General features: G+C 47.5%; 2 protein-coding genes and 4 long non-coding RNA genes across 10 annotated transcripts; 2 read left to right on the plus strand and 4 right to left on the minus strand.

Annotated features, from left to right (window-relative positions):
• Nucleotides 1-16,279: 16,279 nt before the first annotated feature.
• Nucleotides 16,280-19,244, minus strand: LOC310898143. Its single transcript, XR_014582989.1, has 3 exons — nucleotides 18,932-19,244; nucleotides 17,549-17,634; nucleotides 16,280-16,548 (listed from the first exon to the last, which is right to left on the minus strand). It is a non-coding gene; the product is annotated as an uncharacterized lncRNA (long non-coding RNA).
• Nucleotides 19,245-23,513: 4,269 nt separating this feature from the next.
• LOC310896882 lies at nucleotides 23,514-31,562 on the minus strand. Its single transcript, XR_014581897.1, has 4 exons — nucleotides 30,393-31,562; nucleotides 28,766-28,867; nucleotides 25,153-25,474; nucleotides 23,514-24,119 (listed from the first exon to the last, which is right to left on the minus strand). It is a non-coding gene; the product is annotated as an uncharacterized lncRNA (long non-coding RNA).
• A 4,113-nt stretch (nucleotides 31,563-35,675) lies between these two features.
• Nucleotides 35,676-37,370, minus strand: LOC310897636. Of its 2 annotated transcripts, XR_014582425.1 has the most exons (3): nucleotides 37,356-37,370; nucleotides 36,863-37,033; nucleotides 35,676-35,933 (listed from the first exon to the last, which is right to left on the minus strand). It is a non-coding gene; the product is annotated as an uncharacterized lncRNA (long non-coding RNA). The 2 variants fall into 2 exon arrangements; XR_014582426.1 differs by lacking the exon at nucleotides 37,356-37,370 and having other exon boundaries at nucleotides 36,863-37,342.
• Nucleotides 37,371-51,680: 14,310 nt separating this feature from the next.
• Nucleotides 51,681-74,455, plus strand: MTMR9 (myotubularin related protein 9). 2 transcript variants are annotated; one of them, XM_083827937.1, is made up of 10 exons: nucleotides 51,681-52,036; nucleotides 54,618-54,726; nucleotides 55,430-55,555; nucleotides 61,168-61,341; nucleotides 63,037-63,254; nucleotides 64,539-64,700; nucleotides 66,825-66,966; nucleotides 67,551-67,771; nucleotides 69,693-69,844; nucleotides 70,573-74,455. In XM_083827937.1, exons 1-10 carry the CDS (start codon nucleotides 51,852-51,854, stop codon nucleotides 70,734-70,736), a joined length of 1,653 nt encoding a protein of 550 aa, XP_083684063.1. In that variant the 5' UTR covers nucleotides 51,681-51,851; the 3' UTR covers nucleotides 70,737-74,455. The 2 variants fall into 2 exon arrangements, with proteins under 2 accessions (XP_083684063.1, XP_083684064.1); XM_083827938.1 differs by lacking the exon at nucleotides 51,681-52,036 and adding an exon at nucleotides 54,339-54,482.
• LOC310896081 lies at nucleotides 72,109-80,945 on the minus strand. The gene is made up of 2 exons (XR_014581168.1): nucleotides 77,658-80,945; nucleotides 72,109-77,410 (listed from the first exon to the last, which is right to left on the minus strand). It is a non-coding gene; the product is annotated as an uncharacterized lncRNA (long non-coding RNA).
• An 11,292-nt stretch (nucleotides 80,946-92,237) lies between these two features.
• Nucleotides 92,238-105,272, plus strand: LOC310896077 (L-threonine 3-dehydrogenase, mitochondrial). 3 transcript variants are annotated; one of them, XM_083827939.1, is made up of 11 exons: nucleotides 92,238-92,299; nucleotides 93,141-93,197; nucleotides 94,224-94,335; nucleotides 97,556-97,757; nucleotides 98,108-98,150; nucleotides 99,477-99,547; nucleotides 100,284-100,433; nucleotides 100,521-100,693; nucleotides 101,277-101,367; nucleotides 101,855-102,124; nucleotides 102,356-105,272. In XM_083827939.1, the coding sequence occupies exons 4-11, from the start codon at nucleotides 97,574-97,576 to the stop codon at nucleotides 102,493-102,495; spliced, it is 1,122 nt and encodes a 373-aa protein (XP_083684065.1). In that variant the 5' UTR covers nucleotides 92,238-92,299; nucleotides 93,141-93,197; nucleotides 94,224-94,335; nucleotides 97,556-97,573; the 3' UTR covers nucleotides 102,496-105,272. The 3 variants fall into 3 exon arrangements, with proteins under 3 accessions (XP_083684065.1, XP_083684066.1, XP_083684067.1); XM_083827940.1 differs by having other exon boundaries at nucleotides 92,248-92,299; nucleotides 93,141-93,201; XM_083827941.1 differs by lacking the exon at nucleotides 92,238-92,299 and having other exon boundaries at nucleotides 92,917-93,197.
• Nucleotides 105,273-105,622: the final 350 nt, after the last annotated feature.

A 105,622-nucleotide genomic window follows, 5' to 3' on the forward strand; every position in this document is an offset into this window, starting at 1 on the left:
GATTTTTAGCAAAGTAGAGTTTAGTGTGTGTATGTGTCTGCATGTGTGTGTTCAACCTATTTATCTTTGTGCATTTATGCGTGTTTTTGTGATGCCCAAAGAGACTGACTGCATATTTTGTCTTGGATACAAATGTTAAGCTGTAAAACTGCAGACTCGACACAAGCACGGAGGGAATGGGAGCTTTTCTCATTTGTAGATTTTCCATCAAAATAAACCTGCTCATCAAAGGAAATTGTTCAAAAATCCACAAGAATGGCAGATGTGTAGCACCATGGGCAGATGTCTGATGTTTGGAGAGTCGTGCGTGTATTTTCTAAATATTCAGGATTACCACAGTCTATAGATATAATCCTTTAGTAACCTGAAATGTTAAAGGCGATGGAAAATCTCTAATGCCTTGTCGCAAACGTTAGGCCAAACTGCCCCATAAGAACAGGCATTCCCTCCCACGTTTGAAGTCGCTTGTCCTTATTCTGTGAAAGAAGACCCAAAAGAGTTGGTGGGGTTTTCAGACTCCTGCTTTATAACGAGGTCCAGAGCCGTGTGAGAGCTGCAGGGTGACGTTCGGAAAGGACGTCTCGTTTGGCTGTCATAAGCAATCTGCGGTGATTTGTTGTGCAGACAGGCATTTGTCTCAAGTAATCCAAGGGGCTTATTTTGATTGCTTGATAGATCCAAGGAACGTACAGTCGACTCAGTGGGGGATTCATTTATTATGCTCCCAAACCATTCCTAAATCTTTCCTTATGTCATGTCAATGGATTTGGCAGGCCACCCTCGCATAGCAGTAAGGCACTGATGGGGGAGATTTACCCTTGCCAAGCAGAGTTAGTTGCTGTGTTTATAGACCTGTTTCTGAAGTGCCAGTGGTGAGTGAAATTCTGCTGCGGGAAATAAATGGGACTTTGGTTTGTGCCCTCGAGAGAAGTATCTTCTCTTGACTTAGGGGGAAAAAAAAAAAAAAGAAGAAAAAACAACGACAAAAAACTTACTCCAATTCCATAGTAAAGCAAAAAAGACCAAGCCTAGAGGGTCCTAGCAAAGGCCAGCAAACTGATCTCACAACTTGTTCATGATACAAGCACGAGCTAAAGACTGTAAAGCCCTCTGAGGATGGATGCTGAGCAAACACCAGGTATTGATAGCTCGGAGTTCATGGCATGGTTTCCCTTAATGTATCTTGATGCTGAAAGTGTATTTTGATTTCATTACGTTCAGCTTTGGAATTTATATAGGGGTTTTAGTTCTAACACTTGGATACCTGCTGAAACTAATTTTGAAATAACATTTTCAGGTATTAATGTGTCCTTTCTCCAACCTATTTCAACATCTTCTTCCCCAACTGGGTAGGTATGGTAGTTAACCAGCACATGGCAAATACTCTGGGAATGTCGTAAAGTGAATTACATTTAACCTGCAAAAAGAGCAATACTACACGGTGATAATTACAATGCATGCGTGTGTATTGGTGAAGCTCTTTGTTGTTAAACAAACAAAATTACTGAATGAAAAAGATAAAGAACAGACAAGGTGACACCAACCGTCTTTGAATGAGGAGGACTTTTAAGAACTGAGACAATCATATGTGAGGGAAAGATAGAAATTCATTGCGAGAGTGAAATCATACGTATGTGAGAAAATGATAGAAATTCATTGTAAGAGTGAATCAGATAATTTTATATTATTATGTATTACAATCTGCTATAGAATTCTTTCTAATTTTTAATTGACGAGCACATAACCAATGACTCTTACAAAATGGGAGACTGTTTTTCCCATGACTACCCTTCTGCCAGAAGACAGTGGTGTAGGAATAAATGAGTTCCATGGCAGCGGGACAGGGCAGGCGGCATCATGCTTTTGCACAGAACTGACCGTGTTGTGCCTCTCATCTGTGGCCTTGACTGGGAGAAGATGTTAATAGGATGTCTCCCCTCTTCTTGGGATCTAGGAGAAACTGGCCCAGGGATGAAGGAGTGGGATGAAGGAAGTGGGAGAGATGGTAAAGACACAGAAAACCAGAGGTGGGCACTCAGAGAATGCAGCCTCCTGAGCCTCATTTCCACAAGAAACCATGTAAAAGATGTAAAAGAGCCTTTTTTCCCTCTGCTCTTTTCTGCTTCAGTGCTCCAAGCTCTTTTATAAATCGCCATCCGTGAGTCTCGCTGTCCAGCTTGGCCTCGCTCGGGACTCAAAGACAACACAGCCTGCAGATTCACCTCGGGGCTGTCGCACATTTGTTTTGGGGAAAAGCTTCGCTCTTCAGTAGCGGATCATAGCCATCACCGTGGCTCCCCAGCTTCCCACCGGTTGTGCCAGCGCTTGGAAACAAGTCACTGCATGCAAAACTGCTGGAGTGTGAGAACCTCGGGGACACCTGGCTGCCAAGGCTGGACTGTGACAAAGCACTTGACATGTTCTGCATGGACTGGCCCAGAGCTCTGTGCAGCACAGACTGCAAAGTCCTGGCGGATTTGGGGAGAGAGCTGAAGCTCTCCATCTCTTCCAGAATGAGATCTAGGAAGAAGAGCCTGTTGCAAGGAAATAGCAACAGGTTGAAGGAATCCCTTGAGCTGAAAACAGCCCAAATGTGGGAAATGAGTAGGGGTAAGTATCATATGTGCTCGGCCTGTTTTTGTTTTTGTTATAGGGGCCTGCCAATGGCCAACACTGGAGAGGAAACATTTGGTGAATCCTTGGTTTTAACCAATTCATCTGCTCTCATCGCACCCGGGAGGATGCACACTGCAAGTCCTCCACTTGAGCCTGCTGTGAGGTGAGGCTTGAGCAGCCCCCCGTGCCACCGTGTCTGCGATATACAATCCATGGGTGTTTTCTTCATGTGGGTGTCTTTTCTTCTTAGTTAGAAGTCTGGCTTTGAAAGGTGATTCTGATGACTCTGATTTACAATGACAGCAACTTCAGTGGCATTTAAAGAGACTGGAAGGAAGAGATAAATAAGCTTGAAAAGTGCTTAATAAAGCAATGGAAAAAGGCTCTTGTATCAATTGTTCTTCCCCATAAGACTCCTAAATACTAAGCCAGGTACGGGGATTTGTCGCACCTTGGTTTACCCATCTAAAAGTCGGATGTCATTCAAGCTGGTCCTTCAGACCTTTCTGCAGGACTTGCAGAGGATGCCAGCGCATCTAGGGGGCACATGCACTTTGGGAAGGGAAGAATCTCCATGATCTGTCCTCTTCCTGCTGACTGCAGAGAAAATGGAGAGCACTGTGCAATAAGTCTGTTGTACAGCTGACCTTAGGCAAGGGGAATCCAGACGAGCAAAGCCATGCTCAGAGATAGAGCTGGCCCCCAGCAGCTTTCATGAGTTGACCCTTTGGGTCTTGCTCCTTGGGTTGCCAGAGCCCGAGAGCCATGAAGGGTGTGCTGGTCTTCAGGCAGTGCCACAAAGCTCTCCTTGCTTTATCTCCTATGGGAAGCCCAGCCAGTACTGGAGAAGCCTACCTCCCGATCGGCTCAGGTGTTGGTCAGCGCGATACAGAGGGAAACCTGAGGACATCAAGCAAAGCAGGAGGATAGAAAGGACCCATCGATAGAAAGGACCCATCAAAGAGAAGCTCGAGGAACTCAGTTGTCTGCTAGTTAGGCTGATGGAAATGGGCAGGGGGGATTCTCCAGCACAAATGCTCAGGTTGAATCTCCGAGAGGATAACAAGCTCTGGCATTTTTGGGGCAGAATGAAAAAAAAAAAAAAAAAAGCTGAAACAGCAGCAAACAATAACTCTTGATCTAAATCTTACAGATCACTGTACTTGCAGTGAATTGAAGGGGGCACTCGTCCAGGTGAGGACTGCAAAACAGGACCTGTTGCCTTGATCCAAACAGTTCCTACTTGTCCTTACATCTCCAGTAGAGGCTGTGCAGCCTTGGCTAGTCATTTCTCCTCTCCTCTGGTATTTCACCTGGAAGAGAGGTAAGAATTCCTGTTCCTCTGAGACATAAAGGCTCAATTCATAGACCCAAGCACTAAGTCATGCTGCTGGTCCTGTTTGAGACAGGTCAAAAATCCAAAATCCCACCAAAAAACCTCTGTCAGAGAACGCTTCCTTCACAATGAATGGCATTAATTGCACTTTCATGTAACCGCCTTGCAAACTTTTCAAGTAAATGTTCTTCCTGCCTTGCAAGGTGCCATAAGATGCAGCGTGTTTGTTATGCTAGTTACTAATTAATTAACATTCCGGAGAAAAGCTGCCAGTTCCACTTGTACGATCCAGCTCCCCTCTGCATGGCGTGCTGCTGCATCTCACGGCCGCCAGGTTTTGGTGCAAGGTGGCAGCTGGGCTGGGCCGGCAGGCTGCAAGAGAGCAAATTCTCACTTCTCACGTGGTGGTGTCACGACATGACAGGGATGAGCATGCACACCGGCGGACACTGCTCCCTGCCCTGTGTTTCCTACAAGGAGTGCAAGTGCTGTCTTGCTGCTCACACGGGCTTTCAGTGCACAAATGCATAACACTGTTTCCGCCTCTTTGGCAACAGCTCTTTTGTCAGGTCCTGATTAAACAAAGCATTTAAATCAGATTGTTTAAGGACTAGCTTTCAGTGCATGGTTCAGTGCTTTGCTTCAAGGAGCACTGGCAAGTTTCAGGTGAATCTGGAGTGCAGTGCTGTGCTGAACCAGGACCTTGCCTTTTCCACTGCAAAGAACAACCACCTGGGTGCAGAGAGTGCAGCATGCAAGAAGATGTCCCACTTGTTGCGGGAGACACAAGCTAGCAGGGGCTCTGCAGAAGCAAATTGGTTGGAAGGACCTTGGATGTTCCTCCTCAGCCTGCAAGTCTGTCTTGAATGAATTGAGTGAATTAGATAATGGAGTTTAGGTACAGGGTGATTTGGTAGTTGGGCCTCGCTTGAGATTCAAAGCCTACACACATTCAAAGCATGCACACAACCTTAGGAGAGATCTCGTTGCTTTCTGTCCTGGGCCACGTACATTTTCCATCCCTGCTGTTCATTCAGCCAGGCTGTGTGTTGGCCTCAGTGCACCCATTCCGGATTTATCTTGATGGATGGAGCTGTGTTTGCCTCTGGCTTTTCCATGCAAAATACATGAACCAGGGCTTGGGTCTCAATAGCTGAGTGTGCAGACTCTCACACGCTCCCTTGGGAGCACTGCCACCAAGAAATGGGGTGCCCATGCCCACCCCACCCAGCCCATTACTTGTGCATGCTGTGGACTGACCTCTTAAAGAGTGTGAGGAGCTCAGAGTTTTAAGGTTTTAAATAAACCGAGTTTAAGGTTTTAAATAAACAGAGACCTTGGCGTAGGTGCTTGCAGCTTCGCCACAACATCAAGTATAGATAGATGAGTTGAAACTAAGGAAACACCAGTGGGAGAGTCTTGAGGCCTGATACTCTCCCGATCTCCCCTTCCCTCAAGGATGCATCTAAAGTTTCTTTAATCAACTTCAATTTGTCATTCAAAGCTCAGAAAAATATCATTCAATATTCTGTGGTTTCCCAACCAGGACCCATCGTGTTTTTTTTTTCAGAGGAGCTTTAATGTGTCAGCGAAAAACTTGCACTGGTGAAGGATGCTGGACTGCATGGGCTCTATGAACAGAAAGGATCTGGTGAATATCCCAGCTGACTGCCAGCACTGCAGCAAAGCTTGTTTTCTTTAAAGCCCTGTGTGCTTTAACCCGGTGCTTGGCGAATTGCGAATCCAAGTGCACTTGACAGTGTGAAGGCAGTGTAACAGTCTGGCGGCTGGTTCCCCCGGTGGGAAATCCTGTGCCTGGCTCGCGTTGGCCCCGCTACGTCAGGGAGCTGCAATCATGACCGGAGGTGATACCTCCATTTTCAGGTGCAACTGCTCTTTCAGCTATTTGCCTTCCAAAATCACTCGTTTTTGCTATGTGTGAAAACCTTCACCACTGTGCAAAATTACTGTGTATCAGATGGGAGTAGTTTCCTGGCGCTGCTTTTCAATAGAATATTTCACAGCTCTCTGCTTGCTGGGAAACATCCATTTCTGCTCCAGTCTCTGCTGACCCACACAAGTCACAGGCTTTTACAGCCTCCTCATACAGAGCTCAGGGCCCGTAATCCAAGCTGAAGCCACTTGGACATTTGGGTTTAAAGAACATTAATTCAGCATGCTCTGAACCAGCCACGGTGGGCGATTTTGTCTGACCAGTGTCCACGCTGCTGGATGATGCCATTTTCTCCATGATGTTACTTGTCTGGGCCATCTTCTCCAAGCTCCCCAGCTCTGCAGTGCCTCGTTCATGTTGCAATGTCAAAGAATTGTCTTATTGCCACGTTCCTGTTTTTCCTTGCTCCTTGTGGGCAAGGAAAATTTAGGGAATTTTAGTTGGGATAGGCCTGCACAGATTCTGATCTCCAAGATCTAGCCCTGTAGATACATGCACACCCCAACTTTTGACTCCCAGCCTGATTCCCACAAGGGCATTGCATTTCTTCTCTGGTTTGCCGTAGTAGTAGTGCTGGCCTTTTCATTACCATGGATACCAATGGCTTGTCGTAGGAGGGATTTTCAGTGTTTTAGTGTTCACCGAGCGCTGAGGACTTCTTCATCTGGCCATCAGTCCCCAGTCTTGAACTGGGCAAAATGCCACCTGCAGTCTCTGAGGATACTTCAGACTCCGCTGCCTAAGTGCCCTCTGGTCCTTCCTCAGTGTTTCAGGCTATGGTTTGACGTTGAGGCTATCTCATGAACTGCATTTATTTCCAAATGTGGCAGCAAAATGGCTCACTGTAGCACGTTAATCGCACTCTTCTCCTTTCGTGATCTCCACAGCTCTTGCATAGGAATTGCCATAGCCACTTAGATCACCAGTTCATCAAATCCTGCTTCCTGCCTCCAGCAATGGCCAAAACCTGAGGCTTCGGAGGTTACCCCCCGCAGCACACCAAACTACCCGCTCAGTTCTGGGTGTGCGGGTGGAAAGCCTCTCTCCTGGCTGCTGCAGAAGATCCATTTATGCACTGAAGCATGAGATTTGATTACCTTTATTACAGGATCTTCCTGTGCAGAGCTACAAATATTCATGGTCATGCAATTATTCACTTGCAGCAGTTGACTCAGTGACCTTCTTTGCCATTAAGGTCCACAAATTGACTATGCACAGAGGTGGGACCTCAGATTTGATGCACCTGCACTGAACTTAGCCTTCATCAAGTGACACTCTTGCAAATAGCAGGGGAAAAAAGAAAGAGAGTTTTAAGACTGTTTGTTTTAAGACTGTTATGCCCTTTTATTTCATTGGTAAGTCCTCAAACTGTACTTTTGTCTAAACCAAACATATACTTGTGTTGCTCTTCAGGCTTTTGCAGCACCCTGGAGTGAAAGTGGAGATCAGAATTCACAGAATCATAGAATCACAGAAAGGTTTGGGTTGGAAGGGACCTTAAGGATCAAATAATTCCAGTCCCCTGCCATGGGCATGACCCCTGCACCCAGCCCAGGCTGCCCAAAGCCCCATCCAGCCTGGCCTTGGGCACTGCCAGGGATGGGGCTGGCATGTCCAACAAGGATATCATGCGGGACAGTGTCTAATGCTTTGAAACACACTGGAGGGAAGGGATGCCATCCAGAGGGACCTGGACAGGCCTGCGAGGTGGGCCTCTGTAACTTCCTGAGGTTCAACAAGGCCAAGGGCAAGGTCCTGCGTCTGGGCCGGGGCAATCCCAAGCACAAACACAGGCTGGGTGGAGAATGGATTGAGAGCAGCCCTGAGGAGAAGGACTTGGAGGGGATGGTTGACAAGGGACGGGATTCTCCCCCTCTGCTCCGCTCTCGTGAGACCCCCCCTGCAGCCCTGCGCTCAGCTCCGGGCCCGGCACCAGGAGGATGTGGAGCTGCTGGAGCGGGCCCAGAGGAGGCCCCGAGGATGAGCAGAGGCTGGAGCCCCTCTGCTCTGGAGCCAGGCTGAGGGAGCTGGGGGTGTTGGGCTTGGGGAGGAGAAGGCTCCGGGGAGACCTCCCAGCGGCCTGCCCGGGCCTGAGGGGCTGCAGGAGGGCTGGGGAGGGACTCTGTGTCAGGGGTAGGGACAGGACAAGGGGGGCGGCTTTAAACTGAAAGAGGGGAGGTTTAGATCAGACATGAGGAAGAAATCCTTCCCTCAGAGGCCCTGGCGCAGGCTGCCCCAAGGAGCTGTGGGTGCCCCGTCCTGGCAGTGCCCAAGGCCAGGCTGGAAGGGGCTTTGGGCAACCTGATTTAGTGGGAGGTGGAATTAGATGGGCTTTAAGGTCCCTTCCAATCCAAGCCATTCTAGGATTCTGTGATTCTATGATCCTAGGTAAAGATCTCTGGCGCATTTGGGGAAAGAGCATGGTCATTATTCAAATGCAAGAAAGAAGGCCTTTTCAAGGGCTGACACCACCTGAGACACACAAGAGGGTAGATGAGGAGTGCAGCCAGTTAAACTTTCAGGGCAAATTCATGGACAAGAAGAAATTTGGTGATTCAGAGCATAATTTGGCCAGAGATGTCAGTTCACAATGAAAGTATACCAGGTAGCAGAAGCAACAGGAAGAACAATTGCTTGGGGAGAAGGAAAAAAATGCTAGTTATAAGCAAAGCAAAACAATGCCAAAAAAAAAAAAAGCATTTAGCATCTCATCACACACATGCTGCAGCAGCCTGGAGTGCAAGGAGCCATAAAAGTGACTAAAGCAAGAGTCTCAAGAACGGATTGCTCAAGTGAAAGGAAGCTAGAATGAAATGCCAGCCAGCCCCGTCGGTCCCTCATTCAGCGCTGCTCAGAAATGCCTGATGCTTTCTGACTGGGTAACCAGGGCTGGAGCAATTACTCGGTTGCACCGTTTTCACTTTTACAGTAAAAGGGAGGCTTCTTTTCTTTGCATGAGTTACAATTTTGCCTTGTATTTTATGAGCTGACACTGTCAACACAAGCCTTTGCTATATGGGCTTTCTGGTTTGCTCCTGACCCGGTCATAACATCCACATGGCCACTCTTCTGCTTGGCCATACTTGAAGCTATATTCCCTGGTGCTAATGTCTATAGATGGGAATTAAACAATTTGGGGCACAAAGAGTCATCCATACAGCTAAATTGCCAGTTTCAGCCCAGGTCAACAAGCACTGACCCAAACAACTCTGGGAAGCTCGGGAGTTAGCAGAAATCAGGACCTGGAGGGACAATCCCATTCTGGAGACTCAGAGAGTTTAAAAACAAAGACGTGGTCAGACCATGCCAAAGGGTCTCAGGGCTAGAGGCATGGCCCCATTTTGTTGTTTTTTGTTGTTGTTTTTGTTGACTAGTATAGATGTAGCCCAACTGCCCACTTTGTCTTAGCTTGTTCGTCTCAGCTTAGTTTGTCCGGGTGGAGCAGATAGCCCTGATGTCTAGCCCCTTAGCCCTGCTCACCACCCATTGCTCTGAGGTACTAGCATGGTTCAGGTCACTGTGCCCCAGGGTGGCTTGTACAGGGGAATTTGTGAGTATGGAAGCACCTCCCCTGGGTCTTGTCACTCTGAGCTCCTTCTATAGTCAGTAAATGCCTCCAAAGGCATTTGGATCCATCTCCAAGATAAGGGCTGGAGGCCTGAATGCCCCTCCAAGCTGGACATGGGGGTCTGAGTTGTGAACCCAATGGCAGGTGATCCAGGCCAAGATCATTCCTCCCCTCATATTTTTCCCTCTCCAGTACCTGCCCAAACCTTCCCTTTGCCAAGTCGTGAGACATTTATGAAGCCATCACATCTCCTTGGTTATCACAACCTTCCCTTTTCTGGACTTTGGCCTCATTTTTCACTTCCAACCCATCTATTGCTAAAGAGTCTCTTGTCCTCTTCAAACACTCTTTCTGGCTGGCTCATATTTCCCACCTCAGGTCCATCTCTTAAGTTCTAGGTCCAGCTTAGCTTGGATTCTCCATCTCTCTCTTCCTTCTCTGCATTTTGCCATCAAATGTTCTTGCTTCCTGCTCCCTTCTCTTCCCTGCTTCCCTGTCTCTTGCCAAGTGATGTTCTGCACCTGGAGCCCCTCCAGTCCTTGCCCCACCTGCCCTTGCTGGCCATCCTCCTTCCCTTGCCTTCCCATGTCTCCCTTGTACCACTGCCCATGTTCTTCCTCCAGGCACATCTGCTCTTGCTCGACCCTGGCAGCACCACGAGCAGTGGGAGCTGATGGACTGGGCTCCACCACTACTGCCTGTAGAGTGCAGCCCCCTTGGGACTCCCCGCAAAAGGGGGAAACCCCACATCCTAGCTGAAAAACAGACCACATTTCCTGCCAATAACATCACCTTGCCAAAACACCCTCTTTCACCTTCCTGCGCAGCCCACAATTGCTTCCTTCCTACCAGGCCATGCTGTCCCAAAGGGGATGACAGCCACCAGCCCCCATGACACTCTAAAACCCAGCATTACTAAGCCATTCCCCATTCCTCCGTTCCAGCCTCCTCCCCCCGAAACACACTCTCCTTCTCTAATCCTCAAGGAACCACAGCTTAGGAGCCATAGCTTAGCATCACATGGTGTGCACGTCCTATTGTCCCCCTCTAATAGTATAAACCCTGTATGAATCCCCTTGATATTAGGACATGGATTGTTACTGGAATTCCTTGCTTTATTTCTAATGCTTTCAGTTCTGTATTGGGTCTTTTCTCTCTCGTTTTTTTTATTTTTTTTCTTTTCTGGATATTCAGAGCGTGGTAAGATGTACCATTATTTAGATCTTTTAGACAATTTTCGGTTTCACTATAGATAAAATCAGGGATCCATGAGAGGGGTGTTGGTCCATATCATGCATCCTCTGGAGGCAAAATTTGGGTAACCTGTTAAAGTCATCAAGATAAAAAGTTACCTAGGAAAAATATCCTAATTATTACTGCCAGACGGGACATTGCCAGCATCTGTCAGCTTGACCATCCTCCCACAACACATACTGTCAAACAAGCTGCTTTAAGGATCTGGTTTGGGGGCCTCTCACTTTATCTGCATTTGATGCTTTTAGGGGGCTGGACTAAAGGTTTTGGCTTGGTCAGAGGTGGCAGGGAGGCCAAGCAATGGAGAAGTAGAGCTGCCAAGCTTGTGGAGGTGTAAATCTTGGAAGCAATAGATATTTTGACTCTGGTATGTTATGGGATTTGTCAGATATTTCCTTGGACATGAGTCTAAGCAAAAAGTGCTGTACAGTCATGCACTGACAGATCCTAAACATCGTGGTATTGGTTTGCTAGATGAAGACAATATGGGATCAGAGGAAGGTGCTTACAGTGGGATTTGCTGGAAAGATGGGGAAAGGTGGAAAAGGGATGCAGGCTTGCAGGGTCTGTTAGGCCATGTGGGCAAAACATCTTGCAGGCCATCTCCCCTCGTCCATGATGGGGCACATTCTTCACTCCTTCCTGCCCATGGAGATGAGCAGACTGGATGCACAAAAGAGAGAGAAACACATCCTTAAGAAATGCTCTGGCATGGGGGTGCAGCAGTGGTCCCAGCAGAAAACCATTTGTTCACGGAGTGCTCACAAAGGGGCTTTGCCCAAGACTTATTTAAGCAGCTTAAGGCCATTAGACCCATGTTTAATCTGCAGGAAAGTGGGCCACCAGGCGGGCAGGTGCTCCGACGCATTTAGAGCCACGGAGCAGCTGTGTCTTCTTATGGCTGCTTAATGAGAGAGAGAGTGCTGGTGAGGACCCAGGGGACATGTAATCAGATGAGTGTAGGACCAAGGTGGCTGGTGTCAGAGCTTACACACCAGGGGCTCAGAGAGCAGGCGTTGCCATCCCCCAACAGAATTTTGTGGAAGGGTGAAAGGAGGCCCTGAAACCACCTAGCAGCAGGCATAAGGAAAGAGAGCCCCAAAAGTAGTGTACCGGGCCTAGTTGTGTCTCTTCCACTCTCTCCTCAGTGGGGTTTTGACTGTAAGGGGAGGAGTGTGTGTGTTGGTGGGGCTGGCAAGGTAGGGGAGCAGAGCACAGGGGACACACAAGGGTTTGCTTTCCAAGAAAAAAACAGAGGAGACAGATCCAGCTTTCAAGACGCAGATCTCCCCATGTTCCTGGTCCCCTCGCAGGCTTTTAGAGGGGCAGCATTTCTCCAGCCATCAGTGCTGACATCTGGATGTGTCCTTAAAATGGTTTGCACACTCCTTGGCATGTTTATGGCCTGAAACAACAAGCTCTCACACAGGCAAGCTCAAGCAAAGTTTGAGAGTTAGCGTGGGCCAGGAATTCAGCTATGTGGAGGTGATCTGTTGTGTCATTTGCTGCCTGGGCTGGAGAACAGGTCCCAGCTCATTTTATTTGCCAGTCTAGAGGTAGGTGATGAGTTCAAGTGTGCAAGTTCAATAGCAACCCCCTTAGCCCTTGAGAGATATCCAACGCACCAAATGCCTCTCCTGCTTGTAGAAGCCCAATAATTTGGAGCTTTTCCATTGCTGCAGGAAGACGAGTTGCCAAACTGAAAAGGGAATTTTCCCTCTGTCTCGGCATCAAGGTGCTGGATGCCTGCCCCCATGGCCCCCTGTGTGTTGCCTGCAGGACCTGGGTCAGCTAGGTGGAAAGCAGCTCGACTATCGCTCTCCAAAAAGCCACTGCTGAAAGGCACCAAGGGCCAGACAGAAAATCTGTCAGATCATTTCCAGAACCAGTCCAAACTTTCCCAAAATAAAGATCTGGATCAGTCTGTGGGAGGCCAGAGAAGAGCAGGAATAACTTCAGTCATTCTCGACTGAACTCGTCCTCCAAGAAAAAGGCCTCCTGGGACCTTGAACAGCACTTCCTAAGCAGGCTCCGTTATTTTGCAGTCATCCAAGAGATGGCAGCCTTCCCCAGATCTTCTTCCTCACAGGCTGGCTGGACTCTGGATACGTGCCCTCCTTTGCCTCCACCACTGCAGCCGCTGAGGCCCGTGGGACACGGAGCTGGAGGAAGGCTGCAGAGGGCTGTTAAAAGCCTCCCCTCTGGCCACAACCTCAGCATTTTGCTGGTGCTGGGCTCTGCCTGTGAAGAGTGATCCTGCCTGCCTCCTCCCGGGGGAGATGCTTGGGTTTGCTCCCGGTTGGATGTGATCCAAGCTCCCCTGAGTTTGCAGCCCCAGCGGCCTTGGGTTGCTGCTGCGGCATGTCCTCGCCACCCACAGGGCCTGAAGCAGCTGCCGTGGTCGGGCTGGGAGCCTGAGGTGGTCGTAAGAGCCAGGAGCCTCAGATGTGCAGCCTCAGCTCTGCTGGGAGCGAGCTTGGTCCCCTCCATGTCCCTGTCCTGTCAACCTATGTCCTCCAGGCTTTGTCTTTGGAAGACAGGGACACAAACGACAAATCCGTTCTTTCCCAAGCATCCTTTTTATCAGGTCACCCTTCTCTCCACATTAGATTTGCAACCTATGGAAAGCTACAGGCTGACCCAAATACATAACAACATCCTCGGCTGAATTTCCCCCACCTCCATTTCTCTGAGTCCGCCAGTCCGAGGGAAATAAGGCATGCGGCCTAGTTCTGGCTCCGTTCCCCTGGCCTTGGACACGCTGGAGACATCTCTTCCACTCAATTAAACAGTGCCAGGGCCTATTTTCTGCCCCTGAGACCGATTGGCACTGCCTGGCCTTGTCCAGACTGGGAAAAATCTCTCGCCCACCAAAACAAGGCCTTGGGTCTCAGCTGCCGTGGTCCCCATTCTACATCCCAAATAACGTGCAGGAATTGCTTGGCTCAAAGCCCAGCCTTGGCAAAGGGGAGCTCCCGTGCCTCGACGTGGCTCTGCTGATGAGTAGAGATGCAGCCACTGCTCCTCTTGAGCCAGGATCTGGGAAAACCTCCATGGATTTGCATCCAGGCCTTGTCTGCTGCCTCGGGCAAGGCCCAGTCCCTCAGCAGCATGCAGCTTTGCTGGTGTCCTCACAAATCAGACCTGCAATAGGCTCTGTTGAACCCGGTCAGCTCCAAGCTCACTAAAAGACACTATCAGTGTCTGCAGGGTATTTTGGTGTGTTGCGAGCAGGGACCAGCAAGGGACTCCCACTCCAGCACCCTGAGCTCCTGCGCCTCCTAAAGGAGCTTGCCCCTGGCCCAGGAATGCAGGCAGGGAAGAAACAAGGGCAAGAGCAAAGTGGCAATATGCTAGCTGCATTACTGCCCTATTTACAGGTGTCTTTTTTCATAGAAATGGAATTCTTTAAGTAAACTTCATAAAGTGAATTGCGTTTGGTGGAGGACAGGCAGGGAAGGGAAAAGATTCGGGCCCAAGTGAATTGTTTTGCTCAGATAAAACTGTGAGGATCCATTTTTATTTTGAGCTTTTAAATCCTTTCCATTTGCTACATCAAAACTATACAAAGTACATTAAAACTAAATAAAACCATAATTTCCTTCCCCTCAAAAAGAGGCTGTGGAGCCCGGTTCCCCAGATTAGGATAGCTCCCCTGTGCCTTGGAGCTGAAACTGGAGCCCACAGCCAAGAGCATGGATGGGAGGGAAAGGAAAAATTGGCCTCAGATATTGCAGAAGGCAAAACCTGAGCCACAGAGAATTCCTCTCCAGCAAACCCACCTGGTCCCCCCTCCAGGTGGATTTTCAGCATCCACAATACCCTGCAGCAGGGATTTCTCAGTACCCCTTGTGGAGGCACTGATAAAAAAAAAAAAAAGAAAGGAAATCCAAGTGATGAATGGGAGAGAGGGTCAGCAATGCAAAAAGCTGGTTTGGGTTGCTTTGCACTTTATCTTCCAAGAAAACGGTGAGCAAAGAGGATCCCTGAATGTTTCCTTCTTGTTTAGCTCTTGTGCCCTGCTTCCTGCTGCAGCACCGTTGTGTTCTCCAGTTCTCCAAACAGGAGTGGGGCACACAGTGGATTTTCTGGTTCACTGGCAAGCCCAAAGAATTGGAAGAAAATTGTGATATAAAAAGAAATGTTTTTTCCTTTCCAGTTTGCCAAAAAAGAAAAAAAAAAAGAGAGAGAGACAAGAAGAAGAAAGGTCAGGCACTAAGGTCAGGCACCAATGAGGTCAGGCACTATGTTTGCTTTCATGCCTGGACGTTTAAAAATTTTGTTTAAATAAAAGCATGGGACAAAAAGGGGAAGGTAAAAGGCTGCGTGGAGGACTGCCTGATTCATCCAGCATGGTCCCACTAAAATTGCATGGTGGAAAGCATTAAATTTCTTACTGAAGGGCCTAAAAACTCTGTTGCCTCTGGTACTGGTGTAAAAGGAGGAGAAAGCCAACCCAGTGGTGAGGATCTCTGAACAGCTTGTCTGTGCAGAGTAAAGGTCTGCTCCTGCTGCACAGCTCCTGCACACCTCAGATGCCTTCATAGCTCTTTTCCATATTTATTTTTTCCCCACCACACACCCCCTGAAACTAGAAGTTGAACCCCCCATATGGCACCGTTCCCCCAAAATGAAGAAGCCCTGGCTGGGCAGCCTTGGCAGTTTGCACAAGGCAAATTAAAAAGGTGTGGTTTGAGGTCTGGGACAGCCTCTTTGTGTCTCTGTTGTCCACCTCTGGGGGTCTGAAGCTGTCTGTACATCATGCACCAGGACCTGCAGCCCAGGCAGCTGTGCACGGAATCTGGCCCTTTATCGCGCCTTGTTCTAAATTTGGCTTTTTCAGTTCGCAAGGGAAACACAAAAAAAAAAAATAAAAATAAAAAAAAAAATAAAAAGGGGGAGAGAGAGAGAGAGCCAAGAAAAACAAAAAAAGAATTCCTCAAAGTAATTTTTTTTTTTTTAATAAAAGCATGGGACAAAAAGGGGAAGGTAAGAGGCTGCATGGAGGACTGCATGGTTCATCCAGCAAATGTCTCAGACCTAAGATGCCTTCACAGTCCTTCTCCATACCCATTTTCCCCCACCCGAGACCAGAAACTGAACCCCCCGTATGGTACCGATACCCCAAAATGCAGAAGCCCCGGCTGGGCAGCCTTGGCAGTTTGCCCAAGGCGAATTAAAAGGTGTGGTTTGAGGTCTGGGACAGACAATTTGTGTCTCTGTTGTCCACCTCTGGGGATCTGCTGGTATTCTCACAGAAAAAGGGGTATAGCATGCTTACAGCAGACATTGCTGAGCCACCCACATTTCATTTTTTGAGATGTCTGGAGATAACCAGACATCTGGCTGAAAATGTAGGCTGAAAAAACAGTAAGGAAATGAATTCTCCCTGGCTTCTTCTCTCCAGGTGGAGCTGAATTAAGGGGCAGGGAGAAGGAAAGAGGACAAATGACACCTTTCATCCCAAATCACTACCCCACTTTGGGCTGGCCTTGGGGAACCTGTCCTAGTGCTCTGCCTGGGGTCACGGAATGCAAGTAAGCACACCACACACAAATGGGAGTTACATCTTTTTTTCTCTTTTTATTTATCGAGAGGAGGGGATGACAGTTGGGCTGACAGTCGAGAAGCCGCTCCCAAAGCCACCGAGCTGCCTCCTCGTCCCCGGGGGCTCCTTCCTCAGCCCTTATTTCCCCTTCCAGCCAGGCGGCAGGCAGCAGTAGAATTTGCAGTTGGAGGACAGGGACCACACGTCCCCCTTGGAGCACTTGCGGGAGCAGTACCCGCCCCAGGGGCAGTACTTCCTCACCTGCCCGTAGCCTGCAAGAAGAAAGCAGAGGGAGAGTGCTTGGGTTAGGAGGGTGCCTGTGTTCCTCGCTCTCCAGCCCCCCATTGCCTCCAGACTGGGGATGCTGAGTGGGATGAGCCCCTGTTCATGGGGAGGTGCTGCTCAAACCCAGAGGTGGAAGGGATCAGAGCACAACCCTGAACAACCAACCCCTTGCGCATCCCTCTCCCCGCAGCTGCAGGGCCGGTTGGTGATAGAGGTGCTCATCTGTGCAAGACAACATTTCTTCATCCTGTTCCTCTCCTTAAGAGACAGGATTTAGGTGTAAATCCTGTGTAAAACAGCCAAAGTCACATCAAGATGGTTTCAAAAACACTAGTGTCCACTCAGGTCCCTGTACTTACAACATGCTTTTAGAAATTGTCCTCTTAGAAAAAAATCAGAAAAGGTGCTTCAAATCTTCGACTGGCCACAGAGCAACCTTGCACCAAATATTCACTGCGGTGGTTACAAGTGGGAGCCCGAGTGAAGGACTTGGCCTAGATAGAAGAGAAATGGTGCCTGAAAGGAGCTCCTAATGCCCGACGGGCAGACCTCAGCCCACAGTTCCTGCAGAGGGACCACAGGGCACCAGACTCCCGGAGACGGGCATTAGCAGCTACAGCTACATCACATCAGCAAGTCGAATGTGCCCAGGACTGCTCCGTGACTCAGAAATCGAGTGGCAAGGGTCCCCTCTGGCACTGTGAAGCTCTCTTACCCCCTGCAGAAGTGTCCGTGTCCACAGTCTTGGTTAGGAATTGTCTATCCTAAGCTCGCTCCCAAACTTGTAACCTCAGTTATCCCTCCACAAATCTGCCTGAGCTAGTCCCTTTTTACATCCCAGTCCCTTGAAATAAATCACTGATGTACCTGACCGGGTTAGAGCGATCATCTCAGGTGGCGATACCTATATTTCCAAGACCTAAAGTTACCTGAAATGAATCCCAGCCAGTCTCATCTCATCTCATCCCATCCATTTTTCCCACTTACCTGGGGCGGCCAGGGAGACCAGCAGGAAGACGGCGAGGACGAGGCAGAGGAACCTCATGGCTGGTGCCGAGCTGGGATCTGCAAGGCTGGACGGAGAAGAGAAGACTGAGCTCGAGCAGGCAGTGCCTCGAGAGGCTGGAGCTGCCGCTGTTTATTGACCCACTGCCTGCAGCACAGATGACACGAGGGGTAGATGAAACCACCGAAAAGCGCCAGTTTTAAAAATGGAAGCCGTCCAAAAAAGTCAGACGAATGCATGGGTGAGTCACAATCCTCCTGCTAGCTCGAATTCCTGCCGGAGCCTTGTTCAGTGAAGAAACCCGTCACCTTTGGCATGGAGGGCGAAGCTGAAATTTGCAAAAGGATGCTCAGGTTGTGCAGAAACAGGCATGGACCTTCCAGCCTCTCCCTTGCGAGCAGCCAGTCAAACCACAAGCTTCACCCATGGTGAGACCCTCCCAGATTTTTCTGAGCGGCCAGTTTCTGGGGTCAGGATGTATTTCCCTGACGATTATATCTAAGCTCTGCGCTGCTCGAGGTTGGGCTCTTTGCTACCCTCAATGGCTGCTGCTCTGCTCTCTCCTTCACGCAAAGTCATTGGGAGCGATGCCCTGTTTTGGAGAACACAGGAGCTAATGCACACAACACTGCTGATGGAAGAAAAGGAAGTCCATTTGGGGACAACACGTAATTGCCAGTGGCAATTAGCAGGTTCAGAAGGTGCAGCACAATTTTCAGGCTGCCCCAGGCCCAGCTAGGTCTGTTTCCTGAGGTGTGACAGATTGTCTCTCCTAGGTCTGTTTCCTGAGGTGTGACAGATTGTCTCTCCTCTTAATTCTCCAGTGTGGTGGTTTTACTCGGGTGGGCGGCTGAGCTCCATCACAACCATTCTCTCACTCCCCATGCTCAAACAGGAAATACGATGAAAAGGGCTCGATGGTTGAGATAAGGACGAGGAGATCGCACGGTAATTATCATGACGGGCAAAACAGACTCAGCATAGGGAGATAGTAAGATTCGTTGCCTGTTACTGACAAGCTAGAGAAGCGAGAAACAAAGGAAAGAAACCAAAAGCACCTTTCCCCCCATCCACCCTCTTCCACCTCCTCCCCCCGAGCGGTGCAGGGGAACGGGGGAATGGGGGTTATGGTCAGTCTGTAGCGCTTCTTCTCCGCCGCTCCTTCTCGGTCACTCTCGTCCCCTGTGCTGTGGGGTCCCTCCCACGGGATGCAGTCCTTGCCGAACTGATCCGGCGTGGGCTGCCCACAGGCAGCAGCTCTTCAAGAACTGCTCCAGATACGGGTCCGTACCACGGGGTCCATCCCTCAGGAGCAAACTGCTCCAACCTGGATCCCCCACGGGCAGCAGATCCTGCCAGCTCACCTGCTCCTGCGTGGGCTCCTCTCCACGGGCTACAGGTCCGGCCCGGAATCTGCTCCGGCAGGGGTCTTCCATAGGTTGCAGTCTCCATCGGTGCAGCTCCACCTGCTCCACCGTGGTCTCCTCCACGGGCTGCAGGGTGGAACCCTGCTCCACCGTGGTACTCCACGGGCTGCAGGGGGACAGCCTGCTCCACCATGGTCCTCACCACAGGCCGCAGGGGACTTCTGCTCCAGTGCCTGGAGCACCTCTCCCCCTCCTTCTTCACCGACCTTGGCGCCTGCAAGGCTGTTCCTCACTCCTCTCACTCTGCCAGCTGCTGTGTGGCGCAGCGTTTTTTTTTCCCCTGTCTTAAATACGCTCTCACAGAGGCGCAAAACAACACCACTTATTAGCTCAGCTCTGGTCAGCAGTGGGGCCCTTACCTAACATGGGGCAGCTTCTAGATCCTTTTCACAGAAGCCACCCCTATGGCCCCCTGCTACCAAAACCTTGCCACGCAAACCCACTACATCCAGCTCCTCAGTCCCATGGAGCCCGTGCTTACAAAGGCTGCCAGCACAGCACAGAGCACTTCACAGCGTGATGGTAGCTGCTGTATTTCCCCTCATGGAATGATCCTGATCCTGATCCTGATCCTGATCGTGATCCTGATCATGGTCCTGATCCTGCACTATTTCAGTAGTGAGATCTTTGCTCGTGGCTCCAGTGACTCCAGGATCAAGGCTCTACTGCAGTCTAAACCAAAGGGATACGTCATGGGATACACGTGCTTTGCAGAGTTGGTTCCCACATGTCTCAGCAGTGCAGGAGTGTGAGGGCCGGAGCTACAAAATCCCAGATGCCCTTATGGTTTCTCACATGTGGAAGATGCCTGAAGAAATCTGAAAGGGCTTTGGGAACAGAAAAAGTCACCTTCATAGGGTTGTGTCTGGGCTGCTGGTTCAGACTGTCTGGGACAGAAGTGATGAAAACTTATGTAGGGGTCTCAGGCCCTACAAGCCGAAATCATTGGTGATGGTCAGTGATGATAGCTCGTCTGAGTGTAGGACTTCTGGGACAGGCAAGAGGCCTCCAGTGGACTTCTCTCTGATACCACCCCACCATCTCTGCTCCAGCACATCCCCGCAGGATTTGAACCGTACAAATGCACAGCTTCACGTGAGCAGGCTACCAGGAGACTCACGTATGGCTCTGGTGTGAGAAAGTGCAGTACCTGTGTTTGGCCATGTCATCGCTTATAAGCATGACAAGGCTTACCAAACCACGGAATCACAGAATCATTAAGGTTGGTAAACCCTCCAAGATCATCTGGTCCAACCATCCCCCTACCACCAATGTCACCCACTAAACCATGACCCTAAATCTTCACAGGTCCCCTGACCACGACTGTTGGGAAGACAATGAACCACACAGCACACCTCAGAGTGAGAACTGGTCTTTTTTAATGAGAGGACCGAACTCCATTTCTATGAAATGAGAAGAAACTGCTGCAAGCATCACTGTTTCCCTCCTCCTCCCAGCGCTGAAAGCCTCAGCTCTACTTCTTTTTCCTGTGTCTCAGGCAGCAAGATGTCCTCCTGCAGTCCTCAGTGTGCACCTCCTTCTCTCCTTTAGCACACGTCCTGGAACAATACCCATTGCAGCTCTTTTTTGACTGGCTTTTTCCTGGAGAAAGAAAGAGAGTTAAGTCTGCATTTGCTGTTTCATCGTGGTCAATGGCACAGAAAGTCCACCTCCTCACAGGAAACTGTCTCCTTAAAACAAAGCACCCACATCCGAACTGATAATTAGGAATGGGCCCTGGCCACAGTTGGTCCTTGTCTCAGGATGGTTTGGGTCCGTGCTATTTGGACAAGAGCAAAACTGACAATTAAAAGGTTTGGAGGAATTAATTTCAATGTCAAGTCCAGGCCTCAGAGCTGGCACTGCTGAAGTTATTAGAATAGCCATAACCATACAGGTTCATAAACTCAAATTCAGCTTCAGAGGAGCTGAATTGCTCTGCCTGTGTTCATTGGTCTCCAATGACTACGACAGGACCCATTTCACATGCAGACCCCCCCAGACGGTGGATATCTAAATCTAGGCTGGTGTGATTCTGGTCTCCTTCCCAAAATCTGGTGAGCCAAACCCACCCGAAACCTCTATATGACCCTCCCCACCCACACCTACTTCCCTGGAAAAGTCTTCGTTACCTTCATTCCTTTATGGTTCATTCATTTCTTCTCCACGTAACGTGCCACCTTACCTGGGGTGGCCATCAGGGCCATTAGGAAAACGGCAAGCACAACATAGATGATCTTCATGCCTGGATCTCCACCAGGATCACAGCAGGTCTGGGATGCAGCCTTGCTGAGGAAGCTTGAATCTGTTGCTAAGAGTAAGGCTGGAAACCCTGATATTTATAGACATTTCGTGGCAGAAAGGACAGTGTTAAGGTGACTCTGCTGTTGTTCAAGGACACGTTGTTTGCTGCTCAGTGGGATATTGTGTCACTCCAACCCAGTGCCCATCCGACAATGAGACATCCACCCTGTGCCCATTTGTCACAGGGTATTGAAGGCACCTCGTGTGGCCTCTGTAGGCGTCTCTCCCTTCGGGGCCGGGCTCCTCTCCATCTCGGTGACGATGCTCTTAGCACGGCCAATTGTCACTACCAGCCCTGGGGTCAGGGGACATGTCTTGGGATGGAGAGCTCACAGGGACAGGTTTGAGAGTGCTTCTGCCCTTCCAAAACAGACACCTGAGAGGGCTGGCACTACACAAGCCAATGCCACCATGTAGTTTCTCATTTTATGTCAAATCCTAGGCCCTCAGCCAAAATACTGTGGCAGTGGACAGAAAATATTTAATAAAGTTAAAATATCTTTCCTGCAGCAGAACTCCGGCTGTCTGAATGTGAGGACACCAGTCTAAGCTCATCGGCAGGGGCTTAATTCACTTTCCTGAACACCGACAGCACCATTCCCCAAGTTTATCCCACTCATCAACCACCCCAAAGAGGTTTGGAAGCCGCTTTCTGCAGAGAGATTAAACAGCAGCTCAGTCCTAGTCTCTTGTTCTCTTAAGTCCTCTAAGTGTTGGGCTTTAAACATAAATGGATGGAATAGAGCAAAGCACTACGTGCAGAGGTGGCCAAACTGTGGCAAGCAGCCCGTGCCTCTGCTGCTTACCCGGAGTCTCCTTCACCACCAGCTAGAGAGAAATCCCAGCGCTTACATTTCCATCAGCGTGTTTGTTTCCTTTCTCATTCTCTTCTCCTTTGTGGACAAGCAAAGAAATAGCAACCACAGCACTGCCAGTCCGAGAAGAGGCTGAACCCGAGCAGAGACACCGTGGGCTGTGTTCCCTGGCAATGACTGCGCGTTTCGGGCTGAACAATATTGGCACTGCCTTGTGCCGTTCCCTCCGGACCTGCCTGCGAGCAGGTTAGGGCTATCTGCCCCGGAGAGCACAACCTGCAGAAGCACTCGCTCCAAGTCCATTCGCTCTGAGTGGGAGATGAATAAACCTAGCAGAGATATCCCACCTCGCCCCCAGCCGTGTCTCTAGAGGGTGACCATCTCCTGCAGCTTCCATATCATACCTGGCAGCCACGTACAGGTGTCCCAGGCACAAAGATCCTTCTGTGTAAACACCTAAGAGCTAAACTCTCCCTAATTTCCGTTTTAGTCTCACCCAGATAGTGCCAGGGGGACAAAAGCATGAAGGGAGGATTCTGCCTGTCTTCCACTCCGTCCTTTACACCCAGCTTGGACAGCACAGCTCGAAGATGCTGGGAGACCCCAGCCTTGCGGTGCATCTGTAGTTGTTTTTCTGCCCTGACTGTGTCTTACTGCACTGCAAAATGAGAAAGCAAGAGAGAGGGCAGAAGAAAAGTTAAGATAGAAGAGGAATAAACTATAAACTCCTTGCGTTTTCCCAGTGCCTCCCTCTAGAAGGGAAACGATCACTGTCATGCAACTCTTCTTGTCCTTGACTCCCCCAATAACAAAAGCAACCACTAGAAATTCAATGATTCCTGCCGTTAACTCAAAACAAGTTCCTCTTGGAAAAAAAAAGTAAAAATAAGCCAGCAACCCCACAAACAGCCACGAGTCCAGGCAATGTCATACGGATCCTCCTCGTGGGAGTGAGAGCAGAGCTAGCCCTAGGATTTTATTTACAGAAGCTTTTTCACTGTTAGACTCCGAACCCCTGGTTATCCCCATAAATCCACTGCTATATCTTCACCTTTGCCAGACTACAATTGTGGGGTGGAAAGCATTAAATCTCTTATTGAAGGGCCTAAAAACTGTGTTGCCTCTGGTACTGGTGTAAAAGGAGGACAAAGCCAACCCGGTGGTGAGGATCTCTAAACAGCTTGTCTGTGCAGAGTAAAGGTCTGCTCCTGCTGCACAGCTCCTGCACACCTCAGATGCCTTCATAGCTCTTTTCCATATCCATTTTTTCCCCACCACACACCCCCTGAAACCAGAAGTTGAACTCCCCGTATGGCACCGATACCCCAAAATGCAGAAGCCCCGGCTGGGCAGCCTTGGCAGTTTGCCCAAGGCGAATTAAAAAGGTGTGGTTTGAGGTCTGGGACAGACAATTTGTGTCTCTGTTGTTCACCTCTGGGGGTCTGCTGGTATTTTTACAGAAAAAGGGGTATAGCATGCTTACAGCAGACATTGCTGAGCCACCCACATTTCATTTTTTGAGATGTCTGGAGGTAACCTGTAGGCTGAAAAAACAGTAAGGAAACAAATTGTCCCTGGATTCTTGTCTCCAGGTGGAGCTGAATTAAGGGGCAGGGAGAAGGAAAGAGTTAAAATGACAGCTTTCATCCCAAATCCCTACCCCACTTTGGGCTGGGCTCAGGGAACCTGTCCTAGTGCTCTGCCTGGGTCCACGGGACGCGAGTAAGCACACCACACACAAATGGGAGTTACATCTTCTTGTCTCCTTTTATTTATCGAGAGGAGGGGATGACACTTGGGCTCGACAGTCGAGAAGCCGCTCCCAAAGCCACCGAGCTGCCTCCTCGTCCCCGGGGGCTCCTTGCCCAGCCCTTATTTCCCCTTCCAGCCGGGCGGCAGGCAGCAGTAGAACTTGCAGTCGGAGGACAGGGACCACACGTCCGCCTTGGAGCACTTGCTGGAGCAGTACCCGACCTTGGGGCAGTACTTCCTCACCTGCCCGTAGCCTGCAAGAAGAAAGCAGAGGGAGAGTGCTTGGGTTAGGAGGGTGCTCTTTTTTCCTGTTTTCCATCCTTTCATCACCTCCAGACTGGGGATGCTGAGTGGGATGAGCCCCTGCTCATGGGGAGGTCCTGCTCCGCCCTCCCACACGTCCATGCTCCTGCTCAAACCCAGAGGTGGAAGGGATCAGAGCACAACCCTGAACAACCAACCCCTTGTGCATCCCTCTCCCCTCAGCTGCAGGGCCAGTCAGTGATAGAGGTGCTCATCTGTGCAAGACAACATTTCTTCATCCTGTTCCTCTCCTTAAGAGACAGGATTTATGTTTTCAGTGGAAAACAGCCAAAGTCATATCAAGATGGTTTCAAAAACCTAGTGTCCACCCACTTACAACATGCTTTTAAAAATTGTACACTTAGAAAAAAATCAAAAGAGATGCTGAAAATGTCCTGTTGGCCACAGAGCAGCCTTGCACCAAATATTCACTGTGGTGGTTACAAGTGGGAGCCCGAGTGAAGGACTCGGCCCAGATGGATGAGAAGTTGTATCTGAAAGGAGCTTCTAATGCCCGACGGGCAGACCTCAGCCCAGAGTTCCCTCTTGACTCCTGCAGAGGGACCAGAGGGCCTCAGACTCGGGCATTAGCAGCTACAGCTACGTCACATCAGCAAGTCGAATGTGCCCAGGACTGCTCCGAGACACAGAAATTGAGTGGCAAGGGTCCCCTATGGAAATGTGAAGCTCTCTTACCCCCTGCAGAAGTGTCCACATCCACACCAAAAGTGTCCACATCCAGAGTCTTGGTTAGGAACTGTCTATCCTAAGCTCGCTCCCAGACTTTTAACCTCAGTTATCCCTCCACAAATCTTCCTGAGCTAGTCCCTTTTTACATCCCAGTCCCTTGAAATAAATCACTGATGTACCTGACCGGGTTAGAGCGATCATCTCAGATGGCAATACCTACATATTCAAGGTATAAAGGTACTTTAAATGAATCCCAGCCAGTCTCATCTCATCTCGCCCGCTTTTCCCACTTACCTGGGGCAGCCAGGGAGACCAGCAGGAAGACGGCGAGGACAAGGCAGAGGAACCTCATGGCTGGTGCTGAGCTGGGCTGGAGGGAGGAGAGCCGACTGAGCTCGAGGAGGCGGTGTGGAGGGAGGCTGAGGCTGCCGCTATTTATCGAGCCCTCTCCTGCAGCGCGGAGGACGCCGGGGAGCCACGGGAACCCGTCCAAGACCGTGCTGTTCGTGGCCGGGCGCAGGGTGGGGGAACAAGCAGCAGGACCTCCCGCCCGTGCCCAGGTGTGCTGGCAGCCGCCACCTGGTTGCCCAATATCGGCCGATAATCCACGCGCCGCCTTTGAAGGGAGCACAAAGGAATAGGGGTTGGTGAGAGCGGGGCGGATGGGTCAGCGGGACCTGATGGAGATCTGCAGTATAACGGGGAGGGGAGGGCGAGATCGGTATCACAGCATTTTGGGGCCTTTCTCGGCCTCTGGCAGAGATGCAGAAGGGCTGAGCAGCGGCCGCGATGTGCCGATAACTCGCCCTCCATTGTCTAGGCCCATCAGCGTGCAGACAGAGGGACCCTGCTGTGAGCTGCCTTGGCCTGGGGAGGACCTGGGGCCTGTGCTTCCATTCCCACCCTCACGGGAACACAGTCTGCAAAATATCTCTAATACCTTCAGCAAACCTCGTGTTCGTTACTTACTGTCCCCTCTCACCCCGCTGATGGGCAGCAGCACTGGGGCTGAGCGCCTGTCCCAGGAGCCTGGATGAGCCGACTGCTTGCAGACACTTTGGTCATCATCCCCCCTTTCAAACCCTCCAGGAAATTTTGAGGTTGCAAGCATAAGCAGGGCAAAAATTGCTTTTCCAGCCCCAGTTAGCCAGGTTGTTTTATAGCTTTACGCACAGCCAGAAGAATGAAGTGAGTGGTGCAGGGACAGAAGCTGCTGCTGCAGGATTACCAAGTGCCACCAAACCCAGGTCCCCCGAAGGACCTTACAACACTGAGTAACAGGTTAGCAAAGGGTCACAGCTGATTCAAGGTCAGTCACTTCAAGGCTGTGGTTTGGAAAAATATGTAAACAAATGATGGGCCTGGATTAGCTAGAGCCAGTTAGGAAGGAGGTTTGGGAATCCGAGGGCTTTGAAAACAGCTGGAAGTCCAAAAAGGGGAAAATTGTATGCTAAGAAATCTTAGCTTTCTGATTTTTTAGCTTTCTGATTTTCAATTTCTGATGGGCTATAATAGGGCAAGAAGAGGTTAAAAGGTGGGAACTCATTCCCATAAAGTTAAATATGCTGGTGCTTTTCAACTCAGGAAAGAAGCGATTACTGGAGATGTATCACAAGGCGTACAAAAAATTGTAGAGGCCTAAGGAAGAGAGATCTATGGTTCTCTAAATTTCCTAACCCAAGAAATAGGTGAGATGTAGTGCTAAATCACACTTCCATTGCAAAAAATAACCAAAATTCGTCCTTCACACTGAACGTAGCTGAAATGTTGAACTTGTTGCCACCAGATGTTGGAGAGGTTAAAATGTCGGACGTCTAGCAAAGAAATTTATAAGTTCAAGAAGCAATTATAAACTCAAAAATTAGATACAAATCCTCATCAAAGAAGCCCCCGAACCTCATGTTACAGCAGGCTGGAGTGTTTTGCTGGGCGAAAACACGCTCTTGGACTCTTTCCCGTGCACTTGCTTCTGCCCACAGCCTTGGCTCAGCCTTTCTTCTGTTCCCCTCTGATCCTATCTGAGAAACCGTGGAAGAGTAAGGGTGAGAGGCTGCACACGTCGCCTACTTCACGGCTGCTGCTTCTTACCAGCTCTCTGCCTGTTTTGTGGTGTTTATTTTCTATGTGCACTGTGTACAAAGCTGGATGGATGCACTTTCCGACACGTGCACGGTGCCGTGGGTACGTCCTGTGTTTTACCAACCCAGCTTCTGTTTATACTTGCAGGACAATTGGTGCTGGCTTCCCAGCACCAGGACATTGCTCGTTTGTTCCTACCTGTGATCCACTGCAACCTGAAATTTTCCTGCAGGACTGCTGTGCAGCCAGAAACTCCTTGTTCTGCATTCCCCAGCTAATTACTCGTGTCTGTATAGAAAGGGTAACTCTCCCTGTTACCTCATCGTGCTTGGTTTGTTATTTCTTTAGCATGAAAAGATCCACTGGAATCCTAATCCTGTCCTCTAATGTGTTGCAGTCCCTCACAACTTTTTATTTGTGAATATAGCAAGCACAGTCCCTAGATGACCAGAAAAAATATTAGGCAGGATAGCACTGGGCTCACAACAGATTTCTGATCGGATGTGGTGTGGGAATCAAATGCTTTATTTTCATTTAGATATTTGCCTGTTTCCTTCAATCAGCATCATGGGTCTTTTTGAGGAGATTCCGACAAAACACCCAAATAGCTCCCAGGCTATTATTGCAGAGCATCAATGGGAAAGACCCTTGGGGAACCTCACTGATAAATTGAGGATGAAGGCACCCTGAAAACCATTCCCCGTGATGGATTTGACACCCCAGGGCTGTCCGTCAGGTCTGTGTCTTGCAGACGGTGTCCAGGGCCGGTGCCTGACCAGAAGGACACCCAGGCTGGATTCCTGCGTCCCTGGGGTGCAAACCTGACCCAGGCAGCTCCTGCTGGCACCGGGTCGATCAGGGCTGCACCTGGCGGTGCTGAGCAGCCGGATCTGGAGGAGGGGGAATTGCCCCCGCACGTCCGGGTTGGTGCAAGCGGCTGGGAGCTGAAGCCCGCTGGAGCATGGCCCCAGCCGCCGGGCACCTTTGGGAGCGGGTCCAGCAGGTCGCAGTGACATTGCACGCGCCAGAAAGCAAACGCCGCCTCTCCGAAGATGGCTTTGCTCGAGTTCCTCCTCCCGCCGCTCTGCTTGCAGCAGGCACCGCTCTATAAAACCCAGCACCTCCAGCGTTCCTTACCGTGGCCATCTCAGACCTGCTTTGCTCCTGGCGTGCCGAGATCTCCACCGTCCTCCAGACATGAGGGTGCTCTGCGTGGTCTTTGCTGTGCTCCTGCTTTTCTCCATGGCCGCGCCAGGTAAGAGAGCAACGCCGTCCCCAGGGCTGAGGGTGCACAGCCTCTAGCAGAACCATTTCCAAATGCTTACCTTGGGTCCCTGGGTTTCAGAGGCTCACAGCCACAAGGGATGCCCCGGAGACACCTCCTGACCTTCTCCTTTCTCACTCTTTTTCACTCTAATTCCTGCCCTTTCTTCCCCTTTCACCCTCTGCCCGCAGCACCCTGTGCCTCCTGCCTCCCCCTCTCTGGTCTGTCGGGTGGAGAGAGGGATGCATCTCACCCAGCTTTAGGGTTCATCCTCCCGTGGCCACCCCCGGCTGCCTTCAGCTTCATCAAGGAAGGTCAGAAACGGGCACTTTAAGACATGATTTACCCAACACAGTCAGCAAGCTGCAGTATAGATCAGTGGGGATGAACTCCCAGTGCCCAGCTCTCCACCTGGCTCAATGGGGACAGAAAACACGGCTCCTCCCCTGCAAGAGTTTAAACACAAACCTACCCCCCCGCACCAGTACAGCCAGCGAGGAGATAATTTCCAGCTTTTGGGGGCTTTCTTTCTTACGGTGCCGGACATTTGCTGTTATGACCCACCTCTCTCTCTTCCCTCGCAGGGTACGGGCAGCCGAAGGGCTTTTGTGCGGGGTACTGCTCCTACTCGTGTGCCAAAACGGACGAGTGGACGTTCCACCAGACCTGCGGGAAGATGTACTGCTGCATCCCGCCTCCCAAAAAGGGAAAATGATTGCAACAGAGCCCTGCGGTGGACCAAGAACGGCGCTTTCAGTGGAGATCCTAGCGCTGTGTTCATTGCGTGCCGGAGACGGTTTCATTGCTTTGAAGTAAATGTGGCCAGATGTGATTTCTGTGTGCCGTGTGGTTCATTCCCCTCCTGGGCAGGGAGCTCCAGGAGAGGTTCTGCAGCCTCCCTGGACCACAAACACAAAGTACCTCTGATAACCACAGACCTGTGACTGCAAAATGTTAATCTGGAAGGGAAGGGGCTTTGGGACCTGCTTCAAAACAGGGTGGTGGCAAAGGCTGGGAGAGGATGGACTGCCTGATATTGTGTCCTCCTCCTCCACAGTTTAGCCTTAGGAGCTCTTTAGCCCAAGCCCCCAGCAGTCCCATTCTGCGCTGAGGACCTCGGTGCCACCAAGGGGCAGACACCAGGGTGAACAGCCACCTCCTTCCCCTCGCATCCCCAAAATCCCACTCCCAGGGTGTCTCCGGAGCATCCTCACCCCAGTGCGGCCACTCAGGTGTCGTGGTCTTGGGCACCTTAGCACAAAGCAGGTAACTTAAAAATACAGTCCATGACCAGAGGTCCGTGGCCCGGGGCCTGGCAGTCCATGTCCCCTTGGGGGTCACCAATAACAGAAGAAAAGACACAGATTTTTTCAGTTCCCCTGTCCCTACCCGCTCCATCACACAATAAACCATTCACTCCATGCTTTCTGCATGGGCACGGGGACAGGGAATGGTCCGGTGCCGGGGGGCTCAGAGCATCCCAGCAAAAGGCAGCCAGGGAAGGCTCAGGAGCAATATCAGAGGGTGGGATGCTTGTGCCAAAAAGAAGCAGCTCCCTGACCGCCTCATGGGACAGAAAACAGCCCAGCTCCTGAGCAATCCCCCAGGAAACAGAATAAGTTTCCAGCCGTGGGGCCTTTCAAACCCAGAAAAAGGCTCCTGCACTGGTGTTTGTCAGGCTAGGGGATGATGCAGGAAACTCCCTCGCAGAAAACTTGCTTAATTTAAGATTAAAAGAAAGAAAGTTTGCTTAATTTTGTCCATACATGCAACCTGAGCTGCTCCAATTGCTTCCACCAATCACTCGGGTACAAACGAGCCGCACCAGGAGATTTTTTTTTGGGGGGGGGGGGGGGGTTGAAGGGAAATAACCTGGCGAGCAACCTTACACTATTTTATCCACAGGACAAAGGATAATTGTGAAACCTGATAACCTTAAAAGATGCATGGCTTGAAAAAGTGAGCAAGAAGGCAGGAGTCCTGACGGAGCCGTGGGATCCCGTGCGACATTCCTCCTTGCAGGAGGAGCTGTCAGGATTTCTCTCGCATATTTCTCTTTCCAAACCAGCCGCGGATTGTGAGATGCTGAGCGAGAGGGGTTAACACCAGCATGCGGCTGAGATCAGCCAGGGGAAGGCGGCAGGTAAATGTCGAGAGCGGCAGGCGTCCCGCTTACCCAGCGGTTACTTACCAAGCTTCTCCTGGCCCCAGGCAACAGGATCCAAAAAAATAAAATAGGGAAAAGCACCTGAAACAGCCGCGTGCTGGTGAGAAGACTACACAGCCACACGGGGCTGGGAGCTGGAGAAAACAATAAAGCTTGCAGGAGGAGGTGCTGAACAACAGCAGCAAAAAAAAAAAAAAAAAAAAAAAAAAGCCATATTGTTTCTTTCCCATTTTTCCACAAGAAAAAAAAGAAGTGTGAAGAAAGTGAAAAGAAAAGCTCTGTGAAAGTGAATGAGCAGCAAAATGGGGTTTTGAAGAGGTCTCTCTCGCTCTGCTGCATCTCCAGCCTTCAAAATGCTCTCTGCAGCTATAGAAACTTTCCGATAGCAAGAGCTTATTCCAAATGTCCGTTGTGAGGAGATAGAGAGCTCTCCTCTGCCCCCTGGGGAGCAGAGGGACCCTCCAAGGGCGCTGAGCAGCAGGAGGGGTGGCGGGGGCTCTGCCTTGTGGTTTCCAGCCTGGAAAGGGATGCGGTTGCAGTGCAAGGAGGAGGGGAGGAAGGCTTCCCTCATCTTCAGGGCCCACATCCTGTACCTGTAGATAGCTGGACCTTGGTACCTGCCACAGAAGTGCTGTTTTCGTTGTGTGGAAGTGATGTTTGCCCAAGGGGTCTTCACAAAAGGGAAGCAGAAGCCCCCCCCGCCCTGCGAAGAGCATCCAGGAGATTCTCAATGGATCCCTTTGGAGGCAAGACAAGAGCTGATGGGGACAAAAACCTGACCAGTCTCCTGGAAGAGCTGTCAATAATAAATTCATTTTTGCAGGAGGCATTTTGATCACTATCGTGCAGGATTTTGTTTTGTTTTAATTTGTTTTCCTGCAGGATAAGTGCACCAGATAGGAATCATGAGCGTGCAGAAAGTGCTTCGGCCAGTCTTATTTACACACACTGAAAGCAGAGAGAAGGTCGTGATGAGGTGTACGAAAGAGAAAAGCCCAAACGGTAGGAATCATGCCCTGGTGATGAGAAATCAGTGATAACAGACTGACATTATGAGAGAAACGTTCAGCTCTGACACTACTACAGCCAGATGTGATTTCCAGGGCTAAGCCTTCCTCTTGGCACCATGAAGGCGAGCATCCAAAGAGCCACGCAACCAAACACTATTGCACACCTGGAAGGTGCTTCTGGGAGGTCCAGACTTTCGGAAGAAGGATGAGCAAAGAGCACAGAGTCTTAGAAAATTAAACCCCAGCATCACGCCTTTCACAGAGTGGCGTCGGCAGTGTGTTACCTGCTGCGTCTCGCACGGTGCTTTGGGCGTGAAGGCGCAAGGTTGGGTAGGAGGCCACAATCCTGCCTTCCAGGATCTGGATCAGAGACCTCAGAAAGTGTGCCCAGACCTCGTCTCGGAGGTGATTATACCCAGAAGTTGCCCAGAAATGAATTAATGTGTGCATGGGAGACAGACAGGGCGATCCAAGTTGGCACTGTGAGTGCAAGGTAACTGCAGGACCTTGGTGGGTGAAGAAAAAAGACCCCATTATCAGATTATGTGTTATATGTATCAGTTTATATATTATATATAATTATCAGATCTCCTGCACAGCACACATGTGATCATGACAGCCTGATCTTGCATTGAATTCAATCTCTTCTGGGTGACTTGGATATTTTTTGAACAAGGTTACTCAGGTGGGAATACATGCCCAAGGAAAAGAGAAAACATATCTTCCCTAGCATGGTCACCATTTCTGCTAAAAACGGGCATCTTTCTAATTTCAGTCTGTTCGTGTTATAAATTCCAGCTATGCCAAGAAGCAGATTTAGGTCCTGGAAAGCACCTTCTGTTGGAGAAGTAGTTGAATACTTAGGCCTTACAAAGTCAGTGTGGATAAATTACTGGTGTAGAGGGGTTTTAAACGTTTACAGGGAGAAAACACCAGTTAGAGGCTCACTGACCTAGCAGGAGGAGACAAAGATGTAACAAGCAATTTCTCAGTACTCCTTTTGGTATGCAAAATTAGAGAGGACAGCTCTTGGTGCTGGCTAACCCTCTGGGCTTAGCTCAAAGTTTTACCCTGGGAAAGCTGCCCTGCAGCATGCATCAGGTTCCCACCTCTGCAGGAGCAACAGGGGATGGAAAGGCCACTATTTCTGTGCTTAATTTCAATGAGGGAGCCACATAAAAATGAGGGAAATGTTAAAAAGAAGACAAAAGGGACAGCTAAAAGAGTTAAATCCTTGCAAACAGATTATTTGCAGGCACCCTGGGAGCTATTTAAGGCCACTATATTGGAGACTCGGAGAGAATGTATGACACCTATTAAAGAAAAGCCCTGAGAAAGAGCAAAAAGAAAAGGTCATAGCAGAACAGTGGGATGAGGGAGATTGTTAGAAGGAAGAAGCTGAAATTGTGTCCAAACGTGGGAAAAAGAAAAGATAATAAACTGTGCCTGACAATGTGTAAAACGCAATAAAGCTGCTCAGCAGAGAATTGCAGGAAGAACTTGCAAAAGGCAAAGAAACCTCCTGAAATATGTCTTCTTTTTTTTTATTTTATTTTATTATTATTTTTTTTCTTCAAACACATCAGAAAAAGAAGCTTGGTGAAGAGTGTGTAGGGCAGGAGATGGATAAAATAGTAATGCTAAGAAAAGCTAAGACCGCTCAGTGGAAACTAAATGAAATATTTGCAGCTGTGTTCACCTTGTGAGAAAGCAAGGAGGTCTTCGTGCCAAGCCTTTGTGGGCACTCTTCAAAGGATTGGTCTTAAATGAAAAGGCAGTGGAAGGGAGGAAATAAACAGCAACAAATCTCCAGCATCCAGAGAGATTTCCCCAAAAGTCCTAGAGGAACTCATGGATGCAATAGCCGCCCTATGACTGCAGCGTGTCTTATTGATGGATAGAGATTTGCTGTGCAAAGGTTGGAGATGCTTATGTTAGGAAAAAAGGAAACTTAAAAGGGGTCCAGGACCAACAGGATGATAAGGTAAGATTGTGCCAGAAACAAATATAAGACATGGGGAAAGACAGGAAAATCTTGTCCTAAAAACCTGCTGGAGCTCTCTGGTGGGGGCAGCAAAAAAAAACCTCAAGGACTAGGAGATGTGCACAGGAGGAGGAGGCAGGGGCCAGCACCAGGGGGCCCAAACTGATGGAGAAGGAGGTCACGGGCAGATCCGTGGGGTGTCACTGCAGGGGCTGCAGGGGTAAAGTTGTTCATTAAAGATGCACAAAAAGGGTTGAACAGAAAGATGGTAAAATTTGCTGTTGGCACTGCGTTGCTCGGGGTAATAAAGGTGATGGCTGCGGCAGGACCTCACCGTTTTGAGTGGCTGGCTCATAAACCATGATGAAATCCAGCACAGCTCGATGTAGAGGGATGCACATAGGAGAAATCAGACTAATTTTATAAGTTGAATGAATGGCTCTACGTTGGCTATTCCATGGCTCAGCAGAGACCAGGAAGCAAGCAATCAGCAGAGGAAGAGAGAGCAGGGAACAGCGTCATTACAGGGCACAGCTTGATAAATCTGGGGAGTTCTAGCCAGAAATTTTGAGAGCACTTACTTGCTCTTTTTTAATTTTCCTGTTTCAGGTAGAAAGCGTTTGCCTTCTTCTCATGACAGCTAGTAACCCCGTGCAAGAAGAGGGAAGAGTTTGAGGTGCCGAGACTTTGTGCGCCATTCAGAGGGAGAAACGGGAGCCTTCAGTTTCCTCCTTGTCAGGAAGCTTCAGCTGGAAAAAGTCCTGACGGGTCATGGCTTTGCTATTCAAACAAACTGCACTCAGCCATAAAAGCCCAAGACCCGGTGCAAAAAGCCGATTCTGCCCCGATTGCTGTCTGCGATTGTACGTAGGTACCAGTGACAGCAAAGCAGATGGGCATGCTAACACGAGTCATTGGACCAGACGTTTTCATTATGCCTGGCACTCCTCTTTCTTCCAGGGCAGATGTACGGACTGTCACTACGGGAAAAGACAGATCTCTAAAATGTATCGCACCAGACAGTGTGGTATCTCCAGATTTGTGTGGTAAGTGGGTTTTGCTGCTGTGTGCAGCTTGTTTCCTCTAAAATGTCTCTGCAGAAGTTGTTATATTTCACTGAAAATAAGACATAGAGAAAAATGGTGGGAAAAAATAAAAATAAAATAAAAAGCACCATCTTACAACCAGGATCCAATCTGTTATCATCCTGCACGTTCCAGAAGCAGGGCTCAGAAACGCAGCTTTTCTCTTGGAGCTGCAATTTATGGTGCTGTTTGAACAGGTACTTACTATAACTTCACAAGTTAACTCTCGCTGCCAGATAGGAAAGACCACGAATTTCTCCCCAAATACCTGTCCTTTCAGGTAGTGGAGCACCATGAAAGCTTTAAATGAGAGGGGCCCATAAATGACTGCATTAAAATGAGGACGTTTTAGCTGAAAACCATTCATGGTCACTTCATTACTCTGCTCAGGCACGTTCTTTATAGTAGTCTCTGCTTTGTCATTGAAAAATGTGGTTTCTTTTCCAGGACCCAAAAACGTGAAAAAGGGCATCATATGAAGGGCACATAGACAGTGACACAGTTTTCTAATTGGAAAGTAGCTACAGAGAGACGGGATAAGGATGGAGATAATCATTGTAACAGAAAGGGATGCTGCAAATCTTCCCTTTACAGCCCCTGCTAGGGCAGTGTATTGGCAGTGCAGGAGGGGGAGCGAGAGGGCAGAGGTGCTCGGCTACCTGCTGGTCTCAAACCAGCACAGGCTGCTGTGTGCCCTACGCAGAAACCCTCTAACAACCCCAATCGATGCTGTTGGTGGTGCAGAGGAGCCTTTGGGAACCAGAGGGCAGGAGCAATGCTCCCCTAAAGGTCCTTCCAGACAAGGGCCCTGGGGCATGGTGAAGGGAGGACAGACTATGGCACCCATCGTTTCCTGCTCGCTACCCGGTCCTACTACCAACAGGCTTGCCGGGATCTCAGAGGGATATTTATTTTTTGAGCCCCACTGTTAGAAATGGCTCTCTCTCCCCTAAAACCCATGGGCTTTGCCATGCAGCCCCAGGGGGGAAAGGACACCCAGGGGGGTGTTATTCTAACCAGCCTTTTTCCACCCACCATTGACTAAATTATCTGTGGGAAAAAAAAAGAGGAAAACGCCACATGTTTAGCTCTTTTGCTATCAGTTTTGTGCAAAACCCACCGATGAGACATGCTGCTAACGGGCCTTTTGGGCTGTGCTCAGGGAACCATCTTAACCCTCCGCCTGGGGTCACAGGACGTGAGTAAGCACACCACACACATATGGGAGTTACATCTTTTTGTCTCTTTTTATTTATTGAGAGGAGGGGATGACACTTGGGTTCGACAGTCGAGAAGCCGCTCCCAAAGCCACCGAGCTGCCTCCTCGTCCCCGGGGGCTCCTTGCCCAGCCCTTATTTCCCCTTCCAGCCGGGCGGCAGGCAGCAGTAGAACTTGCAGTCGGAGGACAGGGACCACACGTCCGCCTTGGAGCACTTGCTGGAGCAGTACCCGACCTTGGGGCAGTACTTCCTCACCTGCCCGTAGCCTGCAAGAAGAAAGCAGAGGGAGAGTGCTTGGGTTAGGAGGGTGCCCTTGTTCCCTGCTCTCCAACCAGGGCCAGCTGGTGATAGAGGTGCTCATCTGTGCAAGACAACATTTCTTCATCGTGTTCCCCTCCTTAAGAGAGGGGACCGGTGTTCTCATGGCAAAACGGCGAGAGGAACACCAAAGTGGTTTGAAAATGCGAGCTGGTATTCCAAATCTGGAAGGTTGCTGCGGCAACCAGAAAGCTGACCTGCAGTAGAGAAGGTGAAAAAAAAATTAAAAAAAAAATCAAGTGCCAAGCACTAGTCACCAAGGTGGGAGACTGTTTGAAAATGATGTCCTGAGTGAATGGATACTGGACCGGGAACCCTTCTGAGCCCAGAATCCCCCTTTGATTCACTGAAGAGGGAAGTGGGAACCCTGCTGCAGGGGTATGCAGGGGAGCAGTGTTCTGGATGTGAAATATCCTGAGAACAGCCTCAGAATCAGCTTGGCACAAAAGGGGGCATCGTTGGACTGAAACAGAGACACCACAGCCCAGCTCACCTGGACCTAGAAGACATCAAAAATATCTAAAACACCCAGAAGTGCTTTTTGTAGTACTTCAATTGTAAAGTGAGTTTTTCTCTAACAAGGATATCTATTTTCTAGCTGCAAGGTGCTGCTCAGTTGCCCGCACACGAACACCGAGCCCCATTTAAAGCAACCTGGGATAACCAAGTCATCTACATCTGCAGGAGACCAGCAGCTACCTGCCTACCCTAAGGATGAGATGCCTACATGTGTGCAACTAAATAATAGCCTTTAAAGCCAATAAAGACCCCGAGCTGTCTATGAAGCATGGCACACTCCTCTGTGCTGCAGCCCTGACCCCCATCTGGCTCTCCCACCACTCTACCAATTATTTTCCAGTGCAATTTGCCCGCTTACCTGGGGCGGCCAGGGAGACCAGCAGGAAGACGGCGAGGACGAGGCAGAGGAACCTCATGGCTGGGGTCGAGCTGGGATCTCAGCGAGGCTGGAGGGAGGAGAGCCGGAGCGAGCCTGAGCTGGACACCGCTGAGTGGCGAGGCTGGGGATCCTCCTATTTATAGTGAGTCCCTGAGCAGAGAGGAGGGCTCTGGGGAGGTCCTGCTGCTTGGCAGACCTCTCACGGCTCACAGCACAGCACCCTCCTGCCCCTCCACCCTGCACCTTGCTATGGTGGCGAAACTCTGCCCTCCCCAGCTCTGCTATTGAAAATCACAAGGAAATAAAAGGAAAATCATTGACTGTGACAAGAACCAGCGGTGAACAGATAGGACAGATCTGCTGGGGCAGAGGGACCTGAGAGAAAGCGAGATCGGTATCACAGGGTTGCATTTCTCAACCCTGGGAGGAGAGGCGAGTTATGCAACAGGGCTGAGCGGTGGATGCGACGCACCGATAGCTCTCCCCCCACCGCCTGGACCAGTCTCTGGACATGCTGAAAGGGTGTGTGCTGGGATGTTAACTTTCCCCGCAGCAGCCCATACAGTGCTGTGCTCTGCACTCGTGGCTAAAACAGCAGTGGTATCACACCAGTGTTGTGTCTGCTGCTGAGCAGTGCTGGCGCAGCATCAGGACTCCCTCTAACCCCCCCTAGGGGGTGGGCAAAAAATGTGAGAAAAGAAACATCACCAGGGCAGCTGACCTAAACCAACCAAAGGGATATTCCATGACATATGATGGCACTGAAGGGATGCACGACGCGGACTCCTGATGGCTCTTGAACAAGGAGACGTTTATTGCCCTTTTTCACTACTACATATACTTCCCCCGTAGCCCCACGCGCTGTCCACGCGCCCGAATCTGTCTTACAGTCGGTTAGAGACCCTCAGACATGCGCCTTGAGCCAGCCAGCAATTGGCCACTGCCCAAAGCTCATCTTTAACACTGTAGCCAATTCACTTTATCTCCACCTTGCTCAAATTTTTGGTTCTACCGCTGTTTTCCTCATTATCTCTAACTCAGGGACGTGTGAGACAGCGCAAAGCTCCCTGCGAATTCCTTTCCCACACATCACACTCAGCCATAAAAGATGGAAAAAGGAAGAAGAGGGGAGGGGTGGGCTCTCGTTGTGAAAACGTCTGTCCTCCTCCCACACACTGGCTACATGCGTTGAGGCTCTGCTTCAAGGAAGTGGTCAAGCATCGCTCATTTGTGGGAAGCAGAGAGTAATTTCTTTCCTCTGCACTTCCACATAGCCTTTACTTGTTTTGTTTAGTTTTCCCTTTCCCCCTCCATTTTCCCCTTTCCTTTTTTTTTTCCCTTTAGTTAAATTGTTAATTGTTTAGTTAAATTGTTTAAATTGTTTAATTAATAATAATCTTTCCTTAATAATTATTTATTTTTTTCCTTTAATTAATAATAATCTTTCCTTAATATTTTTTTTTTTCCTTTAATTAAATCATCCTTATCTCAACCCGTGAGTTGTTCTTTCCTTTACTTCTTCCCCTCCTCATCTAAGGAGGGGGAGTGAGAGAGCGGTTGTGGTGTTCAGCTGCCTAGCACGGTAAAACCACCACGGGGTCTCAGGGTCTCGGCTTGGGAAGGACCTGGTGTCCACGTCCCCATCTCCACCACCATGGGAACCACGAGTGCAAATCCCCTTTAATTAATTTAGCAGAGACCGTGTTCAATGTAGCTCCTTGTGTCGTCCCCTCTCACCTTGCCACTGGGAAGAAGGGAGCCTGGATGTGTTGACCATCGTCACCTCTTCCTCAAAAACCCTCCAGACAGAGCTGTGGTCCAAGTGGGCTTTCTTTCTGAGGCACACATATTCTGATCCCTGCTACGGTCATTCATGGCAGTGAAACCGAAGCTGCCTGCAAGGAGTTTGCAAGGCAGGAGGGCCTCAGCCCTGAGCAGCAGCGTTAGCAGGTGGCAAATGAGATTCAGTGATGGCAAACTTACTCTCACCTTCCAGGAAAGAGGTGCTCCCGAAAAGAACTTCAGAAAAATTCACCTCCAGTGTCTGGAGGCAGCCAGAAAGGAAATCTGGGTGCTGGGATTTATGAGGATGGGCGCTGACAAAAATTGGTGTGTCACTGTACCAAACCTAAGGGTACTGCATGCCACACACTGTGCGTGCTGCTGGTGTCCTGTCTCTGCAAATACTAGGACAAAAAGTGGTATAAAGGGTGGTATAAAGGATGGTACAAAGTACTCCATCCCACAGGAACCCTATCCTGTATGCAACACGGAACTGTCATTGCTACACTTTAAGCCCACTGTTTACCATCCAGCCCACCGTAGGCATGGAGGACATACGTAATCCCCATCCCATGACCTTTCTCTTCCAGATTTGCAGGGCATCACAGCTCCCACTTTTTTTTTCTCATCATCATGATCTCAGTTATTGAAGATTTTTGTTATAGATTGTATTTTCTTGGTCCATTAACCCTCTCAGCTCTAGAGTCTATGCAACTATTCCACCCCATCTTGGAACACGGTGCTTAGACAGCGAGCAGTGCACTACCTGAAAGTTTAGCAGTCAGCAGTAATAAATGGATTGGTTTAGGTGCCTGAGCAGTGATAACCCTTAATACATATATAAAGAAATAACGATTTCTGCCGTTTCCATAGCAGGATGACATTGTACCATTCTGTGCACCTCGCTGCCCAGTGCAATCCCACGCCTCTCCTGCAGAACTGCTGCACTGCCAGGTATTGCCTGCTCTACCTTCTCCAACGATTGCTCCCGTCTTTTGCAAACAATGCAGCTCGCCAGCATTCTCCCACATGCTGCAGTCCCTTTCAGCCTGCTGTTTGCAAATTTAGTAAGCACAATCTTTATTCCATTATGCAATTTGGTAATGAAGACCCCGGATAGTCCAGGACTCAGAACAGCCCTCTGAGATGTCCTTCTGCCATCACCATGGTAACTGGAAATTTAGTAACTCGTGTTCATAGACCGTTTTGCCTTCATTTCCTTTAGGCCAATGTCATGATCAATATGGACGGAAAAAAAGAGAAAGAAAAAAAAAGAGAGAGAGAGAGAAAAAATACCCAAATAGCTCTAAGGCCAAATGAATGTGATGAAAATGTTGTAGAGCATCAGGTTGGAAAAGACCCTTGAAGAATGTCACTGACAAAGTGGGGATGAACACAACCTGAAAACTGTTTCCTGTGATGGATTTGATGCCCCAGTGCTGTCCGCCAGGTCTGTGCCTTGCAGATGGTGTCAACAGCCACTGCCTGATCAGAAGGACGCCCAGGCCAGATTCCTGCAGCCCTGGAGAGCAAACCTGCCCCAGACAGCTCCTGCTGCTTGAGCAGGGCTGCAGCCCATGGTGCTGGGTGGCCTAGTGCTGGCAGCTGGATCTGGAGGAGGGGGAATTGCCCCTTTGTGTCCAGATTGGTGCAAGCGGCCGGGAGCTGGGAGGTGAAGCCTGCTGGAACATGGCTCCAGCCGCCGGGCACCTTTGGGAGTGTGTCCAGCAGGTTGCAGTGACATTGCACGCGCCAGAAAGCAAATGCAGCCTCTCCGAAGATGGCTTTGCTTGAGTTCCTCCTCTGTTTGTATCAGGAATCCATCTCTAAGTACCAATATCTCTGTCTTTGTTTGTGATGAGTATTGTTCTCGGTTCCTGGCGTGCCAAGATCTCAGCTGGCCCCCACGCATAAGCATTTTCTTTACTGCTTCATTCTTCTTTCGTTTTTCTCCATGCCCACCACAACAGTTAGGAAGCTAGAGAGGACAGAGAGAGGTGGAAGGTGAAAATTCAAAATTACTGCCTTCAGAGTATTCTTGTCTGGGCAACCTGCAGAGGTACAATTTTGAATACACTATAGGTCTCCAAAGGCCATAATTGTTGTATGTTCAGATTCCTGAAGACTAAACCAGAGAAAGACTCTTCCAAATCTCTCCTCTGCTTCTCTTTTACACTATTACCATCTTTCTCCATTCTTCCCCTTATTTGCCCTTTCTCCCAATTATTTGACACTACACGTTCATACCTTCCTAGTCCCCTTCTTCATTCTTTTCTTTTCCTGTTTGTTCTTGCCTTGATTTTTTTCTTGTTTCCCATGATCACTGCAAGGAAATAACTCTGCTCATTTCAGCAATTGGCCATTCATAAGCTTCTTAAATGAATAATTCAATTTACTTGAATTAAGCTGCTGAGCAGCTTCCTTTTTTCTTGACAAGCAATTGTTGGTTTATTATTTTTTTTAGACGCGTTTTATTTTACAGATACTGAATGTATATGTTCCTATAAATGCTCAACAGGGAATCCCTAAGTCAAGCTACTCACATTTGAATACAAATAAACACCACCACTCATTGCTAATGTTGGCTCAGCATGAGGAGCTGCAATGTTTGCATGGATTCATCTTTTCTGGATGCAAAACCAACCGCTATAATTTCTTCCTTTGAGTTAAGGCATGAGGGCTGGAAAGGATGAGTCCGGGTGAGTCTAAGGGTAGACAAAAGAAAGCAGTGCTGGGAGATGCTGAAGCACTCCGTACCACAGGAGAAACAACAGAGCTGGAGAAAAGCCAGCAGAGGAGGGGAAGGATCTTTTATGTTTCTTCACAAAGCATATTTTTCATTGTATTTTCAGATTAGATATGATGTAGCCTTGATGTAATTCAGGTTTTTTTAAGCAATTCTGGGACCGTTTGCCCTCAGGCGAATAACCCAGCCACCTTGTGCAGATATTTCATGGGGCTTATTTCTTTCCAACCTGTTCCTGGTAAGAATAGTGACCTCTGTGATCCTCGTATTGTTTACACAGGCTGCCTCTGTACCCGTAAATTAAATATTTTCCAGAGCAGTAATAAGAAATGTAGAGCCCTTCATTATTAATATCACTTTGGGCCTGTTTTCCCTTGTTCATTACTTTGCAATTATCAATTTTTGTGACTCTTTCCCAAAATGCATAGCAGTGAACATAGACTAGGTCTAGCAATACGCCTGCTTTAGAGCATTAGGTACTGAGGACTTGCGGCAATGATAATTGTCAGATTAATTAGACTTGTACGGTACTGCTCATTAGGTGCTCCAGGAAAGACAGATGCAATGAATGCAGGTTTAGAAAGTGTGTACCTCGACAGCTCTTTAAAACCAGACATAAAATATCCAGGAAGTGAAATGATGATGTTCTTTGCTGGTTTTAAGCTACAGCCTTTGTATTTCACCTGTAATAAGTTATGTTGGGCACATTTACAAGGAGGGAGGAGGGCAGTAATAAAAGTATCCTATTGTATCCCATCCTGTTCCACTCTACTCTGTGTTGGTGCGGCCTCAGCTTAAGTACTGTGGCCTGTTTTGGGAATCACCATATAAAGAGGACATAAAATTATTAGGGAGTGTCCAAAGGAGGGCTACGAAGGTGATGAAGGGTCTGGAGGGGAAGGCGTGTGAGGAGCGGCTGAGGTGCCTGGGTTTGTTCGGCCCAGAGCAGAGCAGGCCGAGGGGAGGCCTCATGGCGGCCTGCAGCTCCCTCACGAGGGGAGCGGAGGGGCAGGCGCTGAGCTCTGCTCTCTGGGGACAGCGACAGGACCCGAGGGAACGGCATGGAGCTGGGACAGGGGAGGGTCAGGCTGGGTGTGAGGGAAAGGTTCTGCACCCAGGGGTGGTCGGGCACTGGGACAGGCTCCCCAGGGCAGTGGTCACGGCACCTGGCTGCCAGATTTCAAGAAGCATTGGGACGATGCTCTCAGACATAGGGTCTGGTTTTGGGGTGGTCCTGTGTGGAGCCAGGAGCTGGACTTGATGGTACTTGGTGGTCCCTTCCAACTCAGGATATTCTATGAGTCTATGATTTCATCCCATCTTATCTCATCCCATCCCATTCCCGTTCAAGGGTGTCAGGCACCAACAAGCTTCCATGACATCCTTCTGTTGTAAACAAGTACGTAAAAAAACTCATTTAGTCCTTTCAACAAGACATGATATATATATATTTTTTGTGGCTTGTGGTGCTCAGGGGACCTCCCTTTTCCACTGTTCTTGGCTTACTAAATTCAGAAGAGGGATTTGGTGAAACTAGATGGCCTGGGCCACAACAGCTCAGGGACTGTGCCGACCATTTAGGAGTACAGCCCTGCTTAAGTTAGAGTATGGATGCCCTCTAGGTAGCTCAAGATGGCAACATTTACCGGTATTAAAGAAAGAATCATCGTTAAATATAACCAGATTTGCAGGACTTCATAAGTTGTGGAGTTGCACTCAGTGACAATTTCCCCTGGCAAAGGGCATCCACTTACGAGTTGAACATCTCCAGCAAATGAAGACACTACTACTTCTCTTAATAATTACTCTCATTTTTAAGAACTAAGCTTTCTTTCTAAGTTTAGTCTGTCTAACTAAGAAGCAGCAGCATCAGGAGGTTATGCCTTTCTCTAGTTAAACAGCTCTCTTTGATTTTTGGTATGTGAAAAAATCAGAGTTTTTTTTTCCCTGTGAAAACAGTTACACCCTGAATGGAATCACTCCCCGATAATTTGATAAGCCCCTTATCCTCCTGCAGGGTGACATTTCCTACATTTTACTACATAAATCTACATCCTTTTTCCAAAATATATTATTTCCAGTAGCATCACCAACAACCTACATTCTGTTTGATGTGAGTCAGCAGTGAATCCTTGCAGCAGTCAAGGCCAACTGCATACTGAGATATATCAGTAAAAGCATGGCCAGTAGGTGAAGGGAAGGGGCTGTTTCCATCTGCTTGGCACTTGGGGACTGCATCTGGAATCCTGTGACCAGTTTGGGGCTCTTCAGTGCAAGAAAGTTCCCAATAAAGGCATGAGTCCTCCTTTGCTTCTTTCTGGAGTTCGAAGTCTCTGTTGCATTGCTCTTCTCCAGAGGTCTCCTGTGACCAGACTAAGACAGCTCTTAGTTTTGCCCGTTCTGGCGATGAGCTATTTGCAAGAACAGAGTCTTGATTTTAGTCTTCTGTCACTTGAACAACAATTTCACACCACAAACAATTTTACACAGTGAATTTCATGATTTTTTTACACTGTGAATCTCATCTCATATTACTCCAGTCTTCGTGACAACCCAGTTCTTGCTGTATGTTACTTTAATCTTTTTTTTTTCTTTCTTTTTTTTTTTTTTTTTGTTTCTGTACTGATGGAATACACTAGATTTGGGTCCAGTACATTGCTTTTTCATACTTGAATTTTTGTTCTAAGAAGAATGACCCACAAGAAAATTTCACAGCAACTGCCCCCCTGCCTGACATGTTCCCTTTCAAGGTTATTCCTCAGCCAATTTACAGTGCCTTTACTAACACCCCCCTTCCCCCTACACACTTCATTTAATGTAGTCTTTCACAAACTAAAGGTCTTTACTGAAGTGCATTTGATAAGATCTGATGCCTTCTCTTTGCTAAAAAGCTATTTCATCAGGTTGGTCTGTTGAAAACCATTCAGCTGAGAACCCCTGATGCATTTTCTTTTGTATTCTTGTTTGCCTGTTTGTTCCCAAAGCCTTGCATAATATTGAGATCAGATCATACTCGCCTGGATAATTTCTGTTCTCGCTCTGAACTGTAATAGTGCTTGCTGTTCTCAGATTGTAGTGTATCCCCCACTTACCAGATTCCTGAGAAATTCCTGTTGTTTAATCCCAGTTTTATGAGCCCCTGTTCTGAATTTGGGGAAGGGTAATATTAAATGAACTTTGTGGGTCCCTTCCAAACGAACTCTTCTACTCTACTCTACTCTACTCTACTCTACTCTACTCTACTCTACTCTACTCTACTCTCTAAATAAGGCTCTCCTTCTTTGGGACTGACTTTCAGTGAGGCCTTTTCCAGTTATTTGCAATTTTCTGGCCTTACTTATTCCTGAATACCAAACCAAAATATTCATCAGTGTCTGTTCCTGCACACTCTGCAAATCCACCTCTCTACAATAGCAGCTCCACTTTGCCTCTGATCTTACAGTTACAGAGACTTGATGGCAAGCTATGGCACGGCTTGACTTTTTCCAGTGCTCGCTTTCTCCCTGTCCTTTTTGATTTCCAAAATGACAATTCATTGCTCTGAATTTATCCCACTCCCTACAACAGGGAGGGGAACAAAAGGCATTTCAGCATGCAGGAGCCTGGCTGACCCTGCTGGGCTACCCTATTGCTAATCTCTTTGTCACATATAAGCGTGGGTACTCTGCCCATTTCTTCTGTATTAACTGGAACCATTAATTGGGTTCCGAAGGGAAAGGTTTTCATTTCTGAATATCCAACAGAGAGAACATTTAATCCCGTGCTGAGCATCCTTTTTCCCTGACGAGTAATTTTTCGGACGTGGCCTCAATCTACTACACTCATCCTGGGAAACCCTAATTCATCCTATCCAGATTTGATCTGAAACACTCGCCGCAACCTTAGCAGTCACTGCTGAACTGACAACACCAAGATGCAAATCCTGTTCCTGACATTTAAAGCTATGTGCCATTTCCCACAGTTGTGTAGCTCTTGGGACCTGTAGACACAGAGAGAAATGTGCAGATAAATGCTTACTGTAACCCGAAGAGCACAAATCTATGGGTGTTTGTAGGAAAATGCAGCTGTGGGAAGCACAATTGCTGTATAGAGACGATGACTTGGTGGCTAAGGAGGGTCCACAGATGAAGAAGGAGGTCGGCTGCAGCTGCTGCTCCTCTCCTCTTCTACAAAACCTGTTGTTCCCTGCTCGTTCTAAATTAGACGTGAGCTGCCCTCACTGTTCCTGTCCTCTCTTGGGGGATGCTCTATGAAACTTGTCATTCCTTCAAGCTCCCCATGGCTAAGAACGAATTTGGATGTGCAGAGAATGTAAAGGTGGACTAAATGAACTCTTAAGCCCCTTAATAACCATGGCAATCCTGTTCACTTTGTAGTGAGGAACTAATAGTTAAACAGGCTGCAATTTCTTACATTACAGGGCAGCTTGCCAGGTTTCACATGGCAGTTCTTATCTTCTAACATAACCCCTTTTTTTTTTTCTCTCTTTTAAGCAGAAGCCCTCATCAAATCTCTATCAAGCCCAAGAGGTTTTAGTTTAGAAGATATTTTAATTTATACTTTTCTAGAGGCAATTCATGATGCAGCTTTCTCCGGAATGATCTGGTAAGTTCCTAAATTGGGTCAGACCCCAAAGAACCCAGCTTTGAAGACATGAAGAATTACCCCAGCATATGCACCTCCTGGGACACAAACAACTCGATCCATATCCCATGGAAAAATCACCCAGAACTATGCTTTCAAAGCACTGCAGCTTTTAAATAGTAACCAAAAAAAAAAAAAAATCAGATCAGAAGCAGTTTGCTTTATCAGCTTACATTATCCTCATTTGCTCTTTCAGGAGTAGGTGGAAGGAGAGCCCTGCTCACTTGAATGACATAATGCTTTCCTCTGGACCCCAGAGAAATCAGAGCTGTCTCTGTTACAGACTGCAGTCACTGCATAAATGGCTGTTTAATTATCTTTCCGCTTAAAACCATGTGCAGGTCAAGATCATTTCATTAATGCCCCCCTGCTCCTTTTTTTTTTTTTTTCAGGCTGCTGTCTAATGGAAAATATTTATAACCACGGGGGTTTCTCCTCTGTGCCATCAGCTTCTTCTCTCTCTCCTTCCAAGCTGGGGCTCCCTTTACTTCAGGCAGTAGAAGGCTTCTTAGAAGGCAAACGTGGACCCCAAAAAGGAACAGCAAGGCCACACTGTGATGCCTCTTCCAAGCCCGCACCACCAGTTCCACATGTTAAACGATGTCCACAGCTCTCAGAACACCTCTTTGTCCACCTAATCAATCAGGTCACGATTATTTAAGAACACGTCAATATACAAAAGATTCTTCAGCCCCCTTATTAGGCTGATGGATGCCTCTTAGGCATTAGCTGATGTTACAAACGACGATATTTTCTGTAGAATTCAAGCTTTTTTCTCCCCCCAGCAATTTCTGGAAAAGCCAAAAGCAGATGTCAGAAAAACTTCCCACATGGGTAGTAGTGCTGGGGAAAGCTCCGGGGACAGTTCGTACCAGAGCAATTGTTCTCGCTCAGTCAGAATAATTGCAGGCAACTTTGGCACCGAACTATCTGCACGTTTTGGATGGCCAGCCATGAAGACACTCCGAGAGCACAGAGACCTGCAGGTTTATCTTTGGCCAGTTCTCCTGGGAATGATTTCCCCGAGCTGAGGAGAAAACCAGCCCAGAAGTTCCCTTTTCATTGTCCAGACATTTCCCTAATTGAGAAATGAAAGGTAAAAAAACAAAACAAAACAACAAAAAAAAAACTATAGGTGGAAAAGACAAAAAGCTTTCCAAAAAAACATGATAAATTTCTGATTTATGGACATTATGTAGTGTCTCATGATTCTGATCCCCCTTTCCTTATGACAAAATGGGAAAGCTTCACTAGAAATCCCTTAAAAAGAAAACAAAAACAAACAAACAAAAAAACCCACCATACTACCACCACCAAATAACAACTAAATCTATATTCTGCTAAAAACGATTTATTATGGCAATTTAGAGGTGAGGAACAAGCCTGTTTGCAACATTGGGTACACATGGCTGCTCCATCACGTCCTGGCAGCCTCTGTCCTTCTGTGGTCTCATTTTGCTCGCTCTCCAGGTATCAAATCCTCAGATTTACATCGCTGGGGTTTGGGGAGAGCTGTCCTGGGAAGGTGATGGGTGTTAAGTGGGAAACAACATCTAAGTCAGCTTCGGTCAGCTCTCCTACTGTTAGGATGTTGTATAAATAGAATGACTTCTTTGCTTCTTTATAGGAGGGTTTTGCCCTTTTTTTTGCCCAGACCCACTGGCAATAGTGGTTTTGCCCACTTTTTTTGCCCAGGCACCACAAATGCTCATCCACACTTAAAAGTCGGAGCCAGAGCAGTTTTGGCTTTGGCCAACTAGCATTGCCCAAACTCTCCCGGGCAGACCTCAGGAGTTAGCAGAGGGACTGACACCCATCAAGCTGACCCCTTTTGGGGAAGCCAGGAGACCTTAATATCCTCTACATGGCCATGCCAGCTGGCCTCGCAGCTGCCTAGGCCCTATGAATTTCTCACCACAGGTATGGGCACTGCAATCTCAGGTGGTTTTCAGCCACAAACATCCTAGGAAAACATCAGAGGGTGAACAGTTGGGCATCTGGATAATAAAATCAGAACCTATTTCAGGAGTGAAAACAAGCAAACTGCACAGCTCTAGAAGATTACTCGTGCTTCTCCAAGGGGCAAATGGGCACGGGACTGCAGCAGATGGAGGGGGATCCTCTGGCATTCCGCAGCCAATTATGTTTTGGATTTCGCAGGCGAAACCCTGCTGATAGGAGCTCATGTAGGGGAGAAAACCTCGCTCGCTGAAAAGCCCAACATCAGGCGAATTGCCTGCCATTTGGGAGACGTGGCACCATCGGTGGTGCAACTACATGATGCCTGGGGGAGGAACCTCCTTCCAGGAACCACTTTTCCACCCAGGAAGAGTGGCCAGAGACCCGACAGCTCCTGATGGTGCTCCTCAGACAGAAAGGAGGACGTGGGAAGAGCCCTTCTCCTGCCGAGGCCAGACAAACCCTTGGCATGGCAAGGGATGGACGTGGAGCAGATGGCTTGACGTTAGGGACCTGGCAGAAGGATCGCTGGGCGTTTGGCACTGATTCAGCTGCATCTCCTCCTGCCTGGACACCTTCTGGATGTGCAGGCTACTCCTGCATGGTGGGGATGCTGTTTCTCAGGAGGCTTGCAGCTACCAGCCTCCAGAAACTGGAAAACCCCAATTAACCCATTCTCTGCATGTGTACTGTTACGAACCAAGCACAACCTCACAAATATCTGTACATCTGCTCCCCCTCACGCAGAGAAGTCTGTACCCCTCACCTTACATGTGGTTTTGTTTGTGGTGTGCACTGCCCAGCCCGTTGTTTCTCCTTGCCCCGAATAGAGCTGTGGGTTTGGGAACGGAGCACAGGATCATCATCCATGCAGTGTGCAGGTCCAACAGAAATTGCACAAGAGATGCCTCGTACTCCTCATCACGTCCTGTTCATCCTCCGTTTGTTAGGAGATGGTAGTGACACCTAATGACCGTGACACCGGCGCTGCGCTGTGCCAGGAGGTGTTGAAATACTGGAGGAGAAGGAGCCTGCCCCAAACGTTCCTGGCCTTGTTCCACAGGAGGGACAACGAGCCTCAGGGAACAGGGGGGCTCAGAGCTTTCTGTGGAGAAAAAGAGATTTGAGCCCAAGGTTTTTGACTACGAGCCTTTCAGCTTTTCCACCCAGCAGGTCATTTTCCCTAAAGGCAAAAAGAAAGAGGCAGGCAGTGAAACCCATGTGAGTGCTACTCCTCTTAGGAGACACATTTCCAAAGCACCTCTCACTCATTTTAGTCCCTGTAACATGCCCACAATTTGAGGAATGTACTTATTTTTTTTTCTTTTTTCTCTAAGCTGGGAGAGAGGTGATCCAAGAGCTTAGCCCTGCCACTGTCATGCCTCTACTGGGGAGACCACAGGGCTATACAAATATATATATATTTATATTTATATTTATATTTATATTTATATATATAAAGTGCCTATCACCATACTGGTAAACACTCTTTTAACCACTCTGATGGCAGGGGTAAGAATGGGAGTTGGCCTGTTAGTATCTCACCACTTCTGTTTCCAACCGATTATTAAAAAAAAATAAACTACAAGACTTTGCTGGGGACCACAGGGCTACATCGGCCACATGCTCGTACCCATCAGCTGGCTGCAAGGCAGAAGGAGCTGTGTGGAGCTCCCCCTGCTGAAGCCGAAGGCATCACCAAAGCACCAGCCCTCCAAAAATGCCGAGCTGAGTCTTGCCTCGGAGGCTCCAGACCTACAGGATGGTTGGAGGTTGGGTGGGAAGGGAGCAGCAGAGCAAATGTCTGGGGCTATCACCCTCACCATTCCCTGTGGTCTGGTCTTGGAAGCGATGGCAGGTGGAACTGGAAATGAGAGGAGGTAAAACGTGTGCTGATCGCTCTGAGCAGGTGCCCTCTGGTCTTTTTTCTGGGTTTGTTTAGTCAGATTAAACCAAGGATTTCTTGTACAACCATAGGCAAGCAGCACGTCGTGGTCCTTCTCATGGCCCGAAGGTGGGAGGTTTTTGGCTCTAGATTCCCACCAAAGGCTTCCCAGTCCGTCCAGTAAAATCCAGAGAGAATTGGGATTTCTTCCAGGCCATCCCAGAACCAGACTGAAAGTAGCACTGACACATTTTTAAGTTAAATACAGGACTCCCATGCCCTGGGAGCTCCACAGCTAGGAGAGCCCCCTCTTCTCTCTTGGAGCCGCTGATGATGTGGGTCACTGCCAGCACTGCCAAAAGAGCATTAAGCTTCCTTATCATGAACATTTGTATGTGTTTATGAAAAGAAAATGCCATTAAGCAGCTTTCCAAATCATTGTCAGATAAAGAAATCACCTAAACTGCCAGCATTAATAAGACACGCAAGGAAGAACCTGGACAAACAGAGAGTGAACTTGCCGCCAGAGGTGAGTATAAAATTTCAGGTCACTGTACCTAAATACCTGCACAATCTTTCTCCTGTGCAATTGCCTAGAACGGGCCGTTATCCAAAGCTGCCTGCTTGCATCTGCACTGATAGTTCCAGGCCGTTTCCATCGTGCAGGGACTGAACACTCTCAAACTTGTACCACCGAGGTAATCACAAGCAGGATGGTACGGAGCGGCTATTTGCCTCCTCCAAAGGGAGCCCTGGACACATCTGGCATGATTTTCACGCTTTGTTCTTTTCCAGAGATGAAGCAGATTGAGGACTGAGTTTCTTGAGGTGACCGAGATCCGGGGTTCTGCGCCAGTGCCGGCACCCCACCCCTCCAAGCCCTTTGCTTGGGAACCCTTCTCAGTCTCAGAAGCACTCAGGGTAAATGCCAGATTTCAGCACTACCCACCTCAAAATCGGTTTTGAATCTTGCTAATTTCCTCATTTTAGTGAAACCCCGCTGCCAGTGAGCCCCATGCCAAGACGTGTTGTCTGTTCCTCTGGCTTAGTCTGGCTGCTGTGTGTGGACAACCTTTGGCTGTGTTTGCTGTCTCAAACTTTGCTAACAGCGATTTAATTCACAACAGTAACCACGGGAAAAGTGCACAAATACCTCTCTGCACCCTTATCACCAGCTCTCGCATGTTTGCAGTGTGATGGGACGCATGTCACGGCATGAAGGAGCACCTACAGCCCACGGATGACCCCTTTGACACCAGGAAAGTTTTGGATTGAAGCACAGGGTGACGTACAGGGGGCACAGGCACCAGAAAACCTCAGACCACCACACAGGCTGGGACTTGGGTTTGGAAGGGAAAAGTGGGCACTGCCCAAAGTTGTCAAGGGGGTGCTGAGGAGAAAGCCAGGAACAGCAGTGGTGGCTGTCGTGGGGTTTCACCCAGGTGAGGAGCAGTGTCAGGGCTTTGCACAAAGCGTGTTTGCATCTCCCCTGTTGTCTTTTCCCCTACTGTTTTTTCCCCTGTTGTCTTTTCCCCTATGGTGCAGGGGCAGAGCCAGGAAAGCAGGAGCCCCGCTTCCTGCAGGGGTGCAGCCTTTTAACACGGGCTAACAGAGGATAACAGAACAGCGGGTAAGGATTTAACATAACCAAACGAAGTCCCAAAACGTGGCCGTGGGACAACCCCAAATCCCCCACACACCCCGGGCGGACAATTCATGCCGCGGAACCTTCCTCAGCAACCACCATTGCGCGCCGAACCCTCCCCTCCCTTCCCCGCCCGGGCAGCGTCCGCCATTTTGCGTCCCCCACACGCTTCCGCCGCGGCTCCTCCGGGGCCCGGCCATGTCGGCGGGCTCGGGGCTCGGGGGCTCGTGGCCGGTAACGGGTCGGGGCCGTTGAGCCCCGCCTCCCCCCCGGTTTCCCCCTCCCGGTTCCCTTCTTCCCGGTCGCGATGGAGTTCGCGGAGCTGATCAAGACGCCTCGGGCGGACAACGCGGTGCTGCACGGCCCCCGGTGCCCGGCGGTGCGCGGCACCCTGTGCCTCACCGGGCACCACCTCATCTTCTCGTCACGGCGCAGGGAGCGCGGCGAGGAGCTGTGGCTGCTGCACGCCAACATCGACTGCGTGGAGAAGAGGTGAGGGGCGAGTTTCTGTCGTTGGTGGAGGTTTAGGTGGGAAACGAGGAGATATTTCTGGTCAGGAAGAGCAGCCAGGCGTTGGGACGGGTTGCCCAGGGAGGTGGTGGCGTCACCGTCCCTGGGGGTGTTCAAGGAGAGGTTGGACGTGGTGCTTGGGGACGTGGTTTAGTGGTGACATTGGTGGTAGGGGGGCGGTTGGACCGGGTGATCTTGGAGGGCTTTTCCAACCTTAACGATTCCGTGATTCTGAAAAAACGGCTCACCAGAGGTGGAAGGTGAGGTCCTGCCAAAGGGATCTGCTGTGCAAACCTGGCGGCAGGAGTAGGACCTGGATTATCTCAGCCCCACATCACTGTGCAGCTGCTAGGCAGTGTCATCCCCATACTCCTCCAGCAGCTTGCACAAATCAGTAACGCCCTTCACATCATGCTTCTTACTGGACTGGTGTGGTAAAACTGAGTTTTAGTTACAGCACACCAATAACATTTTAGTCTTGCCCGGCCTCTCTTGTTACAGGAACTTCAGAGACAAATCCTAACATAGTTTCTGTCAGTTTTATGTGTTCTGCTGCCCCACCGTGCTTCCCTCAAGCTGTTGAGTGCCAGTCCCCTCTCATCTGGTCATTGTCCGCTGCATGGTCCTTTTTGCAGTTTGTTCATAATATATATTTATTTTTTTTAATTAAAAACTCAACTCCTCTCCTCATAAAGCGATCCAGAAGATACATTTCCTCTCTGACAACAAGGCAGGAAAGATGAAGCAGCAGCAGTTACAGATATGAGGCTTCCTCAGAGTGGGTAAACTGTTGGTCATGGATGAAGTTGGTTCCTGTGATTCTGATTTCTCTAAGGGTTGGAGAAATGTTGCTTTGTGGCCTGAGTGCGGACAGGAGCAGGGTGAAACCTAAGGAGATCGGCTCCCATCTGGTACTGCTCAGTCATCGGGGTGCTTTGGCCACATCCTCATTGCTGCTTGTACTAAACCAGCCGTGGCTCTAGTTTAAAAAATTATTATAGGGAAGCTTCTTTTTTCTTTTAGCTTATAATGTAAGTTAATATGAAGGGAGAAAGGAGTATTTTAAGCTTTGATGCTGGGGAGTGGTGCATTGCTAGCTTGGTGCGTGATTTATAACGGAGCTAGCTGTGCCCGCACGTCCCTCGGTTAGCCCTTATTGCCAGCCCCAGTTTCTAAAAGGTCCCTAGAGTGGACGCCTCCCTCCTGAGAGCAGCTTTGTGAGCATAATTGCAATGAAACTCCTCCACGTAAAAGGACAGGAGACTATATTCCTCTCAGTGCTGGAGAGGATGGAATAACAAGGCTCTTTAAACCAACAAAGACCGTAAAAAGCTCCAGTTTGGCACCGCTTCAGGGTATTAGTGCCTAACAACTGTGTTACTACATCAGGTTCATGAAGTCTCTTCTCCCAGGTCCATGATAGGAGTGTAATTCTGTAAAAGTGGTGTTTTCCTCAGTTATCAGGTGCTCATTGAGCTGTTATCAATGTTTTGTAGTTTTTTCATAACTTAAATATGACCTGTAGGATGTGATAAGAAGAGAAACAGTTTCTAGTGATACTATGTGGAGTTTTTGCTGAAGGAATTGGGGAAAGGGGGAGTAGCCCCAGTGATGGATGCACCCTGGCTGTTACTTTGGGGACCTGTGAAATAGTGCTGCAGTGATGCACAGACTGGTTGTGCTGGAGGTGCAGAGCTTTTGGGTCAAAATGCCTCCCTTCCTTCCTTCAGCATTACTAAAATTGTAATAGGCTCTGCATGTTAACGTTTCTTTGCACAGATCACCTGTAATAACTTCAAAATAAATTAGAGGCACGTTTGTAGCTCAAGTGAAGCAACCCGAAGCTTAGCAACAGGTCTGCTCTTAGAGCTGGTGCAGCTCTGCCCTTCTTTCTGTGGTCTATCCCCTGCTTAGTCCCCCAGGGGACTGGAACTTGGTCCTTCAGTTCTTGCCTGCTCCTGTTTCTTGCATCACCTTGGGTGCTGTGAGCACTGCTGTGGTGTGCAAGGAGACTTAGCTGCTTTTCCTTAGTTCACTGCTCTGCAAACAAAAATCTGCATCGCTTCTGTGAGTGCTGCTGGCTACTTGATGTAAGGAAAGCGTTCGTTATCTGCTCAGACGTAGGCCTTTTTTCATATCTGCAAGGAGGACTGGAGAGGGCGTCTGTGTGCTTTGTTTGCTTTGTAGCATAGTTTTTCTGGGTTGATTTCCAGCTGAAGTTCCCAGTCTTATCGGGGTGAAAAAAAACAACCACTAAACATTCCTTTTCTCTTGCGTATTTTAAAGCAAAGCCAGGGTGAAAACCTTCTCTGTCTTGTAATACGTCCACTCGCTGCCACATCACAAGGGTGGAATAGAAAAGCAGAGCACAACTTGAAAAATACCAAATATTTCTCTGTTGTCATCTTTCCAAAACAGATATATCTAGGTACATATATTGCAGATGTATTACTACTAATGGAATTTTATCTTACAGGCATGTGTTGTGGGAAGAGCTCTAATACCTCACCGGACCTTAGAAGATCTTGTTCCTAAGAGGCTCTTTCTTCCTGTCTTGCTGCAGGTTTGCGGGCTCGCTGGGTACCATCGTTATAAAATGCAAAGATCTGCGAATCATTCAGCTGGATATCCCTGGCATGGAGGAGTGCCTGAACATCGCCAGCTCTATTGAGGTAAGAATTCATGATGATAATCACACTTAGGTTCTCAGACCTTCATCGGACCTCAGCCTTGGCTCTTCTCAGTCACGGAAGACCTCACTGCTGTTGTGGAAGGTGAATGTGAATAGCGGGATATCTCCTTTCAGTTGTTAAAACTCTATTTGTTGTTTGTGGGTATTTTAAAAACAAACAAAATGCTAAAAGACTACTTAATCAAATATTTCCAAATAGCATTTGGGAAGATGATGCTCAGCAGTTATGGTGGAGCATGAGGAGGTGAAAACAAATCAGACCAAGTAAGTTTCACGTGTCTCAAACAGTGTTAACAGCTCTTTTAACAAACTCTTTGAGTTTAAAGCTCAGTGGCAGGATGTAGGAGGTATCCCATTAATTATACCTGTTTGGGATGCATCGTCCTCACTCTTTGTTGCACTGTTAAATAGCACAGCCTGCACAAGTGATACTATGCAGACAAATCCCCAGTTGTGGCTAAATTGTCTGTTATCTCCTTTTTTTTTTGTGCTACTCCACTCTATGACTGTTAAACTACGCTGCAGGTAAACTTAGTACTGCAAACTTAAGTCATCCAAAAACACGGAACTATTAAGCTTGCATCACCAGTATTAGAGGAAAACACCACTTTCTGTGTGGTTTTGGAGTGAAACAGCAGTTTGAATGAATTTTAACTACTTGTTTGCTTCTGTCATCCTTGCAGGCACTTTCCACGTTGGATTCTGTCACCCTCATGTACCCGTTCTTCTACCGGCCCATGTTTGAAGTCGTTGAAGATGGCTGGCGTTCTTATCTGCCTGAGCAAGAGTTTGAGCTCCTCAGTTCGGTGGTAAGCTGAACCTAAAGGTTTGCACTGAAGTGTTTCGCTCAGAGTGCCTGCAGTGGAAATCCTCTGGGGGTTACAATAGCTGATAATGCCTGGGTGGAAAATGAGTGGTGCTCCTGGTGCTCCCTGTAAACGTCCGGCATTTCTGCATGTGCTAAATATTCCTGTTTGGCACTCATATTTCACCTGGTGGAAATGGAGTTTTGAGGTTCATGTAAAAGCTGCCTGGGAGGATATGAACGCAGGAAATGTTTATCCTTTGGGGATGCTTCCTCGTTGTAAGAATGAGTACAGGACCTTTGGTCTGGGTTTGTTCAAGTTAAGTTTTCATCTGGAGCAGGACGAATCTTTGTCAACGCCTGAACTGAAACAAAGCTGTCTTTAAACACAAACAGAAACTTAGAAATATAAATTATAGCCCTCTAGGAAGATGATAATATGCATGCCCACTTCCAGATACTTGCAGGATTCTGCCTGGTTTGATAGTGCCTTGGGTTTGCATCTCTGTGTTTCAAGTCCTCCACATTAAATATGCGCACTTGCTGCATCGCTTATGTTCCTGAGACCACATCCATTAGTACAGCATCAAAGAACATCGATTTATTTTTTTTAAATACGCAACCGGGCTTGTCTGCAGGATTTGTCACTTCCTGTTTATGACTAATAACTGAATAATGTGATTAGCTCGGCCAGATTCACATGATGAAATCAGAAAATCAAAAGAGTTTAGGGGTCTTTCTATTTTTGTCTCATAATTAGATGCATGTCCCATCTTCACCTGCTGTCAAAAGTAATAAAACCTGACCTTTTCTAATAACTAACTGCACAGCTTTTGTTTTAATTCAGTTGGGTGAGTCAAACCTAAGATCAGGGTGCTCTCCTGTTTGGAGGCAAAGCAGCGGATGTTTTCCAGGCTCAGAGGCATTTCAGGGAGAATCGAAAGGCAAGAAACAGAAGCGTGCCCTCTGGTGAGAGGGGAGATCGTGCAGGAGCAGGATTGAGGGCAGCAGCAGGACATCCCTGAGAGCTCAGTGGAAGCTTGCAGGAGATGGTTCTTCTGTTCATGTCTTTCTGTGTGTAGTTTAAAACCTTTCTGGTTTTCAGGAATCAGATCACTGCGGACTTTGGGATTTACCATCACGCAGATGCAGCTGCTAACAAAATCCATTATTACACTTTTGTCTTTTAGAGGCTTTAAAAGGGCACTGATAACTTATTTGTGAATCCCTTGGCTTTCTGAACATAGATTCCTGGTAAGAAATACGAATATATTCCTTCCCAGGAATTGTTCCTTGTAATTAAAAACCGAATGATTTATTCCTTTAAAACATATATGTCTAACAGCTGTTGATTAATTCTTGGCTTTTAACCTAGAATTTCAGATGTAACTTTTTTTTTTTTTACAAGAAATGGTGACAAAAACCACGCTCAAGTGACTTGCTTTCCCTGAACAACAGATTTAAAAAAAAATGGTGTTGACCAAACATTTTTTGTTCTATACTTAAACTTTATTCTGGGACAGGCCAGAGCAAGTAAATGGCGGATTTTCTTAAGTCACATGAGTGGAATTCAGAAGCTTACTTCCCTCTCCCTTAAATCATCCATCTGGCTGTGTTGTGCCTCCAAATTACTGTGAGATGAGACTTCAATGATACTACAGGCAAATAAGAAAGGAGCAAAGAATGCACAGGATAGATGGCGTTTGCTTATCCAGCTGTTTTTTTTTTCCTGGAGGCACTGGGTGCATGAGACCTGGACTGGCTACAGGTACGTCAGGTGAAATTTGTTTTAAAGAAAATTGCATTCCTCGCTGTGCTCCTGCATAACCAGCGAGTAGCTGAATGGAATTAGAGTATATGCAATGAAAATACTTCCTTTTCTTTTGTGGATTGAGGAAAAGCTAATAGGTCAGGATGAAGAAATTTCCCTTCTGCCAACTTCTACAGTTGCAGGGTACTGTGAACTGTAACACTGAAAACTCACGTTCCTCTTCAAGATAAGGGAACGGCCCTGGGAAGCTTATACACTCACGGGATAATCAACGTGAAGATATTTCATTGCCGCGGAGCTCGGTTTCTTTGCCTATTTCTTCTTTTTATTTTTTTTATTTTGTTGCCAGCGTAGGAAAGCTGAGGGTTCTGGACAGTTCAACAGGTTTATCTTCTGTCCTGGAGTTCTTATAAAGAGGTGAATTTTGAGGCTTTGGTCTCGGCTTGCAGTGTAGCAGATAATTGTGAAATACAGGTGATCAGACAAGCTTCAGTCTTTGCCTGCATCTGTTTTGCTTCTTGTCTCTACACTCTCTGTTATAGGGCTTGGTGCCTTCTGTCCATTCCTTGGTACTGGCCTGCCATCACTGCTTTTCAGGATTCTTCTAGGTCTGTGAAGGCTTCTCGAACTGTCGTCTAAGGCTTGTTGTTTTACACAGTTTTGTTGAAAATGACCTTTTCTATCAACTGCAAGCTCTTCGGAGGAAGAATAACTGTAGTTTTAGCTTTCCAGTACAGTGACATTTGAAAATTGCTGTCTCTAAACAAGTACCAGGACAGGCAGAATAGAAAGAAGAGAAAGTTAATCCTGCTCTGTGTTTAGGAAAACACTTCTGACTACCTTTTTGTTCCTCCTTTTGAGTCCTCTCCTCCTTTGTGCTCACCCCGCAATCCTTCGCCACTTTCAGTCTTAACTGCAATTCTTTTTTCCTGAATCCTTAAAGTTCAGGTCTCTAGATCTCTTGCCAAGAGAAGTAAATGTTAACTTTGCACTTTCTGAGCTTCACGGAGCGTACTTTTTTGATGTCTGAAGATGAGGTCCACCTCTTCTCTCTTTCCTTGCAATCCGTGCTGCTTCCTGCGTCTGCATCTACTACTGCGTGTAGCTGAATTGCTAATCCCTCACTCTGCCCGTTAGTAATGGCAGAATTTTTTCCAAACTGCAGAGAGACCCCAAGAAAAATCCACGAAGGTGCTTGCGCCGTTGGGTTTTACTGTCACCTTGTTCATGTTGGAGTACACTTTAACAGTCTGAAGCTGGCTCTGCAGAGGTTCGCTGGATCTCTGCACAAGTAGCTCTGCTACAGGAGACGAACGGGGCTAATTGCTGCCCTTCTCCTCCTTCCCCTGTAACGGTAAATTATAACTGGCTGACACAACGGTATCATCTGTCTCGTGTTATAAATGGTGAGGAGAGGAGGTTGTGAGTCGAGTTAAGTTACCAAAGTGGGAGATAAATCACGTTGATACTCTTCTATTCCTCTCGTACTGGTGATATCGGTGATGGCCAGTCTTTCAAAAGGGATACTAAAAGGTTTTGATTCTGCCCTCCCTACGTCTTAGGTAACAGTGGGGTGTTTCAGTTGTTTCCTGTATCACACATACTTCTTAAATTGTGGACAAATTGCACACCATCGTATGAAATCTACTGTAATTTGACACAGGCACCCCAAAAAGCTGTAAAAATATTGTTGTTGGCACAAAAAGCACGAACTGTGACCGGCCAACCTCCCGTCTGTGATCCAGACACTGTTTCATCTCTGCCTGTGACACGATTGCCAGAGGCAATTTAGCTCTGCATCTGGGAGAGCCTTTACCTTGTAAAATGTAGACGTTCACAGGGGCCGTTTTGAGGTTACTGAATAATGAAATAAGCTTGCAACAGGGCTGCTGCAAGACCGTCTGGGTAGGCTGCTCAACACAGTGCTGAGCACTGTTCCTGATGATGGTAACACCCATGTGTGTGCTTTCCAGCATCTTTTTCTTAGGCTGCCGCCAAAAGAGACAATTTTGCTGTATCCTGGGCCCCACATCCCTTGCATTGCATCTGTTGATGATGAAATCATGTCGTGAATCAGATCATCATGTTTGTCTGGCGGAGATACTTCATTGCAAGAAGCATTTCTGGTTCAATCTTATTTTTCCACTGGACAAGCAAGCCAAGCAGATTGCTTCGTATAACCAGGTACAGGCAGGCTTTTTTTTAAGAAAAAAGGAGAGAGGAGAAGAGACCTTTCTGATCAGAGTCATGCAGTTAACGCATGTCCAACCTTTCTGAATCAATTTTTGTTATAATTTGTGTTCTGCTACTGGATAACTTAACTGTCATGCTCTTCTCTTGCTTCCTCTGATACCTGCTTTGTTCCCCTGCCTTTTTGTCTAGCTGAAGCTTTCTCTGAACACAGGTTTTTACAGCATCTTTGAGGTTTTTGCATGCTGCAGTTGCAGAAGTCTTTACTGGTCCATACCAAAAACGCCTCATATGAGAAATTACTTGGGGTCTTATTTGCTTTCTTATATTTGTGTCCTGTCTAGTAACTAAATATAAAAAAGAGACCTTAATAGCAGCTGCCTGTTCCTCTTCAAAAGACTTTATTTCACTTAAATTTTTTGCCTGGAGCTTTCTACAGGCAAATCTGTCACTCTGCCTCTATTTTTAAGAGGCTAACGCTGTTGCTAAAATCCAAACATGCTGTAGAGGCTTTTGGGTCACCTTCCCCACCAGGGTTTCTGCCAGCGGTTTTGGTTGGCCGTAAGGAGTTACAGAATAAGGACACGATGACTAAAGATGCAGCCCAGCAAAGCCACCACCCTGCTACCAAGTGCCCCGAGCTCTGTTCCTGCCAAGCTTTAGGTGCTGCTCTGCTGGATTCAGTAAGCGAGGGCTTCTCGTCAGTGAGGCCACTTGTTGACCTTTGGTTTTGCCTGAGGTGGAGCCAAGGCTTGTGTCTGACCCCGTGTATCTGGTAGCCTGAGCTCGCTGGCAGAAATACCAGCCGCCGGCTGGAGCGTGCTGATGTTCAGCGGGTTCTTTCACAAATGTTTGGCTGCTGGAAGCTGAAAAATGATGTAACGGGAGTTCACCTTGGTGCTCAGACGCTGCCGTGGTTCCAGGAAGTGCTTCTGGAGGAAGAACTGTCGTGGTTTACGTTAAGCAGAGCCCACAGGAAAGAACCAAGTTGGAAATGTTAAATCGTAACTTTTAACCTCCAAGCAGCTTTGTCATCTGGAGCTAAGTTGTCTGCTAATGCAGTAAGTTGCATTATAGTGCGTGCTGAAGACACAGTGTTTTCTGTGCGTGTGAAACAATGAAAAGCTGCTACCACCCGTTTCTGATCGTGGGAGCTAAATGGGGAGCTGTTGTGGAACAAATCCCTCACCTCAAGAACCAGTGTCATCTTATAAAGGGTTGTCTTACAAAGTTTTGCAGGCAGCAGAAGAGATGACTGTGTGCTGGTTAACGAGCTTCTGGGAGCTGCTGCAACAAGATGTGGTCGGAGACAGCATCAGGAGATTTGGGGTGGGAGGATCGGTCAGCAGACCTCTAAATGGATACTAAAGGGCTAGGCAGGAGCATACCTTCTGATGTCTGTGATACATGCGTGCGTTGTGCCTTTGATCTGACTGATCGGTGTAGTTACGCTCTCACAGGGGGTTCAGAGTCCTGGGTGAGCAGAAGTGGTTATGCTCGGTGACAAGTGAGCTTTTACCTGTGGTGCAAATGGAACAGATCACTGTGTGTGCGTGCTTTGTTCTGAGCATGGAAGTTCCTCTTCGCTGTTACATTTCACTCTAGCAGTAATATTCTGTTTTCTGACCTAACGCCTAGAATTTCTTCCCTTTCAGACAGATGAGTGGCGTCTAAGCTGTGTCAACAAGGACTTCTCTGTCTGTCCCTCCTACCCTCCTGTTGTTACTGTCCCCAAATCCATCGATGACGAAGCGCTCCGGAAGGTCGCACTGTTTCGCTACGGCGGTCGTTTCCCAGTCCTCAGCTATTACCATAAGAAGAACGGGATGGTAAGTTGGGATGGCTGATGGTTGTACCTGAAGGAAGCGCGTGAACCTGCTCAAATCCCGTCAGCCTCTCTTAATGAGCAGAACAGCTTGTGCTCTAGACTTAATGCAGTTCATGAGACGTTCACTCATTATTTTCTAGCTTGTTTGTAAGTGTATGCATTGAAACTGGTTCTGGGCGATGGAATGAGTAATCTCCATCCTAGAAATAGCTATTAGCCTGCTTGTTTGGGCGCGTACGTGGCATGAGCTTGTCTCATCTTGCTCTTACTGCTGGGAGCCTGTAAAGCCACCGTTGGCACCCTTCCTCGCTTCGTCTGCCAAGAGGCTTCACGCTGCAGGGATGGCAGAAACCACATTGTCATGTCTCTGGGTGGTGGGCCGGCTCCTCTGCAACGGAGTCACGATGACAGCAAGCGTGCCCGGAGCCAGCGCTGCTTCTGCCGGGTAACTGTCGGTGGAGTGATCGGAACAATCTGTTCTCCGAGCCTCTCAGCTTAACACGTTTCAGGAGCAGCAAATTCTTGCTGTTGCAGGCTTCGCCGCCTCTCAGCGAGCCAAAATCTAATTGAGGCACCGATGTGCTGTAATTAAGAAATGCACTTTATGAAATCGTTGGGTAATTCTCCGTATCTCTTGCTGATGTAACTTGTTCTAAGGATGTTGGGGTGTTCCGCTGGCAGCTTGCAACCTCGATGCACGCTTCTGAGTCAAATGCTCTTAAGTGTTCTCACCTCCTGTTGCCAAGATTTGTAAGGCCTGAGTTAGAGGACATCTAATCTGACCCAGCAGTGTGCTACCTTCAAATTTTTTTTTGCCTTGCTTTTAAAATCAGCTCTCCACCAACTTCATAAGTAGCATTTTCTGCTCTTTTTCTGCTTGACTGAAAGCTCTTGAAGGAAGACATGTTCAATTATCCCTCTGAATTGTGCATGTATCAAGTGCGAGGAGTGTAGCAGCGTTTGGCTCAGTGCTTGAACTCGTGGCAGTAATGCTGTCTGTCGTGTTGCTCTCCTGGCTTTGAGTTCTCAAGTACAGCCGGAGCTGCTGACTGGCTGCCCTCACGTTTTAGTTGTTGGAGCTGTTGGGATGCGATAGCTTTCTCATTTGAAAGGTGTTTACCAAAGGAATCTCAACTAATAAACCTGTTGAATTAGGATTTATTAGCCTAGCCACTGAGTAAAACTGTGCCTAGTAGACATCATTAATATATAAGTGACTAAGATACTGTAAAAATGGATTTGAAAGAGACCTTCAGAATGAGAATCCTAAAAATGGTGGTTTATAAAGGAGGCATCAGCAGGAAGGCAGTTCAGTGGCTTGCAAAGATGGTTCTACAGGAATAATTAAAGAACAACTCTGTAACTTAGAAAGTGGCCGGCCAAGTGATTACACGACTTAAGGATTTCTAGTTTGTTTGTTTTTTAAATAAACTCTGTCTCTGTGAGTAATTGCACTTAAGAACCGAAGAAAAGAACTGCAGGGTTCAGAGCAAGAGGGAACAGCAGCTATCGGAAGAACCAGAGGAATGTGGGACGGTGTTTCTGGGCATCAAGCTGCTTAGATCAGTGTGTTTGACCCTCTAAATGTTGTGGATTGAACTTAAAGCAGAGTTTGTTCCAGACTGAAAGCCACGGATCACTTGAGCCCCAAGTCTCAAGCCTTTGTCTCCTAATTGATGGTTGGTTGTCCTCGCAGGTCATGATGCGCAGTAGCCAGCCTCTAACGGGTACGAACGGCAGGCGGTGTAAAGAAGACGAGAAGCTGATTAACGCCACACTGCGGCCTGGAAAGCGCGGCTACATCATCGATACAAGGTCCCTGAACGTAGCGCAGCAGGCCCGGGCCAAAGGAGGGGGCTTTGAACAAGAAGTGTACTACCCCCAGTGGAGGAGGATTCACAAGTGTATTGAGAGGTGGGTGAAACCACACAGGCCCTCCTCTGCTAGGCTTTGCAGGGTTGCATTGGCAGGGCTAGTTCCATAAAGTAATTGGCTTCTGTAGAAAGTGACCGGGCATCCTGGTTACGGTCAAACAGGGTCCCTTTCTTGCAAAGTGAGGGTGCGTGAGTGATAAAGACATTTGCCTTTGGGAAAGCTGTGTTTAGTTCCTTGTTCTGGACAACCTGCTGCTGCAGGTTTCAGATATTTGGCAATCTCCCTATTTTTCTGACCATCTCTAGCTGCAGTCCAGCCTTCCTGTGTTCCTCTTTTGTTTTCCGTGAGGAGCTAATAGAAGGAATTTCCTGTCCTCTGCTTTGAGCTGCTAGTTTTTGCTTATAAAAAATTATGTGGAGTTGAGCTTCATGTTGATTACTTTGCAGGTGGATGTAGGCGTCAAGCGCATTCATTCCTCTCTGTGTAGCTCATGCTTCTAGTTTTTTTAAGCTTTTTGAGATCTAGTCTACTAGCTGCACCCATTATTACACCTGAGTGCACAGTGGAATCAGTGGTGTTAAAGTGGCATTTGATCCAGCAGTACTTCGGTGCCCCTGGAAGGCATAGTGTGAAACAGGACCAGGGAAGCAGCTGTTGTACCAGCTGTGTGCAGAATGCCAGCCCTGCAGGGCTTGAGGACATACTGCAACAACTGTAAAAGTGAAAATTTGTCCTTCCTCCCGCTACATCTTTCTTACATTCTTCAGAATGTAGCCAAACTTGGCGTGGCTCTGTGTAGTGAAATTGAGTCTAGTTTAAAGTTTTCTGTTTTTTACAGCGGGGTTGCAGCTCTACAGGTTAAAACTTGCCGTGCAGTAGAAAGAACAAAGCAGCACTTGGAGCCTGGCAGATGTTTGCTAGTGCCCATGCAGGACTGCAGTAACGCTTGTACTTGGTGATGGCAGTAGGGCTCCTGAAACACGCTTTACATGTACGGTGTTCATACGGCTGAGCACGCACAGAGCTCTGGTAAGAGAAGGAAAAGGCTGCACTGTTGTAACACCTCATGGAGCAATTTGTTTTGAAAGTGGAGCAGCTGCTTGTATCCAAAGAGTGGTGTTCTGCTGGTGCTTAGCCACGGTTTGGGATTCCCGCTGAAAGCAGGCTTGTAGAGTAACGAGGTACAACATCTGTGGGGTCGTACTTGTGATGTAAATGCACACAAGTTTTAGTGCTGAATTTTGAGATCAGTATGTTTTTGTGTGTCGCCCTGGTTGCTGTGGTCCTGCTGATGTTTTCAACAATATTTTGCTCTTCCCGAAGGTTTAATATTCTGCAGGAAAGCCTCATCAAACTTGTGGAAGCTTGTAACGACCAGTCACACAACATGGACCGCTGGCTTAGTAAGCTGGAAGCTTCCAACTGGCTGACTCACATCAAGGAGATACTAACAGCAGCTTGTCTAGCTGCTCAGTGTATTGACAGGTAAAGCTTTTTTCAAAAAAAAAAGCTAATTTTCTCATTCACTGGTCACAGTTTTAATCGTTAAATACTCTGTTTTCTTTAGGTGGCATTTAGACCATTAGTAATTGGCACCATGAACTAGCTTGCTTGCACCTATGCAAGATGCTATTTCATCAGCGTGGTTAAGGAATGTTCCGTCGTATTTGCGCTCTTGAGTACAAGCCTGAGGGAGGAAACACTGACTGGGAATAGATATTAGATCATCTAGGTGACATCTGTTCCTACATCTGATTCGGCCCCTCTAATTTAGTTTGCTTTACTGAAGGTTTAGGTGAGAATGTGCCCATCTAAAATACTGTGTGGTAGCCTAGCAAAGTAACAACAGTATTAATAAAAAGTTGGGTTGTTGGGTTGTTTGTTTTTTTTTCAGCTGAAAGTTTCCAGTACCCCACTTCACTTCCAGAGACTAAACCGATGGCATTTCTTTGTTTTCCCCAGGAATTGGTCCAATGCTTTTTGCTCTCAAAATTCTTATCTCTTTAGTCCTATCTGAGCCGTCTTGCTCATCCCTTATAAGTGTTTGTGACCTCTTTTAACCTGACACTTACTAAATCCTGCTGATTTCACTAGCGTGTCCTCAAAATCTCTTCATATCTCAGGCTGGAGAGCGAAAGCCAATGGTCAGGTGCCAGGGTTTGTAAAAAACAAATGCAGGGGTCTAAATGTGGTGGTCTTTTCGTGGCTCTGAAAGGGGAAGGCCCTTCTCAAAGCTCAGGGAACCTTAAGCTTTCTGTAACAGTCAGGAAATCGGTTACACAAACAAGATGAAATGCAGTCTCATTGGTAAAACAGCATTACTGCATTAAAATATGAGCTGCTGTGCTTTTTAAAAGCACTGACAGCGTCTGCTTAGTTACAGACTGTGCCAGGAAATGATTGCTCTTGATCAATAGTTTTATCTGTAACTCTTTCCCCTTGTGTACAAGGAGAAAGATCGGTGACGAAACTTGTCTGGCTTGCTGGGAGAGTAGGCAGTTTTGTCATCTTTAACCTCCTCTTTGCTTTTTCTGTTTACCTGGAGTTAGGACACGCCAGCTCGGACCTGATGCCTGGCCTGCCTCGCTCAGAGCCTGGTGGTTAGGGCTGAGTTGATGAGAGCGGTTCAGTTACGTTGGCCCCAGGGCAGGAGTGGCTGGGGCAGATCTCTGTTGTGTCTTAAATTCTGGGGCCAGAAAGGTGAAAAGTGTTCCTGGCACACGCCGCTTGGGGAGCACATAGGCTTGGCAGTGAAGTTTTGCAGTTAAGGGGCCTCTGCCACTGCCTGGGGGAGGAAGAGAGAGTATATAAAGATTATCTGTGCTGTAGAGGCACTGGGTTTATTTTAGACATAGGACTGTAGACAAAGTTGTTGCAATGTTTAAGGTACAGATTTTTTTGTTCCGTTTTTCAATTCAAAACGCAGGTAATGTCTGCAGCGTGGTGGATTGATCTGTTTTACCCGTGCTGTGCTGATTAGCTTGGGTCTCTGCACAGAAATAAATCCAGCCTGCAGTTAATGTCCTTGCTAGGTGTAAGGGTGGTGGCAGAAGTGAGGCATTGGGTCAGCGTTTGGGAGGAGTAAGGGTTGTAAATGCAATTCAGTACCATCCTGTCCTTAATTGAGGAGTACTTAAATTTGGATAGCGTATCCAAATACAGCCTAGGATGGAAGAAGAAGAGAGGAAATCATTTGTCTTAGTGGCGACTAGGGTGTGGGGAGTGACAGCCTGTGGGTCCCCAACAAAGTGCAAAAACCTTCCTGCCCCAGACTGTCCCACCTCAGGCTGCCCCTCACGTTGTTCTGCTGCTTCACTTGTGCTGATGGTGAGTTGAGAAGCCTTTGTGCTTGGCTCTTAGACAAGCTTCCTTGCTCAGCGCAAACAATTCATCTTCCTTTCTGGACACCAAGCTCTGCCTCTTCTTTCTCCTGCACTGGCTCATTGGCTTTGCTTACAGTAAACCCCAGTGAAGGTGTAAGTGTAGTTAAGCCCAGGTGTAAGCAAGAATCTCATCAGACTGTTGCGATGCTGACGTCCACGGGATGTGCAAGTCCATGGGATGTGTTGTGCTCATTCATACTGTTACTCCTTTCCACCTTTCTCGCAGGGAAGGTGCGTCCGTGCTGGTTCATGGGACTGAAGGAACGGATTCGACACTCCAGGTGACTTCTCTGGCACAGATTATCTTGGATCCGAGGTGCAGGACCATACGTGGCTTTGAGGCTCTCGTCGTGAGGGAGTGGCTGCAGGTGAGTACTCGGGGATAGAATGGCAATCTGTTCTGTTCCCACTTGTGTTGAGAAATGGCCTGAGAGGCAGCAAACAAGTCGGGCCTTGTTGCAGCCCTGCTTCGTGTGAGCAGCCCTTGTCCGAAGGAGCACCATTATTACTGAGTCATTTGTACCTCTGGCGTTCCATGGGGCTTGTATCTCTCACCTTAATTCTTCAGTTTGAGGGAACTGCCTCTTGTGTGCCCAAGGTGAACGTCTCTTTAGAATACTAGAAACGCAAAATTTTAATTCTGCTCTCTGCTGTTGCAGCTAATGTCCTCAGACTGGTCCTTTGGTGCCCCTACGCTAGTTTGCTCTTGATAAAATCCTCTGATCAAATACAGTGGCAGCTACAGAGCCAAAAAAAGGCAGAGATGCCTTTTTTTTTTTCCCATGCCTTTTTTGTCCATGCTCACTAGCAATTTATCACTGAATGTTTGATGAAGCTACAGTTGTAGAAAATAACGGTAGTAGAGTAGTTGCATGGACAGAACTGGCTCTGAAATCCTTGCTGTATGTATTCACATCCCTGTACTTTGTGTGATGCTCTCTCTGATTTCTAGGCTGGCCATCCTTTTCAGCTGCGCTGTGCCCAGTCAGCCTACTCGAACACAAAGCAGAAGTGGGAGGCCCCAGTGTTTCTCCTCTTTTTGGACTGTGTGTGGCAAATCCTGCGTCAGTTCCCTTGCTCTTTTGAATTCAACGAACAATTCCTTATTATGCTCTTTGAACACGCTTACGCTTCGCAGTTTGGGACTTTCCTGGGAAACAACGAAAACGAAAGGTGGGTGAGGATGCTTCCTTTGAACCTTGTAAATATCAGGCTGTATCTGGCAAGAAAAAGAAGTTTATAAGCTTGAAAAAGGTGATTGTGTGGTCTTAATGCAGGTGAGGTTCTTGCAGTTCTGTGATCTGTGGCAATGGCAGGGGATTTTTCCCTTTTACAATTGGGACATTGTGAATAAAGGAATTTGTGGCTTTGTCAGGGGGAATTTGCCTTCTCCAAGTCCAAGCTACTACCTTTAGGTTGTCTTTTCTGTTTCCCTGTGTGGCCTTGAACATTCTCCACCTTTTCTTATATAATCCCTTACACAGAAGCGCTTTCTGGGGAGAAATAAATGGCGAGAGTTCAACAATGATGCAAGCTTTAGCTGCGCAAAGCAAGCTTGTCAGCATCGGCCTGGAGGAGAAGGTCAAGGCAGGCACGGGCCAAAGCTGCAAAGTTTGGCTCTTAGCTGCTAGGCAGGGATGTGACTTTATAGCCTGCTGGTCCCAGCACCCTCTGGAAAGGAAGGATTTGCTTTTTATATCATCCTTTAACTGCTGGAGGTGGAGAAACACGGAAGAGATTCGCTCACAAGGATCTGTCCCATGCTTTGGCAAAAGTTAGGCTCGTTTGGCTGTGAGCATTTTAGTTAGGTTGGGGTTTTTTTTGGCTGCGCCATAGTAAAACTTCAACAGAAGGACGCCAAACCCCTTTAGCCATAACCTGTGCCTTAGAGAAATGTGATTTTACTATGTTGAGCGCATGCTGTGAACACTCAGATGGGTGCACTTGTGATTATTTTTTTTTTAAAGGAAGCAGCTGAGATGCGTTCTGCTGGAGTCTGCCTTGCCAGGTAGTGTTAGGACTCTTGCTGAGCTTGCTTGTGGCCTTTAAGGCACTTGAGCAGACTTAGCTTCTGAACTCTAGTCCCTTTTGGATGCTGTGCTGTACCAGTGGGGGAATTCTGGAGTCCAGGAGGACAGGAGCCTCCCAAGACAGTTGGCAGCTGCCAGGGGTTTGAATTCCTGTTTTAATCTTAGGCACTTCTGTTCTCGGGTCTTCTGACTCCAGTAAAACCGTATCTGTTGGTCTGCTGCTAAACTGAAGACCACTGAAGGAGTAGAAGGAAAAAATAGAGCTGATAATACAAAAAGACAGTTTCAATCTTCCTATAAACCTCTCTGCCCTTAAAGTAACCTTTGCTTTTAGAAGAGACTCTCGTGTTTTCTGCTCAGCTGGTCAGACTGCAAAGCTATATCAGATGTAAAACTAGTGCAAGGAAATCTGAACGAGTGTTGAATGTTACGTGTAATAACCTGCCTGTCACATTTGAATGTCCGGCTGTGAGCAGGAAATGTTTTGAAGTCTAATGTTAAGCTTGTTCTGCCTGAAGTATTCATGGGAATCTCGCACCCGGCTGGCAGCTCAGTCAGAATGAGGTTTGCCACAATCTAGGGCACAGAGACCCTTGTTTAGCTCTGGGAGGTGGGTTTGGCCTAGGAACATGGACTTTTCTGTGCTCTGATGCTTCCTGCCACCAGAGGGACCCAATGGGACGTCCCCATTGCACAATCCTAGCGCTAATACTGACTTAACAGAAGGATTAAATCCCGTTCTAAAACCTGGCAGGCCAACCTTTTTGGGGAGGTGACCGATTCTTCATCTGGACAAGAAGGCAACTAACTCCCACCCAAGCTGTAAATGTTATTTCCTCATCTCTTCTTTGAAAGACAATGCTGAGTAAACTGCTTTAGGTGTCCACCAACCCCATGCTTTGTTGAGGAGTGGTACAGAAAGGATTAGCGGGAATGTTCACCCTTGGTTTGTCTTGGCTGGTAGCACGTAGGAGAGCCTGTGGCAGTCTAACCTGTGTATTTCTGACAAAATGAGTCTTAACAGTAGAAAATCGAAAGCTAATTTGGTCCTTTGGGTTTCCCAGGTCTAAGCTGAAGCTGCAACAGAAGACCATGTCCCTGTGGTCCTGGGTGAACCGGTCTGAAGAGCTGGGCAAATTCAAGAACCCTCTTTTTGAGGCCAACAGCCTTGTCATCTGGCCCTCTGTTGCCCCGCAGAGCCTGCAGCTCTGGGAAGGTAAGCCAGCCTTCCTTTTTCTGTTACAGGCACCGCGTGTCTTGTGGCTACTCGCAAAGCTTGCGTCCGCTCCTGTTGTCTCTGCTCCGTGCTTAGTCTGTCTCAGCTGGTGGTGATCTCACTCCTTTTGAAATCTATTCCAAAATATTTCTGGCATGTAGCATCCCCAGAAACATAATGGCTTCTCCTCACGTTTGGCAACATGCTGTTTTTTGCTCGGGATCGTACCAAGCCTTCCTCGTATCACTTAACATTTTAGCCCAGTATTTCTGCAGTGCTGTAGCCAAATCTACATCTGCAAGCCTCAGGTTTTTGTTCTGTATAAACAAGACTTCCCTTTCTCCTGACCAGCAGGTGAGTACTTTGTGCAGTAGATTTTCTGCTGCGGAAACTTCCTCCATTCCACGTCTGCTAAAAAGTTAACTGCAGCGTAGTCGGCAGGCAGTCATGGCAAGCTAGAGACTAAATATGGGCTGGTCTTGGTCAGTATATGAGGAAAAAAAAGGAAGGCAAAAAAAAATGCTTTTATTTTTTAACCTTGCTTAATAGAATGGTGAACTCAAGGGAGGTTCAGTATTGCCAAGTGCTGGGAGATTAGGGGAGATTTCTGTTTTTAAGAAAAAAATGTATACGTTGTGTGCACATTACTTGAGAGCAATGGGATATGAATAGCAGTCTCCTGCTGTAACAAAAATCCCTCCTGACTCTTTCCGTCTCTGGGCTTTCAGGTGTCTTCCTTCGGTGGAACCGGCCTTCCAAATTCCTCGATGAAGCCCAGGAAGAAATGCTCAACATCATAAAATACAACAGGGAACTTCAGGCAAAGGTTAACGCGTTGAGGAGGCAGCTGGCAGAGCTGGAAACGGATGACAGGATGCAGGAGAACCTGTGAGCTCGCAGGGCTTTGCCTCAGGTCTTTCTTTTCCAGTTCCCTTTACGTTAAAGACTAAACGTGGAAAGTGCATGTATTGCAAAGTCCTCTGGTACAGCTGCCCCTGCCCTCCCGCTGCTGAAACCTTCACTTCACACTATGTACCTCCCTGCTTCTCGGGAGGGATTTTTTTTGTTTACAGAAGATACACACAAGTGGGCACAGTGTCCTTTCTCTTGGCAGCTTTTCTGTCTCTAAGTTGTGTACGGTGTCAGTATAAGCTGGAACTCTTACCTCCACCCAACTGTATGGATGACCAGGATGGGCCAAGAGATGGGGTGTTTCAGACTTACTTTGGACTTTATTTCCCTCAGCTCTCTAAACACTCTTTGCAGGATTAAATGACGAAGTTCTGTGTAGATAGGGAAAGGCATTCTGCCTGAAGGCACCTTTTCTCCCCAAGAGTAGGTAAGGCAGCTTAGTTCTTTAGTTTCCTAGGTAATGGTATAATCTAACTACAAGCTCAACCAGTCTATATGATGCTTTCTGTAGCCTTCATATCTAACACTTGTTTTTGTGGGTTTTTTTTGTTTGTTTTTTTGTTTTTTTTTGTGGCTTGGGAGCCGTAGGTTAAATACCAAACCGGAGTAAGAAATTCAGTGCAATACAGGACCGAGGTAGGGATTCTGCTGCTAATGTTTAAGCCATGACCTTCAGGTGGAATTGTCCCTCGTGGACAAATACCTCCTAAGGAATAACAAACTTTTTTTTTTTTATTCTACCTGGAAAACACAAAGGTTAAGTGGTTGGCGGAGGTGTTCATTTGCTAAGCAAAGCAGTGATTTGGAGCTGTCCTTTTTGAACTACTGCCCTCTTGAAGCTTCTGACTGCACTGGCTGTTCCTGTACACTTGAACAGGCTCACGGCATTGCCAGGGTGCACGAGCAGCACTTAATCTACAGCTCATCAAAATATTTTTTACTCCATTCAGTGCTTTTTTTTTACCTCTCACGCTCTTAGAAACATCAAAAGCAGGAGTTGGGAGTTAACGTGATCTAACATCCCAGGTTGCTGCTGCAGACTGGAAGGCTGTCACACTACAGAAATGCTCACAGTGTAAATCGCTTGCAGATGCTAAAACTGCCCAAAGATGCTAGAGAGAACTTTTCCAGGTAGCTTTGTATTTTGTGGTTACTTGTTTCTGTGACTGCAGTCTGCTTTGTTATAAAGTTTGTGGATTTTTCCGGAGATTTTTTTCCTCCTTCAGAAAGGCGGGTAAGAATGGTCTGGCATGTTAACTCATCTCAGCGTTTGTTCAGCTTGATTCCATTGGTAGCTGCACATGGCTTGAATTGAAACAGTGTGTGTGGCTGGAATTGTTATTAAAAGTTGTTCAGCCTGATTGGGCTGAAACAAGTGGAGCTGTGTTAGGTCAATCTTGATCTCTCTCAAAAGTGTTGAACTTCCAAGTAATTTCTTTGGTGTTTTGGAATGAAGCTGCCTTTACCTAAAAGCCACTTTACATAAAGACAGATATGACAACAGGATCTGTCGTTGTCTTGGAAGTATCTGGAGAGTAGTCTTCTGCAAAATACGTATAGCCACTAAAAATATTTTTAAAAGTGTTCCGTAACCAAGAAGACTATTTGTGATAGTGATTTTCAGGCACTCCCTTTTAATGCCTTTTGTTCCAGTCCTTATTTCCTTATTTATTTTTTTGACTAGCCTAAACTTAGTCCTAAAGCCGTCTCGCTTCAGAAAAACAAACAAACAAAACAAACAAAAGAAAAAAGGCTGTAATACCAAATTCTACCAGTTTCTTCTTACATTGCGAGAACAACTAAATCGAGGCTGGCATAGGGAACGCTTCTCAGGGTAGCTGGTGATCTTTACTGCGTGACGGTAGAGATGCAAGTTGGCCATGCCTTCCTTCCGCCTCCAAGCTCCAGATTTTGGAGCTGCCTTCTGGGTGTATTGCAAATGAAAGCCCAGAACGTTACTGCTCTCCCTTTAAGATTACGGCTGCGTGCTCTGCACCTGCCTGGATATTGTGCTCCCATCCAGTTCCCAATTTCTGCCGTTCCTGTACGTCTGAAATACATGATCACTAGTCAGATGAGAAGGGTTCAGAAGGGACTATTTTCCCCATAATAGACTATACATAAAACACACTTAAAGGTTATGCAATTTTCTAACATAATAATTATATGTTGAGCTAAATAATAGAGAAGCAAAGAGGGTTTTTTTTTTTTTTGATCCATTTGCCTGCCTGCTCTGGTCTCGTGGAAACTGCAGGCATCTGAGGAAAATGGGTAACCAGCTGTGACAGCTAACGAAAGGCAGAAAATTCTCTCCGAGCTGGCATTTCATCCTCGACTTGGTTTCAGGACTGAGTCCGCACCCAAGTGCAGTGCGTGCACCCTGGCTTTGTGGCGGTGTGGACCCTAACGAGGATTCCCTAGTGTCATCCTGAGCAGCGACAGCAGTTTGTCCCACCCCCTGATTCCTCTGCCACGCATCGCCTTGTGTTCACAGCGAGCAGCAGGAGCTGGAGGGCTGAGTTAACCCGCAAACAGTCACCTCTGTGCCATGTTTCAGTCCTGCAGGGTGTTGTGTGAGGTGGAGTTGAGACGAGATCTCTCCTGGGAGTCCTCTCTTGGGAGAAGACGGTTCTCAGACCTGCGGCAGGCCACTCGCGGGGTCTGTTTGCCTTTTCGTTCCCAGCGTTTTCCAGGTTCGAGTCTAGTGACTACTGGTAACACGCGGTGGAGCAGTGCCCCTTCTTTGCTTACCCGTGCGTCCACCATATTTATTCACTTACTTTGATCAGCTTGCTTCTTGTTAGCCCGCTGCACTCACCCCATGCAGTCAGTGACACGCTGCTTGCAGTCACCCGTGTCTTCCTGAGCCCTGAGCGCTGTGGCAGTGCCCAGCTCTGGCTCGGCAGCGTGACGCTGCTGCCGAGATGCCCATGTCAACTCTTTTGCACGTAGCTCTCCGCGTAATAAGCTGGACATCGAGGGGCCCCTTCTCCAAGCTCTGGGGTCAGCCGACGCGGGGACGCTGCCATTTACCCCCCCCCCAAAAAAAAGGGAAAAAGAACTAACTTGCACAGCTTTCACGAACACAAAGGGAATGTGTACCTTCAATATTCTGATTGTATCGATCTAACTCCTGAATGTGGCGACCCGGTTAAGCGCACTGTTGTCCACGTTGCATACGATGTAACTTAAATTGCACTGTACAGCGTATCGGCGTCCGTCTGCTTCGCTCAAGCCTTGGAAAGCGTTGTGCAGGTTCCTCTGCGGGGGAAGGCGTCCGTACTAGCACTCCTTTTGTAACTGTGACACTGGATAGCACTGCGTGATGTGTGCTACGTAGCTGTTAACTCTTACAAATCTAAGTGGTGAGCGCACTTCTGTCCAAACATCTGGGATTGTTCATTGGACTTGGCTGCTGCATTGATCCTCATTTTCAAATGAGTAACAGGGCTGGGAGTTTCGTGCTATTGTTAGACGTATGCTGTATGTGTACAGAATCCTAGCTGCTGTGGTATTGAATATATTGCAAAACAAACAAACAAAAAAAAAGTAAAAATGGAGGAGAAATTATAATGGCTGAAATCGCTTAGCCATTTGAGGGGAGAAAACCAGATACAAAGTGGCTGTAAACTTTGCTGTAGATATGTTGAGAACATAGTAGACTTGTCTGTTCAAATTAAAACCTTGAAGACTCTAAAATTCTTTAATTACAGTGGTGAATCTTCTTTATTAGTACTGCCTTCACTTTCCGTTGGGGGTGTGTGTGACTTGGGTGTAAACACTTGCCCGAAGCTTTTTTGGTTGTTGTTTGTTTCTTTTTCCAGCTCACGTGCTTTTTCTCCTACAGCTCAACATGGGCTGTGGTGGTAGAGAAGGAATTTGTGCTGAAGGGCTGCCTGAAAAGGTTGAGACCCCGACTCTCTGCACAGTTTGCAGAGCTCTGCTTCCATGGTCTTGGCCCTTTGACACCAGCCCTGCACATGAAGAATAAGCAAATTAATTAGCTATGATTTTCAGCTTGTATTAGATCCTCTAAAGTAAGGCTGGCAGATCTCCTTAAAGGGAGAGGGGTCAGGACCCTAAAACCCAGCAAGGAGTTCGTGAGGAGAGCTGGGGCTCCGTTACCTACTGTTTTAAGCGGGTGTGTGGGAGGTTATTTTATGTGCCAGGCAAAGGGGGGCAAAAAGGCAATTTCTTGAGAAATAGAGTCTGTGACCCATGGAGGAGATCTCTCCAGGCCAGTAGGTCAGTGCGCTGTCTCCCTGGGGCAACATTGGTGGTCTCTGCCACTTGTTTGGGAGGTGAAGAATGCGTGTGGCCTTGGGTTTTTCAGCAGATGAGCGCTCTGCTGCCCTGCGGCTCGTGCGGTCCCTGATGGTTACACAGCGAAGGGTGCTGAAGGCTTCGTGTGTTCCCAGCACCTGTGATGGGTTCCTTTAGCTCGCACAGTCTGCGTGCAAGCAGTGCTTTGGTTCAGCGTGCAAAATATTTGATGGGAAGGAGCAGTGAAGATTGAGACACGTTCTTCTCAGTCTGAGAGTCGTGTCACTTCCAGCCTGGCTTTTTCAAGCCTCCATTCCCAATCCTTAAAGTCCACCTGGTTCCAGCCCCATCCAGCCTGGCCTTGGGCACTGCCAGGGATGGGGCACCCACAGCTCCTGGGGGCAGCCTGAGCCAGGTCCTCTGAGGGAAGGATTTCTTCCTAATATCTAATCTAAAGCTCCCCCCTCTGAGTTTAAAGCCGCCCCCCTTGCCCTGTCCCTACCCCTGACACAGAGTCCCTCCCCAGCCCTCCTGCAGCCCCTCAGGCCCGGGCAGGCCGCTGGGAGGTCTCCCCGGAGCCTTCTCCTCCCCAGGCCCAACACCCCCAGCTCCCTCAGCCTGGCTCCAGAGCAGAGGGGCTCCAGCCTCTGCTCATCCTTGGGGCCTCCTCTGGGCCCTCTCCAGCAGCTCCACGTCCTCCTGGTGCCGGGCCCGGAGCTGAGCGCAGGGCTGCAGGTGAGTACATCTTTGTGTCATTTGGCATCTGATGGGTCCCACCTCGCCCCTTTCTAACCTGTTCACCGAGGTAGGCAGCAGAAAGGTGAGTGCATTCCCCCAGCAGAAGAAGCAGACCAGCAGGCAAGCCTCTTAACCCCTGCGGAGGGGCTGTGTGTGAGCTCACCTCTTCAATTCTGAGCTCCCCTGGCTAGCGATGATCGTGCAGCATCCAAATCCCAGCATCTTGTGCGTATTGTGGCATGAGTAGATGTTGAGGAAGATGAAAGTCAGCAGATTGTGCCATAGGCGTTTATTTTTAAAAAAAATCCAACTGTTTTTGTTTAGTGCCATTACAGGGCTCTCTTCCGTGCCACCAATTTTCCCCAAGCAGTGGAAGAAAACGAGGAGGAGGAGCCACCACCGTGCCCTGAGCGTGACTGCACGACGCTGGACTCTGCTTGGCTGCTCACGGTTGCTTCTGCTGCATAAATGTAGGGACAAGCCTGTGGTGTTTGTCTTCCAGAGCTAGAGAGGTTGATACTTCGATGTTCTGGTGCAAGAGCGTTGCTGGTGGATTTGGATTGCTCTAATACTACAGGTCAGGCTAAAGGAGGGCTTACTCCCAAAGCTCAGAAGCTGCGAGCTGTCCTGGACAGGCACAAATCCAGGATTTTCCCTGGACCAAATTAGAGACCCGCTGCACTAGGCGCAGGGTGATATGTGGCAGTACCATACGGGGTAATAGTTTCAAGGTGTAGCTTGTGATTATTTTGGGGAGGAAAAAAAGGCGCTCGGCCCTTTTTTGAACTAATTCTAAAGTGGCTGATTCAAAGACACAGGAGATGCAGGAACTTTGCTTCATGGTGACTTTTCGCTCACGTGAAAAAAAACTTGTTGTGATGGTCCAGCCAGGTAAGTGCAGCATTTCTACAGGATGTATACGTATCTACAGGATGGAGATAAAGATATATTTAATTTATATATACTTATATATTTAGCCATTCCTTTTTGCCTTGTAATTCCGTGGTGTTGTATGAAACGTAAGCTTTTTTCTAAAAATTTTCCCAGCAGGAATAAGCGTTGTTCCAGAATTCGTATTTTTGAGCAGAGAACTGCTTGCTTTTTGTATGCTGTGCTTCATCTCACCAGCTGCCGTCCTTAGCAGTGCTTGGGGCATTTAGGCTACCCTGGCTGCATCCTTCACGGCCAAGGACTCTCTAAGCCCGTGTTAACCGGTGGAATTGATGCAGCACAGGAATGGCTTTGAGTAAGCGCAATGCTGAGCGTACTAGATTAAGACCTACACTTGACCTGAACTCTTTTCCCTGAGGACTTGATGACTTTGCTGCTAAAATGAAGCAGATTCTCTCCGTTTCTTAGAGTCGTTGCAGGGAGATAACAGCACTTTGAACGGCATTGGAGTAAGTACAAGTCTCTGGTTTCTTCAGCTCCTCAGGTCCGGCTGAGAAAAAGAAAAGTGGTCTTGGTGGGGAGAAGGTTATTTTTTATTTTTTAAATGCAAATCTCTATGGGACACTTAAAATAATAAAAAATAATAATTAAAAAAAAATGTATATTAAGTATTTTAGCGGTGTTGCCCACAGCTGGCAAGGCTGTGATTTCACAGCGAGGAAGGCTTTGGGAATGCTGAATTAAAATTCTTTTGTTCTCCACCTCTTTTTATTCCTCCTTGTGCCAGCCCAGCTGTTGACAGTGCCACACAACACACTGCATTGGAGAAGCTGGTGAGGAGAGGTAACCTGGCCAAAAGGAAAGAGCCCTGCAGCCTGAGGCAGTACCCGGGGTGTTAAACGTTTTGGTGATGCTTTTATTAATTAAGTCACAGAGACCTGTAGGATGAAAACCCGCGTGGATTAATCAGATGTCATCTAAGGCGCTCTCACTGCAACTGCATCCCCACGTAGACTGGGAGGAGGATTGATTTTTTTTTTTTTTTTTTAAGGCAGGGAATTGGGGTTTTGGGGGAAAAAAGTCCTGGTCCTGCCACACTGCTGTGCCACCTCGTGTGGGTTGTCACCTGCCTCGGTCCCTGCCGAAGAAGTGCAGTGCTGGGTGAGTCCAGATGAAGTTCCCTGTTCTCCTGTGCTTCCTATTTGCCGTTTGGGAAAGGGGATGCTCGCCTGTTGGACAGCATTGAGCAAAACCAGCCTCCGGGGCAGAGCCCAGGCGGAGCTTCAAGGGGAGAGGAGAGGGCAGACCTCAGCCTTGCCCACCCTTGACACCACAGGAAGTCACACTTAGATCCGCACCATCAGCAGCAGGACTAAAAGTACCCGGTGTGCAGAAATACCGTCTCCTGTGGGCGCCGTGCGGAGCAGAAGAAGAAGGCAGCGTGGGGCAGGCTGGGGAGAGTGAAGGAGCACGCCAGGAGCTATCGGCTCCACAGCACCGCGCTGCCTGCGGGAGGACGGAGGGTTCTTTGCTGCTGGAAGCCCCTGGCAGCAGAAGTCACCTTCCCATCATAGCATGTTTTAATCTGGTCCTCCTGGAAGGTGGGACTGGCCTGGGTACTGTCATTGCTTGGGCTTGCGTTGTACCTGAGAGACGTCGTGTTAAATTTTGCAGTTGCTGTTCTGCAGCCGTTCTGGTGAAATAGGATCAGCTTCTAAAGGATGGGATCGTTCTCTGAACCGAGCACCACCCTTAAATATCCAACTCGCTGGCTGCTCCAGGATGGCACCTGCTGTGTGGGACAGGAGGAGCTGTGCTGTGAGGATCCCCTTTCCTTGGATTAAAACCAACCTTTCGCTGTCCTCACAGCCTTTTTTCTTTAGGACGAGAGCAGAGCCTCAGCTGCTGGACCAGGTTCGCCTTTCCCATCCCTGCCATCAGGGCCGGGGAGGCAGAGCAGCCTGTTGGGACGCGTCCTGCTCACTTCATTTGCCTCCAATATTCCTTCCTTAGCACGTTTCTTGAATTCAAACTGGCTTTTCCTGCTCCCAGTCCCTCAGACGCTGATTTAACAACAACAGAAAAAGGAACTTGTATTTTTCCAGCCTGTCCGGCACTGCCAGGGACTGGGCACCCACTGCTCCTCCTGGAGCACCCCCTACACGTGTAGGGCAGCGAGGACTAGTGAGGTAAAGGCTGTGCTGGCACAGGCACCTGAAATTGTCCCTGTTGCCCACTGGCAGCACTTAGGGGGATAGGTTGGCCTCGGCTGCTGGCTGCAGAGCTGCCCTCTGCCAGCTCATGGCATCGGGGTTTCTCCCCGTTGGGATCTTTTTCCCTTTTCACACCGAGTTTTCTCCTCTTGGACCTTTGAGCTGCTACCTATCGTGTCTCGACGCGCTCTGTCCTCGGTTTTACCTTTCTTATCTTGCAGGGCTCTGTGCTCTTTCTCACAATTTGGCGATCTCTGTGCTCAGAGGCAGGGTTATCCAGCTGGGCTCTATCAGGGAGGCCTTGGATCGCAGCTGAACCTCCAGGACGGGGTGGTTTCAGGGCCAGCTCGCTGTGAGCTCTGTCTGGCTTGCGTTCGAGCCAGTTCCGCGCTCCAGATGGTTGCCTCGGCGCTGGAGGAGGAGGTAACCTGGTTATTAAATCACTCCTGCTGCTTTGGCAGCCTGGGGCATCTTCCACCCTGGCGTGAGAGTGGTCTAGAAGAGAAGCGTGCTCTGAGCCAGGCTAACACAGTAAACCCACCAGCGAGCAATTCCAGGTGCTCCATCATCCTTCAGGAGCAGGAGAAGCCTTCTTGCTCAGCCGAGAGCATGTATCGGGGCCCTGGAGACAGCAGGACGTTTGCTTTTTGACCTCCACACCGTGCTGGGTGAGCTCTGCTGGGCCCTGGGCGTGTGGTTCAGATGGGGAACCGATGGTTGCAGGACGCAGTAGATGCCAGACATGATATGGGTTCAAAAAGCAGCTCAACATGGGGAATAAAAATCCATCAAGGGCTATATAACACAAACACGGGCTGTGACCCTGTGCATTATGGTGTCAGAAGCACAGCTGCAGGTCCTCCTCCATGCACCGTGTCCTCACGGGGTGCTGGTGGCCTTTTAGGGCTGGGACAGCCCCGTGGTTCCACGCAGTTTGCTGAGGCTACTGCAGGGCTTACAGCAGATGGAGCGATATTGCTGATGCTCCCACGTCTCAGCTTCCCCAGGGGCTCCAAATGCACTCTGCAGGCTCTGCAGACAAACAAGAGAGTTCTCTGTGTTTATTTTCCTGCTGCAGCTTTTCTTCTTTTAAGAGAGACAGCTGCTTTTGAGAATGGTGCTTAACGGTTCTTTCAAACTCAATTAGGCACTCGGGAGCCAGGAGCTGCAAGCCCTCAGCTTCTACAGCTCGCAGAGGATTTTTCCACCTGCAGCTTCTGTTAAACCACGGCTTTCCGAGGCCAGCTGAGTGTTCAACAAGTGGCCATTGGTTAGTGCCTGAAAGCTGTAACCCCTGCAAACAGGGGCCAGTCCTGCTTTGCTTGCTCACCTAACTTTGAAATTATCGGAAAGCAATTTCATCCATCACTTCATTTCTTTAAAAAAAAAAAAAAAAAAAAAAAGTAAATCAGGCTCTGTCCCGATCCGGAACTGAGTTGAATGTTGTATCTACAAGAAATGCCTTTTTTTTTGTCCAGACTTGACAACAAACCATTCATCCATTTGAAACAGCAGGATGGTGAATCTGAAGTGTTTTTTCCTTCTGTGATCAGTGCCTAGCAGGGTGCAATGTTTTGTGTAGGATCTTCTGCCCATCCCCGAGCCGGTGTCCTGAGGGATGCGATTAATAGCTGTCGTGCGTGGTTGGCTCCAAGCCTGATCTCTGGCTTGGGAGATGTCTGTGCAGTGGAGGGCTTTAGTTTCGCCAGCAGAGCTCTGTGAAAGGTTTCCGTCCAAGGAGATTGCTTCTGGTACTTTAAGGTCGGTCTTTGTCCTGGCTAAAAAGTTAAGACCTCAAAAAAAAATTATATATATATATATACACATGCATGTTTTTGTATGACCCTTTTTTTCTTTAATTAGTTAAATTCACCAGAGTGTTTCCTTGTGGTGCCTTTAACAAACCACTTCAGTATTTCAGGATGCCTGTTGGGGTTGCTGAGCTGAAGGCTCCAGGTTGCTGCACCATTCAGAGCCGTGCTCTGGGCTGCTTTGCGCCGTGTTTTCGTGGTCTGGATGCTGGAGAAAGGGGTCCGGGCTGGCTGCAGGACGCGTGCCAGAAGAACCGTGCTGGACAGGACGAAGGTAAGACAGCTCCATGCTTAAATCTCCTGCAAGCACCACCAGCGGGTGTTTAAGGAGGGAGTTCAGGCCATGGGATGCCCCCCAGGCTCCAGCTAAATATGGTTCAGTGACTTCTTGAGGCAGGAGTTGCATCCAGATCATTGCACTCGGTGGTCACTGTGAGGCTTTCCTCTGCTAAATCTCTTGAAGTCCCGTGCCCTGTGGGGCTGCAGCCATCAGACGCTTGAATTACGCTTTGTGAGGGGGTGAAATGATGTTCTCCTGTTTGTTTTGGAAAGGCTACGAATGGACGGCACCCAAACGTGCAGTCCCAGCAGGCGAGCGATGGCCTGAAGCCATGCAACTAAATGCCGGTGGGACTTGAAACGCTTGGGATTTAGTTCAAGAAAACACTGACATTTAATTAGGGGGAATGGGAAGAAAATTGAATGATTTAGGCAAAATCCCTTTTTGCCCCCAAGGGCCATTTTTTCTTGCTGAAGTTGCTCTTTTTGTGGATGGAAAATTCCCAACCTGCCTGAGTTGGCAAGCTCTTGCTTTGAGCTAAGGCCTGTGCTGCTGTATGTTTCCAACAAAAAGCTGCGGCTAAACACAGGTCTGAAGGCAGCATGTGCTTCCCTGCCGTGTTCCTGCAGTCCTCATAGTGCAAGCAAGGGCAGGGGAGTGGGAAAATGTCAATTACGGTTCAGTCTGCGGAATTACAGTAATTAAGAAAACAAAATATAACTCAAGCTCTGCCACCTGGCCTATGGGGAACTTCACTGTAAGCGCAGAAGAATCCTGAAAAGTTTTCTCTTAGGCAATGGGCGCTGCAGATCATCAAATGAGACAAAATAAGCTGGCTTTGTTTCAAGAAGAGGACTATTAAAACTTCAAGAGCAAAATTTTAGACTTATTATGCCAAATTATGAAGATTATCTAACGATTCCGTATGGAATATGGAATTCATAAACGCTTTGCCTCTCTCCCAGGCTCCCAATTCAATACCTTGCTACCCTGAAGCAATGGAAGAACTACTTTTAAGTTTTTAAGCTGATTTTCACTGATATGCTGTGCTGTTGGTGGCGGTTTTGCTCGATGTTAACAGCTGAGAGCCTGGGGAGGCTGGGGGAAAGGTGTTTGCCTATCCTTGGATGCACCAAGCGTGCTCCTAGCACTTGGTGAGTGATTTTGCAGCTGTGGTAATGGCTCTGTTTTGCAAAGATGGCCATTTTAGATTTCGGCTTAAATGCGTTTTAAGTTTTCTGTCCTGAATTTTCCCCCCAGGGTATTCTGTCAGAAGTCAGCTTTGCTTTAGAGTGAAGGTTTTGAGGTTAATTGAACAGAGCGCTTTGGAGATGAGGGATTTAAGGCCACAAGGCTTGAAGATTTCACAAAATACACTGGTATGCACTTAGCTTGCTTTTTTCAGGTCAGTTCATGGGGGTTACATCAAGACATGAAACCCAGTGGTTCCCTGGACCATAATAACCTCTGCTGGCTTCACCGAGCAGTTGTGCATTACGCCCAGACCTGGCAGACCCTGCCAGTCATAGATTCTACTGCTTTTAAGACCCTGACAGGGAAGTTTTACTTTGTCAGATGAAACCTGAGTCCTTTTCACAAATCCGCTAGTTACTCTCTAAAATCTACTTAACAAATGGCTCACGAAATAGAGTGGCTTTAACTGGATTACCGAGTTTTCCTCCTGTGCTTTGTTCCCTTGCAGAACACTGCCCGTGATGAACGGCATGTCCTCGCAGGCTGGAAATGGCCTCACCCAACCCTCCCTGAAGCATCTTCTCAGCCAGCCCTGGCGGTGGGAAGGAGGAGAAGAGAGGAGGAAGAAACGACGTTGGGCTCGTGGGCATCTGAGTCTATCACGGTATTCCCCTTCCTGAGCATTCGGTCTTTCACAGCTGTTTGTTTGACAGGTTGCCATCTCTTGGGCAGATGGAGGTCGTTCTCCACCCTTCTCGTCCCACCGTCACCTGCTCGGCCAGCCCTGGGTCACCTTTGTCTTCCCTGTCATGTTTAATGCCTGCTACTGCTGTGCTGCCGAACCTTTTGCCACAGGGTGCAGGAGGTGGGCTCATCTCCTCTCCTACTCATCTGAGTAGGGGCCTTTCCTACTCAATACATAGAGAGTATACTTAGAAAGCAGTGTATTCACAGAATCATCTAGGTTGGAAGAGACCTCCAAGATCACCGAGTCCAACCTCTGACCTAACACTAACCAGTCCTCCACTAAACCTTATCACTGAGCTCTACATCATACATGGGCAGCCCATTCCAACGCCTAACAGCCCTTTCTGTAAAGAAGTTCTTCCTAATATCCAAACTAAACCTCCCCTGATGACCCTGTTCATCTGATAGCTGTGTTCATTGGGTAAAAAGACTGTATGTGCTCAAGAAACTGCAGTCCATCGGCGCTCTAAGGAGAAAACCACCACGTAATCCACCCCTTTCAGATCAGATGGTCGCTTCCCCTTTTCTCGATTCTTCGAAAGTGCATCATTGCATTAAATTGCACCTAAATTTGCAAAAACAAAAGCACAAAGATGTTTAGGCATTGGAATGGGCTGCCCAGGGAAGTGGTTGAATCACCACCCCTGGAGATCTTTAAAAGCTGTTTAGATGTAGAGCTCGGTGATCTGGTTTAGTGGAGGACTGGTTAGTGTTAGGTCAGAGGTTGGACTCGGTGATCTTGGAGGTCTCTCCCAACCTAGATGATTCTGTGATTTTCCAAAGCGTTCTGCTTTGCCTTGTGTGGCTTCCAACCCTCTCCTCCCCAGCACCGAGGGATCCATCCGTACACAAAGCTTGCATGAGGGGCCTGCTTCTGCGTAGCAAAGCATCCCAACAACTGCAGTGGTAGCCTCAAGGAGCCTCAAACAGTGTCCTCAGGTGGGCACTATTTGGGTTGGGAAGCTAGCAAAGAATTTGTGCGGTCGGATGGGAGAACAGAAGAATTTTATCTGTTACTGTGGAGTATCTTCTCTAATGGAAAACTCAAGGCTCTTCTCCCTTCCTCTAACTGAGGAAAGGATGAAATCCTGTTTCCTCTCCATTGAAGAGGAAACCGGACTATTTTTTGTGGGGTTTGAAGCCTTGCTGTGTGTTCTGGCCCACGCTAGCTCATGCACCCGCTGCACAGCCCAACTATTACCCTTTAAGGCCAGATCCAGCTGAACTCTGATAGAGGAGAGCAATTAAATTGTCCCATGCCCTTAATGTACATTATTCTTTGTGGTACGTGACAAACTTGGTATGAGTCTTTGTCTGATTTTTTGCTTAAAATAGTTTGGTTTTCATCTTTCCCGGGGTACATTCCTGAACCCTTACTGTATTGCAACATCTGCTCCTCACACACCTGTAGGAGCTTGTTCTCATACCGGCTCGGGTGTTGTTCAGAGGATACAGACCTTTAGGAAAGCAGACCATGATTTACTGGATGGCGAAGACTTTTGGCAAATGAACTCTTCTCTACTGGCCTGAAAGCTGCCTGAGACACTGCTCCTGCTTAGACTGGAGACTCCTCTATGCACTAATTGTGCATTTCATTTCCAGAGCCTGCTTCAAAACAATCCCTGTGTACAGACCTGCACTGCAAAGGCCAGGAAAGAAGAAAGCTGGATGCTGCGTGCACCCCAGGCACTGTTAGAGCGGGTCTAGTTTTGCAAAAACAGCTCTAGCAGTTGTTATGTACCACTAAAGGGTATATAACGTTTCCCGTCTGCCTTTGTTTTTTTTGCTGTAGTTACTCGTGTTTGTTATATGATGAAGTTATATATATATATTGTTTTATATGAAGTTATGCTTTGTTTTTATAGATGCTCTGATGGGCGAGGAGATTGGCTGGCACTTACTGGTGTTGTTCTGAGCCTTCCATCTGACTTTCTCTGGGGGGAAACCAGGAAAATCAGCCAAAGGGAATTGAGAGTCGGCTGGAATTAAAGCGCCTGCCCATCCCTCGTGAGCTCCGTGTGTCTGCTCCGAGGTGTGAAAACCCTGCTGAAGGGCGAGCATCAACTTGTAGTGGATTTCTTAGAAGCATCGTGGCTCTGTAGAGGCAAGCGTGAATGAAGGGTAAATCTTAGGGCCTGACTCCTCCTACGCATGCGCACATACCTCAAAGCACTACTCATGTTTTACATGCATCCTTCATCCATCTTGTTTGCTTAGCTGAAAAGCCGTGAGGCGGTGGAGAAATGGGTCTGTAAAGGGAAGCGTGTAGGTAACAAATGATGGTGTTTCCTTTCCCAAAATAATAAATGCATTTGTTGGTGAGATGTACGAATTCCTACCAGCTGGTTGCATTGTAAGCCAGGGCTTCTTGAGGACTGTGCAACCTCCAAAGCTAAAATCAGTGGCGTATTCTCAGGATAAACAAGTATCCCCTCTTTTCTATGTGCTGCTTGGTTATGAAATAAATCACAAGCAATTCTATGGGTGACACCTCAGTTCTGTGGGTGACACTTCTAAATCTGAAGGGAGGAGGCTTTAAGCCTCCCCACTTGCGCCAAGACAGGATCCACAAAATGTGCTTTGTCACTGATGGAGGTTTACCCAACCTGCTCTTAAATCTCAGCAGCAGAAACTCTGCTCCCTCCTCAAGTGATCTTTTCCAGGACTTCCTTACAGCTAAAAGTTTTCCCTAATGTGCAGTTTTGCTGTTATGTGGATACATGGCTTTCCGTCCTGGCCTCTGTAGTCAAGGAAACCAATACATTTTTATTGCCTTTTTTTTGGTGATGTTTTATTTAATGTAAGATTGACCCCTTGTCTCCTCCAGCCACTTCTGCTCTTTCCCTGCCCTTTTCCCTGAGTTTTTCATTCTTATCACCCTGGGCTGTCATTAATTGTCTCATCTCTCTTGTAAAACCCTTCATCATCAGGCTGGAAATTAGCATCAGGGATATAACAGAAATCAGATAAAACACCTGCTGTCATTGCATTATCAGCATTCACGTGTCTCACATTGCGTTGGACAAATCACTGTCTTTACGGGGCCCTTTTGGGGTTGTTTTCCTGCATTTGCATAAATATGTTGATTATAAGGAGGCAGCAACACAAAGGCATCCAGAGAAATGTGACTGTAAGATAAACGTGTGTGATGCTGGAGCGAAGCCTGCTGCAGACCCCCCTGCTTTCTCTGACCGCCCTGCCCCGAGAGATTGCTGGCTGTCAGGCACTGATCTCCCACTGCGTTGCACAGCCAGGCTGGGGGCTGCTACCAGCAGAAGCACGTCTCCTCCTCAGCCTACCCGAGGGGCTAACACCTGGGGTTTTGATTTACAGGAGCCCACAAGAACTGGAGCGATGCCAGGCGAACGACCGCAAACACCGCGCGTCGATGGCTGGATGAGCAAATCCAGCTGAGCTGTCTTCTAATTACAAAGAATATCTTCTAAATAAAATCTTTTCCCATCTATTCTCCTCCAAGGAAATAGCAGTCCAGCGTGACACGCATTTGGGTGCAAAAGCAACGCCACTCACCCACGGGGGGGAGAGTGACCTGGCTGTGCTCGGGATGGGGTTCTGCCCTGCCTGCCAACACGATGTGACACCTTGTGCACAAGCACAGCCCACGTCAGATCTGTTGGGGCTGATGAACATCAGGGTTAAAACAGCTCGGTGCCACAAGGAGAAGGTGTTTCTTCTTTTTGCATCCTGTGTGGCTGAGCTGCCACCAAAGCGAAGTTCGGTCTCCCTCCCTTGTGGCGTTATTTGGACACAACAAGAACTTGCAGTGTCTAGAATTGAGGATTTACTCAGTAGTGCTGGCTGCTGTGGTCTGAGGGACAAAAAAAACATATGAAGACAAGGCAAAAGTCCAATTCCTTACTAACCTGCCTTTTGACAGTGGGCAGTGGCAGAGGTTTATGGAGAAGTCATAATACAGCCTGGTATACGGTGTTCTTACAGTACTGCATGCCTCGATCCTACTGTGAATCACGCTGTATTACTTTTTCCTCGTGTGGAGACCGTGTAACTTCCCTCCCCTGACATCTGAGCTGTTTGTTTTTGTTTTCCCCCATGATGCATGTATAGCCCTAAACTGCTGCATATGCTGCATCATGTGGGATTTACATATGGGAACTGCTTCACATGCGAACTGTCCGACGGCAAAAATTGAGTCCAAATGATTAGTAAGTATGGTGGAGCACCTGCTGTTCTCACTAAGTGTAGACCAGTACGACTCTGTTGGTTTACCCGAGTGAGTGATCTGGTCCTACAAGACTCTGCTGGCATATAAATTGTGTGACCTGGATCCTTGCAGAAAACCTATAGCTTGTCCTCTCTGCTTCCCATTAACAGTGCCTGGTCCAGTTCTCAAGAGCTGTTCATCGCTGCCAGAGAATATAAGGACTCCAAGTGTGTGATAAGGCAAGGACAATTTAAGATGGGTCAGACAGAAGCTTTATTAATCACAGTAGAGAACATTTGGACATAAGACAGAAGAGGACTCCCCCTTTTGTCCCCTGTTCTCTTCCAACTGACCGCAGAGCCCCAACCTACACAGTGTTTCACAAAAAAAGGTGATGAAAAACAATCATTCCAACATTGACAGAGCCAGGTATCCATCCCTGGGAGGGATGGACTCTAAACAATAATATAAACGAAGCCAAGTGTCCCTCCTAGGGATGGACTCCTTAAGTAGCTTGTTAACTGCCAGAGCAGTGAATAATGTGACAATATGGACAGGTGGCTCTTGGTGGAGCCCGTAGGAGTGGCACACCCAGTATCGTCTTAGCTCCGAAGTGGGCAGTTGGAAACACTCACAGACTTAGCTTTTAGTTGAAAGGAAGGCTGTTAGTTAGGGCACCATGCTTCAAACCTGGACACAAACCCTATCAGCGTACAGGCTCACATTTACAGCCCCAGCTGCCATTCAGCAAACTCCCGTGCAGCTTCGAGCATATCACAAGAGAGAGTCTGCTGGCTGATTTTGTGCAGGAGATGGGCGTAGCTGTTCCAAGAAGAAAACTCATCCTATCAGCAGACTTGCTTTCTAAGTAGGGGGCCATGCAGAGAATAAACTTAGTGGAGCTGCATGACCACAGCAAGGATCCTATTGAGTATTACACTGGGGTGAGGCTAACACTTAGATACCACTAGACTCTGTAAGTGAAAGCTAAAATCATCTGAGAAAGGGAATTCATTTGATACCAAGTATATTGAGCTGGGATAGGATGGTACTATCTATTGCAAACTTTTCCTTTTTTGTAGAATCACAGAATCATTAAGGTTGGAAAAGCCCTCCGAGATCACCTGGTCCAACCATCCCCCTACCACCAATGTCACCCACTAAACCATGTCCCTAAGCACCACGTCCAACCTTTCCTTGAACACCCCCGGGGACGGTGACGCCACCACTTCCCTGGGCAAAAGCCCAGCCTTGGTGCTCTGAGTCTCCTTCTCTTCTGTTCCTCTGCCCATCATGTGCTATTTGCTGCCTCTATCTGCTGTATTCCTCTCCAGCCCGCATCTGCCTGCTTTACTTAGAGGAAATGTCCTGAACTGGCTGTTTTTGTTGGCAAACACCCACTGAAGGGCAATGCCAGCTGGTGAAGCTCTATGCAGACACTCCCCAAACCAATGTGATTAATACCGGAACATGGTGTGGAGGCACCACATACGATGTTGTGCATCTCTTCTTTCCCTCACACCCAGCCTGACCCTCCCCTGTCCCAGCTCCATGCCATTCCCTCGGGTCCTGTCGCTGTCCCCAGAGAGCAGAGCTCAGCGCCTGCCCCTCCGCTCCCCTCGTGAGGGAGCTGCAGGCCGCCATGAGGCCTCCCCTCGGCCTGCTCTGCTCTGGGCTGAACAAACCCAGGCACCTCAGCCGCTCCTCAACACTGTGACTATGTGGATCACCAAGATGCCCTCTGAAGGACAAAGGAGACAAGCTGCTGGCAAACAGGAGACCATGTTTGTCAGATCATTGACCTGATGGGCCATGGCAGGTCCTGAACAGGGACTGCATTTGCAGTCAGAACTTGACTGAATCTTCCTTCCTCTGGCAGGGCCCAAGGCCAAGGGCCTGGGGCAACCTGGTGTGGTGGAGGTGTCCCTGCCTATGGCAGGAGCCTGGAACCAGATGGGCTTTAAGGTCCTTGCCAGCCCAACCCATTCTGCGCTTCTACTGTTCTGTGATTCCCTGAGCCAATCCTCACAAGTCTTATTTCCAGCAGCAGCTATACGCAAAGAGCTTCCAGAACTCTAGACCCTTCTTCTTTCTGCTGAGCTGTACTTCTAGAAAACAACACTTTTTTTCCCCCCCTTATTCCAAACACTTCTATCTTGCACAAGCATAAACATTAACTCCCTAAGCAATCTTAAAGAACAAAGACTTTGAGATAAGATTAGCTTGCCGCAGAGATGTTTATAAGACTTTTTTTCCCCCTTCTCTCCTGCTTATGAATTTCACCCCTTGGCAGGCAGGTTGGGGATTGTTGTGTAACAGTTTAGCTACATATAATTAGAAGGCACAGAATTATATACGAAGCAGGCATGTTATCCAGTATGGATGACAAAGGCTTACCTGAGTTTGAAAAGCATACGGAGGAGTTTATGGAGGACAAAAATATTAATGGTGAGTGACTGTAAAAATACCGAATGTGAAGTTGCCGTGTCTGCTTCACAAAGTCCTTCAGCTGTAGAGCACAGAGATCTGTGAGAGAATTGCAGGGAAGCAACTGCTGTTAGAGTCCAAATGAAATGGGCTACGGTGATCTTCATTTGATTTCCTGTGGTTGTTTTTATGTTCTTAATTCAGTTCACTGAATGGCGAGCAGTAGCTGCCTACCCACAGCAAGGAGTGGATGAGGACCTCACAGAGCCTTGCAAACTAACCACCCTTTCTAAAAATACTAGTTTACAAGGCCATTTATTATAAGCAGAGCACTGAAACATAAGGAATCTAAGTGCAGTGATTGCACTTACCTGTTTTTAATACTTTAATAATTTGCCAAGAATGGCCCCTTTCTGTTGGCTGGACACTCTTGATTGTCACTCATACAATGGAGTCATTTTTTACAGTGTTACGCTTATTGTTTTAAAAATGGTTAGTGCTTGAGTCATGTTTACCCTCAAATGCTCTCCTTTCAGCAGTACTTTCTGTGTTCGAAGGTGTTCCTGAAGACAAACAAGCCTCTTCCTTTGACCTGGATTTCACATTTAAACATATCTCTTCGAACTGTCACCTATGTTTTTTGAAGTCTGTTGTAACCCAGTGTTTCCTAGATTACAGTATTTCCATTTTACCTAATTTCTGCCCATGAATAGGTTTTAAACACTTCACAGTAGGAAAAAAGGGAGATTAAAAGAAAAAAAAAAAAAGCTTTTTCATCTTCCTTCATTTAGATAAGCAAATGTCTAGTACTTTATTTATTCCTCAAGTCTTGACATCAGTATTCTGCCATTAATTACCACAGAATACAATTACCAGGATCTTGGAGGACCTTTCCCTTCAATCTTCTTCACGGTAGAACTTTTTTATTTTTTTTTAATTTTTTTATTTTTATTATTTTGAATACTCAAAAGCCCTTCTGTCATTTTAACTCTGATAAATAAACGTGCTCTTGAACTTCTGTACACATTTCTTCTTGGAGGCAGAAGAATTTTCCATCTGCATACTGATTATTTAATGGTCTTATTACTAAGTACATGCATTTTGTAGGACTCCCTGATTTGCCACACCTTTGTCAGCAGCTGTTTAATCACAAGGTTTTCTTTTGGGTTTACAGCAAAATACTTAGGTAGCTACTCCTTCCTTTCACCCAGAGGTAGCATAAACAGTAGCATTCATCCTGTCCAAGGAGTTGAGAAACAGGTAACGCAATCACAAAGAGAAGTTTCTTCACCGTTTCTTGAATTAGTTCCATCCTTTTCACAGTCAGACAGGCTTTGTGACATTCTTACCTCCCGGACAAATCGGAAGATGTTTTGTGGTTAGAAATATTATTTTGGGTCACGTTTGCAAGGTGGCAACCCTAGGGCAAGGTGGAGTCCTGCCATGCTGGCTCCCCTTGCCTCAGCCTTTGCACTGCCTGGTGATGATGCCCTTGCAGGGTGGCTGGTGTTTTCCTCTCATACCTTCCAGACCAGTGCACATCCTGAATTTCATTTCATACATAAGGCCTCTGCCAGCACCATTGGGTTGTAGCATAGATTGGTTGGTGACCACATATGTTTGTACTTTCCCCAGTGTCTCCTCACAGAATCACAGCACGTTGGAGGGTGGAAGGGACCCCTGGGTGCCCCTGTCCCCTCTCGGGGCAGCCTGTGCCAGGGCTCCGGCACCCGCCCGGCCCAGCAGTGCTGCCTGAGGGGCAGGGGGAGCCGCCGGGGCTCCGGGCTGGGCCCGGGGCCTCTGGGCCCGGCCCTGGGCACCGCCGAGCAGAGCCCGGCTCCGGCCTCTCCGCACCTCCCTGCGGGTCCTGACGGCCATGGGGGAGCTCCCCCGGAGCCTCCTCTGCTCCAGGCCGAGCAGCCCCAGCTCTCGCAGCCATCCGTAATAGAAGAAATCCTCCAGTTCTTCACTGGACTCTCTCCACTATGTCCATGTCCCTCTTGTACTGGGGAGCCCAGAACTGGTCCCAGCACTCCAGGTGCAGCCTCACCAGGGCAGGATCCTCCCCCCCCCAACCTGCAGGCGATGCTTTGCTTAACGCAGCCCTTTCTTTGCCCAAGGGCCCATCGCTGGCTCACGTTCACCTCAGTGCCCCCCAGGCCCCCAGGTCTGTTTCTGCAGAGCCGCTTTCCAGCTGGGTGTCCCCGGCCTGTCCTGGTGCTGGGCCTGTTCCTCCCCAGGGGCAGGACTTTGGGCTTCTCCTCGTCGAGCTGCAGGTTTGTGTCAGCCCCCCTCTCCTGCCTGCCCAGGTCCCTCGGGATGCCAGCACGACCCTCCGGCATATCCACCGCTCCCCCCAGCTGTGTGTCATCTGCAGCCTTGCTGAGGGTGCACTGTGCCCCATCATCCAGGCTATTAATTAAAGGTGTCAAACAGGACCGGACCCAGCACCAATACCCCTGTCCTGTCCCTACAGACCCCGATTAAGTCCCCCCCCGCCTCTCCCACAGCCCCATAGGCACCGGCACACCACTACCTTGCACCACCGCTGCCCACCCCACACCCCCTGTTCAAGCCCTGTCGCCGAGCCCCCGATCCCTAACGAAGCAGCTCCCTTTACGAGCCATGACGTCACGCCCAAATGTGTGACGTCACCCCCAAATTCTCCTCCCCGTGACGTTGGGCTTCAGCTCCTCCTCTCCCACCTCCCCTTTCCCCACCTCCCCCCTTTCAGCCTTTGGGGGAACGGCGGCGGGCGAGAGGCAGCGGGGGCTGGCGGCGGCGGGAGCTCGGCGGGTGAGAATGGTCCTGGTCCTGGTCCTGGTCCTGGTCCTGGTCCTGGTCCTGGTCCTGATCCTGATCCTGATCCTGATCCTGGTCCTGGTCCCGGTCCTGGTCCCGATCCTGGTCCCGGTCCCCAGAGCCTGAATGACTCCCTTTTTTTGGAAGCCCTTTTGGGGCTGCCGGGAGCAGCAGGGCGGTGCGGGGCTGGGGGCGCGGTGCCCCCCTTTGCTCCCCTCCTTTTCATTTTATTCTAGCCCCCTGAGCCCGATGCGACCCAGCAGCGCTTCAGGCTTTAACGCTTTTTGCTCTTTTTTTTAGCCCAGTGGCAGGAGGGACGCCGTTTTACGGGAGATGTGCTGTGAGCTAGCAGGCTTCATCATGCATGTAACTCACACTGGCCTCTTTGTTTTATCCTAAAGGCCACGTATAAAGTAGCTCTTATCCGCTCCCAGAGCACCATGCTTTTCAGCAATTTATATAATCTGGCTTTATTTGGGGTGCCGAGGCCTGATTTCTGCCTGGCATCATTCCTTCGCAGGGCTCCGGTGTCGTCCCCTCTGAAAATCAAGCCGTGGCGGCCGCGCGTGTGCCTCAAGGTTATTTTAACGTAGCTCGGCCAACAGCTGTCTGCCGCAGCCCGTGTGCGAGCCAGAGATAACAGGCGCAGCGTGCAGCCCGGCCACGCTCCTCTCTGCCCGTACCAGGGGACACGAGGAGGGAGCAGGGTCCGGCAGCCCCCGCTCGGGGCTCTCCGAACTACAGAAAAGACCAAGAAGGGATGCGGGATGGCTTTCTGGCTGTGCAGGCTGCTTTAAGTGGTATTTGAGCTGAGAGTGTCCCCTACTTGTTGCAGGTTGAGCGTTCCCAGTGCGATCCGGTGGATTTTCCAGTTGGCAGTGCCCGGGCACCAGTGAGTAAGGCTTTCCTGCGGAGTGACGTGCGCTTCATCTTCTGGACACCCGAGGCTGGCAGTGTTTTTCCACTCGAGCTCTTCTTGATACAGCTGGGAAAAAAAATAGAGGAGCTTTCAAGTGCATAAGCCCTTCTTCAGCTCTTGAGCTCCACAACTGTGTGTTGTGGAGCCAAAGTGGGCTGAGAGCAATAGCGTGGAGCTCGGCGTGTCGGTGCAGGCCGTATGCGTGAGGCTGTTTTGAAAAAAACTGGTGGCTGGGAATCCGTGAGATCCCGTGCCCTGGGAAGTATCACAGCTTTCTTTGAAAGAGGCAGCTTTGGGACTTCCGTGGATAGCTTTGTGTAGAAGCATCCTGTGGCGTCTCAGCAGCAGTGCAGCCCCTGGGATTGCTGCAGGAGGTTTTGTTTTGGGGTCTGACCCTTCTCTTCTCCCTCTCCCATGTTCTCCGAAACTTTCTATTAATGGGATTTTCCAGAACAACCTCCTGAGTTTCTTATCGTTCTTATCACTGTAATGTTCTATTAATAACTAATACACAAGAAACTACGAGCTCCTATAAACATGTTTTTGTGTTTTATATGAGCAACAGGTGCTTGCCACTTATGTAACACTTCTGAAAGCTCGTGATGGGACAGCAACTGGCAGATAACTTGCTAAACGTTGGTGTGTTTTTTTTAAGATGTTAAATTTTTTCATTTTTCCCCTATTTTCCCTCTCCCTGTACTTTAATCTTCTTACAAACCTTAGAAATTCCCTGCTATCCAAGGGAGATAGATTATTGCTTTACATTGGAACATGTGTTGGCTTTATACTAATCCTTTGCGTTGCAACTAATTAGTTTAAAACCTGTCCTTCAGTTATGACCCTTGAATGCTCCTGTTAGTTAAAGGACCTGGCTGCACAGCTTCAGAGACCTCTACCTATCACAAAGTTACAGACATTTCAAAATAAAGCAAATGTGAACAAAGTGATATCCCTGGCTGCTGCTGCTCTCACGCACACACTTTTTTTTTTTTTTTTAAGGTGTGGGACAACTCCTACTTTCTGTCACATTTTGATTGGCCTTCCAAAGAGGCAGTGTCCTATAAATTGCCATTTCCAGTTTGCTTCTGCCCTATTGCCAGCTGAGGGACAGGTGAGTACAGAAGAAAAAATGGTCTAGGGTGTATTTCATAATCCTTAAAATTAGTGCTGGTTGTTAATTTGGATTAGCAGGCTGGGGGAAATAACAGCCATGTTTCAGGATAAAGCTTCCTCATTTAACTTAATTTGGAAAACAAGAGAGTTATTTTTTATTATCAGTTTCAGTCAGCGAGTAAAATGAGTGACTGCAAAGCTAGTTAGAAAGTAATATAGGAATTGGTGGGAGTAGGATACATATATATATATATATATCTTTTTTTTTTTTTCGTCCAGTTCCTAAATGTACAAAAATATTTAACTTTGGGACAGGCAGAAAAAGAAACCTACCCCCCAAAATCAAAATTTTCACATCGGTTAAATTAATGCTTTTTGCGTTCAGTGCTGTTAACGACTCCTTGAAGCTCTTTAAAATGAGAAATGTTGATCTAGCAGAATGGGATTTTCTGTCCAACTTGCTCTTGAAAGGTAATGAAAAGTGAATGAAAGTTTTGTGTCAGGGCTAGCTATATCTTATGGTTAGTTTGGGGAAGTGTTTTTAAGGGATAGTATTAATGTCTTTATATATCTGTGCATTTGCTGATAATTTTTAGAATTTAGTAGCTAGTTATACCATTTTTCCCTTCCTATCTGACACAGCAAGAAATGCATGTCATAGGTGGTATTTTTATATTCAGTTGTACTGCTTGGTAAACTAAGGGTTTTTCAGTGTCTGGTATGAAATGTTTACTGTTCTTTTGAGTCAGCCTAGACTTGCAAGTAAATTCTTAGCATAAGACTGTGTGTTTATTCCACAAGTGAATTTGGAGAAACCAGTCTAGTGAGTGGGAAACCAACCTGATCCTAACATTTTTGTAACTTTAATTCGTGTACCCTGCATCTAGAGCTCAGAATGTAAAATGCCTTTTCAGGTCCTGTGAGGGGAAACTTTGGGAAACAGATCACATGAGTCTCCCTTAGTACCATAAGGATTTTCATATCCCATTCTGAAACAAGAAGGGATTATCATGGCTCTTTAAGGTGCTGGTGCTGCCAGTGTTCTTATGTTGGTTTCCTAGGGAGAAATATGTCCTATGTATTGCCTGGATGTGTTTGCCTGCTGTCTTCCTCCTCAGCTACTTCAGCAGCTTGTGGCTCACTTCAGTGAATTTGATAGGGACTGAGTCCTAAAAATATCAAGAACACATCTGTTTTGTGAGCTGGGCTCAGAGGGGAGAGAAACCTCATGAGTGCCTCGGCTGGACATCACAGAATCACAGCAGGGCTGAGGCTGGGGACACCCCTGGGTGCCCCTGTCCCCCCCTGCCCCAGCAGGGTGCCCAGCCCCACGGCCCTGGGCTCGGGGAGCTCTCCAAGGAGCAGCCCCCGGCCCCTCTCGGGGCAGCCTGTGCCAGGGCTCCGGCACCCGCCCGGCCCAGCAGTGCTGCCTGAGGGGCAGGTGGAGCCGCCGGGGCTCCGGGCTGGGCCCGGGGCCTCTGGGCCCGGCCCTGGGCACCGCCGAGCAGAGCCCGGCTCCGGCCTCTCCGCACCTCCCCGCGGGTCCTGACGGCCATGGGGGAGCTCCCCCGGAGCCTCCTCTGCTCCAGGCCGAGCAGCCCCAGCTCTCGCAGCCTCTCCTCACAGCACGGGGGCTCCGGGCCCGGCAGCACCCTGGGGGCCCCGGGCTGGGCTCTCCCCGCTGGGTCCAGGTCTCTCAGTGCTGGGTTGGTGTATAACCAGGAATTAAAGAGCTGTGCAAAGCCCAGAGGAGATTAGAGCAGTTGCCTCCAGCACTGTGACAGGAGAGATACGGCTGTGACAGATCAAACCCATAATCAGGGAGTCCGATCCCTGTAATGGCTTTGTGGCCGTGAGGTGCAGCAGAGGCATGGTGAATTCATCAGGGCACTAATTGACCCTGCTTCTCAATGCAATAAACAAATCTAAAAAGGAGGATGAAACAAAGAAGATGCACTTCAGAATAAGTCTCTTTCCGTTTTAATGTGCAAACGTGATTTTTTTTAATGATGCACAGTTCTTGCGGGTCTTATTAACCCCACGATAGGTGGTTTAGCAGGTCTTCTGTATTTAAACAGCAGATCGCCTTGAAGTATCAGAAAACTTCTCCTTTCTGTGTTGCCTTAAGTGAAAGGAACAGCCAAGTTAATTAGCTGTTTGCGTTTTTATGCGTATTATAAATTGGTGCTGCTGGAATTCATTGCGTTAGCTAGCTGCCATAATTTCTTGTTGTGTCCTTCCTACTCCCCGATTCTTTTACTTATAATATATGCAACAAGAGCACATGAGAAAGGAATTGACAGCATAGTCCCAGTTTTAAAAGTGAGCTATTTTTAAAAGGTGTCTTCATTTTGGAGTTGGTTCGTTGTATCACTTTGGGGAAGATGGTTAAAAGTCTGAGGCGAGGAAGCATTTTAGTGGCTGTGCCTTACGAACTATATTTGAAAGAAGGAAAATATAACCTCACAAAAGGCTGGTTGCATATGCATATGCAATTTATTTGCTGACAATTTTTCAGCAAATTTTTCTTCATTTCCTTTCCCAGTAGGAAAGATCTGGGGAGACAGAAAACCTAACTTGCGTATAGCTCAGGATAATTTAGGGATACTTTTGCAGTGTCTTATTATGAATCATGGCTTTTTTTGTGAAGTAATTAGGAACTAGTTCTGAGTAAATAAAACGCAGCTTCTCCTTTGCTTTCCTGGTGCTGTCCCTCGTGCATGTTAGTTTTGAGCAAAGCAGTGCTCTCTAAAGAGGCTGAGTTTTGCCCCTGTTGGTTTGAGCGAATCTTGCTGATGCAATGCTAAGGTTAGCTTATTTGTGGCAGTTCACAAAACTTTCATCACAAATACCTACAGTGAAGCTGTGTAGTCACAGTAGGTGAACTTGTTGAATTCTGCATTTGCTGTCAGTTGTGCTTTGAATCACAGTTTCTAGCGTAAAAGGTTTAAACTTGGACTGTATTCTCACTGTTCGTTATACTGGACCCTGGGCTGGGGCTGTGGATATTTTCCTGCGCTCTCTCTGTTGAATACATTACCTCTATTCATGTTACTTCACAGGCTGCTTCTAGCAGACGTGGCTCTCAGTTGGCACATCAGCTAGGATTTGGATTGCATCAGACCTCTTTTAAACTCTTTAGAGTATTCTAAGGGAGTATTTAAAACATTCAATGTGGTTGAGTCACTTACGACTAATAACTTCTCTTGTTCTCACAGCCTAATTGAAGAAGGAAGATGCCAATTGTCAAAAACGTGAGCAGAGCTGTCAGCCAGCTGCTACAGAGCTCTGGTTGTGGGTGTGGGATTTCCATCGTGCCCGTTCGATGCATCGGTGTCTCACCCCGCCAGGTGGCCTCTGATGCTAGCTTTCACTCAGTTTCTTTTTCGGAGTCAGATCATCCTCGGGTGCTAATTACAGGTCAGCATTCCTATCATAACTGTATTCCTTCTCCAGCTTCTCAGTCAAGTTCCATGCTCCCCTCCTCCCTCTCCAGTGAGCAGATTAACAGAAGCAAAAATACTTTGACAAAAAAAAATCCAAAGAAAATATACTGGAGTTGTGGTCTTTCCTGAATGGTACTCTGTGTGAACTTGCTTTTTATTTTTATTCCAAAAATCTAAAACCAGTTCATTGGGTTTTCCTTGAGGACGGTTTAAAGCTCTTCTCTCTGAGAAGAGAAATAGTACTCATTTGTGATATAATGCATATAACACTTCAATACTGTGTTCTGATACCACATCCTCTCTGATTTTTTTCTCCTGTTTTAGGTGGCCTTGGCCAGCTTGGAGTGGGACTCGCTAAGCTTCTGAGGTATGTCATGATTCTTTCACTTGCTATTAGTGAGGAGTTCAAGCTTTAGCCACAACTTGTAGAAGAAAAAAATTTCAGGAAAGCTGTTTTTAAAACAATCACGGTGATGATTGCAGAGTTTTTTGCCTCTTGGTTTTGTAAACAACTTCATACTTTTGCCATCTTTTTATTTTTTACGCCTGTGCTTGTTTTATGTTCACTGATGTACTTTCTGTATGTACATCGGTCACAGTTCCCAAAATAACATAATTTTGTCTAGGAGACTAGCCACTGGGTTCAGTTTGTTTCCAGTTAAATGGAAGTATTCACAATCTGAATCCTCAGAGGGCGCTCAGCCAAATAGGGCTGCATTTCCATGCTCAAGAAAGACAAAATTTGGGGTTTTATGCAGGTACCATGGGAGAGGAAAAAGTACAAACATCCACTTGAAAAAATGTGTAGTCCTATGCTAATTGCCAGGCTTTGCAACTGCTGACTTGTCTCTCTGAGAATTTCAGTTATGTAACTTCAGGCATAAGGTGCCTTCTTTAGTACAGTGCAAATAAAAATAAAACTTCAAGACCTTGTACCCTAATATTTTATAATTTGGTGAAAGATGAACTGATGCAGCAAAAGCAGTAAATCAATAAATGTAAAACGGTCCAAGATCTCTTCCTTGGCTATATCGCGGTTTATATGTACATCCACTCAGCTCCAGAGTATCGCTTGTATGTAGACAGTGTTTGTTGCAGAGGATTTGGACTATGATCAAAAGTGAGCAAACCTGCTGTATTCAACACCATGATATGGATTGAATGATTTCAGTCATTTCTATGAAATCGTGCAAACAATGGAAGGCTGGAATGTACTCCAATTCCGACGGTCTTGCTCTCCAAGACAGCCTTGTGCTGATTAGAGCAGTACAAGTCAGAGATTACTTATCAGCTGTATTTACCCTGTTGATATAAAAATAGCTGCAGTTACAGCAAGCCCCGTGGCATATGCTTTTTGGTGTCTGTAGGGGACTAGATTCTCAGGGTACAACTTGTGGTGAGAAGAGGGTAGGAAAGAGTTTTTTTTCTCTACTGATTTTCATTATCTTAAAGACTTACGTATGAGATGCAGTCTTTCAGTAAAAGGACTACAAGGAGTAGTTTACTAATTTTCGAAGATGCTATATTGACACTGAAGAGAACTTTTAAAAATTTTTTAATAGAATAACTGATTTCCTCATGGAAACTATTGTACTTCTGATATTGCTCTTGGTAAACAAAATAACAAAATAGCAACTCATAAATTATCATAAAGACTGTGGACTCACTGTACCATGTGGTTATTTTTATACAGGAAACGATTTGGAAAGAACAATGTGATCTTGTCTGACATTAGAAAGCCTGCGGATCATGTTTTTCATAGTGGTAAGTGACTGGGGGAACATATGGAAAAAAAACCTTGACTTCACCTCTGATGTTGATAAACTGATTACTCAAGTCTAAATGAAGAGTGAATGAAACTGTACAAATTGTTTTTTGAAACTTCTGGATAGTGCCTTCCTGGTTTGAAGTCTTGCCCAGATACTGATTTCATATATCAGTTATTCCTTTTTCCTAAATATTTTTCTCTGCATTTTTCACTGTCTCTTTGCCACTTTGTTGACTGAAGCACTCAAGTCAATTGGCTTTTGTGTTCCTGCTGTAAAAAGAGATGTTTATTCTTTTGGAGGGGACAGGTTGGAAATTAAATATGTGCCCTTTTTCCCAAACTGAGGCAATTTAGATGACAAAATGCATGTAAAATTGTTTGTTTTCTTGTATTTTCTTTAGAAACTTAATCATGTTTTTCTTCCTCGTCACTGTTTAATGATGTACGTAGATATCTGAATAATATATGTTAATGTTCCTTTTTCTCATGCCATTGACTGGATGAAACAGGAATTCTTGGATCAATGTGTTGTTGAGGCAAAGGCAGCAGTTTACCTTACTTTCTGCTATTTATCTACTAATCATTAGGCCGTTGCTGTTAGAAGGTGTGTATTTTGCTGTACAGTTAAATTTCGAGTAGAGGAACGGGCAAGAATGAGCAATTTATGAGTTTCGTCTGGAACTTTTCTGTTCTTCTTGTCATTCAGTTTCCTTCTGGTTCCATTTCTTTTAGGCCCTTTTATCTACTCAGATATCTTGGACTACAAGAATCTGCGTGAGATAGTGGTGAATAATCGCATAACTTGGCTGTTCCACTATAGCGCTTTGCTCAGTGCTGTTGGAGAAGCAAATGTCCCTCTAGCCAGAGCTGTAAATATTACTGGTATGTGACCAGGTTTCAAGTTTGTGATTCCTACAGAGGCTTGAGAAAGCGCAGTGGATGTTCTGATAAATCCTGTTATTGTTCCAGGTTTACACAATGTTCTGGATATTGCAGCTGAGCACAATTTGCGACTCTTTGTTCCAAGCACTATTGGAGCCTTTGGACCCACCTCTCCTCGAGATCCAACTCCTGATCTCTGCATTCAGAGGCCAAGGACGATCTATGGCGTCTCCAAGGTTCACGCTGAGCTCATGGGAGAAGTAAGAGCTTTTATTTTGCTTTCATGAAAGTTCAGTGAGAACTTCACTGATTCTGGAAGATTTCTCATTGCAGTACTTTCCCCCCTTTCTTTCCTTCCTTTTAGGCTTTAGTATTCTATTGCAGTCTGTAGCAGTTTGTCACGTCATGAAAACAAAAACCCTCTCCAAAGTCAAAGCCATCTGAGATTGTACATTCATAACTTCTCTATTGGCTTTGTATTTTTTCTAGAAGCATGAAATCGTTAAAGCTGTTACAGACAATTTCTTCACATCTTAAGTTTAAGAAGGACAGTGGCAGGTCTGAGGGCTGTATTAATTTGAAATGTCTCAGAAACCTGGCAGTTACTGGTTTCTGAACACTAGATCTAGACCTTGTGGTAAAAGTCAATCCGTATCTACTGATGTGGATGAAAACTAGAAAAGGAAGAGCAGAAAGATCAGTTACTTGGACTGATCAGTAATTCCTTGCCTTCCTTCCCTGCAGAAGTTACGGAATGAAGGTTCATCCTGTGGGAGATTGCTGTGGAAGCAGTGAGCTGTTTGGCCCAGTCTTGTGTAAAACTTTTTCTTCTTCCCTCTTTAGTACTACCATTACCGGTATGGCCTAGACTTCCGCTGCCTGAGGTACCCAGGAATTATATCTGCTGATTCTCAGCCCGGAGGGGGAACAACTGGTAAGCGGCTTGTGTGTATTTCTCAGTGTTGCAGGCAAGGATGTTAAAAACATAAGCCAATGCAGTCGTTTTTAACCAGTTTGTAGAATTTAATCTGCAACCGTGAGGAACATCAGTGTAGAGATCCTGTTTGGACTGAAGGTTATGACAATACTTTTGTCCACTGCAACTTAGGGTGTACTTCCATAGTCTTTAAGTGCTATCTGAGAGAGTTTGGCTTAGATATGCTTATTAAGTCCATTTCCTTTAAAAAATATTTCCAACTCTGCTGCCTTGCTGCAACGTGTAAATGCCAGAATGTCATTGGGATAGTTTGGGATAGCTCCTTGCACTCCTGCTGTGTAGTGTAAATCATATACAGTTCTCCTGCTAGGAGTTCCCCTCCTAGACAGGAGACTTTGGAGGTGATCTGAGGCGTGTTGACTGTCTCGAAGTGAGCAATGGATTGAGGCAGATGAGCACACACATCCACTGCACTTTTCCACAGATTATGCTGTCCAGATTTTCCATGATGCCATGAAGACCGGCAAATTTCAATGCAACCTGAAGCCAGACACCCGTCTCCCTATGATGTATATTGATGACTGTCTGAAAGCAACTCTAGAGGTCATGGAGGCCCCCGCAGAGGCGCTGAGCATGAGGACATACAACATCAGTGCCATGAGCTTCACCCCTGAAGAGCTGGCACAAGAGGTGCAGAAGCATGTTCCTGAGCTTCAGGTGACCTACAACGTGGATGAAGTCAGGCAGGCCATAGGTTAGTATCGGCTTTTTGGCAATGGGTAAGTGAAAACTTCAGATTTCTGTATGTCAAGGACAAAACAATGTTTTCTTTTTAGACACTTGGAAATTGCTGCTGTACAGTTCAAGTCTTATGGCCTGAAATTCATCTTTCGTAGTTCAAATGGCCAGTGATGATAACACCTTGTAGTTTGAAGGGATTTTTCCTAAACCTCATGTTCCTTGTTTCTCTTTCTTTTCACTGCAGCTGACAGCTGGCCAATGAACTTTGATGACAGCAATGCCCGGAGGGACTGGGGATGGAAACATGATTATGACCTCCCTGAGTTGGTGTCTACGATGTTTAGCTTCCTTGGGTCTGATTCCAGGATTGCTCAAGCTAACTGAAAAATTTTGTCAGATGTTTCCAGATTTCCACAGAGGACCAGGAAGAAATGGCTAAATTAGTTTGTAATTTACGAGTCCTAGAGCATGCCAATTATTAGTTTCATAAGTAGCAATGGAGTTGGGCAGAAACATACTGTAGCTCTGATGTCCTAGTAGATAAATGACACCATTAGGTGCTGTCTCTGAGCACAGCACCTATGACAAACACATAATTCTTGAACCTTCACACTTAAGCAACTGGGAACAAAAGCCACCTACTCCTGGCTGATGAATCTCCAGTCATTCTTGCTGCCTGGCTCTTACCTGGCAAACAGCGTGGGGCGATACTGTCAGTCATGGGGTTTCAGTCAGATCCCACAGAGTTAATGATATGTTTTTCATTTCCCTAGTGGAGGTTATTAGATCATAGTAAGATACAACCCTTTTTTTTCTCTGCTTACAGACAAGAGATACAAGAGCTACTTCACATTTCCAGGTTGCAGGCAGGGGTTGTTGCAATTCTAGTTCGAAATCAAACTTTGGTTAGTAGTTCATATTTATATATATATAGTGCTGTAAAAACATACTTTTCTATACATAGGGCATACTAAGTACCATTATTCTTATAACGCCTATAAATGTGAAGGGGAATAGGACCTGAATTCTCATTATGCTTTAAAAATAACAGGGTTTACAAGCTAAGCTTTTCCTGTTATTGCAAATGCTGCTGCTGTCAGTTTAACCTCAGAGGTAGACCTGAAATCCAAAAAGCTGTTACGTTTATGTGAATCCAGGGTATATTTCAAGAAAGCAATGCCTAGGAATGGGGTTATTGTTCATTAGCACTACTTTTGGTTATCCCAGTTGTTTGCCACGCTAGCATAATGACATACTGCCTGGAGCAAGTTTTAAAGGTGGGCTGATGGTGGAGGCTTACATTAGAGTCAAGTCAGCCTTTGAAATCTGTTCACGTTCACTGCTTTCTCTGTGTACACTGCATATGTATTTGTAGATGCTATTTATGCGTAACTGTCATACGCTTCTGTTCTTTAGAGAGGAATCCAGAGGCTGAAACCATCTCCTAGCTACAGTTAAGGCCTGTTCTACTCATTGAGTTTCATGCACAGGAGATTCTAGGATTAACAAGGGAATCTTAGTAGATGCATGCAGAGAAGATGTCTATCCAAAAGCTACTTAGGAGACTTTGAAAACGAGAAGTGATGGACTGGCGAGACAGGAAAGCCATTTTAGGTAAAATTCCAGTCTCTATGGATGTGAATCTGAGCCATTGGCTACTATAGCATGCCTTGAGAAACAACATCTGGGAACTTTGATTATATTTATTTTTCAAAGAAAAATATCTTTGGTTTTCAGAATGACTGGAAATTCCCTATATGAAGCTCTCCATCTTTTTTTTTGTCTTGTATACTCCAGTGGCCCATGTAGGTGTCATGTTCAAATACGTTCTTGCCTACATTGTTTGCTTTGTTTTCTGTGACAGTGCTTTGGTAGTTGCGAGTCTGCTACACTCTGTAACCCTGCAGTGTTTCTTCAGTAAGTGACTAACTGACATGACCTGATTCCTCCTTGTGAGGGAGTCTACGTGCTGCAGGGAACATGTTTTCTCATGAAAGTAACCTTCAAAGAAAGATTCTGTGGTGAAAACCAGTTATTTTAAACATATGTTAAATTTGTATCTCTTGTTTTTGTATGTATCTTACTGTTTCATCTGTTGGTGAAGCATGAATTTCCCAGGTATTTAAACTTAAAAACCTTTATGGTTGTGGCCTGTTTAAACTTTTTTATAATGTTTACGTTTCCAGGAAAAAAAAAATCAATTCTTTAAACTCTGCCGCTGTTGTAACTATCAAATTGTTCAAGTTTAATATTTGGCCCAGTGGGCCAGCAAAGTTGGGTTACTCATAACATCCAAGAAAAGACTGGCTCAAGTTTTGTTCTCTGCCCTGCCAAAACAGGATTATCTCCTAGTAAACTGTTACGCTGAGCCGTCAGATGAAGGGCTTTTAATATGATATGAAATGTCTCGTCCATTCCAGTCTTTCATAATTCAGACTCTGCAGACTCCTCATTGCCTCCGTTCCACGAGACCATAAAATAATGCAAAGAGTTGTCGATGGGTCTGACTCCATTTCTTTAATTCAAAGGAAGTCAGGGGGTCTATCCCTTCACCCTTGTTCAAAGCTCTAGCTAACAGCAAGAGTGAAGAGCAAAAATGTTTTCTTCTGAAACAAACCGTCCTTGGCTGTGGCATTGCATGGAAGCTTTGGATAAGGTGTCGCACCACAGGTGAAAAACAAGCCTATGACATTTTAAAGTTTGTCTGCCAAAAGTTGCTGATTTATTTAGGAGCGCGAGTTTAAGAAACTTCTATTTTGCAAAATCTGAAATAAACCATATTGCAGTAGACAGTTCAGATGTAACGACGTGATGATGACAGTCACGGTGTGTGGTTAGGCTTGTCTACATGGTCTGAGTCCTGTTTGAAATTCTGGTTTTTAACCTGTGACCAACAATGCCTGTATCATTTTTTTCTACATCTTCCCGTAACTTCAGTTGCAAGTATGTTACAGGTTTTTCTGTATTAAACCAATTTGATGTGGTACAAAACGTATTTTTCTACCACTATGAAGTTTGACTTCTGGGCAGAGACTTCTCACGACCTTTGAGCGTTGCAGCTGTTACATTACCTATTCAGGAAAAAAAAAAGATGTTAAGAATATTTTTTTCAAATATTACAAGTTGTTGATGAAGCCTACTTTAATAAAATTCTGTGCAGATGTGTCTTTGTTTGTCATCCTTTGTTAGAGCATTTAAGAGCCATGTGCAGGAGGATGCTGGTTGGTGCTGAATCCTCTTCTTTAGCTGCAGAAGTGATGGGTGCTTTGGAGCCGAGAAAGATCCACCCTGTCCCTGGCAGTCGGGGCAGTGACTCCCAAATGTTTGTTTGCACACTTTCTGCTGATTATTCCAGTCACACAGTGTAGCAGACGGTTGCTCACAAGCAGATACAGTGTGGTTACCCTTTAATTACAACATGGTTACCCTTTAATTGTCAGTGAGCCACTAGGCAGGTGTGTGGACCCTGCTCGTAGGTGGCAGTAGTCCAAAAGGTACTGGCTTTCAAATG

This window comes from Anser anser, assembly GCF_964211835.1.
Source record: "Anser anser genome assembly, chromosome: 3".
Lineage (NCBI taxonomy): Eukaryota > Metazoa > Chordata > Aves > Anseriformes > Anatidae > Anser > Anser anser.

Coding starts and splice junctions, on each gene's coding strand:
- LOC310896077 (XM_083827939.1), top strand. CDS start 97,574: ATGCCAATTGTCAAAAACGTGAGCAGAGCTGTCAGCCAGCTGCTACAG. Junction 100,694..101,276: donor ACGCTGAGCTCATGGGAGAA/GTAAGAGCTTTT, acceptor TTCCCTCTTTAG/TACTACCATTACCGGTATGG. Junction 101,368..101,854: donor GCCCGGAGGGGGAACAACTG/GTAAGCGGCTTG, acceptor ACTTTTCCACAG/ATTATGCTGTCCAGATTTTC.
- MTMR9 (XM_083827937.1), top strand. CDS start 51,852: ATGGAGTTCGCGGAGCTGATCAAGACGCCTCGGGCGGACAACGCGGTG. Junction 52,037..54,617: donor ATCGACTGCGTGGAGAAGAG/GTGAGGGGCGAG, acceptor GTCTTGCTGCAG/GTTTGCGGGCTCGCTGGGTA. Junction 69,845..70,572: donor GAGCCTGCAGCTCTGGGAAG/GTAAGCCAGCCT, acceptor CTGGGCTTTCAG/GTGTCTTCCTTCGGTGGAAC.